The sequence below is a fragment of the Balaenoptera ricei genome, chromosome 2, assembly GCF_028023285.1.
Source record: "Balaenoptera ricei isolate mBalRic1 chromosome 2, mBalRic1.hap2, whole genome shotgun sequence".
NCBI lineage: Eukaryota > Metazoa > Chordata > Mammalia > Artiodactyla > Balaenopteridae > Balaenoptera > Balaenoptera ricei.
Window position 1 is genome coordinate 142,467,009 of NC_082640.1, and position 140,805 is coordinate 142,607,813.

The following is a 140,805-nucleotide window of genomic DNA, read 5'->3' on the forward strand; positions in this document are numbered from 1 at the left end:
GCTGATATGTATATAAAACATTACTATGTGCCAGGTAAGTGCTTTTACCTCATTTAATTCTCATAACAACCCTCTAAAGTAGTTACTATTAATATACCCATTTTACAGATGAGTGGACAAAGGCTAGAACTTGCCCAAGGTTACTTAGCTGGTAGTACTGCAGTGGTCCTTTGAGCAGGCTTTGAAATCTGTGCTCCTAACCTCTATGCTACAATGTTTCTCAATACCAGCTACTAACTAAACAATCAGAAATGTACTCCTTCCCAACCTTAATCATCATGAGACAAGGAATATCCTTTGGCTCCTACACATCTAAATTTTAAACATATTTTGTTCCTTCCAACCTATAAAACTACCCTTGATTTTGAGCCACCTGATTTTACTACTATCCCCCTACCCCAACCCCACCCCTTGTACTTTGCCCTCATTAAGTGGCTGCATTTGTATTAAGTTCTGCTTAGAATACTAACCAAAAAATGTATGAACTACTTAATTAAATCTTGTTTGTTCAAAATAAAAGAGGATTTTAAACACTTCCCATTACTCTTCAACCACTCTTATCAAGGCTTCAAAGACTTGCTCAGAAAAGCACTGCTGATGCTGATAACCAGAGTAGCTTACCAGGAACACATTATGCGCTGGGCTGCAATGCTATCAAAACAGTATCTTCAATTCTCTTCTGTGTGTATACTGTGTAATAGGATGGGGGGTGGTAGAAATTACGGTAATCAATATACAATATATTTTCTAGAAACACTTCCATTTCGTGGAAATACAATGTGAAGGCCATATCAAGCTAAATATGAAAATGTGAAAGTTTTATTTAAAAAAAAAAAAAGGCTACACAAATAATTAAAAGTAATATATGAAGAAACTGCCAAAACAAACAAAAGGTCTCATCTACAAAATTATTTACATGTTTAGGGCCCATATTAAAAAAAATACATGGTCCCCTGGGGCCAGTATAGACATAGAGAGCAGTCTATGGTAACACACTTGGGAAGAGGACTTCTGTAGTACTTCCCAGTACATGACATGAACCAAACAAGGAAAACCCTACAAGGTACTTCAATGCTCAGAGGTTTTAAGACCTCGGCTTTGATGATTTTGAAGGTAAGAAACAAAATCAAATCAGCTTCCAATAGGACATGACAGTGGCCTCCAGTCAGTGACCATGACCACAATGCTTCTGAATGGCCCTCCATTTGGGGACAAAGCAATCTGAAGACATGATAGTTTTTACAGATGCCCTGCTACCTACACCAATATAATTACTACATTATCTTATAAAGACAAACAGCAGTCTTTAAACTCTTTTAAAAATATATAAAGAGTTTCCTAAAGATTTTTTTAAAAGGTCTAGATTCATCAAAGATGAGTAAAAAATCCATTACTTTCCTAAGTTCACTTCCTTACTCTATTCCTGATTAAATGCAAAAGCTGACAGTTTCTGATTTGTAGAAAGATCTAAAGGTTTTTGCTTTTTAGGCAAATTCAGATTCTCCTTCGTTCTTTCTTTCTGGTTTTCAGTTTCGTGACTATCCTCGACCACACGTTTTCGTTTCTTTTCTTCAGCTCCATCACTTGCAGTTCCTCCTTTGGCCTTGGCAGCCCATGCCTTTATAAAAATATTGCAGGAGAAAAGTTTTTAGGTACTAACAAAGAAATAGGAAGGACATGATTTTGTTACTTTTGCAGGCAACATTCCTTTATGTAAAGCAGCATAATTAGCACTTGAATTGTTAAACTAATCATTAAGGGTTCTCGTTTTTTTTTTTTAAACAAATCTCTTATTACTTAATTGCAGGGCACCTTAAAAAATTTACATTCTACCTCTATAACATTTCAATCTAAACTCTGCTTGTATTTAACGATATTAAGTGCAAAACACTATAACTGCAGGTACTTTTTTAAAAAGAAAACCTTTTATTTTAAGATTATTATAGATTTCCATGCAGTTGTAGGAAATAATACAGAAAGCCACCATGTTCCCTTTACTCAGCTTCCCTCAATGGTGGCATCTTGCAAAACTGTAGTGCGCTATTACAACTAGGATATTGACATTGATAAAATCCCCTTTTTTATTTCTACTTGTTTGTGTGTGTGTGTGTGTATAATTCTATTGTAGGCTGTGTATTTACCACCGCATTCAGGATACAGAACAGTAGTTCCATAAGCATGAGGATCCTACATGTTGCCCCACCCCACTCCTCTCCCAGGCCCTAACCCCTGGCAATCAGTTCTCTGTTCTTCATCCCCATCACTTTGTCATATCACGAATGTTATATACAGTATACGCTCTTTTGGGATTGGTTTCTACTCACTAAGCAAGAACCTAACAAGCTTCACTCATTTCATTTACCTCTTAAACCTCTTTTAATCTATAACAATTCCTCTTCCTCCTACTTTATTTTCCTTCCTAGTCATTATTGTTGAAAAGGGACCATCTGACCTGTAGTATTTTTCACATTAACAGACTGGATTTAAGAAATGTTTAAGGTTTACACTAAAAATATTGATTACATTTTTAAGTATTCAAAAACACAATCACAACTTTTGCCAAGTCTCTTCCTCTTTTCCTAATATGGTCTTATTCACTCAGATGTCATTTTATCTAATTCTTTACGATTTTTATCCTTTTATAAATACTTATAAAAAATGAGAAATACAAAGATGCTAATGAGATTCTAAAGGAGCCTAGAGGTGGTAAGACCAGTTTCTAGCTTCCTCATTTTGCAATACTTTTATTTGTAAAAACCAGCTTATCAAGGTAAGTAACTATGTCACAAGGTGCCCATGCTGCACGCAGCCATTCCTAGGGAAGGGAAGTCTGAGATTTATTGATACGACACACACAATCCTTCCCCTTGCAAAAGAAAGCTGCTCTTAGCCTTCTTTCACATGGCAGAAACTGACATGAGGAGCAATAGGTACAAGCCACCTGTCCTAATTTTCACATGAAAGGCTAGAACAGAACATCAGATTTTTCCCCCCAAAGCAGTATTCTCATTTAGTATTCAATGTGGAAGTAAATAGCATTTTAAGAAATTCTGCTTACAAGGACTTCAGAATAGTAGTCCAAAAATGTGAATTAATTTCATTTTTACTTATTAATCTTTTTTGCTTTTGATAAGTAATGCACTTTTTCTTGGGGTATTCCCCTAACTTACAATATGCAGAAACTTATACGGATGTAAGCAGTACATCTGCCAAAAAATTAACCATCAGCACTAAATAATAATTATTATATATCCACAGGTTCAAAGCTGACATTTTGCTTGTTGTACTTCCTCTCCACCAAGAGTTTATCAGAATGTATTCAATTTCTAAAAACAGAAAAAGGCACTTTCTTTAAGAATTTTTAAAACCTGGGAATTCACTAAAGTCCCCATCTCAGTACAATTATCCTTACAAATGGGACCTAATGAAACTTAAAAGCTTTTGTACAGCAAAGGAAACTATAAACAAGATAAAAAGACAATCCTCAGAATGGGAGAAAATATTTGCAAATGAATCAACAGACAATCAAAGGATTAATCTCCAAAATATATAAACAGTTCATGCAACTCAATATCAAAAAAAAAAAAACAACCCAATCAAAAAATGGGCAAGACCTAAATAGACATTTCTCCAAAGAAGACATACAGATGGCCAAGAGGCACATGAAAAGCTGCTCAACATCACTAATTATTAGAGAACTGCAAATCAAAACTACAATGAGGTATCACCTCACACAGGTTAGAATGGGCATCATCAGAAAATCTACAAACAATAAATGCTGGAGAGGGTGTGGAGAAAAGGGAACCCTCTTGCACTGTTGGTGGGGATGTAAACTGATACAGCCACTATGGAGAACAGTATGCAGGTTCCTTAAAAAATTAAAAATAGAATTACCATATGACCCAGCAATCCCACTACTGGGCATATACCCAGAGAAAACCATAATTCAAAAAGACACATGCACCCCAGTGTTCACTGCAGCACTATTTACAATAGCCAGGTCATGGAAGCAACCTAAATGTCCATCAACAGAGGAATGGATAAAGAAGATGTGGTACTTATATACAACAGAATATTACTCAACCATAAAAACAAATGAAATTGGGCCATTTATAGAGACGTGGATGGACCTATAGATTGTCATACAGAGTGAAGTAAGTCAGAAAGAGAAGAACAAATATCGTATATTAACGCATATATGTGGAACCTGGAAAAATGGTACAGATGAACTGGTGTGCAAGGCAGAAACAGAGACACAGATGTAGAGAACAAACGTATGGACAGCAAGGGGGGAAAGCAAGGGCGGGGGGATGAATTGGGAGATTGGGATTGATATATATACACTAATATGTATAAAATAGATAACTAATAAGAATCTGCTGTATAGCACAGGGAACTCCACTTCACTGTACAGTAGAAACTAACAGAACATTGTAAAACAACTATACCCCAATTAAAAAAAAAACAAAAAAAACCCCCTGGGAATTCACTCAAGTCTCAATCTCAGTACAATTAACCTTACTTACCTTCCTTTCTTCAGTTGACAATACTCTAAATCGAACCATTCCTTCTTTTATTATGTCTGCTTCATCTGAAAAGTCAGGATTGTCAGACAAAATATTACATCTGTTTTCTTCCAGCCACATCTGGAACCCAGTCTTTGGCCTAAAATAGCAGTTATGTAAAAAAATTTTATAATTAAGACACAGTCTTAAAGTGCTTCATGATTTTTCAGGTTAGTGATTAACCATTAGCATACCTATATATAAAGTAAAAGAGACACAGTTAATTATACTTGTTAATATTCATAATTACATATTACTTAAAACTGCCTAGAGACTGCAGGAATAATGAGCTGAAAAAATCCTTTATAAGATCAATTCAAAGGGATTACTCACATTTGTATTTTCCAAGTGCAGCAAAACTCTGAACTTTCAACTCTTTTATGAATGTTGACAGGCTCAAGGTCTCCAATCCTACTTAGCGCCTCTAGCCCAATATAACCCTTCCATGTATCTTTGGTAGCCTTTCTCCATTTCCCAAACCAGCTATTTGAAATCGTCACAACTTCTCTCAAGCTCCTCACCCCTGCCCTCACAGCTGACCTGGGAGTGTGGGTCCTTTCTTGTACCATTATTATGTAAAGCATGAACACAGCATACTTGTCAGTTTTATTAGATTTCAGTTCTGACACAAACTGTCTTTAGGTCACAAGTGAAGATTTAATGCAAACATTTAATATTTACTGAACACTTTTTTTCTGTATAGCCTGTTGATAGTATAAAAAATGGAATCTTCTTAAATAAAAATTTCAGTGTTTAATATCTAAATTAAATTCAGAACAAAAGAGGAAAAATAAAAACCACAGCTATCCCTTCAAATTAAATTGTTTAACATGAGATATTGGTTAAATGAGATACATAACACTAAAAATGAAATGGTGACTTTTGCAATTTAGCTGATGTATTTTAAATAAATCTAGCATACAAGAGATCAAGAAATCTGGTAACACTGAGTTGGCGGACAAACAGGATATGGACAAATAGGAACTCTCATATTGCTGGGGGTGTACAAAATAATACAACATCCATGCAGAACAATTTTGCAGTATCTATCGAAATTACAATTGTACATTAGCTTGAACCATACAGGAATCCATCTTACAGCTATAGGTATATAATATTCATATAGTTATTCACTGTACTACTATTTGTACTAGCAAAAGACCAGCAACTACCTTTTGTCCACCAGTAGAGAACTAAATAAATTATGGTATAGCCATTCAATAGAAGTAAAAAGATTAAAGAAACTCTTCATGTAGTAATAAGAAATCATCTGCAAAAGCTATTAAATGAAAAAAATAAGGCACAGAACAATGAGTATACTACCATTTCTGTAAAACTAAAAAAAATAGATAAATCTAAGTGTACATGCATAGGATAATTCCAGAAGGCTATATAAGAAACTTGTGCAGTGACTATTTGTGGAGGGGAAACTGGGTGGACAGGGAAAAGATTTACTCTTCATCACACATCTTTTTCTATCTTTTGACTGTGTTTCTCCCATGTAACTATACTAACGATTTAAAAACAAACAAATGAAAAAATGAACTAATTATAAAATATAGTGTCCCAGCAAAACGTATCCACAATTTAAAACATGTATGCAGTTTATCAAAGCATACTTTAATAAGTAATATAGATAGACATTAATCAATATTTGTGGCTTCCCTAAAGTTACAAGTGTTCAGAATGCCTACTACCTGTGCCAATGTAGTATTTACATGAATGAATAATAGGGCCACATAATTTTGTATTGCTACTTCTGTATGCCTTTTATTGGAATACTACATCTTGAGAACACTAAATTTCTCTATGTACTGACCTTTGATTTTCAGTGTTTTGAGGACACATAGCTGGGGTTTCAGATGATGGATTTTTAGGATTTTCTTCTTTTACTTCCTCAGTCCTATCAGCTTGGGAAGTTCTTTTCTGGAAAAAGGATGCTGCAGATGCCTGTAAAAACAAACATAATGAATACCGCAACAAAATCTAGTATGATTTTATATGTTACAAGCAAATTTTGAAAAATGTGGAGAAATATTTATAATTATTTAGAATTCTTACACCAACATGTGAAGTCCCAAGAGGTTCTCTGTTGAAAATAAACATGTATAAACACACACACAAAACCCAAAAAAACTGTACCTCAAATTTCATGTATTCTAGATGAATAAAATTATATGAAATGGAAAATACAAACGGCAGGTCTATTTTACTGATGACAAATCTGTGATAAAATACCAAAACTGGGACAAAATCTGGGAGGCAAAATCAGAATACAGAACAAGGAAGGATTAGGGCCAGGTACTAAACCAGCTGTCATTAAATAGGGACATGCATCAGAACCACTTGGAAAATGAAAAAAACATACAGATAGATGCATGAGTCCCTGTCCTGGGTCTACATATTTTTAAAAAGTGATTCTGATGCAAAACCAGAATTGAGAACCATTGCCCTCACTAGACAATCACTTATAAACAACTGGAGCCTCGTGTCTCATACCTGAAAGAGTGAACAGAACTAAAGTAAGACAAACAGACTATGAGTTGTGTACTGCAGATGGGGGCAGGTGAAATCATACCTGCTTAGACTTTGGTTTTGGAACCAGAGGCTTTATAACTGGAGACTTTTCATAATTTGTAGCTCGATTAAGTGCAGTAGATTTCTTGGATGATTTGTTCATATTGTCTAAAATATTAGTTGAACGTACTGAATTCACTGAAATGGATGGCTCTTTGGAATTGCCTGATACCTAAAAAGCAAACTAATATTAGCATTTAATGTTTAAAGAAGAAAAAAAAAATGCCAAGAGATTTATTTTTCCTTTAAATTTCTGTTAAGTTTGTACTGTAGTCTCACCTTCGGAATTGAATATATTTGGTATAATCCAAATTAAGACTGATGCGCATGTTCCCAAATACCACATCCCCAAGTTTTGAAAACCTTCAAAACTGTAGGTTCTCAGAAGATAAGTAGAAAATGTAACTCTTGGTCCAAGCAGGAACTAGTGCTGCTTTCATCTTTGTTTATTTTAAAATATTTACTTATTTAAATATTTTAAAATTTAATCTGTTGCAGTCTTTAATGCCTCTTAAGTCTGGGGAGGGTCATCTGGTAGTTTGGAAATATTTCTCCGTATGGAAATGTATTTAAATAATAGAAAGCATCACTGGAAAGAGTTTACCTTGAAGGGGTTTATTCGTCCTTGGTTGCTAGAGGTAACTGCACCTTTCATAAGAAAGAAACCCTCACTTAATAGTGGTAAAACTCAGAAGACTTATGACTTCTATAAAAATAATGGAATATTTTAATCTGAATTATATGAAAATAATGTACTTTGCAACTTTAAAACTATTAATAACTATATATGACCTCCTTCCTATTTCTAAGTCAAAGTAAAAGCTATTAGATGATGGGAACTATCCCAATTTGCCACTATGAAATATACAGATACAATATGTAGAGATCTATTCTTTTCTCCTGTTACCAGGGAAGAATGGTGCCTTATTTTAGCTAGTTAATAATTCCTCTACGAATGCTCTAGATCCCACCCACTCCTGCTTTTCAAGAAACTTGTGCTATCAATGGCTACATGTGTCATCTTTGACTTTTCCTTCTTTATTGGCTCAAGTTTTCCAACTTAAAGAAACAAACAAAAACCAAACACGCTCTCTGCCACATCCCCTTCTCGCCCCCCACATAATTTTCTCTCACCTCCCCTCAGCAGCCAAATTTCTCAAGAGTTGTCTACACAGCTATTCCCATTTCCTCACTATCCAGATGTTCCTCCATCCAATACATGGCTTCCAGCCCTACTACCCTGCAGAATCTGCTCTTGCTAAGAACTCAGTAAACTCTATGCAGCCAAAACTGGTGGATCTTTTCCAGCCATCACCTTGTTTACCTCTCCTCAGCACTCCACACAGCGGAGTGTTCCTTTCTTCTTGATACTATCTCCCCTTTGACTTCTGAGATACTGCATTCCCTGGCTTACCTCCTTCCTCATTTTCTTTTGATGGTTCGTCCTCCTCCTCCTCCTCCTCTCTATGCCTAACCTCATTTTCTCCTCACTTTGATCCTCCCCCAGTGCTCACTCACCCATACCCATGGTTTAAACTGCTATACTTATGTCAACAATGTTCACTTTATATCTCCATCCCAGAGATACTACTTTCCTGAGCTCCTGACCCAAACAGCCAATAGTAATTCATCGTCCTCCTATCTAAACCTACGTTTCCCTAGTGTTTCCTGACTCAGTAAATGGCACCATCATTCACTCAAGCACTCAAGCCAGAAACTGACAGTTATTCTTCACACCCTGAACTTCCATACTCTCTATATCATCTTCAGAAACACCTCTTCAATTCCTCCCATTCTTTCTACCAGCAATCACCACCACCCCAGTCTATTCAGTCTCACTTGGGACTACCTCAGAAGTCTCCTTATATGCAGTCCTCCTCTTCACAGTGTGCTATACTCTGCCCCTGATTAAAGCCTACAACAGCCTCCCAGCAACCTCAGAATAAAGATCAAAATCCTACCATGGCCTACATGGATCTGCACAGTTTGGCTCCAAAACCATTCAGCACCCCTTTCTCTTTGCTCTCTGTGCTCCTCAAGCCTCTCTTACAGTCTTCACACATGCTGTTCCTTAAGCCCACATGCTTTTCTTCTGCTCCCACCCACCTTTGCCTGGCTGACTCATTCATCCTTTAGATCTCTGCTTTAAACATTCCACGTGGCGGCTTCCCTCGTGGCGCAGTGGTTAAGAATCCGCCTGCCAATGCAGGGGACACGGGTTCGAGCCCTGGTCTGGGAAGATCCCACATGCTGCAGAGCAACTAAGCCCCTGCGCCACAACTACTAAGCCCGCGTGCCACATCTACTGAAGCCCGCGGGCCTAGAGCCCGTGCTCCGCAACAAGAGAAGCCACCGCAATGAGAAGCCCGCGCACTGCAACAAAGAGCAGCCCCCGCTCGCCGCAACTAGAGAAAGCCCGCGCACAGCAACAAAGACCCAACGCAGCCAAAAATATATTTAAAAAATAAATAAACATTCCATGAGGCCTTCCTTGGGGTCCCAAACCATCCCCCACCACTGACTAGATTACAGCCACCTGTTACATGCTCTTTTTTTTTTTTTTTTTAATTAATTTATTTATTTTTGGCTGTGTTGGGTCTTCGTTTCTGCGCGAGGGCTTTCTCTAGTTGTGGCAAGCGGGGGCTACTCTTCATCGCGGCGCACGGGCCTCTCACTATCACGGCCTCTCTTGTTGTGGAGCACAGGCTCCAGACGCACAGGCTCAGTAGTTGTGGCTCACGGGCCTAGTTGCTCCGCGGCATGTGGGATCTTCCCAGACCAGGGCTCGAACCCGTGTCCCCTGCATTAGCAGGCAGATTCTCAACCACTGCGCCACCAGGGAAGCCCCTACATGCTCTTTTAATAATCTGTACACATGTAAAAGTATATTAAAATCAAACTTATATATATATATATATACTTTTAAAAGCCAGCTGGTACTATAAGGTTTATGCAGGGATCAAACGTGCATGTCTACTTGACTGCTGTAGCCCCCCACCCCAGGCAAATACTAGAAACAAAATAGGCATTTAATAAGTATTTGTTAAATGACCACTGTTTCACAAACATTTCTGATTAAAAACAACAACAACAAAACAGGCCCTGAAGAGTTAGGTGTATTTGAGTAGATGTATCACTGTAAAAACTACTTCAAAATTTTCTTGATATTACAAAATCAAAATTTTCTTACCTGACTTAATAGCTGGCATATCAGAGGAATTTACACTTTTGAAAAATGGGTTTTCTCCTACAAAATAATTAAGATAAAACAATACAGTGTAACTGGGAAGATAAAGTCATCTTCTGTAATCAACAATCAGACAGGAAAGATGTCTTGAAAAAGTATGGGTATTCAATTTCCCTCAGCCAAGTAAAAGGGGAGAAGTCACACACATGACACATCTCATCTTTAAACTGCCTTAAAAATGTTATCTTACCATGTTTGTGTATTTCTGGTTTTTCTTCTATATCATCAGCTTCTCCAGTATCCTCTGAATCTTCTTCAACTTGATTTCTGAGCCTTGGCTGACTCCACTCTGTAGGAGTATTACTGTAACTAAAAGACAATGATATTATTCAATAAAGAGCTGTAAAAAGACCAAGTCAACATTCAGGATGGTAAAACTCAAACATTTCTTACCCAGCATTCAACTTTTTTCTGAAATCCTCGTCTTCTTCTTCCTCTTCTTCAGCTTGGGTGGCTGCCGATCCTGCTGCTTTCTCTACAGCCAGTTCACTAAGTCTCTGGGCCAGTATTAATCTCCGAGAACGAGAAGCATATTTAATGGCTAAATTCACAGCATTTTGAGTCATTAGATCAGCAAGTTCCACACAACGAAATTCCCTCTCCAGTTTACAAGAAAGCTAAAGGAAAAAAAGGGGGAAAAAAGTCAAATTATGTTGAGTAAAGCTTTTTAAAAATTAAAGAATGATATTACTAGTAGAACTGAGAAAAGTTTTCTAGATGCTGTATCCCTGATTCTAAGAGGCACATTTTTACACATTTTAACATCTCTCTCTGAAGTTGAGAAGCGTCTTACAATTGATGGTGAGTCAGTTTAATTGGCAGCATTTCTTTCTGTCTTAGTGACTTAAATAAGTAAAATAATGGTGCATTTTACAATCAACAATGAAATATGACATATCATTTCAAGTTATTAGTTGCAAGGAGAGTAAGAGATTTATTTAAAAATTCAAAAATGGTCCTCCTAAATTTGTTTTCCTGCCCATTCCACCACCTGCCCTCACAAAACAGGGTAGCAAATTGAAAGAAAGAATAAATTGTAAATGATTTGTTATTACTTTGCCTAGAATTGGCACACAAATGCTACTAAGTGAATGTGGGTAGGCAAATAGATTCATCCATTAGCTTTTTAAGTATGACTGTCCATGATCTCTAACTACCAGAAACAGTTATACAACTTCCAAATTAGCAAACAACCTCCTTTTTCTTGCTCTATTTTTTATACTTACAATATAAAATGAAAAACATTCATTTATCATGACTTTTTCTTTTGGTATGAATTTTGACGACTCAAAGTGAGGCAACTGAAGTACAACGTGAGGAAAACTAATACTTCGAAGACTACTAAAGGTCTCATAATTCATACAAGTATTACTTTGTTACTTAGACATGTCAAGTCTGATTCATCAGCACAGATGCTTTAGATATTTACCTGCATGTCCTTCTCAAGTTTTCCAGAATCACTTATCTGTAAGCAGTACTTCTCAATCAGGGTGGTACTCTGCCTCAGAGGGCATTTGGAAATGAAAGTAGTATGGTTTTCCCAGTAATTAGGTGGAACTATGGGCATCTGCCTGGGGACAGGAATGCTAAAGAACTAACAGGGTGCTACTAGCACCCTGCTGAGGAACACTTCACCCCAGCAGAAAAGCTCCTCTACGGCTAAATGGTAAATACATCAAACACGTTTGCTTACATAGGTTGCAGGAAATAAAAAGGTTACTAGTTCATGTTGGTGTACAAATGGGACTTTGTGAATGGAACAAAACTTACTCTATAGTAAACTAATTAAATTTCTTTAACACTAAATGCAAGGCAGTGTTGCATAGAGGTGACAGTAGTGAATATCACCTTTTGGAGACAAGTTACAATAAGCTCTGTGGTCTCAGATATCACTTTTCCCTCAGGAGTTTTTTTCCTCAACTTTAAAATGAAAAGTCTGGGCCATTTACTCTCTTAGGAAATACTGAGGTGCACTATGTATCAGACACTACATCAGTGCCTGGCATACAGTAGTGAACAGGACATGGTCACTGCCCTCAAGGTGTTTACAGTCTAGTGCAAGAAGAGCACAGAAGAAATTACATTATACTCCTCCTCATAAGCCAACCTGGAATGAGGACACAAACTTATGAATCTTATGTTTCAAAAAGTTCTTTTGTCTCTAAAGATAAATGTACTTAAATATCCAGGGGACCAAACCTGGTCACTGGGTACAGACAAACTTTTACCTAAGAGGGTAACAAAAGGCAGGCATATCTAAAAGCCTGATCAAAGTTCTTAAGGCTGCTCAGCCTGCAGACCTAAAAGTCTACACTCAAACTTTATTTGTTGCACATGATAAGAGAGGAGCTAGAGCCAGTTCTCAAACTTTATTAATAAGCATCTGAATCACCTACAGGGCCTATTAAAACACAGACCAGTCGGCAAAAACAAAAAAGGGAGGTAGCACCAGAAGAGTTTATTTCCTCCTATGATCTTTGATACAAGGCAATGTCTTAAATATTTTAACTGCAACGTGAACTGGGAAACTGAACTTTTAAGGGAGAAAAACACCACCAGATACAACTTAAGAATTCTAGGTTGTGGAACCTGGTGCTAATTCACATACCATTAAGAAATATATGTATAACTGATTCACTTTGTTATAAAGCAGAAACTAACACACCATTGTAAAGCAATTATACTCCAAAAAAAAAAAATTATCAGACAGAACTAGTAAAAGATCACTCTGAAGAATATGCCCCTGGAATATTTCCCCTACGTTTGGGTCATTCCAGGAACAATAGCAGGTACTAAACTGTATGGGTAAAAGTCAAAGGTACAATAAAGAGATGTTTTCTATACATAGGGGCTCTTGGGTACAAAAATTAAATTTCAATAATTGTAATAAAAAATGGGAATGATTAACAACCTCTAAGTGGAATTTTTATCCTATATAAGTAGAATTTAACATTCAGTTCACATCAGCACAGTATGATGTTAAAGACCAATTGATTAAAAATAATAATAATAAATAAATAAATTCAACCTAGGGAAAAGCAATTAACTTTTCTTCCCCACTATACTTATTTTACTCACCGCAAGCATTTTCATTAAAAGTTCCTGTTGTTCTTTTATTGCTTGAATTTTAGTGCTCTCTTCATATTCATAACCATTTTTAGCTAAATAATCAAGGTGGTTGTGAAACGTAACTGAACGCCAGTACTGTTCCTGCAAAAGTGGAAAAACTGCTTAGAGCCAACTATCAGCTGAATACCACGCAAGTGTTAAACATTTATCATATGATACCAGTTTCTGAATAAAATATTTTCTGAAATATTCCTTTCTACAGCTTATTTTACAATTCTAATGTGATATTATGCCTTGACTTAATCTTCTATCCTTAAAAAAAAGAGGGAAATACAGTGACCCTTGAACAATGTAGCAGGTAGAGGCGCCTACCCTCTGTGTAGTTGAAAATCTGCAGATAACTTATAGTCAGCCCTCCATAAATATGCGGTTCCTCCATATCTGAGGTTCAGCATCCTCAGATTCAACCAATCTTGCATGGTGCAGTACTGTAGTATTTACTACTGAAAAAAACCCATGTATCAATGGACCCACACAGTTCAAACCCATGTTCTTCAAGGGTCAACTGTATATAGCATTTTAAAGTTTCCTAGCTATCATAGCTGATGTTCAGAAAACTTGGTAAACTAGATTTTTATAAGCTGATTTGTTTCTTGTTTAGAATAACTAACTGCAAGATAGCGAATGACTTTTGATGACACAGGGCTAGGAGTAAGGTGAGGCAAGCCTGGCGCCTAAGGGTACAAAATTCATGGAGGCACGTCCTCTTAGGCACTTGTCCAAGCCCGAGAGTGAGTGCCTTACCCTAATGAGGCCCTGACAGTCACAGCCATTTACCTCTTAGACAAAGTCCCTGGAAGCAGCCCTCTTCCCTCACAGCTACTGCTATTTCTTTAATTATAAAGTAATGAATACTCAACACTGGTCATCAGAATAATTTTAAATGTCTGTGTCACAGGCAGGGTATTATCAAACTCAGAGTGTCGAGGTAAGATTTGTGCATACCTCCATTTGTCCTTTCTCTGTGGCAGTCTGACAGTAAGGAAGCTTAAAGGATAATACAGCTACAGCAGGGCGTGGAAGGGTGGGAGGAAATCGAGAACCTTTGCAAGGAATACACCTGTCAGGAAAGAAACAGTCTCACCATAAAAACTTTCTAAAATATCATAAAAACTGCTACATTATAAATTTTCCAAAAGTTAGTAACTTGGAATAATATTATTCCAATAGCCGGCTTAATAATATACAAAAGATTCCTCTTTTAAAAAAGTACTTTAGGCCTGATTAAGTATCAAAATTATCCCTCCACGTACTTCAAGAACTTCAAAAATCCCTCCTCACATCAGCTTTATTAAATTAACAATCACTAAAAGTGAAATCAGCTCTTTTCAGATTTTCCTTAGCAAAATGCCCACTTTCAAAATACAGAAATTGTGCCATAAACACTTGTTATGGGATCCATGTTATAAAACAGACCGCCCTAAGATAAAATGCTGATAAAGCATATTCACTTTCATTCATCAGTTGGAAATACTTGGTACTGTTGGTAGAAAGTGTCATATAAGAGAAAAAGAGGGTGAAATGTCCAATAAGTGTTTATTATTAGATATTGGTGAGAGTGAAGCAGAAAATCCATTATCATTATAAAAAGGTTATACTGTATATCTGCTCTGCTAAATGAAGGGTTGCCTTATGTGGTAATAGTTCAGTTGGCAAGGACTTTTCTGACTAGAATATGTAAGGCACTCATATATGCCCATCAGGATGAGTACCAATGCAATTTATGAATTAAAAAGCATTCATCAGAGTGATTTATATATGCAGAATACTCTTTTAATGTATGTACTCCAAATTATTTATAAGAAAAACATAATTGCACACTCTAAGTACTATAGACAAATTTTCTAATTTTTATAAAGTCATTTAAAAAACATAGACCCTTGTTCAATACTTCCTAACAGCCATCCGGTAGTACAGCCTTTTCATCACGGCTTTAAGTTATGACTTTCTTGAAGGAAAATAGTAAGTAGAAATTAGGCCCTTAGGTTTAAATTTTTTTTCATAAATATCTTCTAATATTATCAAATGTCCACTAGAATAGTTAAAAAATAAATAAGTGGCATTACCCAGGAATATTACATAGGCTCCCTTTCTAGTAAGATTTAAATACTCTTTCCTTCTTTTTGTGAAAATTTAATAAAAACAAACATGTTTTTAGAGTTCCAATATTTTTTAACATAAATCCTCATTTCTTTCTACCTCCTCCCCTTTTATGATTTCACATAAATCAGTGGTTTTCACCACATAGTATGAGGTGGCAATGTAAATACTCAGCGTTTGAAAAACCTCTTGTAGCAATTCTGTTATGCACCTATTCACAAAACCATTTTAGTCATGCAAAACGGAAGACAGAGCATGTGCATTCAGAAAGGACGAGTGCAATTACATACGCATATATGTACATTAACAAAACTAGGAGGAACATTGGGAGTAATCTTAATTGCCTTAACATTCTTTTTTCTATAAAGTGACTTAGACTCTCCTGTTTAAAAACATTTTACAACTCTAATACTTTATTTAGTCATAGTAAGCGATTATCATAAAGAAAAATTGATAAGGATTTTACTAATAGCTTTTTTAAAGCCACATTTACATCAAAGCAGAGCACCAATTCACATTTCTTATCCTTTTCTTAGCTTTAAAGACTTGAAGTAAAAAGACCTTTTCTCTGTTAGGTATCTCTTTCATGGAAGAGGAGGAAAAAACAAACTCATTTGACTGCTAATTTGATGGGTTTTGCCTACAATGAATGAGTTTCCTGGAAACTGTGGCTAAACCATTTGGAGGATAAAATGTGAAAAAATAAACCACAGTTTACTAAGGAGACAAAATTACTTCAATTCCTTTCCAAACAAATCACAAAATTTGTTCTCTTATATTAAAGAGTTGAAAAATATCAAACTGGAGAAAACTGGGGCCAATGTCCAGATTAAGTTTCTAAGAGTTAGTGAGTTTTGCTTGTCTTCTGTGTTGCATGGGACTCTTTTAGTGTTCGACGGGATTTAACTCTTTTAGAGCACTGACTCAGGAGTAGATAATGATTTTACCAGCCAACTCTTCAAGGCTGCTGGCCCAATTTAACTTCATGTAGCATAGGACATGTAGTCAGTACTTTTAGCAAATGCTTGTTAAATGAACATAACTTGCAAAAAAAAGTTTGTTTTCAAGTGCATTAAATAACTCTTAAGAGTTTTTAAAAACCAAAGAGAATGCCTGATATGATATGAAGTGCCTGCATAAAATATCGTTAAATAAATATGTTCCAATATCAAAAAGTAAAGCAGAATAAGGTAAAAAAACAAAAACAAAACTAAACTAAACTAAAGAGAAAAGGAATGCTGATGTTTGTAGAAAGCAAATTAGATTGTGGCATGAAAATTAGTAAACTCTCAGTTATGTATTAACCAGTGGTGACAATAAAAAAAATCTTCAGAGGAAACCATAAAGACAGTTTCTGCTAAACTGAAGTTCATTTCAAACAGAGGTAGGAAATCAGATACGCTACACAGCAGTAATTAAGGGCAGGTGTTTTGTACTGATTCAAATAAATTTTTTAAAAATTATTTTTAACAAAATGTATTTCCTCACCAAAAAGAAAGCATAAATACTGCTGAATCTAGGTTAGAAAATGTATTTTAAATGGAAAGATTATAGAAACATAATCATTAACCACGAAATACAAGGCTAAATGCCTTAAAGTAGTGACAGTAAGAAAACTACTGTTGTTATTAACAACTGACATTCAGTGAACACTCACTAAGGGCCAGGCACTGTTCTAAGCACTCCTACATCACTTCATCTTCACATTAGTTCTTTGAGATGGGTACTAGCTTCATCCTGGTTTTAGAAATGAGGAAACAGAGGCACAGAGAGTCTAAATGTCATGGCCAGGGCTACACAGTGAGCATTTCAGCCAGGATACTGCAGCAGACTCCAGCACTGGACCATTATGAAATGCTGCCTTTCCAGAGGAGCAAGTGGTTTGCTATCTTTACCACGAACACTGAGAGCAAACGGAAGCGTTAGAGATTTAAATAAATATAAGAATGAATTTCTTGATAGCAAGGATAATTAAGTCTCATTAAACACAGCAGCAGGCTACTAAAGATGGTTGTACAGTTTTCTTCCCTGGGCTTTCACGGACCTCTCTATCAACAGGAAGGAAATTAATCATCCTCTACATGTGTCTAAATGTAAGGAAAGCTAGTATGAGAAGTGCAGTAGGCCATACTGAGAAATGTAGCTTCCAATCTTTGAAAAACATTCTTATTCAAGTTGATTCTTCCAGAATAAAGCCAGGAAAAAATGAAAAACATCCTGATCAATTTATCACGGTATATACAAGTACATATATTTTTCAGCATTATCTTCTCAGTGTATCAAATGTCAGCCGTATGAGATTCCCCTCAGTAATTCAATTATTCCCCTAGAATAAGCCAGTCCTTAAGGGATAAGTTTATTCTTTCAATCTATTTATCAACTCAACTTCCACTGTTCCTGTATTTCAACAGAGAAAATATAGGAACTTTTTTGCTACTAACTAGCTGTGTGATCCCAAGTTACTTAATCTTTTTGGGCCTCAGTTTTCTCACCTGTAAAAATTGGGGAAAAGGACCAGGAGTAAAGACAGAGCACAGGAACTAGACCAAAAGAAACTGGTGGTTCTCACTTTTTTTATCCCTGTAGGGCTGCTGAGCTTTGCAAAGTGACTATGCATTCACACGGGCACCATGAACTGTCTACAGCATGAATAAAAGAGCTTCCACTTTATGTACAAGAATTTTCACATGCATGTATATGATGTAACTTACAATAAAAATTTATGTTCAAATATAATCTTTAGGTCTATAGAAACTTTCTGCTATTATGGATTTTCTCTATCAACTGATACTCACTGTACAAGCTGCTATCATTTGTAGGTCATGAAATGCTTTGACATTTAAAAGGACTCTTATGCTTAAAAATGTCAGGGGCCACTGGCCTAGACAATTTCTAAAATCCTTCCAAGTCTAAAAACTGTAATTTAGAGTCCATTATTTTTTTTTATCCCATGTTGAATTTTTTTAAAAATTTATTTATTTATTTATTTTTGGCTGCGTTGGGTCTTCGTTACTGCACGCGGGCTTTCTCTAGTTGTGGTGAGCGGGGGCTACTCTTTGTTGTGGTGTACGGGCTTCCCATTGCGGTGGCTTCTCCTGCTGCGGAGCACGGGCTCTAGGCGTGCAGGCTTCAGTAGTTGTGGCTCACAGGCTTCAGAGCGCAGGCTCAGTAGTTGTGGCGCACAGGCTTAGTTGTTCCGTGGCATGTGGGATCTTCCCGGACCAGGGCTTGAACCCATGTCCCCTGCACTAGCAGGCGTATTCTTAACCACTGAGCCACCAGGGAAGCCCTCCCATGTTGAATTTAAGTTAAATGTTACCAGCTGTAATTATCATGTCTTTTAATGAGAGTTAAAACTCTTCACAGATCTTAACTATAAAAGCAAGTAAGAAAAAAAAGCCAGCTGTACAAATTATTAGAGGGTGTAAAAATTGAACTTGATAAAATAGTTTTAATATTAAATGAAAAACCAAAATTATTCATTACAAATGAATAACTTCACATACTTCCTTAAGATAATGATATTAACAAACAAAATGTATCATCTTACTTGAATAAACATTAGATGGAGTAGTAAAAATCCTTCTAGGTTCAAAACTAAACCTCTGATTAAGATAAAATATGAATTCTTTCATTCAAGTTACTAAAAACTTGATTCCTGGAAACACACATGTAAAAAAAAAATCCCTGAGAACAACCTACACTCTAAGAACTGTTAGAAACAGTTAACTAGGGACTTCGCCGGCGGCGCAGTGGTTAAGAATCCGCCTGCCAATGCAGGGGACTCGGGTTTGAGCCCTGGTCCGGGAAGATCCCACATGCTGCAGAGCAACTAAGCCCGTGCACCACAACTACTGAGCCTCCGCTCTAGAGCCCGCGAGCCACAACTACTGAAGCCCGCGTGCCTAGAGTCTGTGCTCCACAACAAGACAAGCCACCACAATGAGAAGCCCATGCACTGCAACGAAGAGTAGCCCCCGCTCACCGCAACTAGAGAAAGCCCACGTGCAGCAACAGAGACCCAACGCAGCCAAAAATTAATTAATTAGAATTTTTTAAAAGTTTAATAAATTCCTTGTGATACTAAATATGTCAATAATGGACTATCTGGAGACTTTGAAAACACAACATACAGAAATAATAACCAGCAATTCCTCTATGATTTTCTACTAAGTTCAATTTCACATTCTTTAAGAAGACTATGTCTTCTCAAACATCCACACTGCCAACCAATGCCTTCAAAAATACCCTCTGTCTTGCTTCAAAATCTGCCACCAAAACAGAAGGCATCAGACAGGAATTCCTGTCACCTTTCATCCACTAAATCTATCTGCATTTGCACCTATCTTCTTCCTTCTCATTACATCCGATAAAATATCTTTAAAAAAATCATGTATATATACATCTTCTTTATCCATTCAGCTGTCAATGGACACTTAGGTTGCTTCCATAACTTGACAACTGTAAATAATGCTGCTAGGGACACTGGGATGCATGAAACTTCTGCAATTAGTGTTTTTGGTTTTCTTCAGATATATACCCAGCAGTGGAATTTCTGGGTCATTTCTGGGTTTATTTTTAGCTTTTTAAGAAACTTCCGTACTATTCTCCACAGTGGCTGTACCAATTTACATTCCCACCAACAGTATATGTGGGTTCCCTTTTCTCCACACCCTTGCCAACATTTATTATATGTGTTCTTTTCCATGGATTATACTTCAAATAGCAAGTACTAGTTTTTCAGCAGGATAAATCATAAAGACAGATTCACTGGGTCAAAGGGCATATGCATTTCTAATTCTGATAGTTCTTGACAAATTGCCTTCCGCAGGGATTGTGACCAACTTACACTCCTGTCAGCAATACATAAACGTGGTTATTGCCCCACAGCCTCATCAGCTAAGAGTGTTATCAAATTTTCAGATTTTTCTAATAGGTAAGAAGAGAAATCTCTTTTTAGTTCTGATTTGTGTTTAATCTTACTTCAAGTGACATCAATCATCTTTTCATATATTTGAAAGCCACTTTTATTTCCCTGATTATTGCTTCTTGAAATAGTCTCCACTTAGTTTCTATGACATGACCCTCTCCAGGCGATTTTTCTCTCTTTTTTTTTTTTTTTTTAAAATATCGTATTATTATATTTACTAGTTTGTTGTATCTTTTTTTTTTTTTTAATTTTTATTTATTTATTTATTTTTGACTGTGTTGGGTCTTCATTTCTGTGCGAGGGCTTTCTCCAGTTGCGGCAAGCGGGGGCCACTCTTCATCGCGGTGCGCGGGCCTCTCACCATCGCGGCCTCTCTTGTTGCGGAGCACAGGCTCCAGACGCGCAGGCTCAGTAGTTGTGGCTCACGGGCCTAGTTGCTCCGTGGCATGTGGGATCTTCCCAGACCAGGGCTCGAACCCGTGTCCCCTGCATTGGCAGGCAGATTCTCAACCACTGCGCCACCACGGAAGGCCGCGATTTTTCTCTTAATTGCTTAGCTAATCTTCCTTTTTCTCATTCAAAAGCTTCTACTCCAATAACTGACCTCTAAATGCTGGAATTTCTTTGGGGTTGGACTGATACCTTTTGTCTCTTTCTTCTCATTTATTACTATAACTTTATATACCTTCTATAATCTGATGATTTCCAAATGTATATAACCAGCTAAAATTTCTGAGTTTGAATCATATATTCCAATACCTTCCTTCTTTTTTCTTTTTAAAGTTAAGCATTTTCTCTCTTTTTTAAAAAATTTATTTATTTTTGGCCGTTTCGGGTCTTCGTTGCTGCGAGCGGGCTTTTCTCTGGTTGCGGTGAGCAGGGGCTACTCTTTGTTGTGGTGCGCAGGCTTCTCATTGCGGTGGCTTCTCTTGTTGCGGAGCACGGGCTCTAGGTGCGTGGGCTTCAGTAGTTGTGGCATGCAGGCTCAATAGTTGTGGCTTGCGGGCTTAGTTGCTCTGTGGCATGTGGGATCTTCCCAGACCAGGGCCCGAACCTGTGTCCCCTGCATTGGCAGGCGGATTCTTAACCACTGTGTCACCAGGGAAGCCCCCAATACCTTCTTGATATCTTCCTTTGGATATTGTGCAGGCTTAACACACCCAAGAGAGTATTCATTTTTATCTTCCTTATTTCTATAAATGGTACAACTATCTATCTAGTAGCTTTAACTAGAAATGTAGGTGTCATTGATTCTTCTCTCATTCCCAACCCCCAAACTACCAGCAAATCCTGTTTCTATCTTGAATCTGCTTCTCCTCATTTCCACTGCCCCACACTAGTTCCAGCCTACTCTGAATGACAGAGTAAGTCCTAATCCTTGTGACAACTAAAAACAATACCCCACATTTCCAAACATCCCCAGAAGAGTGGAAAAACCCCTGGTTGAAAAATTGGTCTCCCTGCTTCCAGTCCTACCCTTGCCAATCCGTTTACCACATACATTTTTCTTTTTATAGTATAAATCAGATTATATCATTCCCCTGGATAAAACCCTTGAATGACTTCTTGTTATACTTCAAAGAAAATCCAAACTTCTCTATCATGGCCTATAATGCAGCCTATGTCTAACTTACTGATATCAACTTGGATTTATGTTCCCTGCTACCCCTTGCTTCTTTGTACTCCAGCCATGTTTACATCCTTTTAATTCCTCAAACACACCAAGTTCTTTCTGACCTCACAGCCTTTGTACATGCTGTTTACTCTGCATGGATTGCTTTTCAATCCATTCTTCCATAACAGACCCCCTTGGCCTCCAGGTCTCATTCTAACTACTACCTCCATTAAGAGACTTCTATGACTGGGACTTCCCTGGTGGCGCAGTGGTTAAGAATCCGCCTGCCAATGCAGGGAACATGGGTTCGAGCCCTGGTACAGGAAGATCTCACATGCTGCGGAGCAACTAAGCCCGTGCGCTACAACTACTGAGCCTGCGCTCTAGAGCCCGTGAGCCACAACTACTGAGCCATGCGCCACAACTACTGAGCCCACAAGCCTAGAGCTTGTGCTCCACAACGAAGCGTAGCCCCCACTCACTGCAACTAGAGAAAGCTCGTGCGCAGCAACAAAGACCCAACGCAGCCAAAAATAAATAAATACATAAATTTATTTTAAAAAAAAAGAATCTTCTATGACCATACTATCTAGAAAATGCTCTTCTGTTATTCTTCATCATGGGTCTGCTCAGATTAACGGGTAGTATTTATTCTAAGTAGTAATTAATATTTACTTGTTTCTGTTATCTGTCTCCCCAGTCAGACTATAAGCTCCATGAAAGCAGAGACTTCTTTGTTCACCAAGTATCTGTACAATGTCACTGACAGTCTTTTTGACCAAGAAGATGTTTGGTGTCAAAAAAGAGGTAAATACTCAACACAATACTGAATAGAGACTATATGTACTGAGAATTCTGCACTTGCAGTCAACTACTAAATTTCTACTAGCCCACTCCCCTATAACAATAATGAAGCTAAAAATCTCAAAAAGCACCTAAATTATATATTCAATTCTAAATCAAAGTTTAAAATAAAAGGCTATAATAAAAGATGAAATGTGATGTTTACCCAAAATTCCCCTCCCTATCTGGCTGAAATAATGCTAGTCACACTAATAAACTTGTTTTCTTTTCATTTTTTTAGGCCATGCAGCTCAGCCTGCGGGATCTTAGTTCTCCGACCAGGGATTAAAACCATGCCCCCTGCAATGGAAGCGCAGAGTCCTAACCACTGGACCTCCAGGGAATTCCCTTAGTTTCTATTTTGCTCAATAGGTTCCAAGTCAAGCAATTGGTTGAAAACTTCAAAGTGAATGTAAACAAATTCCTAATTTAGTGAATATGGAAAGCAAGAAAATGAGCTAAGGTTAAAGATTTTAAAAATACCTTTAAAGATAAGCATAATAAAGAATTTCAAAGTACTTTTTAAAAAGAGTCAACTAAGCATTTTCTAATAGCCCACCTCAGTTGCTGGGGATTTTCATGGATACCAACCACCCAGTAGTGATCAGATTTTCCTTTGCAGTGCTCTCTGGTGTTACATACAGGAGTCCATGTATGACCAAGTCCTCTGTTAAGCATTCGAACAATGCCTTCTGAATCCACATAAAATGGGGTACCTATATACCAACAGAAAAACAAATCACCTGGAAACATAGCTATGTATTTGTTAAATAAATCCTTTTTCAAATACACACACCAGTCAATCAACTTTCAATTCAAAAGCAAAACAAAAAACAAACAAAAAAACCCAACCAAAAAAAAAAACCTCCCCAAAACCAAAAAGACAAAAAATCCAAGATTATTTCCCATAAAATTTCACTAACCACATAGAGTAAGACCTAACTGAATAAAAGGAAAAAAAAATTGCATGTGATGTGACTAAAATTTATCCAAAAAAAAGAGGGAAAAAAAACCCTGATCAATTCAGTGAAAACTATGCCACCTGCTGGAATACAGCAGTTTTTTAAAGCCAATTTCAGTAAAGAAGTTAAAATTGAATCTGAAGTTTCCTTGGTCAAGAGAGACTTGGAAAAATGAGGAGAACCTAATGCAAGGTGACGATGTAGAGAAATCTGTCCTTAGTACTCTTCTTCCTCCCCCCTCTCTTGGCCTTGTCACTGTTCTGTTCCCCAACAGTTCCCCACTGTTCTGCTCCTAGACTTACCTAGGAAACAAGTAAGCATCCCTGTTTCCCACCTACTCTGCTCCCATTTCAGGAAGTACATGGCAAATTCCCTAATTATCCTTTTTTTATCTGTGACTTCACACCCCTCTTACTCTGCAAACTGCAGTTTCCTCAGGGTCTAGATCTGATTGGTAACTGGGAGAAAAAAATACAGCTATATGAATGGAAGTTATTAATGGTCACATTATTAAAGCATAAGTGACTAATAATATCCCAATAGAAAACACATCCAGAAATGGTTGGGTTTTTTTAAAGACAAACTGGAGTTCCCAATGATATAATTAGAGGGCATGAATCTCCAATAATAGAAATATTTAAGCCAGAAGACAGGGTTAACAGGTGCCTTAAAATAAGGTACTCCTCAGTGTCCTTCAAATCATCTGTCATAACCCACTATTAAGTGAGTCAACAACAGCACACTGTTCAATAGAAATATCATATGGGCCACAAATGTAATTTTTAATTTCCTTCTGCCACATGACAAAAGGGGGAAAAAAAGTGAAGTTAATTTTAATAATATATTTTGTTAAATCCAATATATCCAAAATACTATCATTTTAACATGTAATCAATGTAAAAGAATTATTGAAATTTTTTACATTTTTTTTTCATACTAAGCCTTCAAAATTTGGAGAGTATTTTATAGTTATAGCACATCTCAACTCAAATTAGACACTTTTCAAGTGCTCTATATATAGCCACATGTGGTTAGTGGTTACTATAGTGGAAATCAGTAGAAAATTCCTGATTTTCATGTAGAATCTTCTAAAAAAGCCAAAACTTGAACACTGATTTATATCTCCTTTTTGCTAGCTAATAAACTTTCAGAAAAATTTATTTCCCTCTTTGTAAGTTTTCTAATCAGAATTCTGATGAAGAAGAGATCTTGTACACAGAAGAGTGGCTACCTCGCCGGGAAATTCCAGTTTCCAGTTCTGCCAATATATTAAAATAAATAAATTTAAACATAAAATATAGACAATTTATCTTTAAGCAAATTAATTAGGAATAAATAATGAAGCAATTTTCTTCTTGAAAAATGACTTTAATATAAATGAATTTATCTTGCCTTCAGCTGAAAAGCCAACCCATACAAGGTAGGATTTCCTTGTAAGAGGAAGAGGATCCCCATGTAAAATTTGTTTTTTCTTTTTCCCCAGCTCTAGCAGTTGAACTCCAAGGCACTGATCCCCATCAAATCCTGTACCTAGTGAGAAAATGTAAATATAAATCAGGTATCAAAGGTTATTTAGCTATGATGATGCAGTTTAAATTATTTTCTCAGAATTGAATTTTATTTTGTGATAAATTCCTAGATTAATTAGCAGTACTTTTTATAGATAATCCACTTACCTGAGGCACCATTCAGGGATTAGAAGCAGAATAGTATGTTACATGGACTATTTACATAAAGTGTTTATAAGTGGTAATTCATTCACTCAAGAAGTATTTAAAGAGAGCTTACTTTGTACGGGGTACTGAGGCTACAATGGTAAACAAGACAAAGTCAGTGTTCTCCTGAAACTCATATTCAGGTAGGAGAGGAAAAACTAATTTAATATATTTGGTCATTTTTATTATTTATATTAGGAAATAATAAGTGTCAAAGGAAAAATATTTGCATATTCTCGTTTTACTACCAAAATTAAATTTAAAAATTCATGAAATTGTTATGAGTAGATTTTTAAGAGTAAATAATCCCTATAAAGAATGTAAAATCCTTATCCCCAGAAACCTTATTTTATTAGGAACAGCCAATGTGAATCAAGACAATTACTACTCAAATGATATTTGGGAAGCATTATACAGTGAAATATCATTGGCATATGTTATTGGTGTGGTAACTTCCTTTGGCCATGGTATGTAGTTCACTAAAATGTTTAAAATCCCATCTTCAGGAGCTTCAAGATGGCAGAAGAGTAAGACGCGGAGATCAGCTTCCTCTGCACAAATACATCATAAATACATCTACATGTGGAACAACTCCTACAGAACACCTACTGAACGCTGGCAGAAGACCTCAGACCTCCCAAAAGGCCAGAAACTCCCCACATACCTGGGTAGGGCAAAAGAAAAAAGAAATAACAGAGACAAAAGAATAGGGACGGGACCTGCACCAGTGGGAGGGAGCTGTGAAGGAGGAAAGGTTTCCACACACTAGGAAGGCCCTTCGCGGGTGGAGACTGCGGGTGGCGTAGGGGGGAAGCTTCAGAGCCACGGAGGAGAGCGCAGCAACAGGGGTGCGGAGGGCAAAACGGGGAGATTCCCGCACAGAGGATTGGTGCCAACCAGCACCCACCAGCCCGAGAGGCTTGTCTGCTCACCCGCTCGAAAAACTAATTTAAAAAGAAAGAAAATACTAAGTGTCATTATCAAAGATTAAAATACTAATGTGATAGAGTATCAGACTGAGTGGCTACTTTAGATTGGACAGACAAAGGTGGCCTTTTGAGAAAGTGAAATTTAAACTGAGATATGATTTGCAAGTTGGAGTCAGCCATCCAAATGATAGGCGGAGGAGCACTGCAGTAGACAGGGAAAAGCTAATGAAAAGGGCCTAAGTTGGGAACAAGCTTGGTGAGTTTGAAGAACACAATGAAGCCAGTAGGGCCAGAACCAGTAACAAGAAAAAAAAGTGGTAAGAGATGAGGCTGAAGAGGCAGGCAAAGGTCAGATCACATAGGACCTTGCCACCTGGGGTAACAAGTTTGATTTTTATTCTAAAGCAATAGTAAGACATCAGAGGATTCGGAGCAGAAGAGGGAAGTGATTGGATTTATGTTTTTTGCTATTGCAAATATGTTCCTATAAAAGGGTTTCATCTTTAAGAAATTCATGGAAAAGACTCTGACAAGTACAGGTTTCTGGTAACTGACTGTACTGCTGAACTGAATGAATAAGCAGAACTGAATTTTCAGAACTCTAATGAAAAACTGATGAACTCATAAAAGTGCTAACAAAAGATCAAGATGAAAAAAAAAATTAATTACATGGGACTGAGTGAACTGATGAGGATGAGTATAATTTTTGTGACTTTCTGTCTGAATTAAAAAAAAAAAAATCCAACAAGGACTCAGAGGCAAAGAATATACAAATCAATTTTCACTGCAAAGTAAAGGAGCTGTTACAGTGGAGGATTACTGGACTGAATGTCAATATTATGACATAGTATGAGTGTGTTTCATGTTTGGTAATTGTAATCATTGTTGCTTTTGTTGTGGTCATCCATGTACAATGCTTGGTGTCAGTCTATTTATCTCTTGTAAAAATAAAATATAGTGTGTGTGTGTGAAAAAAAAAGGATGATCTTAGCCCACAGCAAACAGACAAAAAAAAGAAATAAAAGAAATTCAAATTGGAAAAAAAAAAAAATCACCTAGACTGCTATGTGGAGAATGGATTGTGGCAGGCAAGAATTGAAGCTGAAAAGCTAGTCAGGAGGTTATTCCAACAGTCCAAGAGATGATGTCTGGGTTGCACTGGGGTTTTAGTGGAGATAAAAAGAGACAGATGTGCAATGTGTCGTGTGAACTGACATGATAATGACTTTGCTGACAGAGTGATGTGGGGACGTGAGGGAAAGAAAGGATAACTCTTAACATTTCTGGCTTGAGTAGCTAGATTGATAGTATGCTGTTTACTGAAATGGAAAAACTAAGAAGCAAGTTTGGAGGGAAAAAGAAAGCCCAGAGGCTTTATTGTGACCAAGTATGAGATAAATATCAAAACTCTACATAGAGATTTCAAGTCGGCAATTGAATATGTAAGTCTGGAGACACAAGGAGGGGGTAGGGCTGGTGATATTAATTTAGAAGTCATGAACACATAGGTGTATTAAAGCCATGGGTGTTAATGAGATATCCCAAAGTAGTTTCTCAAACTGCATTTTTTGACCTGTGAGTCATGAAATCAATCCAGAGTTACAACCAGAATTTAAAGAAAAATGAAATCAAAGAGTAAATATTGTCCATGAGACTTTCATTCTAGTTATATCTGCAGGTATGTATAGAATAGCAACATAGAATATATTTCTCACTAGGGCTAAGCAGTCGAAAGACTAATAGCTCCTGACCTAGTGAAAGGAAGAGAAGGGGGCTGTGACTGCGCCCCGGAGTACTTCAGCTAAGAGGGGGGCATAGGAATAGGAGCCAGCAAAGGAGCTGAAAGAGTTATCAGCTCCTAAGGAAAAAAAATGGGAGAGTGATGTCACAGAAGCCAAGAGAAGAAAGTATTTCTGGTGGAATTATTTAAATAAATAAGCATAAAAAGATCATCAGTAACCTTAATAAAACCAGTCTTAGCACAGCGATGGGGACTGAGGACAGAATATGAAGTGAGGAAAAGGAGGCAACAACTTTTAAGTCACATTCAAAGTTGCTTTGGTCCTTCACACAAGGAGTTAGTTTATTTTTTGAGGCATTTAAACTCTGATAATTCTTGTAAGATATAGATATGGAAGCAATTAACCAAACTCTACCTTAGAATTCTTTCTATAGTACAGTTTTTCTATAAATAAAATGTTTTCATTTTCATTGCTATTAGTGAATACAACAAAATTCTGTACAAAGTCTATATTGATTCAAATACTAAAATAAATGCAAAAGGAGATACAATCCAAAACAGAGAGGAGAAAAGCTTAAGTAATTTCCATTTTACTTCAGGTCATGGTAAAACTATAAAATAGTAGAAAAAATCTACCTCTGTGATAAACAATGACAAGCTGTTCTCCATGTCCTGCCACTGACACAACAGGCCCAGGGAGACTGAAGACCTCTTTTTGAACACCGCCAATGGTAAACAAGCGAAGGAGCAAGGCGCTAGTGGCAGCAGCAGCCCACCCCTGACCAAGACATATGGCTTCAATGTTTTCATTCTGAGGCATGTCTACTATCCACTCTTTGCTTGAATCCCATGAACTAAAGTGCAGGCAGTGAAGCTTGCTAAAAATTAAAACAAGACAGAAACAATCAAACTTTCACATTTGATATTTTATACATATATATAACTAATCATTACACCCAGTAACAATCAAATAGTTTATTTTTCTATTACACACAAACAATACAAAAATGGCTTTAAGAAAGTAATTATGAAATATCCTTAAAATGAACTATGTTAAAACCATTAATAGTCATGTTACTGAAGAATATTGAAAGATACAGGAAAATGCTCACAATATAATGTTAAATGAAAAAAAGCAGGATAAAATCAGTAGAGTGTGATCCTAGGCTGCAAATACACACAAAAATCACAACCAAATTTTTAAAAGGGAAGGAAGCATCAAAATGTTAGGCAAGAGTCCTCTCATTGCAAAAACAAAAAGAAAATTTAATAAGGGAGAACAAAGAGAAAAAGAAAAAAAAAATTCATAATCCCACCAGCAAGATTACCAACCACTGCTAACAATCTGATTTGTGTTTCCAGTCTTTTTTCTTTGCATATTTACATACATGTAAGTTATTATGAAACTTAAGCTTCAAAATGTAGATACCATAGTATTTAGAATCAGAGGCAGTACTGACTTCCTAAACAGTAATTTTAAATTCAAAATTAAAATAAAGGGAGATGAGGGACTTCCTTGGTGGTCCAGTGGGTAAGACTCCGTGCTCCCAGTGCAGGGGGCTCGGTTTCCATCCCTGGTTGGGTAACTAGATCCGGCATGCATGCCACAACTAAGAAGTCCGCATGCTGCAACTAAAAGATCCTGCATGCTGCAACGAAGACCCAGTGCAGCCAAAATAATTAAATAAAATAAAATAAAGGGGGATGGGATTTCCCTGGTGGTCCAGTGGTTAAGATTCCGCATTTTCACTACCGAGGATGCGGGTCAATCCCTGGTCAGGGAACTAAGATCCCCCAAGCCAGGCAGCTCAGCCGGAAAAAAAAGGGGGGTGGGGGTGGACCTAGAGATTATCATGTTAATCGAAGTAAATCAGAAAGAGAAAGACAAATACCATATTATATCACTTATATGTGGAATCTAAAATACGACACAAATGAACATATCCACGAAACAGAAACAGACTCACAGACATAGAGAACAGACTTGTGGTTGCCGAGCGGGAGGGTGGGTGGGGGAGGGAAGGATTGGGAGTTTGGGATTAGCAGATGCAAACTAGAATATATAGGATGGATAAACAACAAGGTCCTACTGTATAGCAGAGGGACCTATATTCAATATCCAGTGATAAACCATAATGGAAAGGAATATGAAAAAGAATATATATAACTGAATAACTTCTCTGTACAGCAGTAATTAACACAATATTGTAAATCAACTATACTTCAATAAAATATTTAAAAAATAAAATAAAAGGATAACATTGTATATGACTGTGAAATAATATATCTAGGAAAACAAAGAGAAGAACAATCATCAATCAGGAAATCATAACAATCTTAACAATCTGAAATCAAAATTGCACATGGAGCCAAGGGGGAAGGGGGATATGGGGGGATGGATTGGGAGTCTGGGGTTAGTAGATGCAAACTATTATATACAGAATTGGATAAACACTGAGGTCCAACTGTATAGCACAGGAAACTATATTCAATATCCTGTGATAAACCATAATGGAAAAGAATATAAAAAAGAATGTATACATATGTATAACTAAATCACTTTGCTATACAGCAGAAACTAACATAACATTGTAAAACAACTGTACTTCAATTAAAAAAAATTGCCAGGGAAATAAATGTTCTAATTATGTAAGATATTCTGAGTTAGAGACACTGAGTCAACAGTGATTATTTTAGTAAACTGATTTAATTCAATAATAAAGTATTGAGTTGATTTTACAATGTGTAAAATTAGGAAACCAATTAAAATATCAAAATGACCCAATTTGGTGTTTCTCAGGCTTTAATGCATACTCTATCACCTGATGATCTTGTTAAAATGCAGATTCTGACTCAGAAGGTCTGGGTTTGGGTCTGTGATTCTGTGTTTTCAACACGCTCCCACGTGACCCATGCCCCTAGTTTGTGGACCATAATTTGAGCAGCGAGGAACTAATGTATCCAGTCAGAAGGAATTTAATTTCAAATCACCTGGGAGTTAGTAAAATCTATGATCAAGTGTATAACCACTATGATCAGCTGAAAAAATTAACAGGGCAAGCTGGCTGAAATAACAAAGCTGAATAAAATATTTTTTCTTCTTTAAAAAAAATACAGATTCTGCATCCATTGCTTTTCCATCATAATTTTCTTGTCTCTATATCTACCTACCTACCTGGCAACCAACCAATATATCTAAGAAGTCTAAAGTTTTTTAAGTTAAAAAGTCAAAATGACAAATAGTACTAATAACATTTTTAGTGTGTTTTTCCTTTTTTTTTTTTTTAAAGAGAAGTTTCAAATCTAATCTATAGTGACAAAACCCACATCAGTAGTTGTCCAAGGCTGGGATTAGATTAACTGTTAATTGTTAACAGTAGTTATATCTGAGAGTAGAATTCTGGGGGGAATTTTCATTTTCTAAGAATTCTGTACTACTTAAGCTTGCTTGTTTACAATTAATCCGTGTATTACTCTTATGTAAGAAGGGGACAATTAAGCAAAAACAGACATATGTTCTGAGGTATTACAGGTGTGCTGCTATTTGTACTAAACTCTTCCTTCTGAAATTCCACACTATAAAAGACATAATTTTGTTTTTTGTCTTACAAACTTTTTGTACTGAATTTCAACATTTTAGTATAACAGTTCAACAGTAACAAATTCTTCCTAATAATCTTGAATTTACCTTGCTAGTTCATCAGTGCTTTCACATGCCAACAAAACAGCTTCATGGGAAAGATCTGCTACTGTATAATTCAAAGTGTTTGATAAGTGTGTTGCATGGTGTATGGAGGTATCATGGAACTCCACATCTATGGCATTGTCTTGCTCATCATTATAGCAGCGAATAATTCCAATAGAGTTCCACACCTACAAACATGTAAGGTTAAATACAGGTCTGAGAAAGAGTAAAGTTCTTAGAATCAATAGACTAAAATAGTACAAATTAACAAATAATGTAGTCTGTATCAGGGATTAAGTTATGGGAGCAACCCCAGCTTACTTACCTCTAAATAGTTTCAGGTAATAGTAGTAACATCAGAGCAACAATTACTAATTATTCTTTTCCTCATGAGAAGAAGGTACATATATACTTATTTATTAGCAAATGGAATATTTTACCTAATATTTTTAAAAATTATATTACTGTCATAAAAAAATACTTTACAATTCACCTTTGAACAACCGAACAGTTAAATTCCTCAAACAAAACATTTCAAAAAATGTATTTACTTACAAATATGGATATAAATGACTGCATATTTCTTTTGGTCCAACTAACTGGTTTATAGTTATGGCATAAATATATACATTTTAAGGCAGCATAGGACTTCCCTCGTGGCTCAGTGGTTAAGAATCCGCCTGCCAATGCAGGGGACACAGGTTCAAGCCCTGGTCTGGGAAGATCCCACGTGCCATGGAGCAACTAAGCCCATGTGCCACAACTACTGAGCCTGCACTCTAGAGCCCGTGAGCCACAACTACTGAGCCCACGTGCCACAACTACTGAAGCCCACGTGCTCTAGGGCTCATGCTGCAACTACTGAGCCCGCGTGCCTAGAGCCTGTGCTCTGCAACAAGAGAAGCCACCGCGGTGAGAAGCCCACGCACCGCAACAAAAGAGTAGCCCCCATTCGCCGCACCTAGAGAAAGCCTGCTCGCAGCAGCGAAGACCCAACACAGCCAAAACTAAATAAAAATAATTAATTAAACACGCACACATACACACACACAAAACAGGAATTAAAAAAAAAGAAAGGCAGCATAAATTGATACCATTTGGAAAACTTGTCTTCCATTCATGTACACTACAGGCTCACACTAGGCAGGGTAGGCCCTAGTGTTTCCTTTCCTCTACCACAAATACAACTATAAAGTACTTGACAATATTAGAAAAATGAAGATCTATTACTTGATGATGATTACTGACGGCAATAAAAAGGTTTGTTTTTTTTTTAAATAAAACAATACCTTTAATATTTATCTACAAATTTATGGCAGGACCATACCATTTAAAAAGGACAACTGTCAAAGTCCTCAATGGAAAACCTCAAATAATCAACAAATAAAAATATTAAACTTTTTTAGCTCTCAAACTTAAGACAAAAAGTTAATATAGTCATTCATCCATAAATATATATTGAATGTCTATTGTGCCATACCTTGTTCTAAGTACTATCAGTAAACAAAACAGAAAAATCTCTGTGCTTGTGGAGAATATATTCCAGTGGCATGGGGAAAAGGGGCAGATAGCTTTTTTTTTCATAACACTTATCACCTTCTAATAGTATACCATACCAGTGGTTGCTTTCTAAAAAACACCTTCTAACTAGTGTTCTGGAATCAGTACAATCTCCTATATAAAAACTAATATGAGAAGTAAAGTTTGGAAGTATAGCCAAGAGGTACTGCAAGATATACAGTCACATTTATTATGTTCATTATATGTCATTTTGCAAAGCAGAATTTTATTTAACACAACATTCAATAATAAGGTTGAAATAAGATTAAAACTGTGAGTTAACCATAAAATAAATCAAGCACAAAATTATAATCAACCAAAGTGCTCCAGGCCAGTTAACCAAGGTTTTTAAAAAAATATTTTTACCAAACAAAATTAACTACAGCGAGATAAAATGCTTAAAAGTGAGATAAAACTATTTAAAAGTTACATGTAGATGCAAGGCTTACCATGAATCTGTGAGTGAGATGCAAGGGTGTAGAACCTGACTGGAATGGCCTTTGCCGGGGCGTTGGCATAGGACCATCATAAAATGGCCTTTGGGATGTTACAACTGGTAGATTGTGAATGCTGCCTGCCTGATCATCTTCCTCCTCTTCTTTGAGAAAACTAGAACCAGTTTTTATCATTGTAACATCTAGAAAACAAAGGATTATAATTAGAGAATCATAAATACCTATTACCTTGAAAAAGAAAAGCATTATGAAATCTAATAACCTTGTCCATTCATAGTTAATAATATTAACATTTTAATACTATTTGCCTCTTTCACTGTGTTAACATCTGCAGTGATAATTCAAAAGCAATGGAGGGTAAAACTGCTGGTACCTTAGCATGAATCAAAGCAGTGGCACCAATCTGTATTAGTAGTCAGTGTATTGTTAACCAATTGCAGTAAAAATATTAATTTTATTAAATCTTGATCTTTGCATAGATTTTTAAAAAATGTTCTCTGTGTTAAAATGGGAAGTGTGCATAAAGAATTGTGATGGGGGATTTCCCTGGTGATCTAGTGGTTAAGACTCTGTGCTTCCAATGCAGGGGTTGTAGGTTCGATCCCTGGTCAGGGAACTAGATCCCACATGCTGCGCAGCACGGTCAAAAAATTAAAAAAAAACATGCTGCGTGGTGTGGCCAAAAAATTAAAAAAAAAAAAAAGAACTGTGATGGTTATCTCAAAAAAAAAAGCATTTCTGCAATTGAGTTGTAAGCTGAACTAGCTAATTTTTTTATGTAACACCATTTTTACTTGAAATACCAGATAAACTATGGTTATACCAACTCAAGTATGTGGCAAACATTTTCTTAAAAATGAAGTGAGCTGGTCATTTAAGAAAAATAACTGACAGAATTTGTGGTCAATGATAAAATTTGAGCTTTCAAGCGAAAATCAGAATAGTGAAAAACGTGTACCTGCCACCATGAGCTTGACTGCTTTGTAATATTTAAAAACTTCTGATGAGATTGGCGATGATACTAACAAATATTATTCTGGATAACGTGTCAATATTAGGAAGGTCTGCAAAGCTCAGGAAACAGTATTTTCCAAATTACCAATGCATATGTGAAAAAATCAAACATGGTAAAAGATCCATTCAAGTTAGACCAATGGATTTTAATGTAATAATAGAGTTGAAAAGTTCACCAAAAAGTTTTCAGATTCGACATCGCAAGTAATCTTTAAGAAACTATCATTTGTTGCGTTTTGGTGCAACATCGAAGAATATCTGCAATTCTTTCAATAGGCTATTAAAATACTTCTCCTTTTTCAAACTACATATTGTGTGAGGCTAAATTTTTTTCACATACTTCAAACAAAAACAAATATATGGCAGTAGACTGAATCCTGAAGCACATGAAAGAATCCAGCTGTCTTCTATGCTAAGATCTGCAAAAGGGTAAAATAATACCATTTTTCTAGAGTTGTTTTATTTTCATAAAAAATGTTATTTATGTTTACATATAATGAGTTTATTAATGTTACTTTAAAGTGAATAAATATTTTTTAAATTTCTCGGTTTTAATTTCTAACATAGTAAATAACAATAAATATAACTCCACAAACAATTTTTCTTTGGGGTCCTCAAAAAATTTTAGGAATGTAATGAGCTCCTGAAACCAAACATTTGAGGAGTGCTATCCTATAAACCCTATATGCTTTAAATGCAGCACAACCACTGTACACTGGCATTTCACTTGGTAATGTTCAAATGTGTTAATTTTAGCATATAAGTTTAATAGTCACTTCATTTAAAGGTTTTTCATTACAATCCCAATATCTTTAACAGATACCAAACTATTCAGGTTACCTATTTCTTTTTGTTTAAAAATTTTAATATTTATTTATTTATTTAATTGGCTGCACCGGGTCTTAGTTGCCATGTGCGGGATCTTTAGTTGCAGTACCCAGGATCTTTTAGTTGTGGCCAGGTTACCTATTTCTTGAGTTAGCTTGGTAGTTTGTGTCTTTCAAAGAATTTGTCCATTTTATCTAAGTTGTTGAATTTATGGACACAAAGTTGTTCATAATATTCACCTATTAAACTTTTGTTATTAATAGCAGTGCTATCTTACAGAAATATAATGTGAGTTACATATGTAATTTAAAATTTTCTAGTAGCCATATTTTAAATAGTAAAAAGAAACAGGTGTAATTAATTGTAATAATATACTGCATTTAAAATATAATCTCAACATGTACTCAATGTAAAAAACGACCAAGATATTTTACATTCTCTTTTTTGTACTGTCTTCAAAATCTGGTTGCATTTTATACTTAAAACACACCTCAATTTGAACTAGCCACATTTTAAGTGCTCAAAAGCCACAAGTGGCTACTGGCTATCATATTGGATAGTGAAGATCTATGGGATACACGGTGATGATACCCCTTTCATTTCTTTTATTAGTCATTTGTGTCTTTCCTTCTTGACCAATCAGGATAGAGATTTATCAGTTTTATTGATCTTTTCAAAGAATAAGCTTTTGGTTTTATTGACTTCTCTATAGCTTTTGGTTGTCAATTTCATTGAATTCTGTTCTTTATCATTTCCTTCCTTTTGCTTGCTTGGGGTTTAATTTCCTCTTCTTTTTCTAGTTTGCTAAAGCAGAAGCTTAGATCATTGTTTTGAAACCTTTTTCAACATACGTATTTAATGCTATAGCTACATTCTACCAATCCAGTACTGACTTTAAATAATAGTTTTAATAAAAAATTGAAAATATTGATGAGTAAGATGGATCATCACATTCACAAAGTCAATTCATACCAACTGAGTTTTCATCATCTTCTAGGATATGACTTCGCTGTCTAGGACGACCTGAAGCCAGCATGAGGTCATCATCATCTTCCTCATCATTTATAATCCCTTTTGAAAAAGAGCGGGTTTCGACTGCATTGTCATTTAGAAAATCACCGGCACTACTTGTATCTTCTCCATCAAAAAGATCGTTATAATCCTTTTCTACTCTGCTAGATACCTTGAACAAATGAATACAAATTAGAAAGTATTAGTGAACTACTTATATAAACACAATTACTCAAAAGGCAATCTTTTAATATGCACCTATAAACTCTACCAAGTAAGCAAGTGACTTGGTAAAAATAATTAGCAAATATGTTTATGAGGATTGTATTTATATTTATATAAGACCTAGTCCTTACTTTAAATGCCTTATAGTCTACGGATAAGGTGGAAGTATAAGACAGACATGTAAAGAAATACATGTGTATACCCAAATATAAAGCAAGATTTTATTCCTCACAATCATTCTCCAGAAAAGAAGTCACCTATGAGTCCTTACAAAGTCTCTCACTGTAAGATAGTCTCTCATTTACTTTTATTTTGAACAAGATACTGCTTAGGTAAGATGTTTACTTTAAATGATCTCAGTTAAAGCTCGTCTTTGGGGTATTTTTTGATGCTTATAGAATTAAACAAATAGAACCAAAAGAAAAACAAAAGTGGCAAATAAATTCAACATTAATCATTGATTCCTAGGAATATGAACATATCATTGCAAGTACTGAATGTCACTGTAAACAATTTTTGAGATCACTTTAAAAAGTGAATAGTAAGCAGATACATTGTAAGGATCACAATTATTCCTATAGAATGAATAAAAACTGTACAATGTTAAGTCAATGGAAACTTATAGTTGGGTATAAAAGTCTAATGAGAACACCATTAATGGATTCAAAAGGGACTATATCACAAATCTTTTAGATGGAAGTGCATATAACTGTGTTCTGGAAAGTTGACATTTAAAGAAATGAGAGAACAGAAAAAATACTTCTAAATTCAAAAGTTTAAACAAATGATTAGAATAATTAAATTAATAACTATTGATAAGTGCTATAAGAAGATATTTAACTATTTTATCCATAGTCCTAAAAGTTTATGTACTCAAGTTGGTTAAAAACTTTTTTCGGACTTTATCAAAAATGAGGGTTTTAACTTATGGTGAGAGGTGTTGTAACAGAAACATGTACTATGAGAAGTAAAAGCAAAAAGGAGAGAGTGAACAATTCTGGATAGAAGGGTTAAGGTTTTATAAGAGGTGACATTTGAACTAAAATTTTTTTAATTTTTAAAAATTTTATTGACATATAGTTGATTTACAGTGTTGTATTAATTTCTGTTGATTCAGTTATACATATGTATTCTTTTTCATATTCTTTCCCGTTATGGTTTATCACAGGTTACTGAATATAGTTCCCTGTGCTATACAACAGGACATTGTTGTTGAACTAAAAATTATTTCTCAATTTAATTTTCTTTTTTATCAACGTTAGACATGCATATAAATTAGTCAGCGTTATAAGATTTAATATAAAAATGAAAACAATCCTCTGCACAGCCTCTGACTTACTTCTCTGCTCTCAATTGTTTCTTTTGATACTTTCCTCCACACTTGTAAATCATATTCCAGTGAAATTTTTTGATTTTTCAGTTTTAATTATCTATTTAATAGACGTTACTAACTTCTTTCTGTTAAGGAAGATGAGGATTTGGTGCCATTTTTCAACCACCACTACTCCCCTTGTATGCATATACACCATTCTCCTACTCCTGTCCACCCAATATAGATATATTCTCATTCTGCTTGGATCAATTTACAGTATTTAGATTTATTATGACCACGTAAATGCTATTCATAGCTGAACCCTAAAGCAAAGGAAATAAAAGCAAAAATAAATAAATGAAACCTAATTAAACCAAAAAGCTTTTGCATAGCAAAGGAAACCTTTGACAAAACAAAAGGACAACTTACTGAATAGGAGAAAATATTTGCAAATGATATGACCGATAAGGGGTTAGTATCCAAAATACATAAACAGCTCATACAACTCAACATCAAAAAAACAAACAACTCAATTAAAAAATGGGCAGAAAAGCTGAATAGACATTTTTGCAAAGAGGAAATGCAGAGAGCCAACAGGCACACAAAACGATGCTCAACATTGCTAATCATCAGGGAAATGCAAATCAAAACCACAATGAGATATCACCTCACACCTGTCAGAATGGCTATCATCAAAAGGAACACAAATAACAAATATTGGCAAGGATGTGGAGAAAAGGGAACCCTCCTACACTGTTGGTGGGAATGTAATTGGTGTAGCCACTGTGGAAAACAGTATGGAGGGTTCTCAAAAAACTAAACATAGAACTACCATATGACCCAGCAATTCCACTCCTGGGTGTACATCCGAAAAAAACCAAATACACTAGCTGGAAAAGATACATGCACCCCAATATTCATAGCAGCATTATTTACAGTTGTCAAGTTATAGAACCAATCTAAGTGTCCATCAACAGCTGAATAAAGAAGATGTGATATAGATAGACAGATAGATAGATATTGGAATACTACTCAGCCATAAAAAAGAATGAAATTTTGCCATTTGCAACAACATGGATGGACTTAGAGCTTAAGGTATTATGCTAAGAGAAATAAGTCAAACAGAGAAAGACAAATACTATATGATATCACTTACATGTGGAATATAAAAAATATAACAAACTAGTGAGTATAACAAAAAGAAACAGACTCACAGATACAGAGAACAAACTAGTAGGGAGAGGGGTGGGGGGAGGGGAAATATATGGGTAGGGGATTAAAAGGCACAAACTATACTGTATAAAATAAGCTACAAAGATATGTTGTACAACAGGGAATATAGCCAATATTTTATAATAACTATAAATGGAGTACATCCTTTAAAAATTATGAATCACTATATTGTACACCTGTAACTAACATAATATTGTACATCAACTATACTTCAATAAAAATAAAAATAAAAATAAGAATCTCTCTGTTTTGGTTTTTTCTTACACGGATTCCCCAAAGATCTTCCAATCTCCTGCCTGAAAAACATAAGACTGGCTGACAATGCTCTGGGAGCCAAGTATGAAAAGTGAGCTGGGAATTTCAACATTCAAGTATACACACTTTCATTTAATCCTTTTCAGTACAGTATTCCTCCTTCACCCAACACCACTCAGTTGTACCCAGTGTCCCTGGATCAGTGACCTCTGTTTTACCTCATCTTAGAGAATAAATCTCCAGCTTTCAGCCAGAATGTATACAGGGGTGAGGGAGGGCAGTTACCTAGCTGTGCCCACTGTTGCTGAGATTGGAGGGATCTACTTGCTTGTTAAATCAACCCTCCTCTTTTCAGCCCCACTTTTTTTTTTTTTAAGGTAGTTGTCAGTCATATTGTTCTTTTTTCTCCCCCCTAGCTTATGTATTTATTTATTTATTTTTATATTTATTTTTGACTATGTTGGGTCTTCGTTTCTGTGCCAGGGCTTTCTCTAGTTGTGGCAAGCAGGGGCCACTCTTCATCACGGTGCGCGGGCCTCTCACTATCGCGGCCTCTCTTGTTGCGGAGCACAGGCTCCAGACGCGCAGGCTCAGTAGTTGTGGCTCACAGGCCTAGTTGCTCTGCGGCATGTGGGATCTTCCCAGACCAGGGCTCAAACCCGTGTCCCCTGCATTAGCAGGCAGATTCTCAACCACTGCACCACCAGGGAAGCCCCCCCCACTTTTTTTTTTTTTTTTAATATTTACTTATTTATTTGGCTGCACCGGGTCTTAGTTGCGGCACGCAGGATCTTCAGTTGTAGCAGGCAAACTCTTAGTTGCAGCATGTGGGATCTAGTTCTCTGACCAGGGATCGAACCCGGGCCCCCTGCATTGTGGGCGTGGAGTCTTAGCCACTGCACCACCAAGGAAGTCCCTTCGGCCCCACTTTTAAGTACCTACTGCTACCAAATTCTGAATCTTTGGGGACTCAAGCAAGCTAAGTGGCACCTCAGGGGAAATAATGAACCAAAACAAGGAAGTATAAAACAAGGCAGCCTGTTTAGAGCAGTTCAGTCAGGCTGTGCAGCTAAGCATAAGAAGTATATAGTTAGCTCTAAGAGTTAAGGCTAATTCATGACAGAAAAACTTAGGCTAAACTAAGTTACAGTTATTAATAATTTTCATCTATAAAACATTTATTTAATTAAAAACACCTAGAACACCAGGATACTAAAATATTACAGTTTTTTACAAAGGTATTCCTTGGAAAGCCATGAAATATTAATGGATATTATATGGAGGGAAAGAAGTTCCTTAGTAAAATGTATTTGGGAAACATTAGGTTAAACAAGTTTAAACATTCTTTGTGATAGAGCATTACTGGGCATCTAATAACATAAATTATAATTTTCAAAGAAAGTAATGTAGTTTGTGGTGTTTCCCAAATTCATATGACCACAGAAAGACTTTGAAGAAACTGTTCTACCCTATTACTTATTACCTTACTGCTTGACATCTTTCCACTGGGGTCACAAACATTCTCCAGGACTCCTAGATTTCCTTCTGCATCAGTATAAGCTATTTGACCACAAGTAGGATGCCATGACAGGCCACAAATTGCATAACCTTTCTCATGTTTCACCCTAAAAATTAAAAAGTGAATTCTTAAAACACTGTCAAGAAAAATATAAGCTATACATTTCTTTAGGTAAATTTTAGTTAGAAAAAATTTTGATAAACATAGCTATATGTCTGCATTTTAACAATCTAATGATTGCAGATTTGAAATGTTTAATAATATAAAAAACAAAAATCTAATAGAAATAAGCAAAAAAGAGACAAAAGATTTACTGAATCATACCTTTCCATGCAATCTTTGGTTTCCACATTCCAAACTATAATTAAACCATTAATACTCCCTGCAGCTAAATATTGTCCACAAGGAGACCAGGTTACTATATTTAGGGTCTAGTAAAGAAAAACAATAAATAAATAATAATTCATATAATTTAAAACTAAAAACTCATTTTATTACTAAATTCAAATTATTATAACCCTTATTGTATGCAATTTCTAATTAAATCTGATACATAAACAGCAAGACAAAGTTTGCTTACTTTCTAACTTTCTTTTTCAATAATATTCAACAATCAAAGTAATAGCAGCTATTACTTTATCACAAGAAAATTACACTAGCACAATTTTAAAAGCAAAAGCTAAAAAATGTTTTTATCCCAGAAAGAAAGACAATGCAAGTTATCCTCTTAGCAGTCACCATCAAGATGAAGAGAACCAGGAAGTGAAGTGAATCATACTAAGCCATTGCTGACCTACTGGGCCTCTGTTTCCTAACTGCAAAATGGGTATGTATGAGAGAAGGGGGTGGGGGGAGGGAGAGAGAGAGAGAGAAAGAAACACAGACTAACAACCTTTCCTGCTCTAAAATTCCAGTGTCTATAGTCACAAGTCTCAATGAAACTCACTTAACAATAAACATTACTAATAATGTGAGAATTACCTATTCTAATACTATGCTAGGGTTAAATTTGACTTCTTATAAATTAAAAGATTTTTCTTATCAAATTTCACAAAGGAGAAAGGTCAGATAGGACCTAGCAAAGACTTATCTACTAGTTATTCACTAAGTGAAGAAAGGCTGAGGGGTAGAAGGTGGACACATGCACAGCAGTCCGGAGTTGTTCTCCATTTCCAACAATATTTAGCTGTAATTGTATTAAAGCAAAGTATGCATTAAATATTCCCATTAGCCTACTGAAAGTATCACTTACAAAACCTACCTGAGAGATGAAATTATCTGAAAGATCAAATTGATTACTCCAAGTTTCTCTTCTATATAGCTTAACAGATTTTTCCACAGGAACTGCTAGTAACTATTAGGAAAGATAAATGATTTAAACAAAAGTTTACACTAAATTAAGTTTAAAGAGAAAAAAAAGCAGAAAATTCATCTAAATAAGACTACAAAACATAAAAGCAAATTTGTATTTTAATTGGCAACTAACAAAACTCAGAAAGCTACTTAAAATTTTGATAAAGAATGGGTGATGATCACTGTATTGCTTGTACTGAAAGACAGAGAACTTATAGTTACTAATATTTTTAATACTATTTCTTAAGGAATATAAGCCCTTTGGATCTAAAAATTCATCTTATTTGCTGGAAGGAGAGAAACAGAGCCAGAATACTTTGAATATCTTTGGAAAAGGAAACATCTTCTTACATATACTTCCAAAAAACAAAACTGACATATTCTTTCCATGCTTATCAAAAAAAGAAGAAAAATGTATTATTTATGAATAGTAAAACTATGTTTAAATTTTTTTTAATTAATTAGATTAATTGATGTTTCATAAGCAAAGAAGAAATACATACTGGATTTCCCAACTATCACTTTAGTGCAGAATGTACCCTTAAAAGTTTACATGACACAAAAGGTCATACATTGAAAAGAAAGTCTCCCTCCAATCCCTAAATCCTATTCCTACTTCCCAAAGGCAAAAAACATAAGCATAGACTATATAAGAATGCATATGTACATATATACAAGTAGACACACAATTAAACAGTAGCATTATCTACTATCTATACCTACTGCTCTACAGCTTGATGTTTTTAATATATCTAAAGACCGATTATTCCATGTGAAGACACACAGATATACCTCATTCTAACAGTTGCAGAGTATTCCATTTTCAGGAATAAATTCCACAGTTTATTTAACCAGTTCTCTATTAATGAACATTCAGGATGTTTACAATCTTTTGCTACTACAAACAATGATACAACATTTTCATTATACATACTCTGTAGTGCATATGTATAAATATGTTTAGAGAATATATGCCTAGAACTAGTACTATTGGTCATTCGTTCTAATAAAAACTGCCACATCCTCTTCCACACAGTATATATCAAACTTCTGATCTTTGACCATCTGACAAATGAAAAATAGACAATCATATTTCAATTTGTATTTCTTTTAGTATGAAAGGTTGCATGTATTTTCATATGTTAAAAGCCATCTGTGTATCTTTTTCTGTATACTGTCTGCTCATGTCCTTGTTCATCTTTTTACTGGGATCTTATTAATTTATAAGAACTCTTTGAATATTAAGGAAATTAGCTCTGTCATATTGTTTCAAACTTTTTCTCAGTTTATCATTTGTCCTTTGACACTGAAATATTTATTTTTTTACTTTTCATATTGTCGAGTTTATAAATTTTTTCCGGAAATTTTCACATATACAGAGAAGTTAAAAAGATGATACAGCAAATACCTATATAATGAGATTCACCATGTGATAGGAAGTCTCCAAGATGGTCCTCGGTAATTCTCACCTCCTGGTATTCATGCCCTTTGCCAGTACATTTATTAAATCTCCTTTTCTCCACCTTTATAATACGCTAAATTCCCATATATACTGGATCTATCTCTCTGTTTAATAGATAGCTGTCTATTCATGAATTAGTATCACACTTTTAATTCCCATAGCATTATAATGTTATATCTGATTGAATTAGACTTTACCACTTTTCTTTTTCAAGACTTTCGCTTTTCCATATGGCTTTAGAATCAGTTCTATTTGGTCCCCCCAAACATCTTACTGATATTTTATATTGAATGTTTCAAAATTATAGATAATTCAGGGAAGAACTGACATCTTTATAACAAAAATTCATTTCTAAGAATAGGATATATTTTTCTATGTGGTTTTCTAAATGTTGCCATTTGCAACAACTTGAATGAACCTAGAGGGTATTATGGTTAGTGAAATAAGTCAGACAGAGAAAGACAAATACTGTATGTTATCACCTACATGTGGAATCTAAAAACTAAAAATAAGTAAATAAAATGAATAAATATAACAAAATAGAAACAGACTCAGAGATATAAAGAACAAACTAGTGGTTACCAGTGGGAAGAGGGGAGGGGGGAAGGGCAAAACAGGGGTGGGGGATTAAGAGGTACAAACTATTATGTATAAAATAAATAAGCTAAAAGGATATATTATATAGCACAGGGAATATAGCCAATATTTTATAATAACTTTAAATGGAATATAATCTATACAAATTTTGAATCACTATGCTGTACACCTGAAACTAATACAACATTGTAAATCAGCTATACCTCAATAAATAAATAAATAAATAACAAAAAAGAATGGGATATATTTTTTCTATTTAAGTCTTCTTTTACTCTTTGTAGCATGTTTAAATTTTCTTTACATAGCTCTCTCACATTTTTTGGTAAGTTTATCCCTAGTTATTTTATATTTTTTTAAAATTTTTACATCTTTTTTGATTTCACAGTTAGTGCATTATTTTCTCTCACCATATTTTCTAAATGGCTATTGTTTGTATATAGGACTATACGTTTTATATATTAATTTTGCTTCCAACTACCTTACTGAATTTTCTTATTAGTAATATTTTTCCCCCAGTTGATTTTCTTGGGATTTCCTCGTATACAAGCATTTCATTTGCAAATAATGAGCATTCTCCTTCCCTTCTTTCCAACCTCTCATATCTTTCTATTGTCTAACTGTATCAGCTAGTACCTCCAAAATGTTAAACACTAGCAGTAAGAGTTGATATAACAAGACTGTTTCCAAAGTTGTCCCATTAAACAAGAATGTAAAGAAAAAGGTAAAATCAATTCATTCCTGCCAAATGTACTCTTCAAAAAAGAACCTTTAAAAAGTTGAAATGTTTCTTACAGCATTTCAATAATAATTAATTTGCTTGGAGCTCTAAAATTTATAATCTAAATGAAATAGTTACAATTAAAAAAACTATTCTTACATTCAAAGATAACAAGGACTGGAACATATAATTAAAACAAAATAAGGGACTTCCCTGGTGGTACAGTGGTTAAGCCTCCGTGCTCCCAACGAAGGGGGCCCAGGTTCCATCCCTGGTCAGAGAACTAGATCCCACATGCATGCCAGAACTAAAGAGTTCGCATGCCACAACTAAGGAGTCTGTGTGCCGCAACTAAGACCCAGCACAACCAAATAAGTAAATAAATAAATATTTAAAAAACAAAACAAAACAAAAAACAAAATAAGAGTCACTCACCTTCCCACTTTTTGGCTGCCAAGCAAGTCTGCAGATTGATTTTGCATTTATCACATCATTGCATTTTTGCAGCAGTGGCCAACTAATAGCACATGTCTGATTTAAAAAAAAAAAAAAACAAGAAAATGTAAGTCTTGTGACTGAATAATAATCTTTTTAAATAACTAAAAATGAAAAATAAAATGCCAAAAGAAAAAAAAAGAAAATTTATTTCCCCTTATGAAAATTCTCCCAAAAAAAGATATGCAGCACTGAATACATTTAATAAGTGGTTTCTTCAAACTGATAGATAGCTCGGAAAAAAGCAACTTAATTCACTTTAACCTAATTATAATATTTGATTTAACTAAGTTACTTTAAGTTTTTCACAGTTATAAAGAGCACAAGTCTTAAATAATTAACTCAAATAGGAGTATTTCCTATGTAGAATAAGCAAACAGTATACTCAATGAATAAACGTACACAAACAAAAAAAAACCCCAATACATTAAAATCTTAAAGTAACCATGAAAATAAACTTGAGAGATCTACTACGAAATGTTAAGGTGTCAAAGTCAATCCTTTTAAATAGTTCAAACGTGAGGGAAGAAACTGTGGCTATGAGCTGAAGCATATCTGTGAGGGATGTTTTTCTCATCAGCCGCATCATTCCTAGAGAAGCCAAGCCTTCTCTGATTGCCTCAGGAAGAATTCATTGTTCCCTCTGCCAATCCAGAAAGCATTTTCTTCATACCTCCTTTAAAGCTATTACCAGGCTGGGTCAGAGTAAGTTATGTGACTCTCCAAATCAAGTGTGGCCCATGCCTTACTTTCGTATCCCCAACATCTGGGGACCAACATATGGTAGTTAGCTTATAAATATATAATGATTGAATTTCCCTTTGTGATTGGATACAGAATCAATTAGTCTTCAACATATTTACTTTTGCTTAGATTGTTGGGGAGTTTGATCACAAAACCAGTATTTAATGCTACTCAAAAGAAACAAACTATGAAGAAGAAGAATTATTAATTTGGTCCAATAATATATTATGTAATGCCCAATATATGATGGAAATAGGCAAAAAGTTTTAAATTCAAATTGATGAGCTTACCTGATCTGAAATTTGCCACACCTTGACAGATCCATCACAACTAGCTGATGCCTGCAGGAATAAAACAATAGATTTCTCTATAGTTACAGCCATAATACTATATGGAGACTGGTTCAACTGATAAATTAAAGAGGCTTTTAAAAATTGTGTGAAACTTTTTGCTAATTCTCTTACAGTTTTAAACATATTCGTAAAAAATGCAAAAAGCGAGGGAAAAAAATGATTACCAGAAAGATGTCCTTAGGGTCAAAGGAAAGACTTAAAACAGGTGCATCATGTCCTCGAAATGTTTTCTGTTGGCTGCAATCCACCACATCCACAACTTTGACTAGAAAATCACTAAGAACAAGAGTAACGTACATCAATAAATGCCAATACAAAAGGCTCTCAAAAGCTATGACCCAAATATTTCAAAGTAATAAGAGTAAATGCCATAATTTCTTTATAGCAACATGTGAAATTTGGCACCCATATTACCTTTTAGTTTTGGTCTATAAAGATGCTAAAAACATAACTCAAGATTTCCCATATGTTAAAATATAAATACTTTTAGAAAGTGGCTTCCTTAGTTAGATCTTAAGCTTCTATTAGTTGCTAATCTAATTACAGCCACAACCATTTTTAAAAGCACTATGCCTTTTACTCCAACTCAGCAATTCACCAATTACATTTTTTTCCTATGACAAATAAGCAACAAGAAAAACAACAAAAATCCTGATTGTACAGTCTAGGTTGTACCTAAAATAATTTTTAAAATTTTGTATCCAACTATCATCTTTCCCCAAACTTTTCCAGCATTTACCGAGCAGGCTGTCGGCAAAGCAATATACCTCAATTCACAAAGAAGCACAAGTTTGTCATCAAAAACTGTTACCAGAAAGAAGACTTGAATATAATAATTAAATAACAACAACAAAGAAGGAACAGAGTCCTAAAAATGTTACCCTGAATCCAATGAATGAGGCCATTTTGTTCTAATATTATTTCATTTTCTGATATCAAAGAGCCTTACCTAGATCCAGCAGCAATTTTTGCACCATCCCCATTAAAGATCACATGGTTTGCATTTGTGGTGAAGCGAGTCAATATACCATCTGGAACTCCTTCAGGAAACGTGTGCACTTGAACAGTATTGTTAGATACTGCAGTGACCAATTTCCCATTCTAAAAGAAAAATGAAAGAAACATTGGTAAAAATTAGTTAATTAATTGGGAATCTCTCCATAGTTAAAAATCCTGTAAAAAACAAAAAAGAACTTATAAATGTAGTTCATGTCAAGAGAAAAATAATCAATATATAATTTTTCTGAAATGGCTATTAGCGAGAAAAATTTACTTGCTGTCTTTAGAAAATTTAATTCCCTCTTCATCAGCCAAACTTTTAGCCTCTGATTTCTCTTGTACTTCCGGCAAGAAAAATATTTAAATAGTGTTTTTGTGGATTCCCAAATGTCATAAGAAGGAGACTCAGAACAAGAAAACATAGCTAATCTCAATGAGGGAAGAGCACAATGGACACTATTAGTATTGCCCTGTGTTTCCAGAAAACAATCATTAGATGTCTTTTCAGAGTAGGGTAAAGTCTAAATGTGAATCCATGAATCCATGGCTCCTTTTTTTTTTTTTTTTTTTTTGGCGTACTGCAGGGCATGCGGAATCTTAGTTCCCCAACCAGGGATCGAACCTGTGCCCCCTGCAGTGGAAGCGCAGTGTTTATTTAGTGTTTTAAAAACACTAAATAAATAGAAAGTTTTAGGATCCGAAAATGATCTGCAAACACCGTTGTTCTGCACAGCTTTCAGCTAAGAATCATAAAAGGTCAGGGATCTGCCCTACCACCTTAATTTTATTACTTACCCAAGAGGAATTAAGTCTTGATGAACTAAATCATAGTCTACCAACCTCATACACAATTTGATATATCATATGGTCAGTTTATTAATTTATATTGAATGATAACTACCAAAAGAAACAAACTACTCAAGTTTGTTAATGAACATACTTTACCCTATAGCAATAGGTCTCAGCCGTATTTGCGCACTTAGGACCCTTACCTTATCTACAGCGTCTGCTCCCTTTCTAATGGGAAAAGAACCTGGTAATACAATGACATGTTACCATATAGTAATATTTGGGGAAATGTACACATCTGTTCAAATAACAGTATAGATGATTCAAATTTGAACTGTGATAAACACCTTCAAGTTCAATTATTGGAAAACTGGTGAAAAATACTGTTTATGCCTACATTGCAACTACTGTATATAATTAAATTCATAATAAACTAAATTCATAATGTTGAAGTTAAGCTAACAACAATTTAAATGTGAAAACCAGAAGAGAATCAACAAAAAGCTATAACCAACTCAATACAACACTGATGCTGCTAAGTGTTCTTTGGCAAAACTGCAGAAACACCAACTATTTATTTGTGTGCATGTACAGAAATTTTGCAACCTTGGCTGTGCTTCACTTCGCAGACAGATTTCTTAGTAGAATACTGACTAAGCATCCTCAGTTAGCTCTAGTAAAGAATCTTGGTAATTCTTTAACAAAACGTTAACTAGCCCTCTGTTCATGTAAAAATGTTAAAGTATATAACTGCACTAACTCACCTGGGAGACCTGAATAAAGGCCTTGCTTTGAAGTCATTTTCAAACAAATCTTCTGGGAAATCAAATCACTACCAGTGTACGGTGTCAACTAGTAAAAATTTTTAAAAAAGAAACCATGCAAAGGATCAGAGCTGTGGTCCGGATCTGGTCAGACTATTCTTCTCCCTGGTGGATAGGGAGGAATGGAACCCAGCACAGGATGACTTGGGCCCACTGTGTTCCTTACTATGTCATTTGACTTTCCTCCGAGCTTTGATTTTCCCAAGAATAAAATGGAGATAATTCCACGTACCTCTCCTTACTTTTGTTAAAGACAACGTAAAATACTATGCAAGCGTTAACTATTACTACCTACAAATATGTTGATATAGCCCAGTTTCACTATTTTGGAGGGTGATTTTTTTTTTCTGCTTTGTTCTCAAATAAAGCACCTAATTGTACTTCCCTATATCACTGAATCCATAAAGTACGTATTTATAAGCAATTAGGCTTTAAATGAAATTGTCAACTTTGCATGGCTATTTGGTAACATCATTTCATTGAAGAAATGTAAACTCCATTCCTAAAGCCAAACATTTTAGCACTGAATATGAGCCTTGTAGTCGGCTGAATAGTGGCCCCTAAAAGACATGTCTAAATCCTAAGCCCAGGTACCTGCTACCGTAGCCCTAGGAAACTACCATAAGCCCACTTTCATTTTTTTCTTCTTTAAAGTCTTTTTCGTATACAAAAGCGGTACATACTTATTGTAGGAAAAAAAATACGAAACTGTCCTGAGCAGACAGTGAGTTTCCCTACTCTTGAGAAGTAATTTCCATTAACATGCTGGGGTTAAGTCTTTTTAACTTTATTCTATACATATGCAAATTACAGATATTTGTGTACTTAAATCCTTTATTTTAACAAACATAAGACTATTCTATAAGACCGTTATGAAACTCTATTTTTCATTTTTTCAATTAACTGTAAACATCTTTCCAAATGAAGGTATACAGCACTCCCACATTTTTTTAGTGGCTGCATAGTATTACATTATATGACTACCAAAATATATAAAATGTATTCTCTATTCAGGGACACTTCAATTGTTTCTTTTGCTATTATAAACAATGGTTTTACTAATATTCTTGTCCACACAAATGCATGTGTGTACTTCCTTAGGGTAAACAGCCAGAAATGACTGTGTGCATTCTAACTGTGATACATCATATCAATTTATTCCAAAACAAGTTCATCAGTTATACTTCCAGCAACTGTTGTGTGAAAATACTGTGAAACAGAAAATATATATTGGTCTCTACCCTCAGTTCCTGGCACAGAGCTCCTAAAACCCTTGAACTGTCCTAAGTGATAAGAGCACCAGGAGCATCTTTTGCTCCAAAATTTGGTCTTTGACTGATTCCTGACACAAAGCTCCCAAATCCCTTGGAACTTTCTGGGTGACGGGAATGTCTTTTGTTCTAATGAGGTGCGTCTTGGTGGGCTCCTGGATAGCTTCAGGATGGTGGCTGGTCACCAGAAAGATCAAGTCATTATCAGAAGCTTGGAACTTTCAGTCCCACACCCCTATCATCCAGGAAGGGGAGAGGGGCTGGAAATGAAGTTAATAATCAGTCATGCCCATGTGATGAGCCTCCATAAAAATCCAAATAACATGGGGTTCAAGGAGCTTCCAGGTTGGTGGTGCACCCCAACTCCACATCTCCATTCTCCAGACCTCACCCCATGTTCTCTTCATCTGGCTGTTCATCTGTATCCTTTATTATGTAATAAACTGGTAAACATATTTCCCTGATTTCTGTGAGCTGTTCTAGCAAATGATCTTATCCAAGGAGGGGGTCATGGAAATCCGCATTTGCAGCCAAGCTGAACAGAAGTTGTAGGTAATCTGGGGACCTAATACTTGCGACTGGTGTCTGAAGTGGGGGATAGTCTCGTGGGACTGAGACCTTAACCCGTGAGGTCTGAGCTAACTCCAGTTAATGTCAAAATTGAACTGAACTGCAGAACACCCAGTATTGCAAAGAACTTATTGATATGGGGAAAACCCCATATATCTGGTGTCAGAAGTGCTGTAAGCATGGTAGTGTGAGAGTAAAGGAGAAACACAGGAGAAGAGTTGTTTTTCCTTTATAAATACTTCTCCAAGCCCTCACTATTACTGGGATCAGGAATATTTTTCATCCTTGTCAATCTTACAGGAAAAAAAATCCAATTGTTTAATTTGCATTTCTTTGCTCATTAGTGAGATTTAGCTCATATTTAATGTACATTAGTCATTTATATTTTTTCTCCTGCGAATACATTTTCCATTATATATGACCATTTAAAAAAAAGTATCTAAAGACCATCTCATCTACCTTAATGAGTCTGGGTTTGAAAAAAATATGAATTCTGTAGAAAGATTTTTTTTTTCCTATCCAAATACAATACACTCAACTTAAAATTCATCACAAATAAAAAGGTTAGATACTTAGTTTGCAAAGTCCTTCTGAAAACATATCTCCATTCTCCAAGTAACCTACATCTCATTCCTATATTTACATTACATAAAACATTAGAAATGCAAAATAAGTATATATCTTGAAAAAGTTAATGAAACAGTCCTTTTTTCCAGTACAATTCCTCAAGTCATCTGAATTAGTGAGCTAAAAATTTGAAACTGCACTGAGTTTTCTTTCAAAGAAAAAAAAAGATACATTTAAATCTCTTAAAAGATAAAGTATAATTTCCTGCATATATTTTAATTGGCTCATCATTACTATCCATTAATCACCTTTAATAAACCATTCAGATTTTACCTGTGAAAGTTTTGGGCAAATTATGGCATTATTACACATTTTTAAATATTATTATTTCATAAGAGAAACGAAAAAGTTTATCTGTATTCAAAACTTCTATAAAAATATTTTTCATCCAAGTATAAAACATCACATGGCAGTATCATTTCATATCAGTTGCTGTAATTGTTTTAATACCTTCAAAGCACATGAATATGCTTTTTCTCCAACATTAATGGACTTAGGATCATCATCATCCAAGTCTTCCCAAATCCTCACATCACCATCACTTCCACAAGTTACAATACAACTGTGAAGGAAACACACTCGTTATAAAGTCACCCAGTTTTAGGCTTATTAATTTTTTTGGAATGCTACTTTATCTCTTTTCTAATAAAATCAAGGTATTAGCCAATATGTTTCCTCATTTTTCATACATAAACCTCAATAACAAGGACTGTTAACCTCCTATTCTGTAAAATGAAAGGTAAGTTTATGCTTTCTACAGTTTCTCCTTGGCATAAAATTCCTTATATATTTGTAACAATGTAAGAAAAATGAATGTAATCTCTGTAACAACAGGGACCAGGTCTACTTTGCTTACCATTGTGTCTCTAGCACAAAGTAGTCTCTAACAAATAGAAGCTTTGATAAATGTTGAATGAATAAATGGATGAATGGAAGAGCTCAATTAACCAAAGCTGATTATTCAAATGGCTATCTGTCAACTCCCAAATCTTGTTTTCTGAGTGTTTTTCTTCATTCGGTACGTGTCCTCTCTGGGCACACACAAAAGCAAATAAAATACAAAAATAAAATGGTAAATGGTGGAGTCTCGATGTGCAACTGATCCCAGGTTAAGATGGAGCAGGGGGCCAAGGGCCTAAGCCAGTGGCATGTGTCTCTGCACCAGTTCACAGAGACCCGCCCACAGCATTCCCACTCAGGATACTGAGAAGTCAATGTCCATCTTGGACGTGTCTTCATCTCCCGGAAGCAGTGGAGTGCACACCTCTTGGAACCATGGCCCATCAGGCATTCAACATGTTCCTCAGTGCACAGAGCTGGGGAGGATCGCCTTGGTCTCTGCTGAGGCACCCAGGCAGAATGCCAGTGAAATGGGGCCACACTTCAGTATGTCGCTGCCTGACCACAGTGTGAGCTACTGCCCTTAAGTGACTTTCACTCCTTCCCAGATGATTTACACTCAGGGAATGTCTCCTTCCCAGCCAGGAATGATGATTTTCAAGGGGCCCCAGGTGATGCCCTTAGGAGATCCCAGGATTCCAGGGGTGGCCCCAACCTTTGGTGGAAATCTAAGGATGCCCCCCAGGGGGCCGCCAGTCTCACCTGCCAGTGGAATCCCAATGATGTCCCACATCAGAATGTGAACAATGCCTTATTCTGGCCTCCCAACAGTAACTTCTAACAGAGGCCCTTTAACACCTAAAACATTATTGGATCCAACCATGCCTTCCACTGAGGCCCCAGCAATGCTCCCCTCTTTGGATCAGATGTTGCCTCCTAGAAACCCCACAACTTTGGGATGCCCCCAGCTGTATCCCCATTATTGCTGGCTTTGGAATCCCAGGGCTCTTTTGTGAGCCAGCCAGTCTCCCAGGAAGACCCCTTCCTACCTAAGCAGCCCTTACCTGCTCCACGGAGAGCAGAGCAGTACTCTGGGGCCCAAGAAAGGGCTCCCAGGAGGAGATCCCCAGTTTCAAGGCCTTACTGCTGCGACTATGAGAACTGTGAAAAAGCTTATACTAAGCACTCCCACCTCGTGAGTCACCAACACAAACACACAGGTGAAAGGCCCTATAAATTCATGTGGGAAGACTGTACTTGGTCCTTCTTCCGTTCCAGTGAACTTAGAAAACATACTCGGATACACACCAAATACCGACCACATAAATGTGACCAGTGCGGCTGACAATTTATGAGATCTTACCATCTCAGGCAACACCAAAGGACTCATATGCGGTGCCAACATCCCCAGACCCTCCGGCTGACAGTGGACATATGACTGGTCCTCCTCCTGCTCCTGGTTTTTAGGTCAGTCTGCTCTTCCCCTCATTTTGGCTTCTCTGCCCAGATCCTGTCTGCCTCTGACCAGCTAGTCTCTTTGATAGGTGTAGGCTTTGATGAAGACAGAAAGATTATGAGACAGTGTGGAAGCCCATATGAGCTCTGGACCTAGTCGGGGCCCCTCAAAAACTGTCTTGGATGTCCTCACATCTCTGGGGCCACCTACTTTTGTGCCAAGTTCAGCCACATGGGAAGATGGAGCAAAGTAGATTGGGAGCTTTATAAAAAGCTCTTTATCTTATGTCACTCCCAGCTTGAAACCCTTTAGCCACTCTCCTTTGCCTGCTACATAAAATCCAAGTTCCTTATCTTGGTCTTTGACAGTTTCCAGAGACAGACTATGTTCAAATCCTGAATTTACCACTTACTAGCCATGTGACTTTGGGAAAGGTCTTTGATCATTATGCCAGGTTCCCTCTTCTGGTAAAAGAATAACAGTACTGGACTGTTGTGAACACATCTTATGTACAAAATCAGATTCTCTCCGGCACTCACCAGCCTCATGCCCAGAGTTTGTCTCCTCCCATCATTTCCAGACTTAGATGGAATGCCCCCACAGGACATGGGATCTGGCACCTCAAGTAGCCACTAGCAACCCAGGAATGTGGAAGAGTTAGTGCTCCTGGGGTAACATTTGACTAATGGGAGATGGGAGAAATCCAGGCCGATAAATTCCCTCTTCTTCCCTCCCTTCCCTGAACTGGTGCAAGACACCATTTCTCCCAATGGGGAGACCTCCCAAGTAGCCAGTGGACACACCTTCTGTGCCTCTTCCAGGCTTGTCATGAAGCAGACTCAACCTATCACCTGGCATTGCCTCCCATTCTTCCTTGCGTCGAGTCTCTTTTCTCACTCTCAATGCTCTGTATTTGCATCACCCAAATAAAACATTGGTACTTAAAAAAAAAAAAAAAAAAAAAAAAAGGTAAATGGTGGGACTTCCCTGATGGTCCAGTGGGTAAGACTCCACGCTCCCAATGCAGGGGCCCCAGGTTCGATCCCTGGTCAGGGAACTAGATCCCACATGCATACCACAACTAAAGAGTTCGCATGCTGCAACTAAGAAACCCGCAGGCCACAACTAAGAGCCCACATGCCACAACAAAGGTCCTGCGTGAAGACCTGGTGCAGCCTAAATAAATAAATAATAATTTAAAAAAGGTAAATGGCAAAGAGAAGCCATATAAAAAACTATGGATGTTCAGAAGACAAAACTTAATTCCCACTTGGAAAATCAGAAGGGTTCATAAGCAAAGTATTTACATTGGGAAATTAAAGGACAGGTAGGATTGGATATGCTGAGATTGGTGAAAAGGACAGTTCCAAACAGACAAAACTACATGAACCAAAATATGAACTTAGCAAAGCATAGGGGAGTTTACATGGAGCAGGCAGGCCAGGAAATTGAAGGGAAAAAAAGTAGATTGGGGTCATCCTATTTAAGATGACCTTAAGGCCAGAGTAAGGAGCTTGGTCTCGGTTCTATAAGAAATAAATAAGAGGACTATAAGTCTCAGTTTGCCCAGGACATTCCTGATTTATGCATCCAGCTGGTTTGGCGTTCATCCTGATTTTTCACTTTAAAACACATTAGTATTAGTTGCATCAAAATTGGTGAGTTTGACAGACTTCTTTGCACTTCCAGCTTCTGCCGTGATCTTGTTTGGTAGTATAACATGTGCAATGAATAGTGTTCTCACCTCAACATGTAGGTAAATCTAAAAGACAACCAGTGATAACCCATCTCTCCCTTTCCAACCCTTTCTTGATGTAACATAACACCTCCTTTCAAGGACAATAGGTGTTAACTGATAAAGAACTGGAGTCAGACATAAGCCCCTAGAAAGAGCAATTTCTTTCCATCTCCCGTGGTGATGGGAGGAGCATTTCATATCCCCGTCCCTACTGGCTATTTGGTGTATGAGCTAGGTGTACTGAGGGAGATGTTACAGGTGCCAGTTGGAGACGCCAGTGGGAAATTACAATGAAATAATAGCGGAATTAATGAGAAATATATGGAAGAAACAGAGTTAAGCAGTCCTTTGAAGGTCTTTTGGAGTAGTCTGAACATTCTTCCTACAATGTTTTGTCATTTACTGTAGGAATAAAAGTAACTACATATTAATTTTATTGTTGGCTATGCTTTTAAAATTTTGCAAAAAAACAAAACCCTTTCAGTAATGAGATGGAAAAAATACACCAAGTACATGTTTAATAAAAAATTAAACACTAAATTTCTGCTTCTCAAAAAGTTCATAATGAAAGTATAAGTTGAACTAAATGTTAGTTGACATTTACCATGAGGGGGTGTGGTAATAACACCAACCACAACAAAGTCAGTAGACACAGAACTCCTGAAGAAGCATCAGCATCTACTTCATAACTTAGTAGTTACCTCAAGACTGCCTGAAAACGTTGCTTCTGAAGTAGCACAAAGTGAGTCTGCATCTTGTCAAGCATGACTTTTCCTAAGAATTCAGTGCTATTCAACAAAACTTTCTGAGATAATGGAAATGGTCTACATCTGGCTACTGAGCAATTAAAATGTGGCTAGTGTGACTGAGGAACTGAATTTTTAATTCAGCTAATTTTAATTAATTTAAACCTAAATAGCCACATGTGGCTAGTAGCTACTGTATTGGACAGAGCAGTGTTAAAACAAATGACAGTTGTTTAAATTAATTTTGTTCATATTTCATTCTAAGTTTTCTAGTGCAAGTATGAAAAGTAAAGTAATAGCTATCAATATGTTGTCTCCCCTAGTAAAAAACTTTCCACACAGTTAAATGATACGGGTTTTGTATCAATGTTATCAGAGGTTTTAAAAAGAAAATCAGTCAGATATCCTATAATGGTGTGGTTTTTCCTTCAGTTCATGGAAATAAAGTAAAGCTTCTGAAAGTTCATTCCATAGAAACTGAAATATCTGACATTACTCGGGGTTCTATCTAACTTCATTTGAAAAGTTCAGTGCTAAACATAAAATTCTCAATTTTTATAGTAATAATACATATTTTGCTAAAGTACAGCACTGTAGTAAAAACAAGATTCTTACTAAATTAAGAAATCTATGTCCTACCGTATAGCACAGGGAACTATATTCAATGTCCTGTGATAAACCATAATGGAAAAGAATATAAAAAAAAAAGAATGTCGATTCATGTATAACTGAGTCACTCTGCTATACAGCACGGACTGGCACAACATTGTAAATCAGCTACACTTCAGTTAAAAAAAAAGAAATCTATGGAACACAAATGTACTTGGAATTGGAATTATAATTCATAACTGTGCCCAATGAATTGTGATAATGTACCAATCAAAACAGAAGCCACAGTTGTCAAATTCTTAAATAATTTTATTTATACCCAGAATAACTGAATGAAATTTTTGTAACAAGCTGATGTTAAATACACAAAAATACTTCAACACTGAAGACGATACTTTCTCTGCTGCCTATCATCCATTAGATTTTTTAAATATTTGAGTCTGAAGAGTGACCCTATAAAACCTGTCTTATAATGATGGTATTATTATTATTGGAAGCAAGTTATCTAAATCTTAGTTTCATTTTGTTCAAAATCAGTTAGAAATCTTTAATCAAAGTATTCAACTTAAGCCTTTGAAGCTTTTAGTGAAATGCAATTAATGATAACAGAGCTTATACAGAGGAGACACTGAAATTTAATCTCTACAGAAGCAAATGAGAATTGAACAAGTTGTATATTAAAACGTGAAATGGTGAATGATTTAATTTTGAAATTCTGTGATTGCTCTTTGGAATATCTTGACTTTTGGGAAGAATCTTTTGATAGACCTCTTCTTTTTAATTATATAAATTTATGTTCTGTGCCAAAATGAAATGAAGTAGGCTTAAAATTTGTGAAACATTCAAGGGAATCATGAGTAGAGAGAACTTACTTGATGAATTCTGTGTTTAAAAATATTGTAGGTCTTATTATCGAAAAAGGGTATTCTAAAAGCAGGTGAAAAGACAGAACCTGTAAAAATACTGAAGGTGAAATACTTATCCATTTCAGGTAAGGCAAATTTTTAAAAATTGAGACTCTTCCATTTAGTAGAATTTGCTCTAAGCTTACCAGGTATTGAGAACCTAAAAAGAGTGTTTTCTCATTGAAAAATATTATGATATAAAGAAAATTAACTGAAGGTCTCACTTCAAATTTGTTAACCATAAAATGCAACTCTGAAGAAGACTGCAGCCAGTTTTATAAGAAAAATAAATGTAAGAGTATAGTGAAAAAAACATTTTTCAGAAAAATATCAGCTACATCATGTTAGACAGACTAAAAAAATTGATTAAAGTACATGAATACATGCCAAGAATGACTATTTCACTTATGTTAATGTTTAGATTGTACATTCAATGTAAAGAAAATTTTTTTAATGTTTTAATGTCAAATTTTTTTTAGGAAAAATTGTTTTGAAATAGTTTTTGAATAGAAATATGTTACAGACCTACCAAAACAGAATAATTTGCCAATCAAAAAATAATTTAAAAAAAACTGTACTTTTGGGGCTTCCCTGGTGGCGCAGTGGTTGAGAATCTGCCTGCCAATGCAGGGGACACGGGTTCAAGCCCTGGTTTGGGAAGATCCCACATGCCGTGGAGCAACTAGGCCCGTGAGCCACAACTACTGAGCCTGCGCGTCTGGAGCCTGTGCTCTGCAACAAGAGAGGCCGCGAAAGTGAAAGGTCCGCGCACCGCGATGAAGAGTGGCCCCCACTTGCCGCAACTAGAGAAAGCCCTCGCACAGAAACGAAGACCCAACACAGCCAAAAATAGATAAATAAATAAATAAAAATTTTTTAAAAAAAAAACTGTACTTTTAATTATTTTGAAATCCTTCTCCCCATTCTCAAAGGTGTGCTGGTTTACGTGATAAATTAAGAAATCCACTGTAAGTTTCAGAGCAAACGGCTAATTTTTTTTTTTTTTTTTTTTTTGATGTGGACCAGTTCTAAAGTCTTTTTTGAGTTTGTTACAATATTGCTTATGTTTTATGTTTTGGTTTATTGGCCTGCAGGCATGTGGGATCTTAGCTCCCCGGCCAGGGATTGAACCCACACCCCCTGTCTTGGAAGGTGAAGTCTTAACCACTGGACCACCAGAGAAGTCCCAGCAAAGGACTAATTCTATCATGCCTTTATGCTCTTTATGACATAACTCTAAGAAGCCAATGATTACCAAGGCATTTCTATCTGGATCCTCCATCCTCCCACAGCAATGTTCTTTCCCTAATCTGACCACCCCTCCCTAACCCTTCCACTGGGCCTCATGAGATTCATCGTCAGGTACCAGCAAAATCAGCTTTTTTCTGAACATTCCTCTGAGGACACCATTTCCTCTTCAGCCCTCTTAAGTGGTGGCTGATTTCTTTTCTACATCCCTCTGGGATCTGGAGGTGGGCCTTTCCTGCACTTCATTACCACTTCCATTCTATTGTCACACCCTACTCTCTCTTTAAAAAAAAAAGGCCTGAAACTGTCATCAGACCAGGTACAAATTCCTCTCTTTAAAAAAAAAGGCGGGCTTCCCTGGTGGCGCAGTGGTTGAGAATCTGCCTGCCAATGCAGGGGACGCGGGTTCGAGCCCTGGTCTGGGAAGATCCCACATGCCGCGGAGCGGCTGGGCCCGTGAGCCACAATTACTGAGCCTGTGCGTCTGGAGCCTGTACTCCGCAACAAGGCCGCGATAATGAGAGGCCTGCGCACCGCGATGAAGGGTGGCCCCCACTTGCCGCAACTGGAGAAAGCCCTCGCACAGAAACGAAGACCCAACACAGCCATAAATAAATAAATAAACCCAAAGTTTAAAAAAAAAAAAAAAAAAAGTCTATCTCCTGCAGTGGAGGTATCCATTAAAAAAAAAAAAAAAAAGGCCTGAAACTGTCATCAGACCAGCTACAAATTCCTCAAGAGAAATCCCCCTTGTTCCCTAAAGATTTTTGGCACAAGGCTCATTGTTATTCCTTCTCTAACAACACTATTCCTATCATAATTCTTAGTATTTTCAATAACCATGTAGATGAAACCTTCTGACACTCGATCTTGTCCTCCACTCCATCTCAGACTCCCATGGTTACAGCCTAGATTTTGTCTTTACCAACATTGCAACTGCTTCATAATCTCAACTTCAAGCATCCTAATCACTTATCGTTTAATCTTATACCCTTAATATCCTAACTCCACAATTTTTAAATTCTATTAGGATCTACAATCTATGGAAACTACCTTTCACTGTTTCTCACTCCCTCAAATTCTCACATCCCTCCTAATCTGGTTTAGATTCCACAGTCTGTCATTAAAATCACTCCTTTGCATTACTCTCAAATCCCTTGCCCTTCTTTCACTTTGTCATACTTACCCGGAAAAACCCGAACCCTGGTTAAATCCGACTCTCTGCCTATTAATAAATTTGCACTTACAGAGCTAAATAGGGCTGGAGAAAACACATAACCAGGTTGTTTGATCTCACTTTAAATTCATGATCACTAATTTGAACTAGGTCTTTAGTCCTGCCCTGCAATCCAATTACATTTTCCTAGTCCATTCAACTTTCCCTCTCTACTAACCATCTATCTCATATCTACTTCTCTTTCTTCAAACCTCTACCTCCTGTCCACTCTCGACTAATGACTTTACTTCCTATTTCACTCAGAACACAGAAGCAATCTATAGACATTATCCACATGTTCTCCCTATTCCTCCTAGGCGTTCCTTCCCTCTACTTATAAAATTGACCATGTTCCTATCTTTGACCAATCTCTCCTGCTTTTCACTGTCTCGTAGCTCCTCTCATCTACTCAAAGACACCACTCCAGCAATTCTCCCTCTTTCTACTCTAACAACAGCTTATCATCCCTCTCTGTTGGATCATCTCCACTCACATATATGCTGTAATCTCTCTCACCTTAAAACAAAAATCACCTTTCCTGACTCCACATTCCTATCCGACTACCCTCATTCTTTGAGTGTCATCCTCATAAAACTCCAATTCCTCCCTTTCCATTCTCCTGAATCCACTGCAACAGAGCTTTTATTAACACTGTTAAAAAAAAAAAAGCTCAAGCTCATCCATAGCCTCCATATCACTACAGGCAGCATTTGCCATAGTTTATTATTTCCTCCTCCTTAAAATACTTTATATTTGGCTTACTGATACCATTCTTGTGTCTTGGTTTTCTACTTTTCTAGCCATCCCTTCTTATTCTCTTTAGCTGGATCCTCCTTCTCTTACTTAATCTCTAAATATTCTGGAGTACCCAGGGTTTAGCCCTCGAACCTTTTTTTAAAAATACATTCACTCCCTCCCTAGGTGGTTTCATTCAAGTTCATAGCATTAAATATCACTTGTATATTGACAACTCCCCCGTTTAGATTTTCAGCCAGTACCTCAATCCTGAATTCCAGGAGGTATCAGCTGAAGATGTAGATTTCTATCTTCTAACTCAAGTTTCTTCTCTGATCTTTTGACCCATTTATCTAACTGTCTACATCTCTACTTGTATTTCTCAAAGAAATCTTACACTAACTAGGTTCAAATGCAAACTCATAATCTCCACCCCCTGTTCTACCTCTGAAATATGCTCCTCTCCAAATGTTTCAGGTTATCTCCTAATGGCCAATTACTTCCCCAAACATCCAGAAACGCAGATGTTATGCCAGAAACCTCCCTCTTCTTCATCTTTAATATCTGATCCATTCTACTGATTTCACCTTTTAAATATTTCCTGAATATATCCTCTTTCTCCATACCCATGTCTACTCTAGTCCAAGCTTCCATCACACTCAACCGGACTAATACAGATACCTCCTAATAGTCTCTTTGCATCCATTCCTGCTCCTTTTCCAATTCATTCTCTATGTATCTTTTCAAAAACAAGACTGATCACGTCTCTCTGCTTCAAATCTTTAACACCTTCTTACTGCTTTTAGGATTAAAAACAGGATTCCTTAATAAAGCCAAGAAGGCCTTGGATAGGATGCCCACTCCCTACCTTCACAAATTTATCTCTCACCAATCTTTTCATCACTCTCTACACTTTAGCATGGCTAGCTTTCTTTCAGTCCTTTGAGAATATCATGATCCCTAACCCCACTAGAACTTTGCAGTGTTCCCTCTGCCTGGAATGCCAACATCACCACCCCACTGCCACCATCACCCATCTCTTTATACTTCTGAATGTCTAACTCAATCTTCAGATCTCATCTGAAGAAACACTTCCTCAGAGACGCCTTCCCTGCCTTCTCAAATTAGACCAACTTCCCCTCATAGATGCTTATCACTGCATATATCACTTAATATTTCTAAGTGTAATTCTAAATGTACATTTATTTTTGCGATTAATCTGTACTCCATGTCTGTCAATCTACAGAGACCTTAAGGTCAATAAGGGAAAAGACTGTGCTTTGTTTGCGCTATTGTATCTCTAGCCCCAGTGGAGTAGACATGCAAATATTTGTTCAATGAATGAATCAATATAGGAGTGACAGCAGAAGCCATACAACTGGACAGTACTGCATAGGAATGGGATTTAGAAAGACAAAAGGGATGATGGAAAAAATATTCACATATTGAGGTATGGGGAAATCACTGTGGCTTATGCATGATTTAACTTAAATTTTATGCTAACCAGATCAGCCTGTCTTATGGCCTGTCAAACATACACCATACACCTGCTTTAACCATAAAAGAAAAGAATACACTTAAAAATCAAAAAGGAGTAACTACAGTTCAGGCATTCAATATAGAGCTGGGTGGCCATTGTGGATATGGTTTTAGACACGTTCCTGCATTACTGAGAACTTGAATTTTCTGAACTGTATCATACTCAAGGATATCATCAGCGGTTCTCAAAACAATATCTGAGAGCAGCTGCCAACTGCAACCTTATGGTCTCAAGGTCTCCCCTTATAACTAGGCATCATATTGGACCCTAATCCTTACTTAACAAGCACCCTTACTTCTTGCAACTCCAATTATAATTCTCAGAAACAACTTATGTAATTTTGCAGTCTGTGCTGTTATAAGCCTCCCCCATTTTGTAGTCCGACAGAATGCAATTCAAGTGCTTCTTTAATCTGTGTCTCCTGGGCTAGAGTCCTCAGTTTGGCTCAAATAAAACTCTTTTCTATTCCTCGCACAGATTGTTTATTGATTATACCCCTCCACAGGGGCTAGAATAACCCTGAGAAAATATCACCATTTAGGAATCAAGCAGAGGAAATAAATTAGAAAAAAAGCAGTCAGAAATTTAAAAACAATTTAAAAAAGGAAAGAGCATCACAAAAGGCAAGGGAGGATAAAATACCGAAAAGTTAGAATGGGCCACTAAATTTGACAAGCAGGCAGCTACCGTTCGGACAAAATAACTGATAATGTGAGCTGCAGAAAGGAAGTGAACAAAGGGGAAATGTAGGGGAAAGCTCATATCATTCCAACTCCTCTGGAAGTAAGATTTCACACTCGTTGCCTTTCTTGATATGCTAAAACTGCCATGCTGGTCCGAATTAAGCAGTAAATCTAAGAACATTTATGTGCCGTTTTAGATATCAACCTTTTTTCTATCTGGACGAGTAATTTTAGGCAGAACTGCTTACATGACATACAAGAATAACTGTTCTAAAGTTCACACCTGAAACGTTCTTTTTGTTTCTCAAAGTACCTTACCTCCCAGAATCATCAAAACAGACATCTGTGTGTCCCTCTGTGTGCCCATATCTCATCGGCTTCTGTGTAGCAGGCATTTTTTCCTTTACCTATCTGAAAATGTTTTATAAAAGTTAGTATTACTTTAAAGGACAGGAAAGCCGGGGGCTGAACAGGAAGAAGGGAGGTTAGTCTCCTGCGGGACACGCCCTCGGCAGCCCCTTTTCCCCCACCCGAGGGGCACAAACAGGGAATAGGGATGGGTCTGTCCGACACTAAGCCGGGAAGAGGACACACTTCTCTTCGTTGGGCCGCCCGCACGCGGGCAGCGGGAGGGAGCACTCACCGAAGCTCCGCGACTGAGGAAAGGCGACGAGGAGCAGCACCGGTGGGGTAGCAGCACCAATGCAGGGCGCTTCCCGCGCTCGGCGTGCTCCCACACTGCGCCTGCGCCGGCCCGCCCACGCCCGGCGCGGTCCCGACCCAGGTCGCTGGGCGGTGGCGTCAGCTGCGCGCCCGCCGGCTGGGAAAAAGCCGGTTGCTGGGGGAGTGAGGAAGAAAGGGAGGGACCCGAACACGGAAGTGGTGGCAGCGCCGGCGAAGCAGGTGGAGGCGGTGACTGCGACGTCTGAGATGAGAACCCCGCACCGAAGGGTGGGGGCTTGCAGACGGGCATCCGCCTTAGAGGACCTACATGAGGTGCCGGAGTGGTTGGGTCTCCCTTCTCCAGCTTAGCGAGCACCCAGAGTGATGGCGGTGGTGATGGCGGCAGTCACTCGGACAGCCCCAGTTAAACTGCGCTCCGAGAGGTGAGTGGGGGAAGGGTGGTTGCTGCTTGGCCTTGCCCAGCGGGGTCTGCTTCTACTTTCCGGGCGCTCCTCACAGGCAGCCATATCCGGGTCCCCGTACGGGTCCAGCCCCTCCTTGGGACCCGGCTAGAGAACGAGATGTTTGGGCATGTTCTTTCGAGAAAAGGAAGCCGAGACCCTTCTCAAGCCTTTAATCTTGGCATCCTTGGCGCCTTCATCTTGTCATTCCTATACCGATAAAGGAGGGAAGACTTAATCTCAGTTCATGGTTCCTGGAGGTCTGGCGTGTACATTAATGCTTATTCTATAGGACATTTTACACATATCCCTTAAGAAGAAAGTAATTCGGGTTTCCCTATTCAAACCCAACCTAAAGTTCACTGAAGTGCATATTTAGATATAAAAGAAGAGCTAGAACTAAAGTATATTGTTGAATACTTCCTTCGATCCTTACAATCTTTGCTAAGGTCTTGGCCATTAAGTTTATGCTCTGCTTGGGTCTTCACGTTCTCCATGTTGGGAGACCGGTCTCTGATTAAAACCTTCACAATGATATTTTTCGTGCTACCCACCTTCTAGTCTCAATCGGAACTTGTTTATGACATAAGAGAAACGTTTTTCTGTTGTAGAGTTTTCCCCATTGTTTTTCAGTCTAGTTCCATTGGGAAAAGTTGCAAACACATTTAGACAAACCGTGGTATAGTTCTTACCGTGGTGGCATTGTGAAGGGTGTTGCTTTGAGTACTAGGGCTCCAAATAGGCTTGCTAGACACTGAGGTTTGGTACGTGAATGAAGAGGAAGAGTGATTGGCTGAAAAAGAACTTGGGATTTGTGGAAAAATAACCAACCTATCCTTGATTTCCCACAAGAGCAAAAAATACCTGAGATGATTCTTTCCGCGTGACTTAATTTTATTTGGAGAGCATTCGTTGTTTAGATAGACTGATTTCTAATTTTTTTTAAATCCAATTATCACTGGATAGACGGGTTCAAGAAGAAGTCCGATAATACATCAAATAAATCATCATGAGATTTCAGTGTAGTGCTTTTCAGAGCTCAGCATAAGAAGAATCTGCCAATTTGGAACAAGATTTATAGCTATAAAATGCCGTAACTATAAAATATGTAACACCATGTGACTTTAAAACTATGAATGGTGTTTGCGCTTCTCTCCTTTCACTCTGCTTTAGCAATGAACACGTTTGATTCATAGGGGTTTTTGTTTTGTTTTTTTGTTTTTTGGGGTTTTTTTTTTACAAATTTCACATGTATGGAAAGAGCTAGGGCCTTAGAGTTGAACAACCCTAGATTTTAATTTTGACTCTGACAGTTACTCGTGTGACCTTGAATATACTTCTTTACTTTTATTGAATGTCAGATTCCTCATCTCTAAAATGAAGATGACCCCTTCTTCCATAGAATTGTTATAGTATATAGAAGATACTCATGGATGTATAAAACTAATTGTCTTGTGTTATTAATGGGGTACTTTGGGTGGGCATTTAATGGTTTCATTTAAAATGGAGTTGTCTGAATCATTATCCAGTAAATTTTTTCAAATGTTAAAAGATGTATTCTTGCTTTTGCCAGTATGTTTTCACGTGTCCATTTCTGTTTCAGTCAGATTTTAAAAAGACAAATTTTAATGTCCTCAGTGAATTCATGATCTTGGTGAGGGAAACAGACATTCAAATAATATGTACAAGACAATAGTGTGGTAATGAAATGTGTAACTTAAATCTTAGTTAAATTGCCTGGTTATTTAAGATAATATAGCTTTTAAAAAGAAACCAGTGTAGCTGTCCGTCACCAATGTGGCTGTCAGGTACATGTCTCATAGGAGTGGAGCGCTGAATGGACTCACTGAAAATCATGCCAAGGTCGCAGCTTCAATTGCAGTGAAGGTTAGTTACCGTTTCTCTGTTGTGACCATGCTTAGTACCCTTAGGCTCACAAATATTGTTGTTCTCAAGGACAGTAGGGTGAGAAAGCATGAATATATTACCATTCTACTTGTGGCAGTATTATCTATATAAATAATAATGACATATAATCTTAGTTTATCCAGGAAGCATATCAGTATTGCCTTATGAGAGGAGTTTTTTAAATTCCTTTTTAATAAAATATGTATTGATATTTGATGTAAACATTATTAATCCTATAAAAGATAAGGCTAGAAGAAGAGAGTAATAACAAAACTGAGAACAGAGTATTGAAAAACAACATTGAAGGCAGTTTAGAAATCTGAAGATTTTTATATCTCTGAAAGTGTCCTGAATCTTACCAGCCTATTTAATTTATTTTTAGGGTAAATAATACTTGTGCATGTATAAACTTTCTAAGGTATAAAAGGGAATACAGGAAAGTCCTACTCTCAACCTACCCAGTTCCTATCCCAGTTTCTAATATTTGACTCTTGTGTTGTTACAGTGGCAGTGGATCCTTACCACAGTGAGACAGAGATTATCATTGTTTTATGAATGAAAAAACCCAAGGCTCAGAAAGGTTGTGAGTTGTCCAAGGTCACACACCTAACCAACTGTCTGAACTAGAAATAGAACCCAGGTCTATTAACTTCTGATCCAAGTAGTCTACCATACTGCCTCTCCAAGTCATAACTGTTGCCATAAAACTTAGAATTTAGTTTTATCAGAACATGAGAACAATTTTATTTAATTCTAGAATAACATTATGCTAGTTTGTAGGTAAAACTTGTTAACCCAAGCTTAAATGTAATCATACATAGTTATCATAAAACTATGAAAAGAATAATCTATGATCAGTTTTTTTTTAAAAAACTTTGCCTACTATTTCTGTTGAAATCTGTTTATTTACTAAGTTAGCTTGTAAGAAATTACAAACTTTTATAATTAAGTTTGGTTATTTACACCCATACTACTTTTCAAGAATTTAAAGCTTAAAAACACTTTTTAAAAGAACATGTTTAGTATCAGGAGTAATAGAAAGTGCTTTATGATATTTCAGAAATGCCAAAGCATCCTCAGCCTCAGGTTTTTGAGATATGTTTTTGTCTGGATTTTCTAGCCCTATATGTAGCCTTTGTTTCCTTTCATTCTTTTTCCTTAAGTTTGCCACTTTCCCATCTCTCATTTTTAGAAATTAGCTTATTCTACATGGAAGGTTCTGAGAAGACAGAACGTGTTACAGAACATAGTATGTATTCTCATTAAGCTCAATGTATGCTGCTTTCATAGATTTTAATCCTGGCAGTAAAAACTTGGGGCAGCTGACAGTATCCAGATTTAACAATGTGAACACTGAAGCTAAATGAGATTCTAAAAATCAGGAGAGATAGCTAGTAAGTGACAAAGTCTAAATTTTAAATCATGTTTGATGATTTAGCAACTCATGCTGTTGTTTCATCTGTACCATGCTTCATTTTTAAATATGGTATAGTGAAAAACTAGATTGTTAATTTTTTATAGATCTTTATAACTTAAAAATTTCCTCTTTAGACTAAATTGCACTCATAGAAAGAAAGACTACAAGGAAATTGGCCAAAATGTCTAAATTGATTGCCTCTAGGTAATTGAATTACAGGTTTTTTTCCTCCTTTTTGAACTTTTCTGAATGTTCCATATATTTTATAATGAGCATATATTATTTTTATAATTAAAAAATTACAAATTGAAAGGAAGAAGTACATCTGTACAATCCAGTTTATTCTCTAAGAGTCACAATCGAATATCTTAAATAGTCTGGTTTCTAAGATTCTGTTAAGGTTCTTGCGCTTTTAATTTTTTTTTTTAAATAAATTTATTTATTTTATTTTTATCTTTGGCTGCGTTGTGTCTTCATTGCTGTGCACAGGTTTTCTCTAGTTGCGGCGAGCGGGGTCTACTCTTTGTTGCGGTACATGGGCTTCTCATTGTGGTGGCTTCTCGTGTTGCAGAGCACGGGCTCTAGGCGGGCGGGCTTCAGTAGTTGTGGCTTGTGGGCTCTAGAGTACAGATTCAGTAGTTGTGGTACATGGGCTTAGTTGCTCCGCGGCAAGTAGGATCTTCCCCGGACCCGGGCTCGAACCCGTGTCCCCTGCGTTAGCAGGTGGATTCTTAACCACTGTGCCACCAGGGAAGTCCTGGTTCTTGCGCTTTTAGAAGTTTATAGTGCCAGCTCTTAGTTTTCTGTTCCCTCTTCACACTAAATTAACCCTCTTCAGTGACAGGTCCTAGACATTTCTCTTTATCTTTAGCTAGCATGCTCAGGGAATGTACACTTATTTTAATGTTAGCCCAAGTTAATGTTTCTCCCACAGTTTCTTCCACAGAATGGCTCTATGATGAGTTAAATAAAGGAAACTGTGGCTTTAAGCAGGTTTCTTAACTGAAGGACCTCTTGGAACCTTTTGCTAAAGGTGCCTTGTAATCTTTCAGAGGGGAAGTGATTCCCGAACTTGTTTAATAAGGAAACCTCTGTTTCTCTAGAACATGTATATATTAACATCTTTTAGCACTAGTGTACACAGGAGTTCAAATTGGGGGACACTGACATAAGCAAAATATAATTAGGAAAGTAAGTGGAGAAAGTTTGGAGAAGGGAAGTAAGGGTGTAGTGGTGCTAATCAGTGTGTGTGTGTGTGTGTGTGTGTGTGTGTGTGTGTTTATGTTTGTTTGTTTTCCCAAATAAATCCAGTTAAGTCCCAAGAGCCATGGCTTGGTAGCATGAAAAAGGAGATATTTTAAAATATTTACTGGAAAATGAACCTCTATTGCTTTCGTAATGAGAAAAAAACACTTTATAGTTCAGAGATGTTTCTCATTTGAACAAACCCATTTTTTATGTTTTTTCATTAACATTCCGAAGAATTTACCTATCTTGTACTATCCGGTATATTCCATTCATGGACTCTTAAGTGTTCCCGTAGAATCCGACTCAAATATTAGGCGATGATCAAACATCAAGGGCTCTAACCCACAGAATCCAATTCAGATAACATGCACTATGACCAGAATGCATTCAAGGAGTTGGGGACACCTAATGGCAGGTACACTTTGGAATCACAGATTGGATAAGGAAATTCCCAGGGTTCAATAACTTCCAGAATAATAATTTATTTGTGAATTCTTTGTAGTATAGTAAATTATTCTTTATAACATCAAATTTCATATTTACATGAATTCTGGCCTTAGGTAGACATCAGCATCGTAGACACAGTAGTTCAATGAATGATTAATATGTACAATAATGCTCTATTATCCAACATCATAGAGAATACAATGAAGTTTCTAGATGAATGAAGTTTAACCCTTTAATTACTGGCTTTAAAAAAAGTTTTCAATGGGAATTTGAATTAAAATCACCTTCTCAACCTTATTCAAGAGTACTAACTAAATGTTACTTAAATCTGTTGTTAGCATAGAAGGGTCACATTTGGGTATTCATTCCTTTATCACTGTTCAGTGCAATTGATTATAGAACCTGGGATCAAATGGCTAGTGAATCCAAGAACTTGATTTTTTGAAAAAGGTTTAAATAAACTTGCTTTAGACATTTGCCTCTTGCTCATTAAGAAATAACAATTTTAAAAAGTCACTGTGTATTCCCCCAGGGCATTGTAACTTAGATGCCTTCATAAAAAATTAATTATTGAATCAAGAGTCAAAGCAACTTTCTCCCAAGTGATTCTTTCATCCTCTTTAAAAAAAAAAAAAGAGCTTCTTTGCAGTTACTGACAAAGATTGTTGATTTGTGAACACTTTTCAAAGTATCATCGTTGATTTCTATACTACATAAAGATGGTATTAAAGTCACTTTTTTCCATTTTGTATCTCATCTTCTACTTCATTTCTACAAAGTTTGTATAAAATTCCAACAATTAATGATAGGGTATTTGAAAGGACTCATTCAGGTTCAGAACCTTACACTTTTTTTTAACATTCAGATTTTACATGTATAGGCAAGACACCAAAAGCACTTTTTTAAAACTCATTTTTAGTCTTTAAAAATAAAAAAATTTTTTCACTAAAAATTAATAATGTTAACACAACATTGTAAAGCAATTATACGCCAATAAAGATGTTTAAAAATTAATAATGTTATTTTTATTGAGAGCAATGTGATTGAATTTTTTTAATTTTATGAATTTTGATTTAATGCAACTTTTGGAAGAGATTAGAAGATCTTTTGCCATCTGTTTAAAGTGTAAAGATGCGAGAGTTATATGCATGAATGCATTTTTATCATTATTATAATAAAATCATGTGATAGTGAAGGAAATTCTGAATATCTTTTTTTCTAAAAAGATCTCACCATAGCATAAGTTTTTTTTTAAGTTACCTGAACCATGAAGAGACCAGTTAAATGTTTTGTTTTGCCTTTTTTCGTAATGTATCTGCTAAGTAGCTTCTCAGAGCAACTTATTATCCCAATAAAGGTCATCAAACTTAGAACACTTGTCATTTTGTAAAAGAAAAATACATAACTTGTCTTAAAATTTCAGCAACTTAAGTACTTTGCCCTGAGATAACTAGCAAACCTCGTGTGTTATAAAATTTCTGTGATCATGTCTATTTACAAAGTATTGTAAAGATTCTCTTATGTAAGATAATATAATCCACAAATGTATTCCAGCAACATGGAATCAGTTGCGGTGCACTAAAAGTACACAAAGAAATGGAGAGGGTTGCCATCAAGTCCTTAGCTTTTTGGATCTCCCACTCTTCCCTCAGGAATAGCACCTCATCAGACAAATAACCATCTCACAATGAGTGATGGGAACATTGTCAATCATATATTCAATATTCATAAATTTTAAGTTTTCTAATTTTTAGACAAGTATAAATAGAAGTTAATTTTTCTTCCTACTTTGAAGATTACAACATTAAGTGACATTCTGGCCCATATAGTGATGCGGTATATTTTACCAAATATGTTTTTTACCATAACAATTTATAAAAGTGGGACTTCTGAAGCATGAACTCAGTTTTCTATCACAAGAATGCTATGTAAAATTTATATAAGGCTGTAGTTCTTAGGTACAAAAAGATAACCAGTCAGAAGAAGATTTTCTATGCATTAACTCTTTAAGTACAGGTAAATGTATGGAAAATTCATCTAGGGCAATGGCATTTTTTGCTTTATTTTATGGATCCCTGTAGCATTAGCGTATGTAAGAAGAATTAACCTAAAATCCAGAGATACTTCATGGATTGCTACCTATTATGTACAAGTTGGTAAGCCTTGCTAAAGTAAATCTGTTATGTTAGCATGTAAACTTGTATAGAGTAAGGCTGGAAATCAGTTCTCTGAGGGAAAATGTCAAATTGTTCTATAGCTTCATGGTCTGTTGAGTTTCAGCTATATCTAGTGTATCGATCCTTTTTTATTTTGAAACATTAGTTATCATCCTGAAAATTATATTTGCTTATAAACTTAATAGTTAGCATGGGCTAGAGACAGAGGTATTTCTGTGATTTCTTCCTTTATGAACTATTTCTATAAAACTGGCGTGGATGCTATAATAAAACATATGTTATATCTGTTTCTTTTTTTAAAAAAGAAAAAATATGTTAAACTTTATTGTATACTTGGTACATTTAGAATCTGAGCTAAGTATATACTTCACATACATTATTTCATTTAATTCCCACCAGCCTAATGAAATAGATAGCATCAGTATCTCCATTTTACAGATGAAGAAACTGAGGTTTCAAGGTCATATGGCTAGTACAAAATAAACTGGACTCAAACTATATTTCTAATGCCTGCCATCATTGTGCTATGGAACTGCATCCTTGTCATGTACATGTATAGAGATACTGAAAATGTTATAATGGTTACTGCTGGGTGGTAGGACTATGGATAGTTTTTACTTTTTTCTTCATAACTTTAAATTTGAATTTTTCACAGTGAGTATAAAGTACTGTTATTTTTATTTATGGTCATCAAAATGATATGTGTACATAGGTTCAAGTTAAATTAAGCTGAAAAGCTTAGATAAGCTAAGAAATGCTGCATTCCTCTCCTACCCATCTCAAAGGCTTCTACTTTCATAATTTCTGTTTCTCTGATATTTATCTTCACATTTCTAAATCATATGCTTATACTTCTCTCTTGATGCGTCAATTATTAGACATTATTGGTTGAGTTCCTCTTCTGATAGATGAGGATTTACCTCTCTTTTAGTCTCCTTACTCTCTTTCCATTCTCTTATTACACAAAGAGCCTTACGTCCTTATGTGGTTATATGAACTAGTTGCTCTCTAGCAGCACCAAACACCCTGTTGTCTGGAAACTTCCCTTCTTAATCATCCCAGGAATTCACATTTCCTTTCTCATATGTTAAACACCTTGTTTCCTATGTTATGCCATTTGTTTTGGGTTTACACTCTAATTTTAGAAGAGCACATCCTCCAATATGAGGTAAAATTGTTGTTACTTTGCATGTCTGAAAATTTCTTTATTTTATCCTATTTGATTGATTGTTAGGCTGGTTATCTTCAAGGTTGGAAACTATCCCCTAGCTTCCACTGTTACTTACTGTTGAGAAAACAGATGCTATTTTATTTACAGTCCTTTGTGACTGTTTTCCCTCAGGAAGGATTTTTTTTTTTTTTGGCTGGGTTACATACATAAATCGATTGATTGAACACTTAACACAAGGTCTACTCTCTTTAACAGATTTATAAGCATACAGTACTTATAGTATTGTTGTCTATAAGGTAGGAAGACTTTGGTATCACCTCTTTATCTCTAAGGTTCTAACATTTTAGAATAATGTAACTTGCTGTGTATTTCCTCTTGTGTGGGGCACTCATTGTGCTCCCTCTGTATGGAGACTCATGTCCTTCAGTTCTGGGAAATTTTCTAATATATTTTCTTTTATAATTTCCCTCTCCATTTTGTTACTTTCTGTGAAGTGTCTGTATTGATCCTCTAATTTTCTTATCTTCTCTGTCTAGTTAACCATTTTTTTCCTCTTTCCTATTATTTCCTCAGCTTACCTCCAACTTTCCTATTGAATATTTTTTTTCCTGCAATCATGGTTTTAATTTCCAAATTTTTCTTATTCTCTGATTGTCCCTACCTCATTTTATTCATTGGTGTAATATATTCTCTTAACTTGGAAGAAATCTATTTTATTTCCTGCTGCTTTCATGGTTACTTTTTTCTCCAAGTTCTTTGTTTTAGTCGCTTGTTTATTTTAGAGGCTTTCCTCAAAAGTCTGGTGACCTGTCATATTCTAGAGTAAATGAAGCACAACAGTGCTGCCTGAAAGCACTATGTACGTAGGCTGGGCTTATGGATGGATGAGCTTCACAGTATGCTGGGGTGGCCCTCCAGCTTTTTATTGGAGGATTTCCAGTTATCAGCATCTATAGGTCTCTCCTCTTTGGCCATTCTGTTTCTCCAGCATAGTATCTTCCAGTCTCCTATTAGGAGGTGTAAGTTTGGCTGCTGGAGTTCTAGAAGCTGGATGGAAGAAGAGAGCAGGGAATTTTCTTTCTGATTTTAGTCCCAAGCCTCCCATCTATCCTCACCATGCCTAGTATCCAAAGTCCTGAGCCTCTCTGGTTCAGTTTCTCCAAATAACATTGATAAATTTCCCATCTCCTCTAAGTATGAGAGTAACAACCAGAGAGATCTAACTGCACGTACGCAAGTTTTCAACCTACCTCCCCATTTTCTGCCCTGTTCTCCATCCATACTTTCTGTAGCACCTGGTACCTCTGGGTGTCCTGGACTTTGCCTGCTCTGTTGGCTTGCTTCTCATCAACATTGCCTTTGTGCCTGGTGTCACCTTCCTCTCCGCTGCTGAGTCAGTCGTTGCTCCTCTGTTCATTTTCTGTCCTTGTATTTTGTCACTCAGGTTATAGATATCTGCTAGTTTCATTGAAGATGAGGTTTGTTTTTATTTCTCATTTTCCCTTGTTTTGGGCTGACTTCTGAGAGAAAGATGGAGCAAAAAGATTTTCACATAGCCATTTTAAACTGGATCATTATTTCTTTCATAACTAGAGAAAAACAAAACTATTTTCTTTTTGAGAGGAAATCAAGTTATACTACTCATTAAGAAATTTAATATGGAAATCAGCAATTATAACCAAAGGAAGCATTGGAATCACTAAAAGAGTTTATAGGAGACTTGGTTGTTTTTGAAGGCAGAGAGAAGTTAAGAGCTAGCAATGGAAGCAGGCCCTGGTAAAGGTGGGAATGTAATCAAGAGCAGAGGTACGGGGTGGGATAGGGAGGGTGGAGGGATACGCAAGAGGGAGGAGATATGGGGATATATGTATATGTATAGCTGATTCACTTTGTTATACAGCAGAAACTAACACACCATTGTAAAACAATTATACTCCAATAAAGATGTTTAAAAAAAAAAGAGAGAGAGCAGAGGTACAGACTTAACTCTGATATAGAAATAAAGGAAGATGAAGATGCTCACACCCAGTGGAGTAAAGTTGATCATAGAGTTAATAATCTGCTATTTTGATATTTTTAAAGTAAATAAAAACACCAGGTATTTTAAACCTTACATGATATACTTTTCACATTATTATGCTGAATAAAAAAGTTGAAAGTATGTAGTGTTAACAAAAAAATATCTGCTTGGGGCTCCTTTTTATTTTTTTATTTGAAAAATATAAGTGTAAGCTGTTAGTAACAAGCGTCTCTTCTGATCACTGACTCTTCATTTTCTTCAGCCTACTTTGTAGCTTCTGCCTGTTTATTTTTGTTCAGTGGAATTTAGTCAATGAACAACCAAGACATGCTGTTGAATATAATTTTGGTATACTAAGTGATGATGTTTCTTTCAAATTTAGATTTTCAAATATTTTTTCCCTGTGGATTTTAAATGATTATGTACCAGTGAGCTCACTAAATCAAAATAATAAGTATAATCACCCGATGCTATTCATTGTTTAGTAATGGGGTACTTTATATGGCAAGCCTGTATCATTAGTTCACACTTTTAAGCACTTCCCAATCATATTTGCCTCTGCAGATGTTTGTTTCAAACCCTACTGCTATGAAAATAGATTCACATAGCTCTAAACATTTACTTGACTGTTGGGATTGTTAATGTTCCTCTGATATAATCAGAAGCTTAATCATGATCAGAATGTTGAGTACAACTGATTTTCTCAGTCTCAAAATTCAACTTTCACTTGTAAAATATTTGAGATTATAGAATCCCTCCCCCCAGTTCTGGGCTTAAATCTTTTTCCATCTAAGAATAGGTAAGTAGTTTCTACCTACGACCAATCATTACTATTAGTCTTAATAAAACTTTATTTACATTATAAATTCTAGTATATCTGGCCAATTTCATAGGAAAGGCATTGTCCTATAGAACTTTATCTGCTTGTTTTTTGAAATTATCAAGAAGAATATAAGGAAGTGTGTGTGTGTGTGTGTATAAAATAACAAATTTTTATCCAATTCCAAATTTTCTACAAACTGCCTAGACTGATAGTGAAGTTGACCAAATATTTAAATGAGTTGACAAAAATTGCATTGGGAATTCTTGCATGACATTCCTACTATTCAGTGGTGATTATTTATTTAATAAATTCTTAACAGCTTTTATAACTTAAAACTGTTCGTATTTTCAATCAATAGGAAAGAAAACAAGGAGAGAGAAGGAGGGTAGTGGTCATCAAACACCAGCTCATAGGTTTCTCATCTCTTAACAAAGAATTTCCTGGTCTGCTGTGAAATTAAAAAATAAGGGGAGGAGAGATTGGCATAAGATGTACCTCAAAACCAGAAATTGTTCACCTTTCAGACATATATTTTGGCTGAGAGGATGCTTAGCTTTTTTGATTCACATCGAAACTAGCTGTGGGAAAAGAACTCAGATTCTTGACTCCATGGCACTATGGAATTATTAGCATAAGGTAAAGTAGTTTATTTAAGTGGGAAGAAAATATCTTGGAACTGCCTTCCAACATTTCCAGTAGTTTGTTTTTAATGTATTAATTATCTTTTTTTATCTTTTCATCTTACGTATAATTGGGGCTTGATATATAATCTGTACAATGTTAATGACAAACGTTTAATGATCTTTTTTTTCCTTAGATATATCCAGAAAGTGCCCAGAAGAAACATTCTACCGGAAAAACTGAAAGAGCAGTATTTATAACACTGGAATTTGTGGACAGTTTGTTAAAATGGCAGAAAATAGTGAAAGTAATAGTAAAAATGTAGATGTAAGGCCCAAAACTAGTCGGAGTCGAAGTGCTGACAGAAAGGATGGTTATGTATGGAGTGGAAAGAAGTTATCTTGGTCAAAAAAGAGTGAAAGTTGTTCAGATGCTGAAACAGTGAGTGCTGTAGAGAAAACTGAAGTTCCTTTAAGGAGCCAAGAAAGGAAGCACAGCTGTTCATCTATCGAGTTGGATTTAGATCATTCCTGTGGGCATAGATTTTTAGGCCGATCTCTTAAACAGAAACTGCAAGATGCTGTGGGGCAGTGTTTTCCAATAAAGAATTGTAGTAGTCGGCACTCTTCAGGGCTTCCGTCTAAAAGAAAAATTCATATCAGTGAACTCATGTTAGATAAGTGTCCTTTCCCACCTCGATCAGATTTAGCCTTTAGGTGGCATTTTATTAAACGACACACTGCTCCTATAAGTCCCAAATCAGATGAATGGGTAAGCACAGACTTGTCTCAGACTGAATTGAGGGATGGTCAACTAAAACAACGAAGAAACATGGAAGAGGTCAACTGCTTCTCACATACCAGTGTTCAGCCCTGTGTCGTAACCAATAACGATTCTTCAGGTAGAGGTGGTTCTGGGACTGGCTCTATAATGAACCTGGCTTCAAATAACAGTATAGAAGATAGTGATATGGATTCAGATGATGAAATTATAACACTTTGCACAAGTTCCAGGAAAAGAAACAAACCCAAATGGGAAATTGATGAAGAAATCCTGCAACTGGAAACACCTCCTAAGTACCATACCCAGATTGATTATGTCCACTGTCTTGTACCAGACCTCCTTCAGATCAATAATAATCCATGTTACTGGGGCGTTATGGATAAATATGCAGCTGAAGCTCTACTAGACGGAAAACCAGAGGGTACCTTTTTACTGCGAGATTCAGCACAGGAAGACTATTTATTCTCCGTTAGTTTTAGACGCTATAGTCGTTCTCTTCATGCTAGAATTGAACAGTGGAATCACAACTTTAGCTTTGATGCACATGATCCTTGTGTCTTCCATTCTCCTGACATTACTGGGCTCCTAGAGCATTATAAGGACCCGAGTGCCTGTATGTTCTTCGAACCACTTTTATCCACTCCTTTAATTCGGACTTTCCCCTTTCCCCTGCAGCATATATGCAGAACAGTTATTTGTAACTGTACAACTTATGATGGCATTGATGCCCTTCCAATTCCTTCTTCCATGAAATTATATCTGAAAGAATATCACTATAAATCAAAAGTTAGAGTACTCAGGATTGATGCACCAGAACAACAATGCTAGGAAAAGGGTAGGAACACGGGAGTGATTATATACATATTTTCATTTAATATTTTATTTTTCTTATTATGCCACTTTGAATTTTTCTACAGGGGCAGTTGAAGTCCAAAATAAACTTATGCCCTAAATTTTACTTCCAGATCAGTTTATTTTTCTTAGGATACAATAATTGTTTAACAATAATAATTGTTTAATAATTGTTACACACTAGGAGTTAATGGATATTTTTGACTAGGTGTTTGGTTTTTGTTTTCACTATGTAGATTGTATACTTAATTTTTTTCTTTTCTTAACTGTAATTTGCATATGATCCAGGGATATTTGAAGTTGGGTAGGCATTGCAAACACAGTTAAATAATCTGTATTTCATACTGTTCTTTAAAAATAATCCTGTCCTTTCTTACATATAAAATGCTTTGTTATCCTATGCCATTGGCATTCCTATACATAAGATATAGTTTCCCCATCATCCTTTTCAGTTGTTTTAAAAGTCTTCAGTAAAGCTGAGTGTGTTGTAATTTACAGTCCATACTAATGTAATTGACTTTTATAATTTACTAATAGGGATGTTAAAGGTTAGCAAAATGGCCTAAAATCAAACTTCATGTGTTTTCATTTTAAATATTAACTGTAAAGCAGAATTACTAAATTTGATTAATCAGGTCAGTAAGAATCAAATGAGGACATGATATTTTGGGGGTGAATTTATTCTTCTATAATGTGGCATGGTCATTTATTATTCCTTGAGTAGATCTTTCTCTCACACTTGGAAGAGTTACCATCTTCAGAACATAAGTATTGTTCCTTTCTCACTGGAAGCTTTAAAAATAATGATAACACTATTAGTAACTAGTAGCTACTAAAGTAATAACGCAACTGAGGTTTTTCTGTATTTACTTATGAACTGTTGCTTCTGCTTAGCTCTTTTTTAGAAACTCTGAGCCTGTTAGTTTGGAGAGATGCCACAGTTTATAAACAGCCACAAATTTCCATTGGTAACCAAAGAGACCTAGGTAGTTTTTCATTATTTTAAATTGAGCTTGAATAAAGATTCAAGAAGTAAACATGGAGCCCAGTATTCAGGGAGCTTAATATTGGTTTTGATCTTCAGGTTTCAGATAATTATTACTATTTTCAGAACTAGCATGTCTTCAGTATGGCTTCAAAAAAATGGAAACATTTTGAGAGCTACGTGGCTTATGCCATACTGAACAATACTGGGCACCAGGCGTAATATTTTGAATTTAACATCCCCAGAACAGGGAAGTATTTTTAGAAATGTTATAAGATAGATGGTATGATAGCATACTCTTCTTTCTTAAAGAATCAGTGAATAATAAATTTCCTAGACAGTTATTCCTTCTGGTGAGTTGTTTACCCCTTTGTACAAGTTGGCATTTTTAATATCATAGTAATTGATTTCTTGATGGTAGTTTAGCTCTAGTAGGAAGCTGCTTCTACCTGGATTGAAAGAAATTTGACTCAGATTTCCACGTTAGAATAGATGTTTCTTAAGTATCATTGCTTTTATGTTGAAGTAGCATTTCCCTTTCCTGCAGTTCTGCTGATAACATAAAGATGGCATTTAAAAATAATTGCTTTAAAATAAATTTTTAGCAATTATCACAAAATTAAACAAGAAAATCTGTTACCATTGTCTTCTAGCATATTTTTTCTCAGTGATCTCAAGATTGTCTTGGTTCCAGTGAGGGTTAGCTACTAAAATGGCACCTCTCTTAGCAGTGATGAGGCTCAGGATATCAACACCAATGTCAGGATAAATATCTCTTCTAAAGATGATATTTCCCTTTTACAAAAGTGGGACAGTCTCATACTACCTCATCTTTATTGTGGCGCTTTTGTAGATCACTGAGAAGCTTATCTTATTTACCAATATAGCACTTCCTAAATGTCCATCTTTGGTGAAAGAAAATTAATAGTATGGTAAGACTCTACCCATAATTATAGTTTTTTATCAGAATTTGATATTGAGACTTTCTGTTTCTATGAAACAATATTGTTTTAAATATTTTTCTTTTAAAAATAACTTTTTATCAATACAGAAAAACCTAAGGAATGACTAGCTAATGAATATTCTGTTAAAAGGTAATTTTATAAAGAAAAATGAAATATTACGTTGTCTTTTATAATGGTAAAAATTAGTATTTATATGAAAATCAAGATCTAAGTAGCCTTTCGTATATTCAAACTGGTTGCTTGTGATATATTTTCTCTGGCTTTCTTATTTTTTCAACTTCAAGGTATTGATAGCTGTTAACATTTTCAAAATACTGCCATTTATATAGCCTTGAAGTAGGTGATCTAGTAAATGAGAGCAGGAAGGAGACTCATTTACGCTGAAACGGTTTGTATTTTTTCCTTTGGTATTTGCTACAGAAAAGAAATTGGGAAAGTAGAAATGTAAGATTTGAGAAAGGAATTGTTTACCATGAAGGAAAAAGAAGAGTAATAATAAATTTTTTAAAGCATGAAGGGATTGGAATTTAGAAAGGTTTAACCCTTTCTCAGTGACTTGTGGACACCTTTGGAAGAGCATTTGGTATTCAGAAACTTAACTCATTAAAAATGTAATTACCGAAATTATGTGTAAGTAAATGAGTATCATTTTTGAGAGGAACAATGTGGGAAGATACAAATATATCTAAATATATTGGATTGGCCAAAAAGTTCATTCGGGTTTTTCATCGTATATGGAAAAACCCGAAAGAACTTTTTGGCCAACCCAATAAATTTTGTAACTAAGTTGGACATGGTGAGTGTTTGAAAAGTGTAAATTTCAGAGTTGAGAAAGCATTCAGCATGGTGGAAATGTGTGGCACGTACTGGTGAGAGAGGATGGGGCTAAAAGAAACAAGATAAAATATTAAAATTAAGACTTTAGGCATTACCTCAGGGGAAAGCCTTGACAGTGAAAGGGGACTACTTGATCACTAATAGCTAGTCTGGACCAGACACTTAAATGTGCTTTGGGAATCATCCTGCCCTAACCAGGAAATAAACTTGACTTTTCTATTTCTCTCTGAAGCTTTCAGGAATACCCGCAAGCCCCCCTCTCCTTTTTTAAGCTACAGCATCTTGATCATACTATAATTCCTGAAACATGCTGAATGGATTTTTTAGGTTCCTTGAGCATTTTTGTATGAAGAATCATATCTGATCTTTCTATAACCATGCCATTCACTTAAATAATTCACAGAGGGAATGGTTTAATTTAAAGGAAGACCTAATAGGAAGAAGATTAAAGGAAGCTTTTAGTCAGTCTGTGGCTAGATTTATTGATTTGGTGATCAGACCTGTGTTCCTTCCTGAATGTCAGCTAATGGCAAACTGTGGTCAAAAAAATCGCTTTCAGTTAAAAAATTTGACTTCTTATTGTAAATAATATAAAGAATGTCTAAGTAATTAGAAATCCTTTTTTAAAAAGTAGGGCAAATGTGGCAAAAAGGACTCATATCATTACACAAATTACATTTCTTTTTATAAGAAAAACACAAACCATTATCATTTATTCATGAGCCAAAGCCATTAGGAAGATAAATCAAGTTATCAGCTTCCTGTCTCTCTGAAGTTTGGATCATTTTATAGATCCATGTAATAGAGAGCTTCCTTCCTATGAAACAAAAGCCTTGAGACCTAACTCTTACAAATATACTCTTAGTTTTCATTAAAAATCTTTTTTGTCACTTTTAGCTATAATCAGAGTCAAATAGGTTATATATTGATTTTGGTAGAGCAAATTTCACAGGAAGTGGACTTAATTATATAACATTCCTGGAGATAACACAAGGGAAACAGTGTTTAAATGTAAAATAGATTGTGTGTTAGGTAATTTAATGCCCAAATGAATAAAAGATTTTAAGTCAAGCAGATTATTGTTTCTACTTTGGAAGAAAATCTTTACAATCTTAGTTTTACATAATCAGTTTTACATCCATTTTTATTTCTAAAGATTGAACAGAAAGCACAAGAGGTTTTTCTTTTTTAATGGTCTACTAGAAATGAGCAACACTACAGGAGTCTATACTACTCTTAACACGTGAATATATTAGAGACAAAATGGAGGTAATTTTGGAAATGGTTTGGCTTCTAAATAGAAATGTAGACTAAATAGAATAGTAGACTAATGGATATAACCCAATGGAAAGGAGTTTAAGGCACATGACTCCTGTTTCAAATAAAGCCAGTCTTTTTGATTTACTTTTTAATTTTGAATAGATTACTCAATCCTAAATCTTTCTTTACTTTCATTTCCTAGCACATAAAATATAGATAATAATACTTGTCTCTTGACTTCCTGAAGGTTAATTCTTCCGTTAAGAGGTGACCCTTGGAGCATACTTGAAAATAATTTCTGTACAGCTGTTAAGTACTAATGTGATGATAGGTTTTCAACATATTCCCTTAGTGGACCCTGCAGATTCACATTCACTTCTTTTAGTCTGTAATAGGCTTTCTTGACTTATTTGACAGTAAAGATAATGTTACAATTTGAATTTATGGTTTAGACTCTGCAATTAGATGAACAGTTGCAATTTCCTCCTACCCTTAATAAGGTTTGTGTGAAATTGATGTTTGCCTAAGTTATTTTAAAAGTTGATTACATTTGCAGGAAGTAAAGATAATCACTTTTGCCATGGTTATAATCAAATCTAAGCTTTCAGACTTGAGGGTGTAAAACTCAAGGAGATTTACTTAAATTATGCTGACTTTGCTAGAATTGGATAAATTCTGTATAAACCAAGTACGCATTCGATATATACTTGAATATACAGAGTTTAAGTAGTAACTTCACAAAGCTATTAGTACTCTTATCAGGCTTGTATCCACCCCTTACCCAAAAAGAAGTAGAGTGTTCCCATTTTTATTTCTAATCCTGAAGTTGAATGTTTCTTCTTGGATGTGAGTTCAAATAAATTGATCTGAATAAATTTTCGTTTCTTATTAATTAAAGCTTCATATATAATATCCAAAGGCTTTGCAGTTTGTTTTAAAAACATTGTACTGTATGTTACCTGGCACATTCAACATATATAAGAGAAATTTTAAAATCTGTATTACACATTTTCCTTTCAGTTTTTTGTGTCATTTTGGGTCTTCCAGAAACATGTCAAGATGTGATTAAATGTGCAAGAGATTTATTGAAGGGGGATGGACACCTATGAAGAATAAAAGAGAAAGGGACTTCCCTGGCGGTCCAGTGGTTAAGACTCTGGGCTTCCACACAAACACACATACACACACAAAGAATAAAGGGGAAGAGAGCAGGAGAAGGTGGGGAAATCTTCATACCACACTGCAGGTCTGACATCTGTGAAAAGAAACTGAAGGAAGCATTGGGTAGGGTGGGCAGTGTAGTTCTAAAAATGCTAGGCGAGGATGTAGTTCCCAACAGGTTACCTGTAGGAGCCCACATGGGACAGGAATGGCCTACCTCTAGAACTCCCGCCATGCTCAGTTATTGACTGGGAACATGGGAAAAGCTGGAGGCTGTTGGTCACTCTAATGCACGTGAACAGGAGTAGAGTGAGACACTCAACGTGGGCACAAACTTTTTTTGACCATAAACTCAGTAATGAAAATAATTTTTTGTGCAACATTTAAAAATCCGAATGCAAAAAAAAAGCCCTATGATGAGCAAAATATCAAAAAAAATATAGCACTATTTTGCTGACTTACTGTTGCCTCAGGCTTCCTATGGCACTGCTTCCCGTGCCACAAGGCACTGCTGATTCACTGCCTCCCATTAGGGCAGGGTAGGTAGTTCACACTAGCGATATCATTTTCCATAGACCACTGCCCCTAACCAAAAACATGTCTTACCCAGGCTTACGTATTTGAAGTTTCTCTGTTGCTCATTTTTCAGAATGAGAATTATGTGTGCTGTGGAGTAAACCCAAACAAGTCTTCGTTTAAGAAGTTTATAGTAAAATGTCCACCCACCGATCCACTAACAGCAAATGAAAACAAAGAAGTAAAATGTTGTAAGAATATTGCATACTTTTAATTTTTACATTAAAATATATGTATGTGTTGTGTGTGTATTTTGTACACCACATAATTATGACATCTTCATTACTAGCTAGCATGTTCCCTGACGGCTGGGGCCATGTGTCAATCAATCATCTTTTGGACCTGACACAGAGTAGGTAGGTAAAGGTTTATTCAAAACTGAACTGTGGGAGAAGAAATACTGATCAGAAAAAAATCTGCAAAGACATCCGTAGTTAATATCGATTTGTCAAGCCATTTGCAAACGTCTTCCCCTTCCTGTATTGCTTTTAGCTCTCTCCAATTTTGGCCAACGGATCAGTGTCCCGGGGTTAGGCTGCATTCACACCTAGCCAGCTTCGAGGCCTGGCTCTAAAGACCGCAAGCGTAGGGAATCCAGAACCTGCCTTCAACCTTCTCTTCAGGAGACAAGTTAGCCATTTCCGCCAGGCTGCCCAGAACGCCACCGGCCACTGGCGTTTCCTCCAGACTGCTCAGAACTCCGGAACATCGGGGCGCTTTCCTCCCGCCCACCGAGAGAAAACAGCCGCCCGGGAGCGAGCGCAAGGAACAGCCGCGCCGCCGGGGCCGGGCGGGCCGCAATGCCACCCGGGCCCTTTAGGGGGCGCGCGCGGCCGGGGCCGGCCGACCGGAGGAGAGGCGGAGCGCGGGCGGGGGCAGCGCGCTCGAAGCTCGGCGCTTCCTGTTCCGGCGCCAGGAGGAGTCGCGCGCTGCTGGTGCTGCTGCCGCCCCCCGTCTCCGTCGCCGCTGCCGTCGGTCGGGCTGCGCTCAGTTCTTCAGCGCTCAGTTCCCTCGGACCCATTGCCGCTTCTAGACCTTGCTGCGGGTTCGGATCTTGCCGGGTGAGGCTGCCTCGGCGCTGGCGGGGTCGTGGAGGGGAGCAAAGGAGCACGCCCAAGCGGGACGCGGGCGCAGTAACGGAGATGCCTGAGTCGCCTCTTTGGGGGCCGGGGGCTAAGGGTTTTTCCCCGTCGTTTTCCTCCCGGCTACGGGATGTCGGCTCTCTCGCCCCCCAAGGAGAAGGCGTCGGAGGCGGGTGACGTCGCGCCTGATGGGTTTCTCCGCGCGTGACGTCAGGCCTGGCTGGGGGCGGGGCGGGGAGCGGCCTAGCCCCTCCCCCACCCCTTCCCGGGCAGGCGCGACCCGCTCGGAGGCCGGTTCGCTCCGGTTGATCCCGGACTCCTTTTGTTCGTTTGGCCCTTTAGGGCTGCCGGCCTCCCGCCCCTTGGCCCTGACCCCCTCCCCCACTCAATAATTTCCAATGAAAGGGAGAGGGAGGCCTAAACAGATTCTTGGTGGAGTCTGTGACGCTAGTTTAAGATTTTTCGCATTGTGACGTTTTGGTCATTATTTTCTAGAAGGGTTGCTAGCAGATACCTTAGATGAATACCCCTGACAGAAACGATGAGAAGTGTTGAGTTCTGTAATACTCCCTTTTTTTAGGATTTAGGAGCGCTTGGTGGCTTTGGACCGTTTTCTTCTGAAAACCAAGAGTAGTGCTTTTAATAAATGAGGATTCTAATGTTGAAGCATCGAACCGTACTCACCTGACTGAAAAAAAATTTTTTTATAGCATTGCTACTAAAGAAATACACACTCGTACACGTGGTGGTTGTATGGGCCTCATTACAGGGGAAGGTAGCCTTCAGAAATCTTTCAGAAGTTCTTTGTTTAGGAGTGTTCATTGGGCAGGGAGAACAGACACTTTTCTTGCTACTGGTGTCTTGAACCTCCTATTCAAAACTAATTTGTCTCAGAAACTTGAGCTGTGTGTACTGGAATGTCCTTTTCCTCTCTCCAGGAGGAACGGAGACCCAGAGACAACCCCTTAACCGAAATCCTTGGGACCAGTGTGTTTTGGAATTCAGACATCTTTGGATTTTATCTTTAGATTTTAGAAAGACAATAAGGTGCAAAGATGAGAGGTCACACCAGCAGAGTCGGGGCAGCATCCCCTAATCCAACAGTAATATTTGTGCAGCGAATAGGGGAGAATTAATGGAAACTGTAAATAGCCTCACGTCAGGTTTTGCCACCAAGTAAGTTTTATGCCAAACCTGGGAGCATTTATTGCATTTTCAGAGGTTTCTGAACTGAGAACTGTAGATAAAGGTTTGTGGGCCTGTCGTAGCAATTTGTAAAAGCTAACATTTGTTGAGTTTTCGCTATGTGCCGGACAGTGACCGAGAGAGTTGTTTATTACGTGAGTCTCTCAGCAAATCTATGAGGTGGATGCTACTCCTGTCTGCTTTCACCTCCGGGGTTTGCACAGCTCGGCTTGCGCAGAGCCAGCCAGTGAAGTGCAGTGTTACGTAGTCTGTCATACTGTTGGCGTTCACTCTTTTAACCATAAGCAATATGCCCGTACGCAGAGGAAGACAAGATAATGTGTCTGTTTTCCGGGCACTTTTATTATAGGCACTTGATTTACCAGTCCCATTTAGTCTCTCCTGTGACTGGCCCGTTCTTTATAGTTGAAGTAACAGGTTCATTCAGGTGAGCTGACTCAGACATTCAAACCTTGGTCTAGAGACTCTCTGCTAAGGCTTTCATATTCCTCCGGTTTCTACATTCTAACCAATCTGAACTGCTTACACCAGGGGCCCCCAACCGCCAGGCCACGGACCCATACGGACCCGCACGTCCGTGGCCAGTTAGGAACCGGGCCGCACGGCAGGAGGTGAGCTGCGGGTGAGCGAGCGAAGCTTCATCTGCCGCTCCCCATCGCTCGCATTACCGCCTGAGCCATCCCCCCCACCCCCACTTCCGTGGAAAATTTGTTTTCCGTGAAACCGGCCCCTGGTGCCGAAAAGGTTGGGCACCGCTGGCTTACACTTCCCAAAGATCTCTTGTCCCCCTCTCAGCTTTTGTACAAACTGCTCCTTTCCCTAGGGCCTATCGCACCCCATTGTTCTCCCAGACTGCCAAGGCACCACTCCTCGGGACTCCTCGTCTGATACTCCTTTCCTTGATTCCTTTAGGAGCTTTTCGAGGTGCTCCCATAGTGCCCTGCGCTTACCCCAGGTAACCTACTGTTTAAGTGGTAGTTCTCCGCCATACTGTGAACGCCTTTAAGCGTTTATTCCATGCAGTACTATTCATTTCCCCAAGGCCCAACGCAGTACCTGGCACTTATGTTCCAATAAGTATCTGAATGTAGAAAATACGGCTGACATGAGGTTGTGGGGAAAAAAATTTTTTTAATTACATGTTTTTAAGTAATTTAGAATGTTCAAAAACTTGCAGATCCCCAATTTCTTGAGTTGCCCAAATGTAAATTAGTGTATCTGATAAACGCCAATACTAAAATTTATCCTATATGTTCATTCAAAATTTATATTTTCAGTACAATATATTACCACTACTGTATCCTCTCTCCATACTAAACAAAACTATGCAAAAATCCTGATTTCCCTTAGTGACTCTTAATAAATATGTTACTTGTTTATAACTGTAGATTATTAAATATTTTACTTGTCTGTGAAGTAGTCGGGAATTATAACTGTTTTGCTGATGGGAAGATGGTCTCTGGTTAAAAAGTTTGCCTTTGTCAAAAGATTCAGACAAAAGGATTGGTGTCCATGTTTCAAAACTGTGTAGTCCCATACTGTTTATGACTCCACTACAATTTGATGGCCTATTGAAATATTCCTTTTCCAATAGTCACTAGTAATTTATGGAGTTCAACTTTTTTAAACCTCCCCATGATAGAATTACCATTTTTACTCTAAAGGCCATACGCTTACAGAAATGTTTTACTTTTCTAGTGCATGTTGAAAGAAATTTTGTACTCTTGTTTTAAAATTGCTCCTCAGAAAATACAATGATTGGGCTTCCCTGGTGACGCAGTGGTTTAGAATCCGCCTGCCAATGCAGGGGACATGGGTTCGAGCCCTGGTCCGGGAAGATCCCACATGCCGCGGAGCAACTAAACCCATGCGCCACAACTACTGAGCCTGCACTCTAGAGCTCGCAAGCCACAACTACTGAGCCCTTGTGCCACAACTACTAAAGCCCACGCGCCTAGAGCCCATGGTCCGCAGCAAGAGAAGCCACCGCAATGAGAAGCCCGTGCACCGCAATGAAGAGTAGCCCCTGCTTGCCACAACTAGAGAAAGCCCACACGCAGCAACGAAGACCCAACACAGCCAAAAATTTAAAAAAATAAAAATACAGTGATTATTCTTCACATAATGTGTACTGCCATAAAGTATAACGGAAAGTTTTGGAAGTGATAGCTTTAGATTATTCTGAAAAGAAAAAATCTTCCTTGATTTTACACTTTTTTTTTCCTAGTTCAAGGTTGCATTGGCCTCATCTTAATTAGCATAATCCATATGTTTGGGAATCGTTTTTTAGAAAATCTAGGGTTTGGAGAATCCCCTGGTGGTCCATTGGTTAGGACTTGGCACTTTCACTGCTGGGGCCCCAGGTTCAATCCCTGGTAGGGGAGCTAAGATTCCACAAGCCACGCGGCACGGCCAAAAAAAAGAAATAAAAAAAGAAAACCTAGGGGTTTTTGTGGGGGTTTTTTTACATTCTGCAACTCTTCTCATATTGGAATAGTGATGTCCAACTCTATTTTTTAACCTTTTTATGATGAAAGTATTCTCCAAATAATAAATTGGAATGTTTCCAATTAATATGAACACTATTTATTCTAGGCATGGAGAGCAGGTCACTTTACTATGCAGTTCTGTAGAACAGGAAGTGACTTATTTCTAATCCCTTTGGTCAGGGCTTTATTCTTTCCTCTATCTTCCAGGATTTGATTTTGAATTTAAACTTTTGAAAGCCAGAGTTGTGAATCAGTTTGATATTCTTAACTAATGGAATACGATATTTTAATGTAATGTTATGATTAATTAACCATAGGTTTTCAAAAACTAAGAGGAAGATGAGTAATTCTGAAAACCCAAACTGTAAGACCACGTGAGATTCAATGAGTTTCTTATTTGGTTAGGTTTTCTGCTCCAGAATTAGTGTGAACTTTGATACAGAACTATTTTCTGTTTCGAAAAGGCTCACCCTGTTTGAAAAGAATGTTAGTCTTAGGTAGACTTTAAACTTGTTGTGCACGGATAAACTTTAGTCCTAAGAATTTACTATTGTGTGATGTGACATTTTAGTATAAAACAAACCTTAACATGGGAATGACTAGGTAATTGTATTTGCTATACATTCATGATGTGTTTTTTAATATTATGAATTAAGAGCAGGGTTATAGCAGTTGCAGCAGTAGGCTTCCTGTTCATTTTCTTTATCATTCCTCGTGATAACCAAATCATAAATAATAAATCTGTAAATGCAAGGATGGCTCAATATTAAGCAATATATATGTAACTATATTGTGTATTGATGGGACAAAGGAGAAGAACTGCAAGATCAACTCATTAGATGCCAAAAAAAATCATCTGAAGAAATTCAGTGTTGGATTTTTTATTTTTAACTAGCAAAATGGGAGTAAATAAGTCTAGCAAAATAGGCATAGATAGAAACTTTCTTACTGTAATTTTTTTTAAATCTCAAAACTAAAAATGAGTCATATATAAACATTAGAAGCATTGCCAGGAGAGTTGAGAAGAAGACTACTGTGCTCACACTATCTTATTTAATATTTCATTGTTGTTTAAGTCCTAGCTTAGGCAAAAGAGAAAATAGGTGTAAATACTGCAAAGAGAAGGTAAAATTATTTTTTGCTGATGGCATAATTCTTTATCTGCAGATTCCAGAGAGTCAACTGAGAGACTTTCAGGATAAAATAATTCAACAATGTCACTGCTTACAAAAGTAATACACTAAAATTTGAAAGGCTTTTCCATATATGAACAACCAATTAGAAAATATAATGGAAGAACCAATTTACAACCACAAGAAAACGTTTACCATTTAGAAATCTAACTCACAAAAAATGTGTAGGAGTCTTGATTTTTAAAAACTAGTGAGTGATAATAAATGACAGTGATGGGAACTAGGAAGACATACCTTGTTCTTGAATGAGAATAGTTTATACTTTAAATGTATGAAATGTCCCCTAGATTAATCTGTAAATTTGAAGTGTTTTTTGTTGTGTTGTTGGGTTTTGTTTGTTTATTTGTTTTGTTTTTTTACAAAATGATCTAGAAAAAATAAGCATGAAAATATTCAGGAAAATCTGAAATAAACAGTAATAGTTGGTCATAAAATTTGTTTAAAATTTAAAGCTGCCCTGATAAGATGAGATGTTATAGTGTGGATCAGTAGGAAAGAATAGAGTTCACAATACCTTTGGGAAATGATGGAGGCGCTCTGATTTGGTGGTTAAGAGCCTTGGCTCTGGGGGCTTCCCTGGTGGCGCAGTGGTTAAGAATCCGCCTGCCAATGCAGGGGACAGGGGTTCGAGCCCTGATCCAGGAAGATCCCACATGCCACAGAGCAACTAAGCCCGAGCGCCACAACTACTGAAGCCCACGTGCCTAGAGCCCGTGCTCTGCAACAAGAGAAGCCACCGCAATGAGAAGCCGGCGCACCGCAACGAAGAGTAGCCCCCGCCCGCCGCAACTAGAGAAAAGCCCGCGCACAGCAACGAAGACCCAATGCAGCCAAAAATACATAAATAAATAAATAAATAAATGTATTAAAAAAAAAAAAAAAAGAATCTGCCTGCCGATGCAGGGGACACAGCTTCGAGCCCTGGTCCGGGAAGATCCCACATGCTGCGGGGCAACCAAGCCCATGCACCACAACTACTGAGCCTGCACGCCTAGAGCCTGTGCTCTGCAACAAGAGAAGCTACTGCAATGAGAAGCCCGCGCACTGCCAAGAAGAGTAGCCCCTGCTCACCACAACTAGAGAAAGCCCACGCACAGCAACGAAGACCCAACACAGCCAAAAATAAATAAATTAAATAAATAAATTTATTTTAAATATATATATTTTTTTTTTAAAAAAAGAGCCTTGGCTCTGCAGTCAGACGATACCTGGATTTGAATCTCTTCTCTGCTTGTCACTAGCTCTGATCTTAAACAGGGTAACTTGCTAAGCTTCCTTTTCTCCAGCTGTACACTGGGAGTGGTAATAGAATCTGCATCTATTAAACGAGGTTGTACACCTAAAGCACTTAGCATGGTGCCTGTTCCATGATATATTTACATATATGTGTGTATGTATATATATTCAGTGTTTGTTGTCAATAGCAACTGTAGAATGTGTTAAAGGTAGCTTGTCAAATGGGTTCAAGCCCTGGTCCGGGAAGATCCCACATGCCGCAGAGCAACTTAGCCTGTGCGCCACAACTACTGAGCCTGCACTCTGGAGCCTGTGCTCCGCAACAAGAGAAGCTCCCGCTCACCGCAACTAGAGAAAAGCCCGTGTACAGCAACGAAGACCCAATGCAGCCAAAATTAAAAATAAATAAATAATAAATAAAATTTTTTTTAAAAAGGTAGCTTGTCAAGTCTGTTGAAAAAGATAGATTATTCAGTAATTGTTTGAAAGAACAGAAAGATTTTAAACAAGTTAAACCATAGAAGTACTATTAGAAAGTATAGGTGGATTTTTTTGTCTCATATGACAAACATCTAATTTCCTTAATGTCTTACAAAGCATTAAAAAAAAAGATGTACTACTAAGTAGTAAAATGATCAAAGGCAAAATAGAGTCCATACTGTGTTATTCTATTTATATGAAGTCAAGGAACAAGCGAAAACTAAGAAAGTGATTGCTGAGTGGCAAAGGGGAATTGATTGGAACGTGGCACAAGTAAACCTATGGAGTGAAGGAAATGTTCTGTTTTGGATGGTTACAGGGGCATATGCAACTGTCAGAGCTTGTTTACCTGAACACTGATCCGTGCATTTTATTGAAAGTTAATTATACTTCAATTATAAAAATTGATAAAAGTGGTCCAAGGGCATGAGCATATTCACAGAAAAAGAAGTCTAAATGTGGTATTAAATTTAAATGATGCTCTACTTTCCACTTAATTAAAGAAATGTAAGTTAAAACAAGATGCCAATTTTTAACCTATCATAATGGAAAATGATTTATAAATTTAATAACATCCAGTGGTGAAGAGGAGTTTTAAAAAGGTAGAGTGTAAATTGGCATGGGCTTTTTGAGATGGATTTTAGATGACCTTACCTGTTGACTGTGTATTTCACTTCTATACTTTTTCCTGGTGATAGACTCGAAAAGATAGGTGTTTAAAGGTGACATGTTCACTGTGTCATTGTTTAAAACAATTCAAACTGTGAACAACCTAAACTGCCACCAACTTGAGACTGTAAACTAAATTATGGATCACTTTTATATGATGTGCAGCCAGTAAAAAGGGATGAAGTTTACAGAGGTGTATGAACTATTATGGAAATTTTTCCTGTATAAAGAAAATCATTATATAAATGATTAAGATTCCATTTAAGTAAAAATAGTGTATGCATAGTTCCTTAAAGAATATATAAGAAATTAAACACTGGTTTTGAAATATTCCTTCTTTCTTTTTTTTTTTTTTTGTTTGGTTTTGTTTTTAGGAAAATGTCTGATGAATTTTCGGTAAGTTGATGCATTTACTCTTCATAAGTTTTTTGGCTCTTAGAAAAAAGACATGGTCCTAACTGGGCCCTAAGTCTTCCAATGTAAAAGATGCTTTTTGTGATTCTTGGTTTTTGTTTTTGTTTTTTTAGCATGTGATTTTGATAGATGATTTGCCTTAATTTACTTAGCTATGTTTGAAAATGCATTCTGTTGTATTTATTTCTTTATGAATCCTTAAGTAAAAAAATTTTTAAAGGGTTACTTCTGTTCTCTTTTAACCTGATAGTGTTAATAATAGCCAACATTTATTGAAAATTATATACCAGGCACTATGTTAAGTGCATTAAATGAGTTATCTCATTTAGGCCTCAGGTTAACCCTAAACTGTTGTTTTGAAAATGAGGAAACTGAAGCTCAGAGAGGGTATGTAACTTACTTGAGGTAAAGCCAGGATCGAGATCACACTATGTTGATCAGTTGTATTTAGAAAACTTGAACTTCTCTGAGGAATTTGCATTGTAAAGCTGCTATTCGAGGTAACTCCTAAATTTTGTATTAAATGAGTTGTTTTTTAAAAAACTGAACAGCTTGGCTTTTGAAGAATCCCTGACCCTATAGCTTACTATCCTTTATGGGTTTGTAATTATGTTTGGCATTGCTTGTCCCTGAATAAGGTCAATAAGACACGCCTGTTTTGTATTCCAGTTGGCAGATGCACTACCTGAACACTCCCCTGCCAAAACCTCTGCTGTGAGCAATACAAAACCCGGCCAACCTCCTCAAGGCTGGCCAGGTTCCAACCCTTGGAATAACCCAAGTGCTCCACCTTCTGTGCCATCTGGACTCCCACCAAGTGCAACACCCTCCACTGTGCCTTTTGGACCAGCACCAACAGGAATGTATCCCTCTGTGCCTCCCACCGGACCACCTCCAGGACCCCCTGCACCCTTTCCTCCTTCTGGACCATCATGCCCCCCACCTGGTGGTCCTTATCCAGCCCCAACTGTGCCAGGCCCTGGCCCCACAGGGCCATATCCTACACCAAATATGCCCTTTCCAGAGCTTCCGAGACCATATGGTGCGCCCACAGATCCAGCTGCAGCTGGTCCTTTAGGTCCATGGGGATCCATGTCTTCTGGACCTTGGGCACCAGGAATGGGAGGGCAGTATCCCACCCCTAACATGCCATATCCATCTCCAGGGCCGTATCCCGCTCCTCCTCCTCCCCAGGCACCAGGGGCTGCACCACCTGTTCCGTGGGGCACTGTTCCACCAGGAGCCTGGGGACCACCAGCGCCATATCCTGCCCCTGCAGGATCATATCCCACACCAGGACTCTATCCCAGTCCCAATAATCCTTTTCAAGTGCCTTCAGGACCTTCCGGTGCTCCACCGATGCCCGGTGGCCCCCATGTGAGTGTTTAATTTGTTATTTAACATGCAGTAATAGTCCCATAAGCACAACTGAAAGATTGTCTCCAGTTTTGGATGGAAGATTAGAAAGCTTTTAAACCTTTTTTTAAAAGGTGTGCGTATATTAAAAAAGAGTAAATTTCAAACTTCAGGTAAACTTAGGTAAAGCATTTAAAAGGATGAAAACACAATATTCCTGGTACTAAAAATAGAAAAATTCCCCAAATATCCCCAAAGACTTTGTAATGTAGTAAGCAGTGTCCTCAACAGCATCCTTGAGGTAAACTCAAAGATGTGTTTCGTTGGATTTTTTTTTTTTTTTTTAACATTTCTCTGTACTGTTTTATAGCATCACACCAAAGCACAAGTTCACTAAAAGTAATCTCTGCCAGTCTGGCTAGATATAGAGGTAGATTTTTAGAGAATCCAGGGCAGTGAATGTGTAACGTTGCCCATCTTTAATGCAACTGTCCATAGTGTTTATCAGCCAAGGTTTTGTTAGATCCTTAACAGTACTGAGCTCAAGGTTATACCACTCTCTGCATTGCCAACTATATGTAATGCTGTGTGCTTTACTGTCAGCCAAGCTGGAGTAGGGTTGACATCTTAGTTGAGGACCCTTTCTTGGGCGTATGACCAAATAGAAAAGCACCCAGTTTCCCCATGAACTGAGCCAAGTCAGATGCTCCACAGGGGCGAAAAAATCTATTTATTCTTAACAAAGTACTAATCAGATCTCCAACCAGGTTAATCGAACATCCACCTCAATTGCAAAGGAGAAATAACTTAATAAAGTGCCCTTAAAACTTCTTTTCGTTAGTGTAACTTTCTGCTCTATATATATATTGTCTTAAAAAATTACTTTTGTAAATTGTATGCCAGAATAAGTGAGGTGATAAGCTGTTTGGCTTTATTAAGCAATAAGTTTATTTTAAGCCACAGCAAGGAGTTAATAAACTCCATTTACAAAATCTAGAAGTTTACTTTTTCTTTTTTCTATTGCAGTCTTACCATTAAGTTAACAATGGATGAAGAGATGACGCTTTGCTTTTTGAAGTACATATATGTATATGCACTTGAATGCATATATAAAAATTGCTGTTTCACTATTCTTAGAGGGCATTCATGAAAGAACAACTCTTGCACCTCTCAGAAGATATCTGCCTCTTGTGCTTGGATGTATAGTACATCTGATGGAAACAATCAGATAAAAATGTAAAAGTAAATCATTCAAATGTGATTTTTATTCGGTTTTTATGGAAAGCTAATTAAGTATATTGAATAGCTCTTTGATACAATTTGTTTAAAACAAACTTTCGATTTGTTTAAATTATGAAACTAAATACTTATATTATCACTTTTTCCCCTAAATAAACACACTTTGAAAACAATCACATTGTCATAATTTAAACAAATGATGCCTCTCAACATCTTGAGCTGCTCTATCTGTAGGATAAATAAACCTGGTCCTTCTGAGGTTATCTTTTGGATATACATTTTAAAACTGTTGGTAATTATTGTCAGATGTTGAGTTCATTTTTATCCTTGAGCTTTTAGTAAAAACTTTACTTCATTTTGAGTTCCACCCGATTTATTTTTAGCCATATGGGTCATACAGCTCTAAAATCTGCCCTTTATGGAAACTGTTTTCTTTTTAATGCAGGCCAACATGTATATGTAAATTATATTCTTAGAGAATTGGTGATCTCTTTGTACTTGTAGAATAGATTATGATGTGTCCATATTACTTTGGAAAGAGCTCAAGGAAGGAAATATTTCTCTCCTTTGTCTTGAACCTCAAACTAGAAGAGACCCTAGGAACTGCTTCATAGTAACAAGTAATTTGCATTCCCACAAAACACTCTTCTACAGGACCCTTCCTGTAGCCCCCTCTCCCTCGGTTCTTTAGAAGGAGCACTTCCCTTAATTCCATCCTGATGTGGAAAACTGGCACACTCTAGGGGTCTGTCACAAACACAGAAGTTATGTTTAGAGAACGTTAGTCATACAGACATGACTGTTCTCTTTGTACAAGTGTGATCGAAACACGTTACGTCTTTCAGAGTCTGGTTAAGCTATGTCATCGTCTCTTGCATAGTTTTCCTGGATCTGTTTGTAACGTGCTTATGGCTAACAGTTCAGTTCTGTATTTGTTGACAGGTAAGACAGGTAAATAGGTAGAAGAATGAGTGCCATCCTCAAAAATTATTCTCTAGCTGTAACACTGAGAATAATCATAAAGTGTAGATCTCTGCAGTTGAGTTTAAAGCAGTGTGACTGTGTTACTTAAAAATAAGTGTGTTTGTAACCTCCAGAATAGCTTTTTGGCACCTTATCTTTAAATCCGATTTTTAGATTTGGGATAGAACTGACCATGTTATTTGTCAAATTTTGAATGTATCCATTAGGTTACTAAAATGTATTGTGACTTTCTTGACCAGTATATGAGAGATTTATGCTGGAGCTCTTACCTTTGCTTAGAAATAAAATATTTAGTAGTTTATTTCTCTTATAGTTAAAATGTCAAGAATGCCAAATGCTGCCAATTTAATGGTTTGATAGCTACCTCCTTTTAAGAAAGCAAGATTGTCACCTTTGAGAGGAACATTCAGTATTTAGGCCTCCCTTAAGTAGATGATAGATTCAGGCTTTCAGAATTGAAACTAATTTGTTTAGATATTTTCAGACTGGGGAATGTTAGACAGCCCTTTCATAGTGGCACAGTCTTTTTTTCTTTCACTTCTTTACAGGGACAAGTGGCAGCTATCTGTAACACTCTTGGAATCTGTTGTAGCCTTCAATTTATAAGGCAATAGCCTTAGAAGGTGTCATAGCTTAACTTATCAATCAACATCATAATGTCAGCTAACTCTGGAGGGATGAAAGGCAAAGTGAGATGGCAGCAAAGGTATCTCTCCTTTTGGTTATTTTGGTTGTTCTACCTTGGAGTAAGTTGACAACTCTGGCTTTAGAAAAATATTTAACACTAGAGAGGATAACGTTTGACTACAAGAAGAATAGGTAGCAAGTTTGGGAATCTGTTATCGTGGAGTCCATTTACTATCAGAGAAAATCTTATGCTAAAGGATTTGAAGGGCCATGAATACAAGATTTGGAATTATTACCCCTTATAAGTATATTAACTGCTGGTGACCCATACTGCCCAGTGTGCCCTAGATGATACTGCCATTTTAAATTTGGCTTTTCGAGGATTTTCCAACTGATTTTTGGGAATTTTTTTTTAAACATAAGAATTGAAATCAAAGGGAATAGAATTTGCTTTTACATTCTTTTTAATTTTCAAGCATCATTTCTCAACTTGAGGGAGGGGCATCTCAATTCTTGTGGGTACTTGGGGGCAAAAGGTATTTTTAGGTTCGGGGTGGAGTTAAGAAAAGCAGAAGTTGTTTCAAGGGAGGAATGGAGGAAAGCATCTAAGAAGGTTTTTGTCTTTACAAGGGAATAATGTTGCTTTTAAAACAAGTTATGCTAGGCTGAGATTGGTTTGTGGAAGAGACTGCTTGTTAGAAAGTATGTTTGGTCTTAAGGGATCATGGAGTACGGAATATGCTGGCATTTGGACTTTCAGAGCAGGAATTTTAAGGTAAATTTGATGGAGATAGTTGAGATGTGTTGAGTAATAGTGTTTCTGAAGTTAGAATCTTAGATTTTGAAATGTTGAGCCTAAAAATGACAATGAAAAATTAAAGTATAGACCTTAGGTCCTCATTCACACACTCAGTCCTCAAGAATCAAGGCTCCTTAAAGGAGTGCTTACAATGCCTTGGCTTGTCTGAACTGGACCTGGCCTGACACTTTTTCATGCTTTTGAAGATGGCTGTTTACAGCTGTGACTCCATAGCCCTGTTTTCTGTAAAGTAATATATTGATTATTTGGGAATAGACAATACATTTTTTTAATTACCCAAGGGCCTCCTTCGTTCTTTGTCAGTTTTACTGGTTATTGTTTTCAGTAGAGAATAATAAAAGGGCAGAGAAGAAAGGGGGTGAATTTTGGGCCTTGGTCTGTCATACCACTACAGTGGGATATTGGAATATTTTCTAGGAAAGAAGTCAGTTTTTCCCCTGCTTTTTTCACCTCACAGTTATTAGTGCTACCTGTTGTAGTCAGATGTACAGCTTTTGAAACTATTTGTGTGCATCAACATAGCTCTACTCATAGAGTTTAAATTAAAATACTGTGCCTAGTTTGCATATCAATCAGTTGCCTACACTTCCAAAAGATTCGTGCCGGTGTCTTCCTTCCTCACCCTGAATAATCTAGTGCTAGATTTATAAAATGCCTGGTTTATAAACCTTGGAAATTAAACCTAAGCACAGACCTTCAAGTGTTCAAGTTTTTGAAAAGCGTAAGGCTTGATTCAGATGAATCACACTGATCCACTGTACTGTGCATAGAAAGTGGTGGGTGGCTTTCAGGGAAGACTATAATTTTATTTTAATAAAGCAATATTTAGTATTGAAGACAGACACTGTTTGTTTTATTTTCAGAATTCTGCCAAGTAAAACAAAAATTGCCAATAAAATAATCAGTATTAAAGAAATGGCCACGCAAGCTTCTGGCAATAGACAGCATCTGAAAACTGCATTCATTCAGCAGACTCTCAGATGTCCATGATCCAGGTGCTTTGCCAGATGCCAGAGATACACGGAGATGAAGAGAATGCCTGTCTTTCAGAGGCTTACAGCCTAGGGGGAGGCATTACAGAATTGATGAGTACATCCAGTATTAGTTTACCTGGACAAACATATTTTAGTGTTGCCGCTGGTGGAATTTATAGACTAGCCTTTGGGCATTTAAAGAACAAAGTAGGGCATACCTTTTTTTAAAGTAAGAAAATGCTTTCAAGACTGTAGTGTTTGTCAGTGCAACTATCAAGAGTGCAAAGTAATGGGATGTTTTTTTTCCTCTAATTTTCCCCTGGATAAAGGCACTTTCACTGCCTGTCACTGATTAGTAGATCCTGATATATTGCCATTAAGTAAACTTGACTTCTTATGCGTGTTCTATAAAGCATTTTTTTCCTTGATATTTTTGTATTTTTTCTTGATATTGTGATTTTTTTCATTGACTTAATAATGACAAATTTAATGTATGTAATTGTCTATGCATTTTAAGTTAAACTGCCTAAAATGTGATTTGACACATACACATTTGTTTGTATTATGAGCTGTAAGCAATCTGTTTGAGATGTTAGGTTTTATCACCTGCTGCTGTATTTGTAAACAAAGACAAATGTTGCTTTAAGACATAATTATAATTAGGAATAGTCTATGGATGTGATACTTGACATTTTTTAAGATAAACTTGTTTGCTTTTGTGTATTACACCTGAAAAGTTTTTTTAAAAACGTATTTTCATGGTTTCACAGTTTTTCCATTTATTTTCATCTTTAGGCCCAATTCTGGGCTTCCCAGAGCAAGTCCAGAGCTTGATTTACTGCAAATTTGTTGTCATAAAGAGAGAAAGAAAAACAGCCGGAGACATCCCTCTGTATGTGATCTGCCATTCACTAAGGCATTTAAATAGGCTGCCTGGGAAAAACCCCTCCTCCACAAACCATCTTTCAGCAACACATTGTCCGCTGTGAGGATTTCCTCTTCTCCCTTCAAGGCTAGCCTATGCTTTGTAACCAGTTTATCTACACATGAAGTCAGGGAACTTTCCCTATCTGCCCCTGCTGCCACCACCCTGCTTTCTTTTATGAAAGATACTGCTATGCCTGTAGTAAGGGTCACATTATTAAACTTGGTGTATAGTTGCTGTTTTCTTTCCACAGGGGGTTTGCTAGCCTTTCTTGAAACCCAGTGGGTTTCAAGCCCCAGTGAGTGGGGCTATAAACAAGTGAATAATTTGTGGTATATTCTGTTTTTGGAAAGGATTTCTGCTTTTTGCCTTTGGACAAAAAAAAACATAAATTTTTAAAGTTGTATTTGATGTCTTAACATACCTCCTAAAAGTACCCACCTAAAGTGGAGCTGTGAAATAGGTAGTGAAATATAAGATCACTCTGGAGCAGGGCTGGGGGTTTCCCATCGTGAAATGACGTTCCTTTGACAAACACATTCTTGCCTGGGTACCTGACACAAGCAGGTTCTTTTTTTACCACCATTTTAAAACTTAGCACTAGTCCTTTTGCAACAGTCCTTTTGCAAAATAGAATCCTAACTGTAAGTTCACTTATTTTAGATAAGACAAGGCAATAGAATTCTAATACCAGAAGAGAATTTGGGCCTTCTCATAGAGTTTGTTCCTATTGCGTCTGAACAGTATTCTCAATGAGGGCAGGTTTTTATGTCGATGTGTTAAACAATTTCTTTTCATACTATATCTTGCAGTTCTCTGGGATTCCCAGAACGAGGAGGAGACAAAGCAGGTTCAGCTTAGTTCCTCTCTGCTTTCTCTAGAGCAATTCACAGTTCCACTGTATGGCAGTTTGGGCTGCCATAACAAAATATCATAGACTGGGTGGTTTAAACAGTAGAAATTCTTCTGGTTATGGAAGCTAGGAAGTCCACGATCAAGGTGCTAGCTAGTTCAGTTCTCAGTTTCGATGAGAGCTCTTCCTGGCTTGCAGACGGCTCCTCACTGTTTCCTCCCATGTGGAGAGAAGCAAGCTCTCAGTTGTCTCTTTTTATACAGACACTAATCCCATCATAAAGGCCCCATCTCCAAATACCATCATGTTGCAGGTTAGGACTTAAACATGGATTAGGGTGGCAGGGGCACAATTTGGTTCATAGCACTTACATATAAGGTGTTTGAGGGGACAAAAAGTTTTGCTGCTTTTAAATTCTTAAAACTATTGTAGATGACCACATCTAGTTGAGGTTAGTTAAAATCAATCAGATTCACAAGTATAATAGAATCTCCATCCATCCAGAATTCTAAGCTATGCTTAAAGTGTTAGTGTCACACAAGAAAATAGGATTATTTAACATTTTAAGTTTTTGCTCTGCCTTGTTTTATATTAGGCCTTATTTTTTAAGATGGTCATTTGGACGAGCATTCCTTAAAGATAGGTAGGTAGATTTAAAAGATAGCCTTTTTTTAGGGATAAGGAAATCTAAAAGAGGTTAAGTAAATCCCAAGGTCTCCTTACATGACAATGGCATCAAAACAGGGTTTGTCCACTAGATGATATTGTGCTCAGATATCCAGTCCCCTTTATATGCAGTTCCTTGATTACCAATCTAGACCCTTGCCTTTTCTCTTCCACAAGACATCCTGACTTGTTCTTGTCCCCTTAACCACTGAGTAGATTCCAAAGCTATGGGAAAACTAGGAAAACACTCAACTGGTTAACTTTTTAGATAAAGAGGCCAAGTTAAACTGAGCTTCATGTATCGTCCTACTTCTTACCCAGCTTCATTTCCTGGGAGCTAGTAACTATAGCTCTTCTGTACACTTTACATACTTTAGCTCATGGAACTCTTAACACCCTGCATTTGAGATATACACAATCTAGGAGAAGACAGAAACAAGTCTAGTTGACTGTTTAAATGCACTGTCCCAATTAAGACACAACAGACCTCTAAGACAAGGACAGTTCTTAATCCTCATTTTATAGATAATGAAACTACAGCTAAGAGGTAGAGATTACATAGCTGGTATGTTATGGAACTGAGAATCCTAGGTGTGACCAATAGCAAAGCTTTGCTGTGTTCCACTTTGCTGCAGAATGCTGCTTTCCTAAGAACAGTTTCTCCATCTTACACGTGCCTGCCGTGGTTGCCTTAATGCTGTAGTTCTGCTTCCAAAATTGTATACCTGGAAAGTCAAATCCATCTAACATGTATTGAATGTTATGTAGCAGACCTTTTACACAGTTTATGTCATTGAATAAGTTTCATTAGATATTCACTTTAAAAATGTAATGTTTGTTTGAAATGTATATCCTTAGTGTCTGGTGAATAAGCACAGTTCTTAAACTGCTAACTTGGAGAGTTGTATTTTCACAAACAAAGACAAATAATATTCAAAGGTGTAGCATTCAGGAGTAGGTTAAAATATGGATGTGAGAATTGTTACAAAAGGTACTGGATGGTCAAATCACTGGTTTCAGCCCTACCTTTTATTGAAGACACTGGTTATCCAGCTGCCCCAAAGTGGGAAAGGCTTGGACAAGGCTGTCAGAGTGGCTGAGACAAAAGAGGTTTCTGTTAGCAGTAGATGAGCAGCCAAGATGTACAGGAACTGTACCTCTGAGGGTGGGAGAGTCCAAGGGAGGTTCTACCAAGTATGGCTTGACAGTTCTTTTTTTAAACTTGCCGATGTGGCTTCCCTGGTGGCGCGGTGGTTGGGAGTCTGCCTGCCGATGCAGGGGACACGGGTTTGAGCCCTGGTCTGGGAAGATCCCACATGCCGCGGAGCAACTGGGCCACAATTACTGAGCCTGCGCGTCTGGAGCCTGTGCTCCGCAACAAGAGAGGCCGCGATAATGAGAGGCCCGCGCACCGCGATGAGGAGTGGCCCCCACTTGCCGCAGCTAGAGAAAGCCCTCGCACAGAAACGAAGACCCAACACAGCCATAAATAAATAAATAAATAAATAAATTTAAAAAAAAAAAAATCTTTAAACTTGCCGATGCAGGACATGCTAAGTTAAGACATCTAAACTGTTGCTTAGTTACTGCAACATAGAAAAATCCCAAGTACTAAACTTAATGAATACCTGGATCCCTTCTTGACTGCTCAAAGAAATCTTTACTAAAAAAGCCCAAACTACATGACTAACGATCAGGACTTAGTACTTGGGCTCTTTATAAAAGGGGGATGAAGAGGATTAATGTGAACTAGGAGAAGCCTGTTGACAAACTTCACAAGACTTCTTATCTGAAAGGTGGTAACAAGTCTCCACCTCTGGGGAGTCCGTAATAGAAATCTGATCAAATTCTAGAATGCAGTTTTTCATGGTTCAGTGAGCAGCACAATTGCTGGGGATTCAAGGGCAGTTTTTAGCTTTGAGCTCAGCCTGGCAGTGTGATTTGGTGCAATTGACTAGCTTCCTGTGCTGATTTACCTTATCTATAAAACAGATAATGCGCAAAATACTCAAAGCACCAAGAGGGAAAAATGGAACATTCCTTCTTGGAGGGATTCTATTTAGTGTATTAGCATTAACTAAAAGATTACACATCTAATATATAGTATCACTGTTAATGCTTTTTTAAAAAATCAGGGGCTTCCCTGGTGGCACAGTGGTTGAGAATCTGCCTGCCAATGCAGGGGACACGGGTTCGAGCCCTGCTCTGGGAAGATCCCACATGCCGCGGAGCGACTTGGCCCGTGAGCCACGACTACTGAGCTTGCGCGTCTGGAGCCTGTGCTCCGCAACAAGAGAGGCCGCGATAGTGAGAGGCCTGCGCACCGCGATGAAGAGTGGCCCCTGCTTGCCACAATTAGAGAAAGCCCTCGCACAGAAACGAAGACCCAACACAGTCAAAAATAAATAAATAAATAAGTTTATTTTTTAAAAAAATCAGATTGTGAAGCTTGAAGGCTAAAATTTACACAATGTGATGATATATTTATTAAACACAAAGATTGCCTTATAAGTGGTCATACATGCCAGTTTGCCTGGGACAACTCTGGTTTATGTTGTCCAGGCGTAATTATTAACAGTACCCTCCTTGCATTCTCAAAAGTGTCCCGGATTTAAGGATAAATTATATAGTTATCTTAACTATAACAAAATAGAATGCAAGTGAAGATTTTCCATGTTTGTTTCCTGAGATAAAAAAACATCCTAAACATGTTTTAGCATAGAATTAACCTTTCCTTCACATATATTATCTAGGGTGCAACTTATACTGCATCTTATAAAGGTGAAGAAAAATATCCCAGTCACTTAATTGCAGCCACAATTGTTTTCAGAAAATCCCCAAAGAAGAGAGCATGTTTTAGTCCTAGAACAGGAAGCCATGCCTTTTTTAAATAGAGAAGCTAGATAGAGAAGGGGAGATGGGAATAAGGCTTCCTACTTTTCTGGGCATCTGTCCAAAGGTTCTTGCCTCATAGCCTCAAATGTGTCTTTTTTTCCCCCCATTCTGAAAGCAATTTCCCTTAAAGCTCCAAGTTCTTTCCTAACTTTATCTTCTCACAAACTCAGTAACACTGAAAATCATGTCCAATTTTGGGGGTCTTTAGCTGCTACATACAAACATCACCAAATCTCTGGTAGAACTGCATTTCATTTCCTCCAGTCCTGGGCTGACATGAGTGTTTCTAATTCACAGTAATGGTGGAGGGGAGGGAACAGTGAAATTATTATTTCATAGGGTCCATTAGTGGCAGGAAATAAATGATGAAAACTTAAGCCATTTCAGAAATATCTGTTGGCTGGAGTAATAGTTTTCCATTTTTTGCTATTTAAGCACATTTTTTAATACTAGAACTTGGGATCTCCTGTAAGGATTCAGTGCTTCACGGGTTGCCACGCTAGTCTTCATCAAGCTGTTGGTAGAGTGTCTGCTGCCACGACCAAGTTCTCACAAGGTCTCTCACATGGTTGCATGGCGAAGAACTTGGAGTTGCTGGAAACCATGTTTCCTCGGTGCTGGTGTGCTAGCACACTCCCTCGCCCCTCCTGCAGTCTGAGTCCTGCCCTTTACCACAGGCAGCGCCTTCTTAGCTTAGCATTCCGACAGCACTGCCATAAAAGTACATGTCCCCCACGGTGGTAAAAATCAGTTTTGCACGTTGACCACAATTTAGTGACACATCTGTTCTCAGCACACTATTATGCTGCAGTGATTGTGAAGTTAGAATCGGAAACAGCTCACTGAAAACATCCGTTTGAATAGAAAGTGAAACCTCAAAATAAGTTTGAATAACCATTTGCTGCTAGTACCTTTCATAACAAAGTACTTGGGAATCACATCTGACTTATTCATCAGAAAATTATTGCTCTCAAACAGCCCATACTCTGTATAATGAAAAGCATATTAGCATTACCGGGGGGGGGGAGGGTTGGAAGGAGATGCAATTGGGATGGGTACATGGAGGGCTTGTTAGAGTCTGATAATGTTCTGTCGAGTGGAGTGAGGGCTATACATGAGTATTCGTTCTATTTATTTAACTCCAAAGATATGTAATACTCTTTTGTATGTACAATTTACTTGTTAAAGCATATGGGGCCTGAGCACCTAATATTGAAAGGAAACCCCAGTTTCACCCAGACTCTCTTTGAGAAAGGTAGAAAGGCCAGGCTTCAGTGTGACTGATTCCTGAGACATGTAACAGTAGCATAGGGCCGCGCCTAGCGTCAGTTTTTCCTTTGTCCTAATAACTGAAGATCTCAATTGCTTTAGGAGACAGATGGTTGTCATTAAGAACACAAAACATAAAGGGTCGGGGCTTCCCTGGTGGCGCAGTGGTTGAGAATCTGCCTGCTAATGCAGGGCACACGGGTTCGAGCCCTGGTCCGGGAGGATCCCACATGCCGCGGAGCAACTAGGCCCGTGAGCCACAACTACTGAGCCTGCGCGTCTGGAGCCTGTGCTCCGCAACAAAAGAGGCCGCGATAGTGAGAGGCCCGCGCACCGCGATGAAGAGTGGCCCCCGCTCGCCGCAACTAGAGAAAGCCCTCGCAGAGAAACGAAGACCCAACACAGCCAAAAAAAATTAATTAATTTTTTTAAAAAAACAAAACAAAAACATAAAGGGTCTGCATAGTGGTCCATTCAGTCTAGCATCCAGGCTGACAATGACAACAAGAAATGTTCTGTGAAAGAGCATAACTGGTACCTAAACCCAGCATGAGACAAGTGGAGAGGCGATTGTAAAGCATTCAATTCTATAAGGCACTGTGTTAGGCTAGTACAAAGAGAATCAAAGAATAAATATAGCCCCTCCCACACAGGAGGAGATGATAGGGATGGTACGCTCCATGGTGATATTAGGATAAGTGGAGAAAAACGAGGAAAACACAGACTGAGGATGAGGTGGTGTAGGACAGTGTAAAGAGCACAAGTTCTGGAACCTGACCAGTCATATATACCGCTTACCAGATATGTCACATTGGTGAGTTACTTAACCTCTTGGTGCCTCCATTTCCTGAGCTATAAAAGGCGGATAACAATAATTCCTAACTCCATAGGGTTTTGAGAATTAAATGAAGCAATCCAGGTAAAGCACGCAGTGCTTGACGTCATAACCACTCAACAAATGTGAATGTACCATGGGACCTGGAAGGCACTTTTCTAGGTGTTAATAGTCTAGCAGAAGAAAGAGAAAAGTGAATAGGTCGTTTTCATTCGGTGTGATGTTCCAAATGCAGGAGGTGCCGATGACTCAGAAGACCCAAGAAGCACCTGAGAGTTAAGCGGCTACCATGTTTTGAGCACTACAGCCTCCTAAAGGCTTGAATCACGTGATCCCATTGAGTCAGGGGGTAAAATTCAGCTCTGTGAATGCAGAGCCGCATTCTTTCCCCTTTGCGATGCAGATCTCCATTAGTGATTCAAGGCATCTGGCACTTCAGAAAAAGTCCTGTCTCAGAGAAAATGAATACAAGAGGGAGACTGTCCTCACCTCCAGCCTGTTTGCCCCTGGCCACATTTTCCTAATCACATCCATACTCTGTTTGAAAGCAGCTGACTTTGGGGTAGGCTAAGGAATGGGTATGTGAGTAAGTTTCCGGAGGGATGTGAGGCAGGCAGGTACTCTGGGGAGGAACTGATTGAAGCTGCTTGAGTGTAACTATTCTACCGCTGAGGAGCGGTAGAATAGAGCCTGTGTTTCCAACATTTCAGAGAACAGCTAGCCCCACCCTGGAACGGCTTTCCCAGCATTATTTCCCAATGACGTCAGCAGCATACCTGCGAACACAGCGTGCTTCATGGCTGCCCACAGCTACACCATTCCTTCTTGCTGGGCTTTGGGAGTACACAAGAGCTATTCATTACAGAGTCTCAGGCCACTAGGAACTCTGAACACCTCATTTTTAAACAGAGAGCCCTGCTTTTCCAAGGCTCCTTTGCTCCAGATTACATGAGAGACTTTAGCCCATATACAGGGATGCCAACTACTACTTTGATCAGGGAATAGATAAGAGAGGCACTTCTTGGAATGAATATGGGAGGATCTGAGCCTTGGATAAAGGGAATTGAGAAGACTTTGACCTAAGGCAAAGGAAGACAGAACAGTCCTAACTTAAATGAGCAAAAATGTATCAGCACATAGAGTTTTTCATTCAACTGGTATTTTTTAAAATTTATTTATTTTATTTATTTATTTTTGGCTGAGTTGGGTCTTCATTGCTGCCCGCGGGCTTTCTCTAGTTGCGGGGAGCGGGGGCTACTCTTTGTTGCGGTGTGTGAGCTTCTCATTGCGGTGGTTTCTCTTGTTGTGGAGCATGGGCTCTAGACTTGCGGGCTCCGTAGTTGTGGCTCACGGGCTTAGTTGCTCCGCGGCACGTGGGATCTTCCCAGACCAGGCCTCGAACCCGTGTCCCCTGCATTGGCAGGTGGATTCTTAACCACTGCACCACCAGGGAAGCCCTCAACTGGTATTTTTATTAACCACTTGCACTGTGCCATGTGCTAGTAATTCAGTAGTGAACTAGTCAGTTTCTGCTCTCACGCAGCTCACAAGCTAGTGGAAGAGACAATCATTAGAGAACATTAATTGCACTTGTGATAAGTGATGGGTAGAGAAGCATAACGTAGTTTGTAGGAGTCAAGTAAAGCTCGCCAGAGGAAACAACATTTGAACTGCCATCTGAAGGGTGAGCAGGACTTAGGCAGGAGACAAATTGGGAGAAGGGTGCCAGGAAGACAATATAAGAGGGGCAAGAAGGCAGTCCTTGTGCGCAGGGAGGGAGGGAGGGCCAGGAGTGGCAGTACCTGCCTCCATGCTGATGATGGTGGGGCAGAGGATGTGAAATGGAGCACACACAATACGGTGGAAGCCTTGTGATTGGCTCTACTTCTTTCCCCCGTTTTGTCTACTAGATTAAGTCAGCTGTCCTCCTATTGACAAATGCAGAGACTCCAATAAACTCAGTTTCAAGTTCTTTAGAATCCCTTGACAGTCCAGGGTAACCATACCAGGGAGATCCTTTTCATAGAGATCTGGGTTTCCTGAGGTCTCATTAAACTAATATTTTCCCAGCCTGGTGGAAGAATAGGTCTTCATTTCTTTTTTTAAATTTCTTCAACTTTATCTTTTTATTTATTGATTGATTGATTGGCTGCGTTGGGTCTTTGTTGCTGTGCGCGGGCTTTCTCTATTTGCGGCGAGCGGGGGCTGCTCTTTGTTGCAGTATGCGGGCTTCTCATTGTGGTGGCTTCACTTGTTAAGGAGCACAGGCTCTAGGCACGCAGGCTGCAGTACTTGTGGCACGTGGGCTCAGTAGTTGTGGCTTGCAGGCTCTAGAGTGCAGGCTCAGTAGTTGTGGCGCACGGGCTTAGTTGCTCCACGGCATGTGGGATCTTCCCGGACCAGGGCTTGAACCTGTGTCCCCTGCATTGGCAGGCGGATCCTTAACCACTGCGCCACCTGGGAAGTCCTGGTATTCCTTTTTATAATCTTAATATCTTTCAAAGTGCCTGCCTATGCAGCTATATAAGCCAATAGTGGAAGAATTATTGTCAGCACTATGCTGACTGGGGGATGGGGAGTCCATCCCTGGGTTTATTCCAAAGGAGAAATTAGAGAAATCCTTGACTGAATAATTTGGTCAGTTCACACCTGAACAACCCCAATTTCCCTATCTTGCTTCTTACCATAGATTTATTTCTTTTTTATAATATTTTTTATAGATTTTCTTTTTTATTTTTGGCTGTGTTGGGTCTTCCTTGCTGTGCGTGGGCTTTCTGTAGTTGCGGTGAGCGGGGCTACTCTTCGTTGCAGTGTGCCAGCTTCTCATTGAGGTGGCTTCTCTTGTTGCAGACATGGGCTCATGGGCTCTCAGTAGTTGCAGCACGTAGGTTCAGTAGTTGCAGCATGCGGGCCCTAGGGTGCAGGGGGCGGGGGGGGCTTCAGTAGTTGTGGCTCGCAGGCTCTAGAGTGCAGGCTCAGTAGTTGTGGCACATGGGCTCAGTAGTTGTGGCTCGCGGGCTCTAGAGTGTAGGCTCAGTAGTTGTGGTGCATGGGCTTAGTTGCTCCGCAGCATGTGGGATCTTCCCGGACCAGGGCTCAAACCCGTGTCCCCTGCATTGGCAGGTGGATTCTTTTTTTTTTTTTAATTTATTTATTTATTTTTGGCTGTGTTGGGTCTTCGTTTCTGTGCGAGGGCTTTCTCTAGTTGCGGCGAGCGGGGGGCCACTCTTCATCGGTGGTGCGCGGGCCTCTCACTATCGCGGCCTCTCTTGGGAGCACACGCTGCAGACACGCAGGCTCAGTAGTTGTGGCTCACGGGCCTAGTTGCTCCGCGGCATGTGGGATCTTCCCAGACCAGGGCTCGAACCCGTGTCCCCTGCATTAGCAGGCAGATTCTCAACCACTGTGCCACCAGGGAAGCCCTGGCAGGTGGATTCTTAACCACTGCACCACTAGGGAAGTCCCCACAGATTTATTTCTAACCCAGAAAAGCTGAATGTCTATACCTTATAAGGTACACAAGGGAATTTCAAATCAACTGCTTAGTCTATGACTGCCTTAGGAAACATCTACATTTCCCAGCCCTCTTTAAGGCCTTGCACAGAGCAGTCCCCTAGGGGGCATTTCCCGGGATGTGTTCTATAGAACACTAATTGCTAGATATATACCTCGAGTAGAGTTCCATGGGTCAGTAAGTTTGGGGACACTACGTGTACTATCACTCATGGAAATGTACCCCTACATGAGTGCGTTAAGGCACTAACAAGTCCTGCAGTAAAGAAACCCAATAGTTCCCACGTGTATTTAACTACAGGAACTTTTTGTTTGAATAATTATATTTCTATGGCAAGACTACAAGAGGGTATTGCTTATTTTTTAAGATTTATTCAGAGTACACCATGTCCAAAGTAGGTGAGTGTGTCACAGAGAGATGAAGGAATAACAGATGGGGAGAGTTTAGTACATTTGATGTATAGTTTTAATTATTTAATTCTGTAGACGATAAGAAATGGATGGATAAACTCGTAAGATACATCAAGTAAAGGTCAGAATTAGTAAATAGAACATGTGTGGGTTAAACATTGATGAAAAAGGGCTAGAAGAACCAAGAGTACATGAGGTAATAAACATACATGAGGGGCGCCTGGGCACTAAATATTCAACAATATATTCAATATCAATATTCATGAGTCCTTAATTCGGCCACCCATTAGTGATACCTAGTCTGGCTCCATGTGCCCTCCATGGCTGTTCAACAGACGATTTGACAAGCTACAACTGTGGCTATAACTTCATGTCTCCAACAGAGCAAGTATGTATCACTGACATAGGACCCCTTAGCTCGAACTTCAACTCTAGTCTTTATATCTGCATTGCCAGCAAGCAGGGAAAGCTGATACAGCACAGAAAGAGAAATATAGAAGTCCTATGAACATAGCACACCCCAGGATTCCAGTAGCACGGTCCTATGAATTCCACTTGTCCCTATCCTAAGTGTTTAACTTAGCCATTTCCACTCCCTTGTTTCTCACAGTGTGTTTTACATTGACTTAATAAACTTTGTGATCCAAGCATTTCTATTTGGTGTGTGATCTTTTATATTCCATGAACCCTGGGATAGCTTGCCTAGTAGTGTATTTAGAGGCTACTATTGGATGAAGGTAATTTTCCACATAACAGAGTGACACACACACACAGATTTTTTTAAAATTAGCTAATCTAGTCAATAGCATTGATAAACCTAGGCTAGATTGATCAGGAAAAAAAAAAGGAAGAAAACACAAATTACCAATATTAGGAATGAGAGAGATGACATTTCTACACATTCTGCAGATACTAAAAGAAGAATAAGGAAATATCAACAACTTCATGCCAATAAATTCAACAACTTACATGAAAGTGGCAAATTCCGTGGAAGACATAAACTATCAGTGCTCACTCAAGATGAAATAAATAATCTAAATAGCCCTATCTTTTAAAGAAATTGAAGTTGTAGTTTAAAACCTTCCCATAATTGTACAGCCACTTGGAAAACAGCCTGGCAATTTCTTCAGAGGTTAAACCCAGAGTAACCATATGACCCAGTAATTCCAATCCTAGGTATATATATACTCAAGAAAAATGAAAACATATGTCTACACAAACAACTGTACACAAATGTTCATAGCAACATTATTCATAATAGCCAAAAAGTAGAAAGAACCCAAATGTTCATCAACTGATAAATAGATGAACAAAATGTGGTATATCCATACCATAGAATATTATTCAGCCATAAAAAGGAATAAAATACTGATATATGCTATAACATAGATAAACCTTGAAAACATGCTAAGTCAAAGAAGCCAGTCACAAAGGACCACACTGAGTATGATTCCATTCATATGAAATGTCCAGAATTAGCAAATCTGTAGACGTAGATTGGTGGTTGCCAGAGCCTGGGGAGAGGGGGGAAGTAGGGAATGACTCCTAATAGGTACAGAGTTTCTCTTTGGGGTAAAGAAAATGTTATGGAATTTTGATTGCAGTAATGGGTGCACAGCTCTATAAATATAGTAAATCCACAGAATTGTACCCTCTAAAAGGGTAAACTTTATGCTCTATGAATTATGTCTTAGTAAAGCTATTATTAAATCAATCTATATAATTCACCATATTAAAGACTAAAAAGGAAAAAAAATCATAATTGTATCAATAGACACAGAAGAACACTTGGCAAAATCCAACATCAATTCTTGATTAAAAGAAAAAAACCTCTTAGCAAACTAAGAATAGAAAGGAACTTCCTCAACCTGTTATAGGGCATCTACAGCTAACATCATACTAAATGGTAAGAGACTGAATGCTTTCCCTCTAAAATTAGGAACAAGGGAAGGATGTCTGCTTTCATCACTTCTATTTAATATTGTACTGGTTCAAGCCAGTATAATAAGGCAAGGAAAAGAAATAAAAGACAATCAAATTGAAAAGAAAGTAGTAAAACTATTCATAGAGGACATGATTGTCGATGCAGAAAATCCTATGGAGTCTACAAAAATAGCTTATAAAAATAATAAGTGAGTTTAGCATGGCTCCTGGATATAAGTTCATTATATAAAAATCAACTGGATATCAATATATTAGCAAACAACTGAAAACTGAAATTAAAAATTGTACCATTTACCCTAGTACCAAAAATGTCAAATGCAGAACAATAAAATTGACAGAAGTGCATGTCCTGTACACTGAAAACTACAAAATATAGCTGAGAGAAATTAAAGGAGACCTCAATAAATAAAGAGCTACTCTATATTTGTGGACCAGAATACTCAGTGTTGTTAAGATGTCAATTCTCCCTGAGTTTACATATAGATTCAATGCTATTCTAATCAAAACCCCAGCAGGTTATTTGTATAAAACTTGACAAGCTAATTCTAAATTTTATTTGAAAATGAAAAAGATCTAATAGCTAAACAACTTTGGAAAAGACACAGTAATCAAGACAGTATAGTATTGGCATGAAGACAGATCACTGGGGGAAAAATAGAGTGTGGAAACAGACCTACACATATATGGTAAATTGATTTTTCAACAAACATGTAAAAGTGATTTAGTAGAGAAAGGATTGTCTTAACAGTGCTGAAATATTGCCTATCCAAGGGGAAAAAAACACTACTTTGATTCATATCTCACACCATACACAAAAATTAACCTAACATTTATAGACCTATGTAAAACTTAAAGCTATAAAACTTCTAGAGAGGGCTTCCCTGGTGGCGCAGTGGTTGAGAATCTGCCTGCTAATGCAGGGGACACGGGTTCGAGCCCTGGTCTGGGAAGATCCCACCTGCTGCGGAGCAACTGGGCCCGTGAGCCACAACTACTGAGCCTGCGCGTCTGGAGCCTGTGCTCTGCAACGAGAGGCCACGATAGTGAGAGGCCCGCACACCGTGATGAAGAGTGGCCCCCGCTTGCCGCAACTGGAGAAAGCCCTCGCACAGCAACGAAGACCCAACAGAGCCATAAAAATAAATAAATAAATAAATAAATAAAATTTAAAAAATAATGCGAAAAAAAAAAAAAAACTTCTAGAGAAAAACATAGGAGAAATCTTTGTGACCTTGGATCATAATACCAAAGGCATGATCCATGAAAGAAAAAATTGATAAATTGTATTTCTTTACAATTAAGAATTTCTGTTCTTTGAAAGACAGTGCTAGGAGAATAATAAGACAAGTTACAGACTTCAAGAAAATATTTGTAAGTCACATAAAGGATTTATATACAGAATATGTTTTTAAAGTCTCAAAACTCAAAAATAAGAAAACAAAACCCCATCAATATTGGGCAAACAATTTGAACAGATAATTCATCAAAAAGATATATGGATGGCAAAACAAAGCACATTTTAAAATGCTCAACATCATTAGTCATTAGGGAAATTAAAATTAAAATCATAAAGAGATACTACTACATACCTATTAGAATATCCAAAATTAAAAAGACTGATCATACCAACTATTGTCAACAATGTGGGGCTTCCCTGGTGGCGCAGTGGTTGAGAATCTGCCTGCCAATGCAGGGGACACAGGTTCGAGCCCTGGTCTGGGAAGATCCCACATGCCGCGGAGCAACTAGGCCCCTGAGCCACAACTACTGAGCCTGCGCGTCTGGAGACTGTGCTCCGCAACAAGAGAGGCCACGATAGTGATAGGCCCGCACACCGCGATGAAGAGTGGCTCCCACTTGCCACAACTAGAGAAAGCCCTCACACAGAAACGAAGACCCAACACAGCCAAAGATAAAAATAAATAAATAATGTGGAGCAACTGGAACTCTCATATGCTACTAAGGGGAATGGAAAATGGTACAACCACTTGGAAAGTAATTTGGCAGTTTCTTAAAAAATTTAACATTTACCTACTTTATGACCCACCCATTCTACTCCCAGGAGAAACATAAGTTTGTGCCCATGTAAAGACTTGTACACAGGGGCTTCCCTGGTGGCGCAGTGGTTGAGAATCTGCCTGCCAAGGCAGGGGACACAGGTTCGAGCCCTGGTCTGGGAGGATCCCACATGCCGCGGAGCAACTAGGCCCGTGAGCCACAACTACTGAGCCTGCGTGTCTGGAGCCTGTGCTCCCAACAAGAGAGGCCGCGATAGTGATAGGCCCACGCACCGTGATGAAGAGTGGCCCCCCTTGCCACAACTAGAGAAAGCCCTCGCACAGAAACGAAGACCCAGCACAGCCATAAATAAATAAATAAATAAATAAATAAATAAAAGACTTGTACACAAATGTTCATAGAAGTTAGAAGTTTTATTTCTAATATTTCAAAACCGAAACAACCCAAATATCCATCAGTAGGTGAATGGATAAACAAATTGGGGTATATCTACTTAGCATTTGATATACTCAACAATGGAAAATTACTGAGCAACTGATAGATACACTCAACAATATAGATGAATTTCAAAATAATACTGAGTGAAAGAAGCCAAAAAAATAGTGCATACTATATGATTCCATTTATATACAATTCTAGCTAATGCAAGCTAATCTGTAGAGACAGAGAGTAGATAGTGGTCGCCTGAGGACAAGTAAATGGATTACAAAAGCATATAAGGAAACTTTGGGGGGTTATGGATATGTTCATTAACTTGATTATGGTTTCACAGATGTGTACATGTTAAAACTTATGACATTATATACTTTAAACATGTACAGTGTATATTACATCTCAATTACTTCAATAAAACTGTTTAGGGAATTCCCTGGTGGTCCACTGGTTAGGACTCCGAGTTACCACTGCAGGTGGCGCGGGCTCGATCCCTGGTGGGGGAACTAAGGTCCCACATGCCTCGCGGCGAGGCCAAAAAAAAAAAAAAAAAAAGGAGTAAAAAGATCAGAGAATAGATAGAGTTTTCCAAAATAAATGGAGTACTTACTTAAAAAATAATAGCCAATATTTATCGAACATTTTTAAATGCCAAACACTATGCTAGTTAAGAGTTACTACTTCCTTTCATTCCCGGTAACTTTATGAGGGAGGTACTATTGTTTCCATTAAGTAGTTCACTCAGATTACACAAGCCAGTGAGATGCTAAGCCAGTATGTGAACCCTGGACCATTTGACTTCACTACCCACAATCATAACCACTTGATAACATGATTCCAGGAGACCTTCAAGGAATTTGAAGTCCAGGGGAGAGAGAGACACCACCCCTCCCCAACTACAAGAGAATAACTAAAGGGGAAAGAAAGAGAAATTTTAGTGAAGCTGAAACTAATCTCTTACAGGGTTCCAAACCAGACCATTGGCACTGCATGGGCAAGGCTCTAAATACAGAGTCCTGGTGCTTCTGTAGGGCCACTGGAGAAGAAAGGGGCTGGCAAAAGATGGGAAGCCTCTATGTAGACCAAAGGAGATTGGACCGTGCACACTCGGTGCCGGCAGTCCCACCAGGCAGGGCTCCTCCAGTTTCTGCCCAAGTTAAAGACAGTCAGAAGCAACTGAGCAGACATTGCCTTATCCCATTTCAGGAGTACCAAGAGAGGAGTTTTTCTTTTGTTTTTCTGTTTTGTTTGTTTTTTATTAATTTTTACTGGAGTATAGTTGCTTCACAATGTTGTGTTAGTTTCTACTGTACAGCAAAATGAATCAGCTATACATATACATATACCCCCTCTTTTTTGGATTTCCTTCCCATTTAGTTCACTACAGTGCATTAAGTAGAGTTCCCTGTGCTATACACAGTATGTTCTCATTAGTTGTCTATTTTATGCATAGTATCAATAGTGTATATGTGTCAATCCCAATCTCCCAATTCCTCCCACCACCCCCCACCAAGAGAGGTTTTTAATTGAAAGACCTAAGATTTAGAACCTTGGGTGAGTCCTTTCACCGCTCAGTATTCCTACTTCCTCATCTCTAAGATGGGAAAGTTGAACTAGGTGTTGCTGTGGTTCCTTCTAGGTCTCACATGCTCTGTCCCAGCCTGTTGTTATGGTTTTCCCAAAGAGTATGAAGGCTCTGATGGCCATTCATGAAGTGTCTAGTAAGGTGACTTGACTTCTCTCGGCAGCTCTGCTGACTACAGGGAAATGTACTGCAATTACAAAGCAGCATCATTAAATGACTAAAAAGGAAAATCATTAACTTCAGATGCCTTTATATTATTAGTTACTTTTCTGATTACCAAAGTAACAGAGGCGAATTATAGACATTTAAGAAAATTCAGACTGTGAGGAAAGAGTTAACACAGCAGGTCTGGTTGCCTACTCCCTACCTGTCTTCAAGGACCCATGATTAACCCTTGGCCAACCGCTAGGAATGTGGGCTTAGAGTGTTCTTTTTGTTAGTGATTGATGGATTTGTTATACACACCTGGAGCAATGGACTGTATCATACCTGCTTGTCAGGTTGCTTTGCACAAACATCAAAATCTACGATCTGCACCTGGTTTCATCGTTAAGGTCCTGAGTTTCGGTTGTCATGGTTGGTTGCATAACAGGATATACCTATGTGACCAGCTCCCCATAAAAGCTTTAGACTCTGAGATTCAAACAGCTTCTATGGGCAAAGACATTTCACACGTGTTCATAGTCAACAGTGAGAGAAAGAGTACTCCTGTGTGACCTCAGAGAAGGAAGGACTTTGGAAGCCTGTTTTGAACCTCTCTGGGTGCCATTAATGCATGTCCTTGTCCTGCTGCTTTTGTTCTGTACCTTTGTTATCATAAATCTCAGTGAGTATATAACCTGCTATTGGGTCTCGTGGGTCCTTCTGATGAATCACTGAAGGAAACACAAATATATCTATGTATATGTTTATGTATATATTTTAAAATATCTATGTATATAGATATGTTTAAAACCAAAATCCCTCCACCTAGATATAACCATTCGGCTAACTTTAAAAACAGGTTTTGACTGCACGAAGATGGCACGTAAGGCGAAGAAAGAAGTCCCTGTCCCTCCCAAAGCTGAAGCCAAAGCAAAAGCTTTGAAGGCCAAGAAAGCAGTGTTGAAAGGCATCCACAGCCACAAAAAAAGAAGATCCGGACGTCATCTACCTTCCGATGGCCCAAAACACCGAGGCTCAGAAGGCAGCCCAAATATCCTTGGAAGGGCGCCCCTAGGAGAAACAAGCTTGACCACTATGCCATCATCAAGTTCCCCCTGACCACTGAGTCAGCCATGAAGAAAATAGAAGACAACAACACACTGGTGTTCATTGTGGATGTCAAGGCCAACAAGCACCAGATTAAACAGGCTGTGAAGGAGCTCTATGACATTGGCATGGCTAAGGTCAATACCCTGATCAAGCCTAATGGAGAGAAGAAGGCATATGTTTAACTGGACCCTGACTATGATGCTTTGGATATTGCCAACAAAATTGGGATCATCTAAACTGAGGCCAGCTGGCTAATTCTAAATACCAAAGTTTTCCCTATTAAAAAAAAAAAACAGGGCTTCCCTTGTGGGGCAGTGGTTGAGAATCTGCCTGCCAATGCAGGGGACATGGGTTCGAGCCCTGGTCTGGGAAGATCCCACATGCCACGGAGCAACTGGGCCCGTGAGCCACAATTACTGAGCCTGCGCGTCTGGAGCCTGTGCTCCGCAACAAGAGAGGCCGCGATGGTGAGAGGCCCACGCACTGCGATGAAGAGTGGCCCCCGCTCGCCGCAACTAGAGAAAGCCCTCGCACAGAAACGAAGACTCAACAGAGCCATAAATAAATAAATAAATAAATAAATAAATAAATAAATAAATAAATAAATAAATAAAAGAACGTGAATTTCTAAAAAAAAAACAAACAAAAAAAAACAGGTTTTGACCTACTAAATCATCGTGCGAAACTCCTTCTAAATTGTCAGAAGGCAAACAAAACTGCTAATTGATGATAAGTTGCATTGTGGCGTGAAGATTAAATTTTATGGAAGCCCCATATTAAGACTTAAAAGAATAATTTTGCTGTTTTTAAATAATTACCAAGATTTATTGTACTTTGCTTTTGTGACATAATAATGGCTTAGTCCATTAAATTGGAATCCAACTTTTAAGCTTGATTGGGTTCTGATGGGAAGAAACAGGACACTCTATAAGAAGTTGCTTTATAATATCCCCCAGGAACAGGCAGTGAAAAGCAGAGACTGCCTGTACGTGAGAGTTTGGGGAGACAAGGGGGGGAGGTGAGCAAGACCAGCTCCCCTGCCATGTACCTCTCACTCTGTAAATCCCCTTCTTTGACAATGCCCCTCAATAACCTTAATAATAATAACTAACATTTATTGAGTACTTACTCTGAGCCAGACACTATTCTACGCACATGTTTTGTCTTATTTAATCTTCATAATAGCCTATTCAGTAAATATTACTATTTTCTCCTTTATACAAATGAAGAAACCAAGGCTAAATATAATTGAGTAGCTAGTAGATGAAGCTAGTAAGTGAAATGGGACTGGAACTTAAACCTGAACTCAGAAAGTCACCTGCTATATACTTCATGTCTCTTTACATTCAATATATTCAAATGAGATGTCACTGATATAAAATGGAATTCGGACTAGGTTTTGTATTAGTCAGGGTTCTCCATGGAAACAGAACCAATAGGAGAGAGATATATATATATATACACACACACACATATATATAGTATATAATATACACACATACATACAGTTGAAACGCTTGAACAATGCAGGTTTGAACTGCATGGGTCCACTTTTACCTGATATTTTTCAATAGTAAATACTACAGTACTACACGGTCTGTGGTTGGTTGAATCCATGGATGTGGAGGAACTGTGGATGCGAGGGCTGACTATATACTGGATTAAACTGCACATTGTTGAAGGGTCAACTGTATACACACACAAACACACACACAGTTTTATCTTAAGGAATTGGCTCACACGATTGTGAGGGCTGACAAGTCTGGAATTCGTAGAGCAGGCTGGCAGCCTGGAAATTCAGGGAAGAGTTGATGTTGTAGTATTGAACTCAAAATTTGCAGGCTGGAAACACAGAGTTCCTATGTTGCGGACTTGAAGGAGAAATTCTTTGGGAAACCTCAGTTTTTGCTCTTAAGGATAAGGCCCAGCCACATTCGGAGAGTAAAAAAAAGTACTGATTTAAATGTTAACCACACATAAAACCAACCATCATAGTTCTGATCTTTCGTTTTTGAAGAGAAAAGGAAGGGTGGATCACCAAATGTGATTCACCCAAGACTAACCCCAAGGTGAGCCTGCCCCCGAACGAACAACCAGCCCGGGGTCACAAGCCCCTCGCCTTAGCCACAGCCATGCAAGTGTGGCCTTGGCCAGAAGAGGGCACTGCCATCTACTTGTGTGACTATCTGCTTGGGAACCAACAGGATGGAAGCGGTTTTGACACGACTTTCAATTAATTATTAATTTTTACAGCCCCTGAGTTAGCATAGTACAACCTTTGGGAGAATAAATGGCTGTGAACTTTTAGCTTCACTGTGAGACCAGAGCACCTCCCTGACATTACTCAAACCTGACATTCAATAATGCAAGAGGGTGTGGAATGCTCGTGTCCTTTGGCTTTCCTGGTGCCTTAGACCTGGTCCAGCTGGGCAGAGCCAAACCAAACAGTTTTTCCAGATCAGGACAACTCAGGGTGATGCAGAGGAAAAAAAGAAGTTGGGCATTTGGGGACTGAGAGGAAAAACTGGGAGGACCCCTGGGGCTCCAGGCAGGTGAGGAATCTTCTGGTAACATACAGAGGAGGACAGGCTTGGGAGGTTACTCTATGTGTCTGGGTTTGAGAGAATAATATTACAGGCCCCTCTGGCAATACCACTCTGTCTAGCAGAGCAGTTAACCTAATCTCTGGATTCTTCATTGGAAATGGAAATTCACATCAGTATAGTTTGTTCTTTAGTTCTCATTAATAATTAAAAGGCTCCCTCCCCTGCTTCCATGTTAATGACAGCTTCCATTCATGCAGCTTGAGACTTTGCAGAGGGCTTTCCCACCCACAGCAAGGAATAGAGCAGGTACTGATTATTTCCAGTTTACAGTTGAGGAAACACAGAGGGTGAGTGGTTTACTCTGGCTCCCCTGTAATCCAAGCCTGGGAGGTGACCAGAGGTCTGGGGCCTGATCTTAGCCCTGTGCTCTGTCCCCTATCAATACTACATTCCTGGGCTTCCCTGGTGGTGCAGTGGTTAAGAATCTGCCTGCCAATGCAGGGGACACAGTTTTGAGCTCTGGGTCTGGGAAGATCCCACATGCTGTGGAGCAACTAAGCCCGTGCGCCACAACTACTGAAGCCCGCATGCCTAGAGCCCCTGCTCCACAACAAGAGAAGCCACCGCAATGAGAAGCCCGCGCACCGCAGCAAAGAGTAGCCCCCGCTTGCCACGACTAGAGAAAGCCCACATGTAGCAACGAAGACCCAACACAGCCAAAAATAAATAAATAAATAAATTTATTAAGAACCCTGTGACCCAGCAATTCCACCTGTAGGAATGTATACAGCCGAAGTGCGTGCCCATAGGCACCAAAAGGTATGTGCAAAACTGTTCATAGCAACATAATGTGCAATAGCCCCAAATGAAAACCAACCCCAAATCCCACCAACATAGAATGGATAAGTTGACTGTGGTATATTTCTATCATGAATTCCATGTGGTAATGAGAATAATGAACAGAATCTATGCAAAATGTAATAAATAAATTTCACAAATATATGTAAAGTTCAAAACAGGCAAAATTAATATAAAGTGTTGAAAAGTTAGTGGTTATACCTCAAAGGACTAGTAACTGGGAGGGGGGGATACAGGGGTCTACTGGGGTGCCAATAATGTTCTACTCCTTGACCTAGGTAGGAGTTACGTGGGTGACATAGGTGTGTTCACTTTGCACAAATTCACTAAGCTGCATGTTTATAATTCATGCACTTTTCTGCATGTAAGTTACACTTCAATGAAAAGCTTTAAAATCCTGATTTGTCTAAATAAATTACTTTTCCATGAGCAACTTTAGTAATGCTCAAACGTAGCTCATCCCTGATTAAAGCAGACTTGTTTGTTGCTCTGCTCTGACAGTGACCACACCACCATTCCCCAGAGAGTTCCCAAAGGGTTGAGAGAGCAGACCAACATCTGCCTTTGCATTTGTGCGTGCAAGAATACATTTCAGGAGGCTGCCATATGGGAAGTTCAGACCCTGCCTCCACTACTACAAACATATGTTCATTCTGTGTGTCCAGAAAGTAAAAAAGAAGGAAACACGCAAGCAGGATAAGCCAAACACAGCAAACATCTCCTCCAAATGGCAAAGCTCCCCTGCCTGTCCCATTTTTAACAGCCAATGACACTAGCACTATCTTGCAGGAAAAACAAGAGCTCTAACCCCAGCATCCCAAAGATGCAGATGGCACCTCTAGACAAGAGACCCAAAGCACAGGGCAGCAAACTGAAGCTGTTCAAAATTTCATGGTAGGGCCTGATGAAGTCATAAATGGAACCAGGTTTCCTGTTTCCCAGAGTACAGCCTGCTTCTCATTAGCCCTTATTGCTTCTTACAGGACCAGGGGGCTTGCAAATCTTAAAGGACACAAGTACAACAACACGTTAGATCAAGGACTGGCTATCTCCATCCATGGGCCAAGGACATTTAGTCTAGGGCTACACACACACACACACACACACACACACACACCCCATACGCCTTGGCTCCCTCTGCTGCTTTGGAGAGCCTCTAACACCACTTCAGCTCCTTGTATCTCCTATGTCAGTTCCCAGGGGCAAAAGAGTGAGGATCTTGAAAACCACTTTGATAGGCGGCCACTTTCAGACTTTCTCCAACTGGATTGCATTTGGAAAAGCTGGCCTTCTTTCTTCCCTCCCAACGGTCAGAGGGACACTAGCCATACTATTTGCACCTTTGCATGATGTGGTGGTGTTGTCAGAACCCTGGAAGCTGGGCCATAAGGTATACTTGACCACAACAGCAGAAAAATAGGACGAGAAAAGAGGTCAGGACTGAGCCTGGTCGTGCTCCTCCAAAGCCTAAATGAGTACTGGACGTAGCGGAGACACCCTAGGGTATACATAGTTGAAGCCCAATGCCAGGAGTTTTCTGGCAGTGGCAACACTCAAAGTCAGGTAGATGGCAAAACACGCACACAAATGAGTTCACTGCAGCACCGTCGTCATAGAGAAAAATGAGAAGCAAGTGAAGCATCCAACAACAAAATGTGTTACATTATATGATATCATTATATACAATGGATTATCATGCAGCCATGAAAAAGAATCAGGCAGCTCTACACTAACTAACACAGAAAGTGGTCTATACTTTAAAGTTAAATGATAAAGGCAAGTTGGCAATAACTACATATAGCATGATTCCATTTATATATTTTAAAAATCCTGTATGCATACACACACAATCTCACACACGCTAGCACTGTTAAATGATCTAGAAGGATACACACTTATCAGGTTACCTCTGGGGAAGGGAATGGAAGTAGGAGGTGAGGGGGAATCTTTCCAAATTTGCCATTTTTGTTTCTATATTATTTGTTTATGCTGTACCAGTAGCTCTTCAGTAATTTAAAAAGCAATCTAAAAAACCAAGGCTATGGGAATGGGGTATGGAGGAGGCACATCTGATGGGGGTGGTCAGCACAGCCAGAGGCTTCTGTGAGTCAGGACCAAGGGCTGGGAAGTAGATTCACCCAGAATTTTGGGAGAGGCTCCAAGCTCCTGATTATGCATAACAGATTTTTCTCCTGTTTTCCCTCTTTGGGATCATGTGCTCTTGGTTCTCTTTGGGTCACTTCCAACCCAAGGCAGCTGGAGGAGAAGAGCCCCTCCCTAGAAAGGCCCAGGGAGGATGGCTGGGGCCCATTTGGCCTGAGGCCTTCAGAGGAAACCTCCTTTTCTCCTTGGTGCACATTTCCTTGGGGTTCTTTTCCTGGGCCTTTGCCACCATTGGACAAGATCTCCAGGGGCTGAGGAAAAGGGCCCCCAGCACTTGGCCAACCTTTAGTCAAGCCTACTGTTGTCCTCTTGGGGAGGTTTTTTTAAAATATAAGTCTCAAATATAGACAAACACATTGAAATATAGAATAAATGCTTTGTTATGTCAGCAAATGATCGATGCTGGGCAAAATGGAAATTTTCACCCATTCTGGAATGAGTGTAAATTGGTTAAAATCCTTTCGAAAAGCAACTGGACAATATCAAGAGCCTAAAATATTTTCAGGGACTTCCCTGGTGGCGCAGTGATTAAGAATCCACCTGCCGGGCTTCCCTGGTGGTGCAGTGGTTGAGAATCTGCCTGCCAATGCAGGGGACACGGGTTCGAGCCCTGGTCTGGGAAGATCCCACATGCCGCAGAGCAACTAGGCCCGTGAGCCACAATTACTGAGCCTGCGCGTCTGGAGCCTGTGCTCCGCAACAAGAGAGGCCACGATAGTGAGAGGCCCACGCACCGCGATGAAGAGTGGCCCCCACTTGCCACAACTAGAGAAAGCCCTCGCACAGAAACGAAGACCCAACACAGCCATAAATAAATAAATAAATAAAATTAAAAAAAAAAAAAAAAAAAAAAAGAATCCACCTGCCAATGCAGGGGTCACAGGTTCGAGCCCTGGTCCGGGAAGATCCCACATGCCATGGAGCAACTAAGCCCGTGCTCCACAACTACTGAAGCCTGTGTATCATAGAGCCCTCAGGCTGCAACTACTGAACCTGCGTGCCGCAACTACTGAAGCCTGCGCACCTAGAGCCCGTGCTCAGCAACAAGAGAAGCCACCGCAATGAGAGAGAGTAGCCCCCGCTCCCCACAACTAGAGAAAGCCCGTGCACAGCAACAAAGACCCAGTGCAGCTAAAAATAAAATAAAATATTTGCATACTATTTTATCCACTAATAAAACTTCTGGAAATTTCTCCGAATGAAATACATAATGCCTCAAATAGCAAAACTTATGTGAAGATTGCTCTCATTATGTTTCCTTTTATAATAGCTAAAAATTGGAAACAAACTAAATGTTCAACAAACAGCAGGCGACTGGTTAAATATGTGTGCTCGGGACTTCCCTGGTGGTCCAGTGGTAAAGAATTTGCCTTCCAACGCAGGGGACACGGGTTCGATCCCTGATCGGGGAACTAAGATCCCACATGCCGCGGAGTAACTAAGCGCGCGCGCCACAACTACTGAGCTTGCGCGCCTCAACTAGAGCCCGTGTGCTGCAAACTACAGAGCCTGCGCGCTCTGGAACCTGCGTGCCACAACTAGAGAAGAGAAAACCTGCACGCCGCAACTAGAGAGAACCTCGCGCGCCGAAATGAAAGATCCCGCATGCCACAACGAAAATCCCGCGTGCCGCAACAAAGACCCAACACAGCCAAATAAATAAATAACTAAATACATTGGATTATGGTTTAAAAAAAAAAAATGTGTGCTCCATGGAACATTGCACAACAATCAAAATTATAAAGAAAATTTGTAATAATAAGTTCAAATGTACTAGTGATGGCCTTGTAGCTTTTTTTTTATACAAAAGTACTTTTGTACTTATATAAAAGCTCATTTCATAAGAAAGAATAAACATGTTCAGGCCTCATCCAAGTCTAATTAAATCAGAAGCTCAGGAAGTGGGGCCTGGACATCAGAATTTTTTTAAGTTTCCCCAGATGACTCTAATTGAAGCCAAGGGTTACAGAGAACCATTGGCTTTAGATCAAAGTGAGACCACCCACTTCAGTTGTGGCCCAGTCCAGCTCAACTGGATGGAGTTCTACATGGGGTACTGAATGGCTTATGTTTCCCTGGCCTTGTTCCCAAATATAATGACTAGTGGTTTGGGTGGTGGGCCTCCCCAGTAGGAGGCTAATCATAAATTTGAGATTAGGGCCAAATAGCTTTACACTTTATCACAACCAGCGGGCCGGCAGACTCATTAGGAAGTAGATAGTTCAGATAATCTCAGTAAGATGCATGAAGTCAGAATGGGGTGAGAGGCATGGCAGAGGCAGATCCTCCACAGCTAGGCACCTGAGCTAAAGAGTTGGAACCAAATCCCGTAATGTATGTCACCTGTCGAGGAGGGGATGCAGCCCTACAGAGCCCCTGGCTGCCTGCCTGCTGGTGTCAACCTCCACAGTCTTGCTAGCAGGGATAAAAGCAGAAAGCTTTAGAAGATTTGCCACTAGGAGATTCTAGTTTCTACAGGGCTCTTTAGAAGAAGCTGTGACAGCAAATTTGCTGTTGGGCCAAAGGAAACAAATGAAAATTTAATAGGAGAGAGAAAACTCAGGAAAGGTAGACAGCAAAAGGGAACCGTCAGCAGAATATAATGAACCCTTTATGGCATCCAGGCTCCCTGTTGCCTGTAATTCCACTATGAGATTAATTCCACTTGGGTTATTAAGAATTGCCCCTTCATAGCTGTCCTCTTTGAAAATGTGGACTCCTAAAAGGAACGACACTTTGATTCAGTGACAATTTAATGGAATTAGCTCATGATTTACTCAGCCAATTTGAATGCTTACTCTGGGCTTGGTACTGCACTGGGAACTGGGATACAGTGGAAGGAAGACCTCATTAAGGTGACTAAGAAGACTCCATTTATTTTATTTATTTATTATTTATTTATGAATTTTTATTTTTGGCTGCGTTTGGTCTTCGTTGCTGCTGTGCGCAGGCTTTCTCTAGTTGGCGACGAGCGGGAGCTACTCTTCGTTGCAGTGCACGGGCTTCTCATCGCGGTGAATTCTCTTGTTGTGGAGCACGGGCTCTAGGTGCGTGGGCTTCAGTAGTTGCGGCACGTGGGCTCAATAGTTGTGGCTCACAGGCTCTAGAGCGCAGGCTCAGTAGTCGTGGCGCACAGGCTTAGTTGCTCCGCGGTGTGTGGGATCTTCCCGGACCAGGGCTCAAACCCGTGTCCCCTGCCTTGGCAGGCAGATTCTTAACAACTGCACCACCAGGGAAGTCCCAGAAGACTCCATTTAATTCAGAAGTATCTACTGAACATGTCTTGTCACTGGACAGGGAGCTGGTGCTGAGGCAGGAGGAAAACAACAGTTACCTCCCTCAAGGAGCTTCTAACCTTGCTTGGGGAAATCCAAGCACACAAAAGACAAAACAAGCAACTGTTTATTAAACTGCTAATATAATCAAGGGCCAACATGAAGAGTGGAGCTAAATGCCTTCATGTCAAATAGCCTTTTCAGAAACCCTCATGATTAAATCACACTAAGTCTTTTCATTAGGGAGCCTGGAAAATAAGCTATTATAACCCCACTCTTTTCTAAATATTAACACGAGTGTGACTTTCTGGTTCTGAAGCCTCACCTTAGTTTCTACCCTACACCCTATAGCTCTGGCTAGGCTGAGTGCTACTTAAGGGGAGTTATTCATTAAGCATTTACAGGGTGCACGGGGTCCACCCACTTTCTCTGCCTGTGCCCCCAACTCTGGCCACTTGCCATGTCTTGGTGGTGAGCTGAGTGGTTTCACATTGACTAAACACACACAAGATACATGGTTTCTGTCTATCACAGTCATGCTCACAAGGCTCCAGCTGTCACTGGGAAGGAAGAACTGTGACTGTCACCCAACTGCAGTAAGGAAGCAAGATTTAGGAATGGAGGAATAGGTGTGGCTCAGAATCTAGCCATCAAGCAGGACCAGACAGGGAGACATTACCAAGTGTTGAGGTGCTGTGCCTTTTAATGAAACTATCATTAGTAAATTGTGTTATTCTGGAAGCACATTCCAGGCCAGATATTCTTTGGAGCTGCGTCAAAAGTCCAGTAGGAATGAGGAGTGTAGACTAGTGCAGGAACTGAATCAGCATCTAGCCTGTAGGAGGAGAAGACTCATTGGCACCAGAGATTGCAAAAGACTGGAAGAGGAACTGCAAATCAAATCTGGGATTGCAAGGAAGAGCAGCACAACAAAATCTAAGTCCAGGCACTGAGGTGGCATGAGCCTTGGAGCGGGAGAGCCCAGAGTAGAGCACAAGATGAAGATGGGGGTTCAAAACCAGGGCAGCCAACTGATGTCTTCAGACTAAGCAAAATACTGGAAGAGTGGTTGCCACAGGTGGGAGGGAGGACTGATTGGGAAGAAACACGATGGGACTTTCTGAGAAGATACAGAGATGAATGTCCCATATCTTGAAAGAAGTGTGGGTTATGCGGGTACAGCTATTTGTCAAAAGCCGTTGAACTGTATACTTAGGATTTGTGCATTTCAATGTATGTAAATTTTACCTAAAAAAACAGTAAACAAATCGAACCCTGGTTAGGTTTACTTTTAGTAGTGCTAGGAATTAGCAATTCTGAAACTACAATCTGTGTATTCTTGGGCATGAGGTAAGTGGGAGTCTGATTTCCAATTGTTGGGGAGAGAAATTACAGATACAGAAAAGGTATTTTTTGCATTGGAATTGGAGTTATCCATATAACTATATATGGCTAATATATCTCTATATATGTCTCCAATATATTTCTAATACATTATTAGAAATAATCTATTTATAGATAGAAAATAATCTGTGTGTTTATGTAGGTAATATAATCTAATTCTGTCTGCTAAAAGGGACTAGAAGTAATGACACAGTAGGAATGAGCATATTGAACCCCCAGACCTTGGTTTCTAAATACCATTCCCCACGGAAGGAACCAGGGATCCTTGAGAAATGGCTTGTTCCAGGGTTGGGGGCAGGAAAAGTACAGGATGAGCCTGGAGCATCTTGTTGAGCCAAAAAGTAAAGAAATACTCAAAGAATCATGTTGAAAGGACTCAGAAGCTAGCTTGATGGGGCTCCCACTGGCCCAATCTGGGACAATCTCACATCAAAATAAATAATATTTGTAATGGATTATACCCCACCAAATAAAATAAGAATCCATATTGATATAAATAAATAAATGAACAAATAAATACATGGAGGTAAAGGGAAACCTCTTCACTACAGTAGAACACCAAAATGACAGAGGTAGAAAACTGATAGGGAAAAGTTTGACAAAAAATTGGATAATTATTGGACTTCCCTGGTGATGCAGTGGTTAGGAATCCACTTGTCAATGCAGGGAATGCAGGTTCAATCCCTGGCCTGGGAAGATCCCACATGCCGTGGAGCAACTAATCCCATGCGCCACAACTACTGAGCCTGCACTCTAGAGCCTGCGAGCCACAACTACTGAGCCCGTGTGCTGCAACTACTGAAGCCTGTGTGCCCTAGAGCCCGTGCTCTGCAACAAGAGTAGCCACCACAATGAGAAGCCTGTGCACCGCAACGAAGAGTAGCCCCCGATCACTGCAACTAGAAAAAGCCCATGCACAGCAACGAAGACCCAACACAGCCAAAAAAATTAAAAAAAAAAAGTCTCAAAAAAAAAAAAAGGACAATTACAGAGTTGCAAAGTATGCCCCCCAATTACTTATTGACTACAAAGGAAAAAATAATAACTTCACAGTGGCAGAAAACACTTAAGTCATCAAACCTAACATCTCTATATTGGTATAAACCAATATCTAATACCATGTGCCTCGGATTGGGATGCTTGGAGAAGGACACACCAACAATTCTGTGATATTCCTGCCAAAAATGCATAACCTGAATCTAATCATGGAAACATGAAACAAACTCACATTGAAAGACATTCTACAAAATAACTGGCCTGTACTCTTTTAAAATGTTAGGGTCAAGAAACATAAAGAAAAGCTGAAGGAATGTTCCAGAATAAAGGAAAATAAATAGATCTGACAACTAAATGTTGTCAAAACAAAACAAAAAAAAACAACCCAATCAAAGAATGAGCAGAAGACCTAAATAGACATTTCTCCAAAGAAAACATACAGATGGCCAATAGGCACATGAAAAGATGCTCAGCATTGCTAATTATTAGAGAAATGCAAATCAAAACTACAATGAGGTAGTGACTACCTCACACGGGTCAAACTGGCCATCATTAAAAAGTCTACAAATAATCAGTGTTGGAGAGGGTGTAGAGAAAAGGGAACCTTCTTACACTGTTGGTGGGAACGTAAATTGGTGCAGCCACTATGGAGAACAGTATGGAGGTTCCTCAAAAAACTAAAAAATAGAGTTACCATATGATCCAGCAATCCCACTCCTGGGCATATAGCCAGACAAAATATAATTTGAAAAGATGCATGTGCCACTGTGTTCATAGCAGCACTATTTACAATAGCCAAGACATGGCAACAAACTAAATGTCCACTGACAGATGAATGGATAAAGAAGATGTGAAATATATATATATATATATATATATATATATATATATATATATACACACACATATATACATACAGTGGAATATTACTCAGCCATTAAAAAGAATGAAATAATGCCATTTGCAGCAACATGGATGGACCTAGAGATTATCATACTAAGTGAAGTAAGTCAGACAGAGAAAGACAAATACCATATGATATCACTTGTATGTGGAATCTAAAATACAATACAAATGAACATATCTATAAAACAGAAACAGACTCACAGACACAGAGAACAGACTTGTGGTTGCCAAGGCGTGGGGGAGGGGAAGGGAAGGATTGGGAGTCTGGGATTAGCAGATGCAAACTGTTATATATAAGACGGATAAACAACAAGGTCCCACTGTATAGCACAGGGAACTAGATTCCATATCCTGTGATAAACCATAATGGAAAAGAATATATATATGTATAACTGAGTCACTCTGCTGTACAGCAGAAATTAACACAACGTTGTAAATCAACACTATACTTCAGTGCAATTTTAAAAATAAATAAGTAAAATAAAAAGATCCTCGCCAAAATGAAAGAAAGCAAACAAATCTATGGGTGTGGTCAGGAACCAGGCAACACTCTGGCACTAGCAGCCAAGAGGCCTGCGTTTCCTGCTGGGGCGGGAGCCAGTCCAAAGTGTGGTCATTCCAGGGACTGCAGGAGGGGAGGCGTAGCCACCCCGGGGGGTAGGCTTAGTGGGCTGGGACTCGTGTTATGTAAATTTTGTCATCCACTAGACCACAAACTGGGGTGCAGTTCCTGATAGAGCATGGAACTTATACCATCATGTCCTGAGAGCAGAGAGGCCTTACAGCTGTTTTGTGTCAGATGATTCATAGATAAGATGCAGCAAACAGAAAATCATTGGGAAATGTGTGAACTGTGGTCAGATTTCATCTCTTTTCATAAAACTGACTATTGTTTAAGTCTACTGCTTTTGTTACAGCCCATCTAGAGGTAGAAATGTGTTTGCATTTTTGCAAGGAGGCCTGAATTTTTAAAATCTGGTAAAAGAGTTTAAGGTTAAAAGAATTTAAGGTAAAATCAGTTAAGGTTTTCCCATTTAGCAGTAGCAGGAATTAAGGTATAAGCTTTCCCTAAGCAATTCCTTTCCAGAGAGAAGCATGTGTTTAAACGTAATTCATTAATATCTCTTCTGTGGCCATTATCCAGTGTTTGGCCTTCTGCCACAGCTCTAGAGCACAGTGATTTCTTTTTCTGTCATCTCTTTTTTTTTTTTTTTGGCCAGAGACTCTGAGAATCTCTAAATTGCTAATTCTATGATTTCCTCTGGTTTGCCCCCAAAAGCTTAACAGTCAGACTTTTTTTTCCCCAGTAAATTGAATGCCCCACAAATCTAAGACCAATTAGCTGAAAATAAGACAGGCTTCTTCACACAACCCCTAGGTGGATATCACCACTGCCTTTTCTCAGAGTCAGAGATAGCCACTCTGCTATCTCTGACTCTGAGAAAAAAATGGATCACAATGGATCTCACTACGGAAGTTCTTCCCAACCCTTAACTGGTGCCTCCCAGGCTGTGCCGGGGAAAGGCCAAGAGTGGCTGCAGTATTGGGGAGTGGGATACACCGGAATTCACCTTCCCTTTCCCTCTGCCTGCCTGTGGGGAGTGTTTCTGACTCGCGTCCCGGCTCAGGCAGGGCTCTGGTGGCCTAGGCATCACCTGGCCGACATTAGAGGGGGCGCTGCCCCAGGAAGGTCTGCAACACACAGCTCATTAGAGCGAGGCTGAGTCGTGGGGTATGGAGGCTGTTGGGTCCCATTCTTGCAACATAACAAGCAAACAGAGTACTGGCAGAGAAAATCCAGACTGTGGAGTCTGTAAAACTTTTTCAAGGCCAGTTCACAAAGGCATTCACCAGGTCTGTGAGAGTGAAATAAAAGGTTAACAGAGCCGGTCAGAACTGCACAAGGTCAGGTTAGCCCGGGGCTGACCTGAAAGAAGAGGCCTCTGGAAAGGCAAATACCTTTTGGGTTCTGAAGTCTCCAGCAGAGGGAGGGCATGAAGCCTTACTTAAAAAAAGGGCTAAAGGGACTTCCCTGGTGGCGCAGTGGTTAAGAATCCACCTGCCAATGCAGGGGACACGGGTTCGAGCCCTAGTCCAGGAAGATCCCACATGCCGTGAAGCAACTAAGCCCGTGCACCACAACTACTGAGCCTGCACTCTAGAGCTGCGAGCCACAACTAATGAGCCCACGTGCCACAACTACTGAAGCCCACGCACAACAAGAGAAGCCACCGCAATGAGAAGCCCACGTACGGCAACGAAAAGTAGCCCCTGCTCGCCACAACTAGAGAAAGTCCACACACAGCAACGAAGACCCAACTCACACAAAAATAAATAAATTTATAAAAAGACTTTAAAAATAAATAAAAGGGCTAAAGATTGAGAAGCGACCTCTCTCGGGGCGACCTGGTAATCTCTTACAAGACTCTGGGCGCCAGCTTTAACTACTCTTGGTCTTGAACTCCTACCAGGACAGAGTTTACCAAAGCAGGATGTAGCCCTTCATACCCTGAATACCAGGCAGAGAGGAGTGCTTTGAAACTGAGATCTGTTTCCAGGGCAAAATTGGTTCAGACCTCTGAAACTGGAAGATGAAAATCCGGTACATCTGAGAAGCAGGTTTGCTGGAACCTGAAGGTTCATGTAGAATAATTGAGACAGGCCTAACTTGTTTTCTTTGTAGCTTAAAACCACTTCTTTCAGGCAATGATCTGAAGGGGAACACCTGGCCCTGAGACCAAACTAAGCATTCATCCTTACGAGGAAATGTTTCCGATAGATCAAATAGTAGGAGTCCACGCAAGCCAAGAATGCTGAGGCTAACACACTGGTGTCATGGCCACACCCATCTCCGGTACGGACACCATCTCCCCAGCAGGACATCTTGAACCTGGCATTTAATATGCTATGAGAAACATGAAACATGTTTTCACTCTCATGATCAAAGGATGAGAGATGCTTTCTGCCTTCTTTTTTTTTTTTTTTTTGGCCATGGCATGCAACTTGCGGAATCTTAGTACCCCGAGCAGGAATTGAACCCGGGCCCTTGGCAGTGAAAGTGCCAAGTCCTATCCACTGGACCGCCAGGGAATTCCCGCTTTCTGCCTTCTTGCCTTTGGTTAGTTTTCTCCCATTTCCCAAGCTTGGCTGAGGAAAAGAAAAGGAAGGAGAAACCTCGAAAGAGAAGAAACTTCCTCCTGTCCTCTCACAAATTTCTGTTCTGCTCCTGTGGCTGCGGAGCCAGGGCCTGCAATGGGTAGTCTGCTCACTCACATTCTGGTCATTTTCTTTCTAAAGTAGGATGACTAGCACCTCCACTTGTGTTGAACGTTTCTGTCCAGGGCCTGTGTATAGTCCTGCAGATGTGTCGCTGGCAGCAAGGAGGTGCCAGGTGTGGCTGTGTATGGTGAGATGCAAGTGCCTCTTGCCTCTGGGAAAACAAGTCAAAGGCATGCCTTACTCAAGGTAGGCAGACCCCCTCTAAACCCAGTATATTTTACTGTATTATGGGATGCAGAAGAGATGAGAACTAACATTTGTTGGGGGCCAGCTAAGTGTGCTGGACACTTTAGTTATATTCTCACTTAACCTCGCAACAACTCTGAGGCAGACGGCATTATACCCATTTTACAGATGAGGAAACTGCGGCTGCATATTTGATAAGGTACTAGATGCAGGACCTTAGGTAACCAGCAGAGTTAGGACTTGAACCCAGGTGGTACATGCAGAGGCCTGTGTGCTTTCCAAGGGGCCGTGCACGCTGTGCTCGCCTTTTCCACTGGCTTGACCTCCAGCCATTTGGTCATCTCTGGTCACCCAGAGCATCTTCAATCTTCCATGAGTTTTTGCATATTGTCAGGAATGATGGAGAGGTCACTAGTGATTTGAATTTGATTTGAATTTCACCTTCTAGCTATATTTGATTTGAATTTTATATTTTAAATATACCTGGATTTCATTTTTAACATACATTTAAAACTATTTTTTAAAACTATAATTAAAAACACAAACATGCAGCTGTGTTAGCTATCAAATCATAAGACAATGGAAAACACTGCCACATAAACTTTTTTTTTTAATATCTTTATTGGAGTATAATTGCTTTACCATGTTGTGTTAGTTTCTGTTGTACAACAAAGTGAATCTGCTATATGTATACATATATCCTCATATCTCCTCCCTCTTGCGTCTCCCTCCCACCCTCCCTATCCCACCCCTCTAGGTGGTCACAAAGCACCGAGCTGATCTCCCTGTGCTATGCGGCTGCTTCCCACTAGCTAGCTATTTTACATTTGGTAGTGTATATACGTCCATGCCATTCTCTCACTTTGTCCCAGCTTACCCTTCCCCCCTGTGTCCTCAAGTCCATTCTCTATGTCTGTGTCTTTATTCCTGCCCTGCCACGAGGTTTATAAGTACCATTCTTTTAGATTCCATATATGTGGCACATAAACTTTTGCTGACAAGTTTATGAGCAAATCTTGGGATAGAGCTTCTTGGGCCCTCCCTGCTTCTCTCTCTTCTCCCTCTCTCTTTCAGCCAATTGGACTTTGAAGTATAATTTACCTACAGTCAAATGCACAATTCTTAGGTATACAGCTCATGAATTTTCATACATATATACTCCATATAACCGCCACCCATATCAAGATATAGACAATGTCCAGCACTGCAGAGAGTCCCCTTATGCCCTTTCAAGTCACTGGCACCCTTCGCCCATCACCATCTGACTCTACCACCATAGACTAGTCGGTCATGTACCACTGACTAGGAAGGTTATGGGTCTGCACTGACCTTTTATGTCTGTTCCTGTAACAAAGTTCCCCAAAATGCAGCACTCAGTCACACCAGACTCAGGAGCATCTGTTTGGTCCCTGCTCTTCTCAGGCCTCAGTGATCTTTCACAAGTGAATGCGTAACCTGTCACCTGGCTCTACTGCTTATAAAAAGTGTTGGGTAGTTCATGTCTGACTTTTGTATCCTGGACAAGAAATTCAATAGTCTTAATTATGATTATCTGGAAATTTTTTAATGTTCTGGTACTCCTTTTTTCAAACTTCTGGATCAGTTTAAATAATAGGTGATAAGGCAAGCTGTTTCTGTTTTGTTTTCTAATAAATATTTGTTTACTCTTTCCAACTAAAATAATGTATAGAAGTAAATTAAATGCTGAGCTTATGTAAGATTGCAATGGTCATATCTATATTAATTGTTCCAAATTTGGTATTCATCAAGACAATAATTTTTCCTCAGAGATTAACTTTATAAGAAGTGAATGCTAAATAAGTTTTAAGTTTAAATGTATACAAAAAAATTATTTAAACATTAAAAAAAATTAGGGTTCATATAAGATTTGTCTGAAAAAGTTATAATACTAAAAAGTTGCAACCCACATCCTGGGACATAATATTTCTGGACATAGAAACTTGATGGCCCTTAAAGTAGCTGGATTTTCTCTTCTTGACATGCAATTGATCTCAGGCTTACATTCTTCTGGACCGCCCTTGTTCTTTTCCTATCCAGCTTGAAGTGATTTCTCTATTTGTGGGAGCAGTGGAAACAAGGTAGTTAATATTCTACCACTTTCACCAGGACAACCCTACCAGTCCCCTTCCATGTAAGCCTGGTTTTTGAAAGCCCCTTTTGGAGAGTGTGTGTACATGTGTGTGTGTGTGTGTGTGTGTGTGTGTGTGTGTTATTAACAGCATTAAGGATTGCTGTTCTTATTCCGTGTAGGTGAGAAGTATTTTTCTATTCTTAAAAAAAAAAAAAGTGAGACCGTTCTCAAAAGTCATTTCCTGAAATAAAGTGGGGAGGGAAGGCATGGGCGTGAGGGCAGTGAGTCATCAGAATGCAGCTTGGGGAGAGCACGGGGTTGCTGGCATGAGCTGGGGGACCCTTGCTTAATCCTGCACAAGCCTCTCCGATCAGTGAGCTGAGCAGGATATCAGGCCCTTCTGATGTGAGAAGAGGGCCTCGTGAGAGGTCCAGAGGGGGCTGATGTACAGGATGGTGGGCAGCTGGAGGTACAGGGGGAAGGCAGACAGACAGGCCCTGGGATTTCGGCGGGGGCCACTCAGCTGCTGGAAAATGAGGTTCACAAAGTTGCTTGGACTGTGTGAATCTGGACTTAGGATAGACCGAGCCGTAACACTTGGTTAGGTAACATACACTTCAGGCACCCTGCACAGGAATGTGAACTGGATCATGGGAAAAGGCAAGACTTTGAAGGTGAGAAGTGCAAGAGGGCAGAGGGAGCATAAGGGGGCAACTCTACAATCAGTGCACCAGCCTGCGGCCCTGAGAGGAATCACGGGGCTCCCAACTTGAACTTGATTCAAGCAATTGCAGAGAAGATGGGCCAAAGGGCAACCAGGAGGCCCTAACCAGAGGAAAAACTGAGGAGGAAGTTCTGAAAGAGGTTGCAGAATCCATGGTCAGGCAACTAGGGCAACCCAATTCTGCTCCCAGCTAAAACTGGAGATCATGACTCTAGCAGCTGACCCTGTAGGTGGTGGGTGAGTGGGAGGATGATATTCTAGATAAAACCTAACTGACAGGGACTTCCCTTGTGGCACAGTGGTTAAGAATCCGCCTGCCAATTCAGGGAACACGGGTTCGAGCCCTGGTCCGGGAAGATCCCACATGCCGCGGAGCAACTAAGCCCGTGTACCACAACTACTGAACCTGCACTCTAGAGCCCACGAGCCACAACTACTGAAGCCCGTGTGCCTAGAGACGGTGCTCTGCAACAAGAGAAGCCACCACAATGAGAAGCCCACGCACTGCAACAAAGAGTAGCCCCTGCTCTTCGCAGCCAAAAAAATAAAATAAAATAAACAAACTAACTGACAATTCCCACTAGAGCTTTGAAGAAGGAATTAGGAAAGAGGGACCACGAGTTGCCTAGTCCCACTTGTATCAAATTTAGAGTAAGTCTCACATGACCAGTGACTTAGCCTAAGTTTTGCTGTGTTAACTGCTCTGTCATTTGCTACCTTTGCTATCTTCTATTTCTCAATAATTAGGAGTGCACTGCAGTGAATAACAGTGGTCAAGAAATCAGACTGCTTGGCTTCATACTCTAGCTCTGCCACTTATTAACTGTGTGATCTTGGCCAAGTTTTTTGTTTTTATTTTTGTTTTTGTTTTTAGCCAAGTTTTTTTTAATGTCCCTGAGTTTCTACTTCTTTATCTGTGAAGCTGAAATATTGATAGAAACAACTCATGACATAAATGTGATTAAATCAAATCATGCATGTAGAGCCTTTGGCACAGGGTAAGGGTTCAATAAACATTTGCCCGTTGTGATGATGGGGCTAGAAATAATAGCACTAGGAGTAATGATAGCGACAAACCAAATGGCAGTCAGGGACTTGTTTCAGGGATGGGAGAGTGGAAGAGAAGTTGGGAGTGGTGCCCTACAGGTTTGGGCTTCCTTCTGTGGTTAATCTCCGGGCACCTCATCATCCCAGGTTGGTTCCCTTAAGCCTGCGCATAGCTCTGGAAATACTCCTTTCCTTCATTCTCTGCACTGGAACCATGACAGTGGATTCCTTCTCCTGCTGGGACCCTGACTGATCCAGTACCTGATGGTGGTGGTGTGTCTTTCCATCAGTCTTTTGTGCTAGGACTCAAACCAGCCCCTTCTTCCAACTTCCCCCCTTGGCTGTGGGTACCAGCATTTTCCCAAGCACCCAAATATGACTTTCAGTCATCCCTGACTGGTTCTTCCCTCTCCCTGAGCCCCCCACAATGCAACATCCTGAGACCCTACATTCCCACCTCACAGAATACCTCACGTCCTCCCCTCATCTCCCTTCCCATGGCTTCTCCTTCCCATTCAGGTCCTTCTTCCTGCCCCCTTGGGCTATGACAAGAGCATCCTAACTAGACTCACAGCCTCCAGTTTCCTCCTCCGCACCCCTAATTCAGCCTCTGATTTGTCATCAGATTAGTCTTCCTAACTCTGGGACTTTCAAAATTTTTTGGCCATGACTCACAATAAGAAATATATTTTAGGGACTTCCCGGGTGGCGCAGTGGTGAAGAATCCGCCTGCCAATGCAGGGGACCCGGGTTTGAGCCCTGCTCCGGGAGGATCCCACATGACGCGGAGCAACTAAGCCCGTGTACCACAACTACTGAGCCTGCGCTCTAGAGCCCGCGAGCCACAACTACTGAGCCCTCGTGCCGCAACTACTGAAGCCCATCCGCCTAGAACCCGTGCTCCGCAACAAGAGAAGCCACCGCAGTGAGAAGCCCGAGCACCGCAATGAAGAGTGGCCCCCGCTTGCCGCAACTAGAGAAAAGCCCATGTGCAGCAACAAAGACCCAATGCAGCCAAAAATAAATAAATAAATTTTAAAAATATATATATATTTTTTTTACCTCACAACCCAGTACACACATACAAAACACACAAAGCAATACTGCACTCTGATATTTTTTTTATCGTGAGACCCACAAAATTGACTTTGTGAGCCACTAATGGATCATATCCCACAGTCTGGAAACACTGCCTCCCACAGAGCTCTAATCACATCACTACCCCAGTGAAAGATGTCAGTAGACCCCATCATTGACTGAATTTAGTACAAGTTGTTTAACCTGGCATCAAAGGCTTCTATAGGATGCCCTCAATTTGTCTGCCTAAACATTTCTCTCCCTACCTCCATTTATGTCATTTTAACCTCTCTGAGCTTTTGTGGTCTAATATCTAGAATAAGAACAAAAATATTTCTCCAGCATGAAGGCCAGGGGTAGACCAGATGATAAGTTAAGTTTCCTCTTTAAGGGTTATAATTCTGGGATTGTAAGTGCCCAATATCCAGTAACCAAACATACCTCCTCTCTGGTCTCCATACACTCCCAGATCTATGTCATCTACGCTCCTATGGCTCCCTTTAGCCATCTTCCTCCATCTCCCTCTATCTTCCTCTGTTGAAATCCCATCAAAGTCTAGCAAGGGCAAAGGACACAGGAAGGAAGGATCAGAACATACGTGAGCAATGCAATTAGTCCCCTAAGAGTGGAGCCACGAAGGCTGGTATGTTACATACAGGTGGGAAGAAAGATGAAACTAAAGAGGTGGGCTAGGCTAGATTATGCCAAACCGAAACCCTCAGGCTGAGATTTCGTCTTAATTTAGAGGTCATGGGGAGTCACTGAGAGTTTCTGAACAGGTGTGATATGACCAAAGGTGAAGTTTAAGAAAACTGATTTGCCTGGAGCTGGGGCATCAGAGGATTTTCAGTAGTAAAATTGACATAGCCTAGATGTAGTTGGTCTCATGACAGGCCGGGTCAGGGATGGATCCCAGAAATTCAGGCAGGCAGTATCAAGGAGGTTCAGCTTTGGCCACAGATAAGCATCCTGGAGAGCAGAAGTAATATGGTGTTGAGTTATAAGGAGCAGACTTGAGCAGAGGGCCAAGAGGGTGCCTGGCTTCTGCCAGCTCTGGCAACACAGTGCAGGGGCCCAGCCAGGAAGTGGGACTCATGGGCAGGAGGCCGGTCCTTGACAGGGCTGGTGAGAGCAAAGCTTCTGGCAAAAAAAGAAAAGGAACCACACCCTTTACTCAGATCCTGTATGTGACAGCTTCTCTGCCAAGCACTTTTGCACACTGGTCCATCTGACTCCAAAGCCTGAAGTCTGAATGACACCACACTGCTCCCAACGTCTCTGAGGACAAGAAGCGAATTCTCTCTCCTCCTGAGACCTGGCACAGTGCTTATACAGAGTAAGCCTAGATAAATATTTGTTGGATCAAACTGCAAAGAGATTATCATTCCTATCACCCCATGGATATTGCTGCAGTTTCGTCTATCTTGACTGGTGATTCTTGGTGTCCTGGGCCTTACACTGTTTAACTGAAAGAGCCTGAATACCAAAGCTCTGTGGCTGATTATACTGATACTCTGAATTCACTAACCTAAATGTATTTCTAGATGAAAGGCTTCAGGTGTGGCTTCAACGACTGACTATGTGTGAACAGCCAAGGGAGAAATGAGCGTTAGTGTCGTCTTTCATCCCAAAGGCTTTGCGGGGCAGCGAGAGCTCAGCTCTGCAGCAAAACATGAACTATAAATCATCACGAGATTTGTTTCCCCTCGTGCAGTGGGAGAAACCTGCACTATTATTATGTCTCTTTTCACGTGCCCTCTTCCAGATGGTCTCCCCACCACCCAAGGTGCTCAGTAGATGGGTGGAGCCGTTCGAGGAGCAACCAGGGTTGGGAGGAAGCTGAGCCTTGTGCTAGAGCTGCTGGGCTCTGTGTGGAGCTCACTGCAGCTCTGGCAGCCCTGGCGGGGGTGGTAGCAGCTGGCTGTGTTCCCTTGGGGGCAGTACATTCTCGGGGACGAACAGGAGATATACGACTGCCAGGAAAAGGGTGTAGAACTGTTTCTCTTGGTAAACTCTCCATAATCATGTATTATTCAGACTCCCTGCCTCCTAGTTATTCAGTCAACACTTACTTACTAACAGCCCCTCTGTGAGCAAGAAAGCAGAGTGAAGGCAGGTCAATTCCATCTTTGAGGCTCCTAGTATATTTAAAAAATGAACAATGGCTAAATAAGATTTTAAAGTCATAGTAAGTTTTAATGTTTGTGCATTTAAGATTAAAATTATATGGTGAATACTGTCTTCTTTCCCTCCTGTAACTACAGCTTTGTGTCTGAATTCATAACCTCATTTGCAGGTAGGGCAGAAGTCCAAATTTGAGGCTCTTTATGAATATGGGAACTGGATCTCTTGCCCCTAAACCCCCAGGCCTCCTGCCTTGTTGCCTACCAGGTCCAGGTGCACAGAGGACTGAACCACAGTTCATATGGCTTTGACTATCATCAGACCGTCCACTGCTTCCATTCAACCACAGAGGCTCCCTTTGACTTCAAGTCTGGAGCTTTGAACTGCCCTGAGGGGCTACACCCAGATGCAAGAC

The 140,805-nt window shown here is 38.6% G+C and overlaps 3 protein-coding genes, 1 non-coding gene and 2 pseudogenes across 4 annotated transcripts; 5 read left to right on the forward strand and 1 right to left on the reverse strand.

Moving 5' to 3' along the window:
• Positions 1-512: 512 nt before the first annotated feature.
• Positions 513-64,701, reverse strand: WDHD1 (WD repeat and HMG-box DNA binding protein 1). The gene is made up of 26 exons (XM_059915716.1): positions 64,612-64,701; positions 64,287-64,379; positions 52,703-52,814; positions 48,122-48,273; positions 47,337-47,448; positions 47,110-47,160; positions 46,016-46,111; positions 42,712-42,804; positions 41,775-41,881; positions 41,415-41,556; positions 36,868-37,078; positions 34,048-34,235; positions 32,042-32,226; positions 28,990-29,231; positions 25,361-25,498; positions 23,566-23,722; positions 14,464-14,578; positions 13,468-13,599; positions 10,783-11,006; positions 10,580-10,698; positions 10,333-10,389; positions 7,747-7,790; positions 7,144-7,314; positions 6,385-6,515; positions 4,527-4,665; positions 513-1,618 (listed from the first exon to the last, which is right to left on the reverse strand). Exons 2-26 carry the CDS (start codon positions 64,361-64,363, stop codon positions 1,418-1,420), a joined length of 3,396 nt encoding a protein of 1,131 aa, XP_059771699.1. The 5' UTR covers positions 64,364-64,379; positions 64,612-64,701; the 3' UTR covers positions 513-1,417.
• Positions 53,367-54,559, forward strand: LOC132360835 (Krueppel-like factor 17; annotated as a pseudogene).
• On the forward strand, positions 55,533-55,605 carry TRNAW-CCA (transfer RNA tryptophan (anticodon CCA)). Its single transcript has one exon. It is a non-coding gene; the product is annotated as a tRNA-Trp (tRNA).
• A 96-nt stretch (positions 64,702-64,797) lies between the features above and the next one.
• Positions 64,798-80,612, forward strand: SOCS4 (suppressor of cytokine signaling 4). The gene is made up of 2 exons (XM_059915717.1): positions 64,798-65,074; positions 77,121-80,612. Exon 2 carries the CDS (start codon positions 77,213-77,215, stop codon positions 78,533-78,535), a length of 1,323 nt encoding a protein of 440 aa, XP_059771700.1. The 5' UTR covers positions 64,798-65,074; positions 77,121-77,212; the 3' UTR covers positions 78,536-80,612.
• Positions 80,613-85,221: 4,609 nt separating this feature from the next.
• MAPK1IP1L (mitogen-activated protein kinase 1 interacting protein 1 like) lies at positions 85,222-95,880 on the forward strand. The gene is made up of 4 exons (XM_059914275.1): positions 85,222-85,404; positions 93,073-93,094; positions 93,782-94,489; positions 95,495-95,880. The coding sequence occupies exons 2-4, from the start codon at positions 93,077-93,079 to the stop codon at positions 95,504-95,506; spliced, it is 738 nt and encodes a 245-aa protein (XP_059770258.1). The 5' UTR covers positions 85,222-85,404; positions 93,073-93,076; the 3' UTR covers positions 95,507-95,880.
• Positions 95,881-117,479: 21,599 nt separating this feature from the next.
• LOC132360637 (large ribosomal subunit protein uL23-like) lies at positions 117,480-117,949 on the forward strand (annotated as a pseudogene).
• Positions 117,950-140,805: the final 22,856 nt, after the last annotated feature.

What these genes read in the sequence shown, in the direction of transcription:
- WDHD1 (XM_059915716.1), bottom strand. Translation starts at nt 64,363, where the DNA reads ATGCCTGCTACACAGAAGCCGATGAGATATGGGCACACAGAGGGACAC. An exon ending in CATATTCATGTGCTTTGAAG is followed by an intron (nt 48,274 to 52,702) that starts GTATTAAAACAA and finishes TTTTTCTTTTAG; the next exon opens with AATGGGAAATTGGTCACTGC. An exon ending in AGAAAAAAGTTGAATGCTGG is followed by an intron (nt 10,699 to 10,782) that starts GTAAGAAATGTT and finishes ATTGTCTTTTAG; the next exon opens with TTACAGTAATACTCCTACAG.
- SOCS4 (XM_059915717.1), top strand. Translation starts at nt 77,213, where the DNA reads ATGGCAGAAAATAGTGAAAGTAATAGTAAAAATGTAGATGTAAGGCCC.